The sequence below is a fragment of the Opisthocomus hoazin genome, chromosome Z, assembly GCF_030867145.1.
Source record: "Opisthocomus hoazin isolate bOpiHoa1 chromosome Z, bOpiHoa1.hap1, whole genome shotgun sequence".
NCBI lineage: Eukaryota > Metazoa > Chordata > Aves > Opisthocomiformes > Opisthocomidae > Opisthocomus > Opisthocomus hoazin.
This window is the reverse complement of record NC_134454.1, coordinates 43693225-43815120: the sequence shown is the minus strand read 5'-3', so window position 1 is coordinate 43815120 and position 121896 is coordinate 43693225. Positions and strand designations below refer to the sequence as shown.

At 41.3% G+C, this 121896-nt stretch overlaps 1 protein-coding gene across 1 annotated transcript; it reads right to left on the bottom strand.

Moving 5' to 3' along the window:
• Window positions 1-877: 877 nt before the first annotated feature.
• ROR2 (receptor tyrosine kinase like orphan receptor 2) lies at window positions 878-85109 on the bottom strand. The gene is made up of 9 exons (XM_075446847.1): window positions 84992-85109; window positions 55602-55679; window positions 43836-44123; window positions 42737-42767; window positions 13935-14062; window positions 11054-11368; window positions 9033-9278; window positions 6143-6345; window positions 878-4215 (listed from the first exon to the last, which is right to left on the bottom strand). Exons 1-9 carry the CDS (start codon window positions 85107-85109, stop codon window positions 2773-2775), a joined length of 2850 nt encoding a protein of 949 aa, XP_075302962.1. The 3' UTR covers window positions 878-2772.
• Between the last annotated feature and the right edge of the window lie 36787 nt (window positions 85110-121896).

Here is a 121896-nt window from a genome sequence, read left to right as displayed (position 1 = left end):
CTGGGCCCCAGCTCCAACCTTTCCCTCCTCTATTCCCACCGTACCACCATGTCCCATCCACTTACCTCCACATCCCTATCCTGCTCTTCCTTGGCCTTGCTTCCAAATCCCGAGGAGGACAGGCAGATCCTGACTCTGGCTGGGTCTCCACAGCAGACATCACGAGCGGAGTAGCCTGGGGAGTTGCAGAGCAACAAGTTACTGCCAATTCAGACGACTTACACTCGCCACTAACGTGTTGGTAGTGCTAACCACTTGGGCAGAGGTTCTCACCTGAGCCGCAGACAAGGTGTTTGCATGCCGCCATGGCTCCCATTGTGGCAGCTCAGGGAGGTGCATCCACACCAACAGAGGGGACAAACCCCCTCTGCGGTACTGTGTGTACCACCAAGACTGGCCTAGAGAATTGTATACTGCTCCTCTACCATCACTTTGAGAGCACATCTACATCTTAGTGGGATGGGAAAGTCAGTACAGGAGTCTGTCCTACTTACTCTGACTATAGTGATTTATATGTTTGAACTTATGAGGCTTGAACAAAGGAATTAGGAATTTCCCAAACTGCACCCAAAGCACCCAAAGTTGTAATGCTCTTTGACTGTCAGAAATGGGCTGAACTTCAGACAGTGCTGTACGGAAGCCTCCACCAACTGCCGCTCGTTCATTCATCGTGTCTCTTCTCTCACTGACACATCTGTGGTGTAACTGGACCACTACCCTCCATTTTCCAGGCAGTGAGTTAGCAAAGAAAGACACTGTAGTTGATTAATGAAGCTCAATAACCTGAGAACATGAAACCTAGAAGAAACAAAGAACTCAAAGTAAACAAACTTCACAATTTTTTATTTATTTATCCTTTATTTAGTAATAGCACCCAAAGCTGCATTATATTAACACAAGTAATAAAGCTTTCATATTTTATTCCTACCAGTGCATTTCCAAATCCAGGTGAAATGCTGGAAATAAGTAACGCTGCCATACCGTGAACACAGGGTGTACATCACAACAATACATGACTTACAAGTGAATCCCAATGTAATAAAATAAAAAGTTGTCGTTTAGGTATGCAACATTTAACCTAAGAACAGTGGCCATTTTTACTTCCACAAAGTACCGTAACAAACAGCGGCTGTAGGAACTAGAAAAGGTAACATGCTTAATCATACTTTTTGCATCACTTTATTGAATACTCCATGTTGGATGTACAACTTCTAGCTATAGTGTGTGTTGGCTACAATGCTAATGAGAACGTGTATTGCTTGTATTACAGAAAGGGTCATGAAATGTATGGACCTGTCTGCATGTTTAACAAAATGAAACAGCAATACAATAAAACTGTACCACATGTGAATATTGTAAACGGTTAAGTTATAAAGTCATTCATTCAAAAATCCAAGTATTTCAATGAAAAAAAGTATATAAAATGTAGTAAAACATAAATTACATTTAAAGGTCTGTACATGATTCATCCTGCAAACAGAAGCACAAAACCAGCACTTTGTACAGTATCGCTTATTTTGGTCTTCTAAAGTTCAAAGATTCATTTTCACTAAAGAGGCAGGAAAAAACACGGTTTCACACGCAATCCAGCAGTAATTGCAGTAAATCAAGTAAGCTGATAACCCCGTACAAAACCCAACACTTTTACAATGTAGGAGCATACATGTGGAGCTCTTTTCTGTACTTGATAACCAATATGCAATTAAAGTTGGATTGTTAAGTTAGTGCACACCTACAATATCCCCTACAATATCCCCATTTTTGGTTAACAGTGTATTAAGGCCGCTTGCTGCTGAAAATGCACAGCAGAGAAGGAATACTTTCATCCACAACTGCAGTCAGACGATCTTATTTGGAAGCTTCTGTCACAGTCATTCATTGGGAATGATGAAAGAAAACCATCCTCTCTTCTCTCATGTTATTCCACAGGATCTTGTGGATGCTATAAGTTAATGTGGGTTCAAAAATCATTTGGATAAATTCATGGTAGAAAATTCCATCGAGGGCTATTAAACAGAAAAAGAAAATCCACTTCTGGCCTGGGAAGTTCCTAAGCCACAAATTGCTGGAGGCTGGGGAAACACCCTAGGGAAATTCTACAAGGGAAATTGCCCTCGCAGTCTTCCCTGGGCACACATTATCGATGCCCTTTCGAGACATGCTACTGGGCTGGGCAGACCCATGGTCTGGCTCAGCACAGCCAATTTTATGTTCAGTTTCCCTATTTTCCTGGTTATCATCATAAAAACACAGATCAGTATTCTCAACTTGTTATTTTTTCAGACTCAAAAAGCAAACACCAATCTCATGTCCCTTATGTCAGAGATAAATACTGTAAACTAAGCTGTCCATCACATCCAGGGCACTTCTTTATGCTCGGAGCAACTCTGCAACCATAGTTGGATTCCTTTCTGTGTTATTGGTTTAAGCATAACTCACTAACATTACACTCACATATCATGATATACATGATGTGCAATGCTACTCTGCAACATGTTGCACAGCAACAGTACATAACTGAAAAGCAGCTTCCCTCAAGAACTGTAGGACAGTAAAAAAGATTAAACCCAGCAATTCTATACCAGCATATTTGCAAAATTCGATGGTGGCAATGGTCAATAAATCTGGTATATCACTACTGCTGCACTTTACATGGGTGTAGGTTTTTTGGTTCTGTTTCTTTTAGTCAGATCAAAATCACTGCTATTAAGCCTAAGGATCTACAGTCTCCATGGAAGTGACGTGAAATTCTCAGTAATGAGGCCAAATTCCTTAGGCTTCTGATTGAATTTCTGCTTCGTCCATCTGAAGTGTGTCATTATCACCCAGCAATTCGGTCTCGGGCACAGAGCCCTCCTCTTCCTCCTCCTCCTGGACAGGATTCTGGGCAATGTCTTCTGCTCCATTGTGTGTGTCATCCGTGCCCTCTGAGAGCAGAGCAGCCCTGTCGGCCACCGACGCATTGGACGGCGCCGTTGTTACATAGCCTGTGCTGGTGGATCCGCTCCCGCTGTGGTGGGAGCCTGGTTTAGGAATGATCTGGGGAGGCATCTGCTGAGGAGCCATTTGCATTGGGATTTGGACGGGGTAAAAATTTGGCAAGTAAGCACCATAGGCAGGCATTGGCTGGTAACCATTGACTGGAATGTACAGCTGAGGAGGTGGGACCATTGGTCTCATCTGCCCTTTCATTTGTATGAATTGCGGTTGAGGGAAAGCTGGAGTTTTCTGCTTTGGTCCAATGTACCTAGCGTTGCTGACGTTGCTAACAGGGCTTGTACTGAGAGAACTTGTTTGTGTGGTGTTGCTTGCCCCAGAGGTTTGCGCTGAGCTGTTGTAGTTAGAAAGGTTTCCCCATGTTCTTAGTCTGTTGTGTATATCTTTAAATCTTGGTCTTCTGTTGGGAAATTCATTCCAGCACTCCAACATCAAAGTGTATATCCACGTGGGGCAGTCGTCAGGACATGGCAAAACCTGTCGGTTCCTGATCATCTCGATGACATCCTGGTTAGAATAACCACAGTAAGGCTGCAGGCCATAGCTGAAAACTTCCCACAATACAACTCCATACGACCATATATCGGAATCAATAGAAAACTTGCCATACATAATAGCCTCAGGGGACATCCACCGGATAGGAAGAAGGGAATTTCCCATCAGTTTGTAGTAATCAGCAGCGTAAACTTCCCTGAAAAGGCCTAAATCAGATATTTTCACATTCAGTTTATCAAACACCAGTATATTTCTAGTGGCCAAGTCCTTGTGGACAACGTGGTGGCTTGAAAGATATTCCATTCCTGCAGCTATCTGAGTCACGATGTGGAAGAAGTCTGCTGGTTCCAGAGTGGATTTTACCGTCTTGTCATCGTCAGTGCTGCCAACATCCGAATGGGGAGATCTCATCACCAAGAACTCATGGAGGTCACTGTGGGAACAATAACTAAAAATCATGCTTATGGGTTGCTCCTTCGTCACTATTCCCAGCAAACAAACAATGTTTGGGTGCTGTAATCGTGATCTCATCATTGCCTCGTGTTTGAATTCTTCCCGAAGAGCCAGTTCTGCTTTGTCTTTAAGTGTCTTGATAGCAACCGCTTGTGTCTGTTCACCTGGTGCTGTACCAAAAAGATGCCCCTTGTAGACTTTGCCAAATCTCTCCTCTCCTAGTTCCTCCATAAATCGCACAGTGGACAGATTGATTTCTTTAAGTTTAGCCTGAAATGAAGTAAGGAAAGCAAGGAAAGTAAGTCAGTAAAAAATCGCAATGTTTTCTCCACAACAGAATCTCTTATTCTAGAAAAGTTCCCGGGCAACGGGCACAAACTGAAGCATAGGAAGTTCCGTCTGAACATGAGGAAGAACTTCTTCCCTCTGAGGGTGACGGAGCACTGGAACAGGCTGCCCAGGGAGGTTGTGGAGTCTCCTTCTCTGGAGATATTCAAGACCCGCCTGGACAAGGTCTTCTGCAGCCTGTTCTAGGCGACCCTGCTTCGGTGGGGGGTTGGACTAGATGACCCACAGAGGTCCCTTCCAACCCCTAACGAAAAAAAAGAAAAAAAAAACATAAAAGGGGCCTAAATAACTTTTCAGCTTTTCATGTGTTCACATTAGTATATTGATTCTACAGTTAACCTTGAAATGAATTCTACTATTGTCAGAAGTGTAAACTGAATTATGCTGCAAGCTGATGAGTATAATTATTTTTATAAAGAAGAGACCATAATTCCTGCAAGCTAAATGAATAATTGGTTTGGAGTAAGCCTGGTAAATGATTACGTCTATTAACGGCAGCTGCACTTGCCCTACAGATCTGCCCAGACATGCCCACTGGAGATCTGTCAGAAAAGCTGTGGGCACTGGCTGAGGAGCTGGCAGCCTTGGGGTGAACAGAAACATCCCTTCCAGCAGAAGGGGGAACAAAATCTCTCTCTTTCAGTTCTGCAGTAGCAGATCTGTCCTTTCTCCTCCGTTGTGCTACAGGAATGGTCTCTGCCTGTGGGTAGCAGTACATAGTATCCCCACTGAGAAACCTTGCACTAGCTCTGATGAAGAGGGGTGTGGAAGAAGAGCGGAAAGAAGATGGAACATCTTTCTGGCACTTGCAGGAAAAGGTGACAAAGCCGAGCACGAGTAATTCCCAGACCGCTTCTCCTGCAGCTGGCAGGGAAAGCAAGGGAGTTTGTGATGGTGGTCTGATGGGTCTGTCATGACCATTGTGGGCTGGAGGAGTCCCTGACTGGACCAGACGCAGCTGGCACATCTCTACACACAGGGCAGCACAGCAGGATGGAGCAGGGCAGGCTGGAAAGAGGCTTTAAAAGGAACAAGCTCTGATTTTAGTGGCCAGCGGACCGTGGACTGAACCAGACAGTTTCCAGCACAGCCCGGACTCAGCTATTAAACCTCCCCTTTATCACAGAAAATGAACGCAATTTGTTACAATTGGTAATATCCCACAAAGATTCTACAGTTTCCTGAACAGATGTTGCCAATTGTTCTAAATCAGGCATTGTTTTTTAGAGCTTACATCTTGTAAATACTGTGATTAAAAATTTAACATTAGCTCTGAACAGGATTTTAGCGCAGAGATCAGTTAGTTGACGCAGAAAATCGTATATGGGAGCTGAGATCTGTAGACAGAAGTTCCAAGCCATTTTCATTCCACCATCCTTTGTGATACACAGCCTTCAAAACATGTTGCACCCCGGCTCAAGTCCCTGCTCAGTGGTGGTTCAGAATACCAGCAGACAGGGCCAACACATTAGACAAGAAACCCCACCGTGCATCCTGCTTTGAACAAGCAAACTGGCCATGTCATTACCAGGAGTGAAAACGAGCTCCAGGCTGAAGGCTGGATCAGAAATAACAACATTTCCAGTCACTCAGACAACAGGCAGAATGGGGTTAGGCAGGTAGGGGCAAACATCATAAAATATTTTGTCCTGAAAGCTGTTGCCCAAGGCCATGATTTCTAGATACAGCTAGCAAGCGCAAGACCTGGTTTTCATTGAAGCAGATGGCCACCAGAGAACGAAAATTAGGTTCTTTACAACATGGTTCAATTCTAACACCGACAACCTGATACACTGAAAATCACAACACTTTGGAAATATGTGGCCTAAGCAAATTCTGGAAAAAATACCTGTTTGTGTTGATTAATGAGTGGCATTTCCATGTCCTGGCTAGGAGATGCCATCAGCTGGCGGCGCTGTGGTGTAGCAGCAGATGCCTTCTGCTTGTTTCTGCACATACAGACCAGGAAGAAAAGGCAGGCAATAACAAGAGGAATGGCTATGCTGGGAACCAGGATGTAAAGGATTCCCATTTTACTGTTGTCACGTGGACCTGTCAGACACAGAAATGTTCATTGTTTACAATAAGTATTTTTAGCGCATTCAATAGTAAAGAAAAAACAAACAAACTAAACAAAACTACAGTATGATTATTACTACTATATTTTGAACAATATATAACTTTCAAAACAGCTTTCAGCTGGCAGCCGGTCATGAGTGGTGTTCCCCAAGGCTTGGTTTTGGGTCTGGTCTTCTTTAACATCTTTATCAATGATCTGGATGAGGGGATTGAGTGCTCCCTCAGTAAATCTGCAGATGACACCAAGTCAGCTGGGAGTGTCGATCTGCTTGAGGGTGGGAAGGCTCTGCAGAGGGATCTGGACAAACTGGAATGATGGGCCGAGGCCAACTGTATGAGGTTCAACAAGGCCAAGTGCCAGGTTCTGCACTTGGGTCACGGCAACCCCATGCAACGCTACAGGCTTGAGGAGGAGTGGCTGGAAAGCTGCCTGGTGGCAAAACATGTTGGGGTGCTGGTCGACAGCCAGCTGAAGATGAGCCAGCAGTGTGCCCAGGTGGCCAAGAAGGCCAACGGCATCCTGGCTTGTATCAGGAATAGCGTGGCCAGTAGGAGCAGGGAGGTGATCGTGCCCCTGTACTCCGCACTGCTGAGGCTGCACCTGGAGTACTGTGTTCAGTTTTGGGCCCCTCACTACAAGAAAGACATTGGGGTGCTGAGGCATGTCCAGAGAAGAGCAACAAGGCTGGTGAGGGGTCTAGAGAACAAGTCCTATGAGGAGCGGCTGAGGGAGCTGGGGCTGTTTAGTCTGGAGAAGAGGAGGCTGAGGGGGGACCTCATCGCTCTCTACAACTGCCTGAAAGGAGGTTGTAGTGAGGTGGATGTTGGTCTCTTCTCCCAGGTAACTAGCGATAAGACGAGAGGCAATGGCCTCAAGTTGCATCAGGGGAGGTTTGGATTAGGTATTAGGAAAAATTTCTTCACTAGGTCAGGCATTGGAACAGGCTGACCAGGGGAGTAGTTGAGTCCTCATCCCCGGAGGTGTTAAAAAAATGTGTAGATCTGGCATTTTGGGATATGGTTTAGTAGGCATGGTGGTGTTGTGTGGACGGATGGACTTGATTATCTTAGAGGTCTTTTCCAATCTATAATTCTATGAGTCTATGAAAACAGAAGCCATGTTACCCTCTCCCCCTTCTCCATAATCTTCCATTAAATATTTCAAAGAAGTTTGAACGGACATAGCCACTAGGAGTATGAAGATAAACTAGGAACCACACATTTAATGTGGTGATTGCAACAGTATGTGATTTATTTTACTTTATTCTTGAGGCTTCTGGCTGTGGAAACTGTAGAATATAGAACCAGAGTAACACTGCACTATCTTGGTCAGGGGATAAAAAACAAGTGAGTAGTCTTCATCACAGACTATGAAGCAGTGAACTCAACAGCATAAACTGCAGCATAACATTGCAGTCTGGCCTTCTCACCCAAATTCAGTCATTTCATCAGCACTTTGCCCACTTCTTGCCTCCACTTCTTCTACTACTATTACTACTTCTGCCCAGAATAAAATATATCTTATTTCTCACTGGCAGAGATATTATTTGTTGTGTACTTCATAGAACTAAGTTTTTATGCTTTCATGTTAATGTGAGACAGACATGAAAAAGCCATCAATATACTTAGTAAGACTGTTCTGGAACCTTCCTAAAATGCTTTTTTCTTGATAATTAGAGACTCTGGGAAAGCATAGTGATGTCCAAAATGTTCATTGGAACTGCCTGGGATGTTATCTGCAATCCGTGGTTTTGCTGTTTGTGGCTACTGCTTTCACCACAACCACATCCCAGGGTTATCTTTACAACATGTTACATGCAACACAGAAATTTATTATAAATGTCAAATCATGTTACTGTAAAAAAGTGAACTAACTAAGAAATTTCATATCAATTTTAAGCCCTCTGAAATATCCAGGTAATCTGTAGCAAAAACACTTTTATGGCTTCCATGATACACTTGTTGTTGCAGCAAACATGCTTTTCTTCCTCATGAAGCACAGTATTCAGTGGTTTTGTCGTGTCCAAAAACTGTTACCACTGTAACAGCTCTAGAGTGAAGGCTGTACCAATACAGGGAAGTGAGTGGGAAAGTATTAAGCTGTGAGAGCTGTGCTTTTAATATTTGCTATCAGTTGTGCGGTACAGAGCCACTAGCTGATAGTGTAGGACTCTTCTGATAAGATCATCTGTTTTATGACATCTCTGCTGCTGCACTTCACGCCGTTTCCTTCCAGCCCAGCATGGTGCTGTATCTCCCTCTACAGGCTCTGAAAATCCTTGCTGCCTGAAAGATGCCATACAGAGCAAAAGCAATATACCGCTGAGCAGTGTGAGCAAACCAAACACATTCACGTGATAAGTACATCAACTCTGGCATTTGGCAAGTTAGAATACAAACTACAGCTGTATTGTTAATTACTATCTCAGCTTAAGCACCCAATAAGTAATAAAAAATGTCACAATATCTCATATTTACAAGCTCTGATCTCCAGAAAACACTAAACACCTACAACAAAACACAAGGGTGCCGCATTACACCAAGTGAAACATTTGAAAGCATAACCCTGTTAAGCAAATTGTACTTGTAAACATAGGGAACATTCAAAATTACACAGGATTCAGGACAGTAGTATGGGAAAAAAGAAAGAGAATACATACTACAAGAAGGTATGTCACACAGTTCCATGCGTACGTTTTTATTTTTTGTAAAACACCAGGGCCCATCCATCTGACCTCCAGGATTTCGGCAATACGCATGTCCTCCACCTAGTTCTGGGAACTGTGTGCTTGTCAGATCATGGCTGTGGGGACTCTGGGAGTCCCAGAGTTGGCAAGTGTGGCCAGACTTGGTAACGCTGACCGTTCCTCTGTAGTCAGCTCCAGAACCGTTGTAGCACTGATGATCTGTAACACAGGGTTTGACAAAACATTGCAAAGGGAGCAATCAAAGGCCAGCAAGATCAAAAGGGTTGAAGTGCATAGCCCATGTATGCAAAAAGTACTTGAATTTAGGTGCTTCAGGATTTACATGAAAGCTGTCGGTTTTGAAATTTCAGTTCTGTGAGTATCTGTACTCTTACACCCAGTTATTTCTGGATTCTGCCCAGGAGTGTCTCAGCTCTATGGCTATACATTCCAATGTTTGGTAACTCTGAATGCGAGTTGATACTATGGAGCATGTGTGTACCTTCAGATATCGGACAAGTTAAGTTAAACTAAATTGGAGATAGGAGTTTCACTTCAGGAAAAGTCTTCAGATGCCAACAGTGTAAACTTCCCGCCATTTTTAATTCTCATAATCTTCCTGTCCTCCTCACACTGCTCACTTCCTAGAAAAATTAGCACTGCATTTTCTAATGCCTCTTGTCAATTTTTCCCTCCTTTTGTCTTTAGAAAGAAGGGATTCAGGCTCTTCTTGTCTTTTGATACATCTCTTTCACATCTGCTCAACTCTTAGCTCTATTCTCTCTCTGTTCTGCTGCTGTCCTCTCTTCATACTTTTTGAGTGCTTGTCTCCCATATGTATCACCTGAACTGACTCATGCATTTTTCTGTATGTTTGCAACATTACGTTTTCCATTTTTCCAAGCCCCCTCCCCATTTCTCAGGAACCCAGCTCTCCCACAGCCCTTCCTCCAACCCCCCAGGCTACTACTCACCCCGCAGCACTTCACACAAGGGAGCACCACTGGCTCTGAGGGCCACGGACAACCTTTGCCAGACTTCTTGTTGATTTTATGCTCAATCCTTTCACTTGATACCTCTTCCCTTGCTAATTTATAACTTTTCTCAGTTACTTCTACTTCTCTGCTACACTTGATTATTGCCTTACTAGCACACAGCTAGTGTTCTGTGCCCACCATTATGCCATGACCCCTGCTCCCAGCTGTGGATTCAGACAATGGATATTCAGAATAATCTCATCGCACTTTGAACTTTAAACATCTTTAGTCTCTTGGAGCTTCCTTGTTGAACATTGTAGGGGTGGTGATTAACTGCTAGGAAACACAATAGGCAGAAAAGTTGTCAGCACATAATTGCTGACAACAGAAAAGCCCTTCTACTCCTGGATGCAAATACAAACTCACAGAAGCGATCTCAATGTTTTCATCCATCCTGTGTGGGTGAAGAAAGACAATTACACTCTGTGCTCAATCTACAGGAATAATACTCTTGTGCATTTCCATACAGAAAGAACAAACATTAGATGTTTAACTCCTTAACAGATTTTTCCAGTGAAGCTTCCACAGCCTATCTAAGGTTTATTGATAAATAAGCAGAACTCACAAATAGCTGTGTGTGGGTACTCCTCCAGAAAGGCAAGGACTGAGCCAGAGGTGGGGCCAGGCGTGTGGGAATGGAAGGAAGCCTGCAACGCACTGCTGCCCCTCGCAAATCTGAGCCAAATCAGTTGTGTGAACACAGAGCTTTGTAGCCCAGGGCAGTTGATATAACCTTTTTCACTACTAAGCAGCATCCTTCAATTCTCCTTGCGCTCCTAACTACACCTTACAACAGTGAAAGATTATGGTTAGTATCAACACGATGAAAAGAAGTAGCATCTAGTATAGCAGTACTTCCTTTACAAAAACAACGACCGACAGAACACTGTCTCTCAGACCCAATCTGAGGAATCAACAAACCCTACTTTTGCCCAGTGACGGAACACCCAGACTTACACTGGCTGAGTCTCTCCACGGGGATCCCGATCCTTATGCAGTTGGCAGCTTCCAAGGTGTCAGGTCGTGGGAGATCCTCACACTTAGGCAACTGTAGCTGCATCAAGATGAGGGGGTTTGACCTAGCGATGTTGTACTCCTGCCTACAGAGATCGTTCTCTAGAACTTCACATTCATCCCGGCACAGCTCCCGCGGCTTAGGCGTCCGAGAGCGCTCGTCGCACAGGGGAAACACGAAGTGGCAGAAGGACGGTATAGCGAACTGCGAGCACTGATCCGACAAGTGCGTGGAAGTGCCAATCATGGTAAATGCGGCTGGAAAGGAACAAAAACACTGCTTAAGTATTCATTCATGAAAAGCATGAGAAACAACGTAATTTTCAGGTCATTTGCCCTTTAAAACTTCCACCTTCTCTTGAGGATCTGAAAGCCCACTGAGCAACAGGGAAATGAGGTCATTTCTGCTGTAAATGAGAGTGACAAATGCAGAAAGCAAACCCAGCATCCCAGCGTCCCTCTGATGTCTGCACAGAGCTTGTAGGACCTCGGTTCTTAGGGAGTTACCCAAGCGACTAGCACTGAGCAAATTGTTAGTGCTTGACTAATTTCAGCTTCAAAGGATAAAGAGCAAAAGCAAGATACACCTGCTAGGATGTTCACATGTATTTCCAAAGTTCCTTATTAGGCAAAATCTGAATGAGGAACACCTAGCTTCTTCCTCCTGTAGTAATTTTGATCCATAAACAAGACAAGTGTTTGTCAGATCCTGACAGGCAAAAGGAAGTGCGCCATTGGTATTTCTGGAGGTATTGCTGTTAATAGACATGAGAAGCCTAACAGTCAGCAGTTTGGGGAAAAAAAGAATGTAATCAATTTCAGCATACTGATCACATTAAGATGAATGTCATAATGAATTAGGAACTTAATCCTCCCCTTCAGCTCACAGCATTTGCACACCAACATTTATCTGAGAGTTTTCTTGCACATTGCAAAGAAAAGACAAATGTGCATTGCACCCTGTATCTGGAGATGAATAAAGCTTTAAATGCAGAAACATTCATTCCCACACTGGACAGCATCACTTGTGAGTGAGGCTTGCTAGACTGCACGGTCCACCAACGCTCACTGTAAAAAGAGAGGAAATGTGCAGTTCAAGTCATTCAGCGGTCTATTTACAACCTACAAATCAATTCTCTCCTTCTTGTCCAGCTCTCTCCTTTCAACCATCTTCCTCCTGCTGCGACCCACTATCAGAGAGATAGTGGCAGCAGATTCTTGTTTCATCTAATGAGTTACCTCGATTTCAAAAATACCCTGTCATTTGGACAGAGAGCACTCAGTCTTGCGATACTTGTTTCACGTATAAGAAAACTTCTAAGAACCAAGTACACTGTGAAATCCTCACGGTTATTTCACATAGAGCATTTGGTACATCCTTCAGATGTATGTAGTTTGACAATGCCATATTATTAATCAATTATCATTACTGCCTAGCTAGGCACTGGGCAGCTCTACATGGTGGTTCATAGAGTCTTCCTAAAAAAGAACAGTTCCATCAGAAGTTCTCCTCAACTCCAGGGCAGAGAGTCCCAGCCGCCAGCCTCAAAAATCTAACCGATAATTTGTGGTATTAGGCATCCAGCAGCCAGGTCACGAATGTCCATGTTCTAAATTCCAGAAACAAGTATTACTTGATCAATAAACATTTTCTGGAAGACATCACAGGTTTTTGGTTGGGTTTTTTTGGAAAAGGACATTATGAACCTAATTCACAGAGTTACAACTTTAATCATTTCTGATAGCTGAACATTTCCATATTGCTGAAAAACATCCAAATACGATAGACATTATGTCGTAGCAAAAAATAGTATCAATAGTACGTCTTAATTAATGAAATAATGGTAAAAGAGGCTGGAATTACCACAGAGTAAAGGAGAAAGGAGGGATGGCAATGAGTCGTAACAGCACAAGGAAAGGTCAGCACCTGGATTTTGCCAGTCACAGAATCTGACCACCATCTCAAGAACAGAAAAATAAACTGACCTGTATTTCTGGCTTGACAATAAGCCATTAAGCTAGTATCTTTCAGGAGACAGATCTGACAACTGAAGTTAAACTGGTTTTGGCAACTAGTTATGCTAAAATTGCAGATTTAATTAGTTAGCCACATCTGGCCAGATGCAAATAAGCTCCTGCTGGCCTGAGTTAATTTGCCATATATTATGATGAACAGTTTGCTCTATTCCATGGATTCGTTTGCATACTCTACTTATGTACATTAGAGTCACAGCTGCTAATGTCAGCTCACCAAGGTCCAGCGAAGATAACCCATGTTGATGTACAGCCCATTAAAAGTCATTAAAGTTTGGGATGCATGTTTGTGACTCTGTACCAAAACGATGATCAGAGAAACAATCAGCAGGGGCAGACCACAGGAAAGTTGACTCTTGTTTTACATAAACCCAGACTCTACTGGGATTATGCAATAGAGGAGGAAACCCAAGGGAAAAGCTACCATACATTTTTCAAGAAAATCAAAACCCAGTAATTTTTTTTATTACATAACAAACTGATTTTAAAAAAAAAATCTTCCATTTGAAATCTCCAGTGTAAACTACAAGCTGTTAAAAAGTCAATGCTCTGACATCTTACTTTGGGACATGGATAAAGCTTCTACACATGACAGCAGATGTTCATCTTCCTTGCTCCAATTTTTGCCACCTGCACAGGTGGGAAACTGGCTTACCTCCTCTAAATGGTAACATACGGATGTCTTAGTCATTGACCGAAGAAACTGAAAAGGATGACAGCACTGTTTATACCTGGATTGGATACTTTCACAAACATTTTTTTGCCCTGCTACAGAGATGTATAAGCTTACCAGTAATTCGGTTTTCAATTTCCCCTTGCATCTGGAGGGAGTCCACATAAATGGTCCTGTTTCCAATGATTCGTGCACACGCGATTCCCCTGTATGGCTGACAGAACCCATCTTCATGGTAATCTTCTCTGAAAAAGACAAGTTGGGATTTTATAGGCAGAAGTTTAGTTGTCCCCAGTGAATTTTTACAAAATGTGCTTTTATAAAAGGAGAAAACCCCAAAAGACTGTAAATCTGAAATCGTTCCATTCCCCAGGTGCTGCTTTCTCCTCCAATTCTCTCTACACTACCTTAGAAGTATTAATGAGGCACCCTGTAAATAGCTCATTAGAGAATGGAGTAAACCAAAAGCCAAGATTAATTTAAAAATCATATGCTAATAGTAATGGGATTTGGCAGATGGATCTATTAAAAAGCTGTTAGACCGAGACAGAAACATAGATCTTGTTACATGTCCCCATACATTTTTGGCATCTAGCTGCACCTAGTACAATGAGGTGAACAGTTGGTTCTCTTCTCCCACCTCTCCCTCCCTTTCTTCATTTCCTGTAGTGAACAGCAGAAGAGACCTTGCCAAGCTTTAATCAAAACACGGAATAATTTTGAACTCTAAATTAGGTAAACAGAATAAATAAAAAGCAATCAAAGTTTTGATCTCTTTTCCTCTTCTCTCTAGTCAGAGTCAATGCCAAATTCCTCTTCCAACATGTCTTTTAATACACTTTTTCAATTCAATGAGGTATCGGGCCAAATTTTACTCCCTGACATCAACACAAATATTTTGGCATAAAAGTACACGCCTAAAGGCTCAGTGGTTCAACACATCACCTCCACCTGAACAGTCAGTCCAAAAGTCTGAGGTACCTCTCTCATACCTGTGATTTTTGAAGTATTACTTCTATTCTCTTATGCACTTTGTACTTTATTATCTTTGGATATCAATATCTGTTTTGGCCATGCATGTTTCCACTTCTCTTATAAACACCTTCTCCCTTCCTTAGCATGCCACATGAGCAGGACAAAACTGTCAGTGAATATGTGTAAAACCACTTAACTTCAGCTGGGTCAAACCAGCACGAAAACCTGCTGCCTGACAACAGCTAGCCATGATGAGCACATCACCCAACACCTATGCAGTGCCTACGAGTGCAGCCTGCTATTGCCAATATCTTCTTCTGTCTTAGGAACCTCTTTTCATTTTTCCTCTGCTGTGTCTCCCTGATAAAGCTAATCTCTTCAGGGAAATGTTACCACTATTTCTTAAACTCCTTGGCAGTGGCAGGTTGGGCTGGACTATCCGTACAGTGTAGCCAAAAACTGGAACCACTGATCACCACTCGAGCAGAATCTCTCCCTTTCCTCCCAGAAAGACAACGACTTTACAGGATCTGATCCATCACACAGCCGCTAGACAAACCATGGTAGATATGAAATGTCTCATGCAGTTGTTGTCCGGATCCAGTCTTTATTTCCTATCACAGCACGATTATTAAACATTCACAAAGTAACATTTTGTCTACAGACTCTGGAACATATTCTGCTTCCACGAAGACATGTCAGTTTTTGATTATGGTGGATGAACGAGGAGTCTTTCAGGGTCAATTAATCCCTGCAGTGAAATTCTTTCACTCTCATAGCAAAACCTCTAATTTTGCAACAATCGCGTTGTGCCTGAAGGGACAAATATATCAAAGCATTTTGTCTGTGCCTGTTTTATTCTCCTGACCACCTCAGTAGGAAGCCAGAAATTCCCATACAGAGCTGAAATAATATTAAACCCCTATATGACCTCCTTCTCAACACATTCACACGCCTGTCCTGCAGAATAAAGTCTGCGATGTATCTACCTGAAACTGTACCTCACACTTCAACTCTCAAGGTTCTCTTGCCAGCACAGAACAAAACAACAAAACAAAAACTATAAACAACAGCACTCCAAACAGCGTGGGTTCAGTGACAAAAGCAGTGTGATCTCTTACTTAGCTCAATTTATTTATTTCTGTCAAGAACTTCCAGATATAGCTTAGATACTATATATACACACATATGCTCCTCTCTACCATGTTATAGTCAACTGCTGATTAAACTAAACTGGATATGACTATTACCATGGAGGCAAGCAGAAGTAAACAGTAACCTGATGTCAGATAGTCTGACAGAAGCTGGGCTGCTATTTTACATGTATCTCTGTCAGGTCAGGCAACTCAGTGAATACGGTTTGACTAGTACTAGTGATCAAGGGGACAAAATTACCTTAGTCTTCTTAGGAAAATATTTGGCTTCAACAAACCTGCAGAAGTGGCAGCACTCAGAGTCTCCTTACATATTACTCTTTCTCTCGGCTACATGTACACTCAGCACATGGCAAAACATCCACGAGGAAAAGCAAGCTGGGGGTAATCTGATAAAACAGCGCAGGAGCGGTGTCATGCTCAGTTCAAACAGGAGTCTTTGCAACCATGTGTGGCTTTGATTCGTGCCACACGCCAGCAGTTCAGTTGCTGATCATAGCAAGAGCTAAAAGCTGCTGAAAACAGGCAGAAATACTGACTCTTCAAATTTCCTGATGCTCGAGCTTTGAAGTCTGCTCTGATCAAGAACCCCAGTAAAAGCAGAAATCTGACCCTGCAAGAGCAATCCAGAAGAGTTAGAATTTGTTCCACCTGCAGCAATCTTACAAGCTAACTGCCTTATGTACTCTTCTACCTTTTTTCTTTATTGTTTCTTTCTAAGTGTTTCAAGATGGCATTACCTTTTCTCACTAGTGATTTTCTTCCATTTTTAGGTAACTTTTTTTTTTTTTACAAAACAGAGTCAGGAACATCCTAAGTGTTGACCTTCTTTTGTCGTTTTTGCTGGAGGGCAGTCTCAAAGACAACAGAACTGGAACATGAATTTTCTCAGCACTCATTTAGAGTCGAGGTAAGGTACATTCTCCTACTCAGAGAACTCTGCTCCCACCTACGTGTCAAATGTTTGACCAGAGTTTGGATTTAAAAATAAAATCATAAAGAATCTGACTAAACAGATGTCCTGTTCCTAAGACCCCAACTGCCACTTCTTAGGAAGAACGCCTTAGATTTCCAGGCCCATAAGGTGATCTTGGGCCAGAACAAAAAAGTTAAGAACCAGCCTTTCTAATGTAAAGATAAAGCAGGAGAACCTTTTATTTCGGGCACGCACAAATAAAACCAAAACACTGATACTACTTTTATGTACAACACTGGGTGTCTCTAAGATTGACCAGGCTTACCAGGTCTGGAAACCTCTTGAAGAACCAAGCACTGATAAGATATTTACAAGTTGCTTACCACACGTGCACTGCACTGGCTGATCAAACACATTCTGCCTTCAGGTTTGTGGGCAGAAGTCTGCACAAAATGGAGAATTAACCAAACAAGCTATGTAGAAGTAAGATGCAGGTTCAGTGGTATGGTGCCAGTTAAATCTCCTCCCACGGACAGAAACCATAACTTCCAGAGACATCTGGGTGTAGAAAGGAAGCACTGGAAGAACCAGGTGCCTCTGAATAGCAATAAAACCCAGCATGCATGAATAGGAATCTCTCTACACAGAGGTCATGCAAGACTTCCGTCAAGTAGGTATCTCCTCTAGAAGCATATGGAGAGATCTCTAGGCATACTGCATGTGCTGCAAAAACATACGGAACACTGCCGCCCCCACCCTCGCATTAAGCATCACTTCAGTTTCACATGTGACACAGAAAGAACAGCGAACAAAAGACTGCAAAAGAAAATACCTAGGAAACATAAGAGGCTTTCCTTAACAGAAAAATCTGAAATACAAATGGGCACATTACACTATATGGTACCTGTGTAACACAATGTATTGTATGCAACTGTCGCAGCCAAGTCCAGAGGGCATGTGAGACAAAAAGGTCCTGGTAAATAAAAGGCAACCACGGCAACTGTTCAATACTAAAATCACCTTGTGAAGCACCTGACTCTGATGAGAGCTTTCACCATCTATTTGGTGCCCCTGAAAACACAGTGTGTGTAGATCTAGTGGTTTTGCTGAAACACAGAGAACATGCAAGAAGGCAAAAAAATTTTTAGCCAGTGTTCATGAAGGCAATTCTGAAAGCAGAACTGAAGAGGTACCAGATATGTATTGGTTAGTGAGATCTCTTTTTTCTGATTGCACCCCACAAACTTCACTTACAAAGACAACAGAAACTTGCAAGTTAGTTCTATTTTCCTGAAAATAGAAGAGGAACAACACTGTGCATCAGCCATAAAAAGAAACTTCGAAATCCTCCAGAAAGAAAAACTTTTTTATTTGAATACATTAAAAACCCAACTAACTTAATAATACCCTACCAATCCACCCTTGTAATAAAAGGAACAAAAATAATATTTAAAATTACAATTTGAGAACAATTTATTTTAATACATTCAAATAATAAATTTAGAACTTCTTTGGAGGGATACATCCTCTGCTTACACTTTACCAAAATAAACAGTACTAAGCCAATTCATAGAATATAACAGGATATTCCAAAGGTTAGTTTTAAAAAAGACAGTAGCAACTTTGTTACAGCAGTTTCCCACAAGCAAACTAAGTTCTTTTAAAATTTCCTACAAATTTTGCCACTATGCATAACAAGCCTGACGTTTTGTCTGTCTCTCATATTGTCCAGGGATTAAACAGCTTTTTATCAAAAACTCTTACATAATAAAAGAGGGAATTAGGACTCACATTCGATTACAAGCGGGGTGGCAAAGCAGGGGAAAATGCACAGAAAACCACAGTTAGGCAGCGACAGACAAAAGAACGGACAAATTATTTATGTCATCCTATTTGCTACGGGTAGAGAAATACAACATTGTGTATATGTCCACTCGTCTTCTGGGAAGTCTCAGAGCTTTTGATAGCTACAGCTTCAAAACTACTGGCAGAAGCCATGTAAATAGGATGATTGTAATTCACAGTAAGATCTGAGGGAAAAGGACAGGCATCATATTTTAGATTATGAGTTTACTTAGCTCCGTGTGTGGCTACTTCATAAACATAAAAGACACAAGGCAATGCAAAGAATTAAAGGAATAAAGGGTTTATGTTTAATCAAAGAGAGGCAAATCCCTCTGACTCGTGGGAAGGGCATTATAAAAGGCTGCAGTACAAAATCAGGAACATCACCCTGGGCAGCTGGGAGGATTTCCCGCTTGAGGGACCTGGGCACTTCTTCCAACCCTCTCCAGGCCAGCCAGTGACCGTGGCCTCTCTGCCTTTTCCAGCGCGACACCAGCTGCTGCAGCGCCCGTGAGAGGGAGCAGTTTGTCATCCCCAGCTCCCCCCAGCCCACCGCAGCCAGTGCAGAGCATGGCCACGCAGCTGGAGGAGCGCTGCCCTATCTGCCTGGGCAGCTGCGAGGACATCAGCTACGCGATGCCATGCCTCCACCGCTTCTGCTATGAATGCATCCTGCGGTGGGCTGAGAGCAAGCTCGAGTGCCCCCTCTGCAAGAGGGGCACCCACTCCATCTTGCACTCGGTGCAAGCAGATGACGACTATAGGGAGCACGTCATCTCGCCATCCACACCACCATCAGACATCCTTGGAGAGGCGCAACCAGCTCCCAGCGAGTCAGAGGACGATGACCTCCAGGATCATGGGTGCCCAGGAATGGTGCGCTTCGGAAGAGGTGCCCAGGAATCCTGTGAACTTCTTCCAGCCCCCAAACTGGCTAAACAGTTTGCAGGACCAGCCCTGGCTCCTCCAGACCCTCCAGTCCTGGTTCCATCAAGAGATGGAGGAGACCTTTGGCTGCGGGCTGTTGGAGACAGCCATGGGCATCCACAGGCTGGATACAGAGCAGCCAGCCTGGATGCTGGGGGCCTCCTTCCAGAACCCCGATGCCCCCAGCCCCGCTGCCTCCCGAGGAGGCTCTCCCGGCCCCAGACCAGACCCCTGAGACAGCCCTGACACATCCAGCGTGGACGACCTCCCCACCACCTCATCCACTGCCCTTGCTGGGGGCCCCGGCAGACACCGCTCTGCTCCCGCTGCCATCCCTGCCGAGCAAGAGGAGCCCCAGCAGGAGCCAGGGGAGGCTGTGCCCGGGCCATCCACTTCCTGCCGGCGCAGGCATTGCTCCCCTGGGCGGACACGGCGACCCCAGAAGAGGAGGACCGGCAGGTCCCAGGGCTCTCCGGCCAGCAAGAGGCCAGCACCACCTCGCTGACCCTTGAGGGTGCCTCGGGGGATGGCCACACCAGGACTGGGCCATCCGCTGGGTCCTGCACCAGCACTCAAGGGCTCCCAGCTCCCCCCCAGTTTATTACCCTAATAAAATAAGTGCATCAAAACTACAGAAGAAGTCTCTGTGTTACTGACAGTGCAGGTGGCGTGGCTATCCTCGCTCTTTTTTGCTTTTCTGCCAGGAGGGGTGGGATGTTAACGCTGAGGGGTCCATCCCCGCGTGACAGCAACTATTTCGTTGTTCCCCCTGAAGCCAAGTGCAGCACCCAGGCCCGCAGCTCTGCAGCTGGTCCCGGGGCAGATGTTTCCAGCTGGGAGGTCTCCAGGGCCAGCCCGTGCCCCACTGCTCGTCTCCCCGCACCTCTCCTCCTCCCCACCGCACCCTCTCCCCCCAGGTCCTGGGGCTCTGCTCTCCTGACAGCCTACACTGCCCGGTGCAGCCTCGCGAGAGGGTCGCCCAAATCCCTCCTCCCACACGGGGTCACGGCTTGGGGCTGCTCTCGGCATCACCCCGGGCTCGTGCCCTGCCAAGGCAGGAGCCCCAACAACTTCAGCCAGGGGAAGCGCAAAGTCCTGCACCTGGGGAGGGACAACGCCAGGCTCCAGCACATGGAATCACAGAATCACAGAATCACAGAATGCTTTGGGTTGGAAGGGACCTTTAGAACTCATCTAACCCAGCCGCCCTGCAGTGAGCAGGGACATCGTTACCTAGATCAGGTTGCTCAGAGCCCCGTCCAACCTGACCTTTAAGGTTTCCAGGGATGGGGCCTCCACTAACTCTGTGGGCAACCCTGCATCCAGCGTTTCACCACCCTCACTGTAAAAAATTTCTTCCGCATATCCAGCCTAAATCTGCCCTCCCTTCGTTTAAAACCATCCTGGCACAACAGGCCTTGCTAAAATGATTGTCCCCATCTTTCCTATAGGCCCCCCTGAAGTACTGAAAGGCCGTAGGAGGGTCTCCCTGCAGCCTTCTCTTCACCAGGCGCAACAACCCCAGGTCTTTCAGCCCGTCCTCCTAGGAGAGGTGCTCCAGCCCTCAGGTCATTTTTGTGGCCCTCCTCTGTGCCCGCTCCAACAGGTCCATGTCTTTCTTGTGCTGAGGACACATCCAGAGCTGGACGCAGGACTCCAGCTGGGGTCTCACCAGAGCAGAGTAGAGGGGCAGAATCACCTCCCTCCACCTGCTGGCCACCCTTCTCTCGATGCAGCCCAGGATACAGTTGGCCACCTGGGCTGCAAGTGCATGTTGTTGGCTCATGTCCAGCTTTTCGTCCATCAGGACCCCCAAGTCCTTCTCTGCAGGGCTGCTCTCAATCCCTTCATCCCCCAGCCCATACTGGTACCAGGGATTGCCCCAACCCAGGTGCAGGATCTTGCACTTGGCCTGGCGGAACCTCATGAGCTTCACACAGCCCCACTCCTCCAGCTTGTCTAGCTCCCTCTGGATGGCATTCGGTCCTTCTGGCATGTCAACTGCACCGCTCCACTCGATGTCATCTGCAGACTACCTGAGGCTGCACTCGATCTCACTGTCTATGTCATTGATGAATATAGTAAACAGCACCGGTCCCATCATGGACCTCTGAGGGACAACACTTGTCGCCGGTGTCCATTTGCACATCGAGCCGTTGATCACTACCCTCTGGCTGCGACCTCCCAACCAGTTCCTTCTCCACTCAATGGTCCACCCAATAATTCCTTCTCTCCACGATTCAGAGAGAAGGGTGTTGTGAGGGACTGTGTCGAAGGCTTTACAGAAGTTCAGACAGACGACCTGCGTTGCTTTTCCCTTGCCCACTGATGCAGGCACTCCATCATAGAAAGCCACTAGGCTGGTCAGGCAGGACTTGCCTTGGTGAAGCCATGCTGGCTGTCTCAAATCATCTCCCTGTCCCCTGTGTGTCTTAGCATATCTTCTCGGAGGATCTGTCCCACGGTCTTGCCAGGCACAGAGGTGAGGCTGACAGGTCGATAGTTCTCAGGGTCCTCCTTGCTACCCTTTTCAAATACAGCCACAATGTTTCCCTTCTTCCAGTCAGCAGGAGCTTCACCTGACTGCCATGACCTTTCAAGTATGATGGAGAGTGGGTGGCAACTACGTCAGCCAACTCCCTCAGGACCCTGGGATACATCTCATCGGGTCCCATAGTCTTATGTCTGTTCAGGTTCCTCAGCTGGTCATGAACGTGATCTTCCCTTAGAGTGGGAGGGGCTTTACCCCCCATCTTCTGGTCCACATGCAGCGGGCTGACCAGCTGGAAAGGAGCCAGGGAAAGGTGACTATGCTGCCGCCCTCCAGCACAGGCTTCCTTCCCGCTATTCCAGATCCAGCCTTGGTGCTGGCATGTCTTCTCCATTGCTTGGAAAGGACCCATCTTTGGCAGATGCTCAGCAGATGGATGCCAAATGGCTGAGGACGCTGGGCTTGTCTAGCTGGGAGAAAAGGAGGCTGAGGGGCCACATCATTGCTCCCTACAGATTCCTGAGGAGGGCAAGTGCAGATGGAGCTCCTGATCTCTTCTCCCATGGATCCAGCAACAAGATGTGTGGGAAGGTTTTGAAGCTGCACCAGGGGAGGTTTAGACTGGATATTAGGAAGCATTTCTTTACTGCCTAGAGAGGTGGCCAATGCCCCACGTCTGTCAGTGCCCTCAAAAGAGGTGTTTGGACAATGACCTTCACAGTATGCTTCAACTTCTGGTCAGCCCTGGAGTGCTCAGGCAGCTGGATTAGACAACCCTAGTAGCTCCCTGCCAACTGGAACTCTTCTATTCAATTTGATTTGACTTGATTTGATTCGATTCATTAGGTAAGAAAATGGAGTTTTTTCAATGTAATTTTGCCTGAACTATTACTGTTCATCCATTGAGAAGGGCTGGGCTAATGCCAGGTGTTCCTGGCATCGCCCACAACTTCTGCCCATACAGTGCAGAAACCCCGTAATACACACATAGGTGTTGGAGGTTTTACTGAAGTTTCCAAAACGTTGGTGTGAAGGAAAACCTCAAAAAACCACCCCAAAACACAAGCCTTAGTACACGAAAATAACCGCATACCTGCACATCTGCGTCCTGTCTGCTGAAGCTAAAAAGAGAATAGATAGCAGGGACAACTTCACTGTTGCATCAGGCCCCTGCCTGGATGGAGGCACCCTGCGCCCACATCATGCGTGAGGGGTGCAGACTTCCTGCCCTACCCGTTTCCATGCTCTTAACAAACAGTTTCATTCTCTGACCAAAGGCTTATCTGCAAATAACCCACCTTTCCGGCACATAAAATCATTTGTTTACACATCTTCACCTGCCTCTAAAGATCAGTGCTCCTGCGATATCAGGAAATACCCATTGAAGTAGTTAACACCTCAGAAAGAGAATCCACTAAAATACAGGAGGGATCTAAGGTCTTTCCCTATACATGAAAGGAATGTAATAAATAGTATCAGAAAAAAACGGGAGTCTAGTGTTAAAAAGTCGAAAACTAACAGGCAGGGGAATTTGTGTAAATAGTCATAGCTCAGTTGAAGTCAATGGACCTATGACAATTTACACTCACCAGGGATATAGGCCATGAATTTTGCTACCAGATGCTCACTGAATGTAGCAACAGACCCCAAAAGCAAGATTTCCTTGTGTCTAGCATACAACTTGGATAAATGTTAACAAATAGCCTTTATTTTTGTGCTTATTATTTTAAAAGTAGCAAATCACAGTATCCCTAAAAAAAGTACTTTGTCACGTCTACCAAACAGGGCAATTGTGCTGCATTTGATTTGAATGTTTATCTGCTAGCTCCTAAAAAAGTACATTCCGAACTGCAACTCCAGATTCAATCTCTAAGAACAGTAAAAAAATAACAGTTGATCTTTATTCTATTGATTCTATTAAATGATGGATTTGTTAACGTTAAGCAAAGTATCTGAGACACTGTTTTAAGCCAGGTAACAGATAAAGCAATTAATTGAAATGTCACTAGCAAAAACACAGCTGCAAATAGTGTTTGTGACAAACTAGGGAAAAGTAAGTTGCTTGTCAAACAGCAACTTTTAAACAACCACTTTATGTTCAGTCTAATGCAATGATTTCCATAACGGATTATAAAATCAGTATTTTTTAACACAAAACTCAGGCTCCAAAGTCTGTCTCTAAAACATAGTCCAAATAATGGTTTAAACATCTATTCCGATGACACCATGAAAGGAGTATGCTCTTAAACACAAGGTATTTAAAAAGCATTTGAATGCAAAAAAGAGGGAGGACATCAATAGGGTTTAAGCATATGCCTTCACTGAACCATGAACCAAAAAGTTCTCACTAGGCATTGCCTTAATTGGGCATTAGCACTACTAACTGAGCTGTACCCTTGCTAAAAGATACAATGTTCAATTACTTAAGTGGATAAAATCAACTGAAAATGGTATTGCCTTCCTTTATTCACAGAATCATCATCTATCAGTCCTGTAACAAGAAAAACACACAGCCTTCACCAGCAAAGATGCAGAAGAGAAGCAAACATACAAACCTGTGGGAGGATGCTCATTAGATAACACTACATGGTGCTGTGGTTTGATGGTATCGCAGGTATTCACATATTTAGTATTGCTTTACATACTTCGAAAAGGTTTCAGTGTATGAAAAACTGTTGCTGTTCCAAAATACAGTAATCACATATGGAAGTAGAGACATGGGTGGCAGGATGGATCTTACTACAGTAAGCTGTGTAAAAAAGTCAAAGAAGCAAAGCTAAGCAAGGACATCTATGTCCTGAATTTCTGCGAGGACGGTCCCTGGAGGCAGAATCCGCCATAATCCTCTGACTGACACATGTAACTTCAAACAGATGATCTAGTATTACTTCTACCTACAAACTACCTCTTTCAATTTACTCAAATGACATTTTTGTAAACTCTCCCTCTGCTTTCATAGGTGTCACCACGCTGCTATGAAAACTTGAAATCAGGTGAGTCACCTGGCAATCCAAAGAAGGCTGCAGGTCTGTTTTGCTGAGTGTCGTATATTTTTAACAGAAACATCTCTGTTACAACCAGGGTTACTGAAGAACTGAAAAAAAACCTGCAGAAAACTACTTTCAACATACAGGAATATGGATCTGGCCATGCAGCATTCCAGCTTCTCGCTCAGCAAAGAAATCATTATGAGTCTCCCCCCTCACCTGCTTTTTTTAAAGGCAATTTATCCCTCTCAGTGTGTTATAACTGTGTAATAAATTGTCTCCATCTGACATCCCGAAGGAAACCCAGCAGGGCCAACAAGGCCTCTGAAGAGCCTCCAACAAGCAGCTCCCTAATACCCCCGCTACCAGAGGAAAGCAAAATTCTTCTTCTCTTTTAGCCTCCCTCATCCTGTCATGTCACCCTGAGTAAGTACACAGGCAGATTTTATGCACAAATAGAAATCTTATATTATTGTTCAGTTCATTAAAATCCATCAACGGAATTTTACATGTATGCCAGGAAGACAGGTAGGACATAGAAAGTCTTGAGAGAAAAGAAGACTAAGAAAGTGTGGTCAAAAATAGCCAGTTATATAAATCCAAGGAGAAGGGTGGTTGGGGGGCATACAAGAAAGACAAAGGAGTAATTTAAAACAAAAAACTAAAGTCCATGAAAGTGCCTCAGGCTTTCTGGTTTAGGTTTTTTTCTTGAATGATGGGAAATACAAGTTTTCTGCACATTGCTTCCTAGCTTCTTAGTAGAGGTTAAAAAGTTGAGATGTTTTTGTAAAAAAAAATTGCTAAAAGCCATTACTAATTAAAAATTGTTTCAGAATTAAAAATGTTTTAACTGACCATGCCATTAAAAATGTATGACTTTTGAAAGTATCTGAGCAAAAGAAAAAATGATAATAACTGTATTGGCAAAATATTTTTTCTTCTTTCTTCTTTTTTTTAACATAACATAGGTAGCTCTTCTATTTCAGCTAACACGGAGATTATACACCTGACAGCACAGAGCTTTGTGAAACAGCCAGAAATTATAATAGCATCAGCTATAAACTGGTTACACAATCATAGGTGCATGCAAGTGTTCATATTCAAAGTCTTTCACAGAACATTTTTATTAAAACTACAGAAACATCAACTATTTATAACCATATTATACTTAAGTGTCAGTTCTACGGTAATTTTTCCAGTCTTAAGGAAAAAATAGCATATTCCATTTATCCAAAAACCCTAGCATCAACTAAATTACTTCTTTGAAAAGTCTAAGCAATAATAGGAAATACTTTATTGCTTCTGTTACTTTTTATGGATACAGTATGAATGACTTATTCTAGGCATTGCTGCAGAAAGTTAGTTTCTGAATTCTTCCCAAATAGGGAGGCTGTTTTCATAGCTGCTCTTGACTTTGTAGAATTTACATGAGCTGACATTTTCCACAGTCCAAAGTTAATTTTTTTTCTTTTTCACTTCAAAAGAAATGGTCCAGCTGTTTCAAAAAGTGAGGCCAGAGAATATTAGCATTTTTCTCTTTAGGGAAAAAAAAAATTAGAACGCATAACAAAACCACTACCATGAAAAGGAGCAGCCATTTTGGTGTCATGCTACTGTGTTCCCTTGCTGTTGAGCAGACACCTGAGACTTCCTGGAACATACCTTTTGCTGTTCCCACGAAACACTACCCAAATTTGCCCAGCCTTTACATCATTTCCAACTTCATGTGCTCAGCCCAGCCTACAAGAATGAAGACGACACGTCCTCCAAATGCCCTGTCTACAGCAAGTTCTGCAGACATTCGTGAGAAAATAAAACTTCTTGGCACCCTTGTCAGGGCTAGAACCCAAGGTTAACTGAGGCAATGGTATGAGGAGTTTGATGATGGCCCAAGACGAGAGGGCCTACGGGAGTGTGAGCAAGAGGCAGGTCACGGATGCATAAAGGGACGACCACCAGCAGGGCACACCATTGTCTAAACTCTGGAGCAAAACCTATTAATTATTGTGTCTCGTCATTTACTTCTGTCAATAGATGAGTATGTGCCTCTTCTGGTCTGTTCTGGTCTGTGTTGAGGACAGCAGTCTATTATTAGCATCATCCGCTTGTTGGCTGGCTCCAGCCACCGAGGTTTGGGTGGTATGGCTAAGCAATCCAGAACTCATGAAATAATTCTGGTGTATCATCGTAATTCCACATAATAGGATTGCTGATTTTTTCTAAATGAGGAAAATTGCCTTTTTCTGCATAGGACATTCTATGCCAGTTTTAATCAAAGCCTCTGGAGTTCTCAAGAAATAAAAATAAACAGACGCTCCTCTACTTCAGCCACTGGAAGAGGGTAGAAAGGAACAACCTTTGGCTCCACAGCTATCTTTTGTTGGGGCTGGACGCACAGCACCCTGAATCACCCAACAATCCTGGGAGTCCTGGGTATCCATCCATCCCTCATGTAATCCCAAATGATAATTTCCCCATACTTTGCTGGCTTTGGACTTAAAATCACTTACTGAATGCTTATCAGACCTCATTTCCAAAGACTCCTCACTTCTTTTTTTCCCTATGTATAACCAATTAATATCTGAATGTCACATTTTTCATTTAAATCTTCCCACAGTATAGTAGTGGATACTGCATTGCATCTCAGGCAAAGCAAAACAGCTCACATTCCAAAATCAGAGTTATAATTTATTTTCACATGCTGCACACATGGATGCTATGCAAACATTGTTTACTTGACAGGCTGTGAGTAGCAATTGCACCAGCACCACAGCTCTATAAACTGATCTGATCAGGCTTAATATTAATAAACTCTTCACTAATCAAAACATGTAGAAAACTCAATTAGGAAAACAAATGCTTCTCCAAGTTTAACATTTCAGCATGTAGTTCTTAATGCTTGAAAACTAAGACCCTGCATATACCGATACATCCGTCAGTCTGATCACCCATTGCATATTCTTGCTAGAGTGCTTGAGTCCTGGAACTACTGATCTTGTAATATTTTCTTTCCTCTCCTCAACCTAATGCTGAAATAAAAAATATGCAGCTAATCTTTGTCATCCACTGAGGCTGTCTTTTCCACATTAATTACTAAACACAGCATGAATACGCTACCTTGCAGCTACCAACAATAACTGGGGAGTATCACCACAGCAGCTCAGAGTCAAAAACCAGCCACAGTTTTAGCTTTGTTAACGCAGCACACTCACAAGTATGCCCTTCTTCTAACTTTCAGATTCCTGTGTAACTTAGCAGATCTTACAGTTAATGTTTTTATTTAACATGCAACATTTCATGGTTGGACTTGATGATCTCAAGGGTCTTTTCCTACCTAAATGATTCTATGATTTTAGGTAATAAATTGTAATCCATTACAGAAGAACGTAAAAAGACAGTCTGCCCGCCTTCTGTTGAAAGCATAGGTTTGTGCCCGTGTGAAACAATATTTTTGTTATGCTCCTAGCTGCTGAGACAGCCTCTTCTTACTCTGGAGGATAGACAGACTGTCTCTATTTCGGGGATTGTGGTAACACTGCACATGTTCCTTGGGGAGGCAGATGGTATGCTGGGTGAAGAACTGGCTGAACAGCAGGGCTGAAGGGGTTGTCACGAATCGGGCTACATCTGACTGGTGGCCAGTCACCAGCGCAGTTCCTCAGGGCTCAATTCCAGGGTCAATTCTCTTCAATATTTATATCAATGATCTGGAGACAGGAGTTGAATGCACAGCTGGTACGTTTCCTGACCATACTAAACTGGGAGGTGCTGTTGACTCTCTCGAGTGACTGTGAGGTGTGTGCTCACAGTGTGAGGTGCTGTGAGGTGCCTCGACCCCTTCTCTGCTCCATGCTGAAGCAGCCCCATCCCCACAGAGCCTCCTTGCCTCCCCTGAGCCCCTCTGGTTTGTCAAGCTGTCTGCGGGACCCCAAATGGGACGTAGTGCCCAGAGGAGGCCTGGTGGGTGCTGAGCAGAACGGATCACCCTTGTGCCATCTGGCTAGGGGAGAGAGACGGGAGAAGACCTGCCAGAGCGAGCCAAGCACTGCCTTTGATGCCCCATGGGAGGAAGCAGGGGAGCCCCGAGGGCTGGCCAGCAGTGCTGGGGTGTGGGGAGAGCCCGCAGGACTTTGTCCTGCAGCCCCTCAGGGAGCCACGACCCAGCGAACCCTCTGGCTGTATGTGCCTGGAGACGTCTGCCCCGGCCAGGGCGACCTGAAGGGGCCCTGGGAAGAGGCAGTCAAGGCCTTGGTGACTGGTGTAAAACATCGATGCCAAGCAGAAAACAAGAGGTGAGGGGATGGAGTGGGCTGTGGTGTTGTGGTAACCCCAGATGTGTGCACTGGGGCCGCAGCAATGACGGGGCGAGCGTCATGGGTGACCATGGCCCATCGTCACTTCCCCGAGTGATGGATGGTAATGTCACCAAGCAACAGATTCTGATGTCACCAAGTGCTTGAGCGATGTGTTCTGATGTCACCATGTCCTGAGCAATGGCTTCTGTTGTCACCGAGGGATGCACTGAGACTTCTCCAAGCAATGGGACTGCGATGTCACCTGGCGATGGAATGTGATGAACCTGAAAGACGGATTCTGACCAGGCGTCCCTTGCTGCTTGTAAGTGGGCACCCAGCCCCACCCAGCTGGCTTCTGCCCGGACTCCAGCCGAGCAGTTTGTGAGGTTCGGAGTGCTGAGGGAGGCCTTGGTGCTGGTGGTGTGCTCACGGAGTTGTTCTTTGCAGCTCTCTGTGCCCAGCCCCAGAGCCGTTGCAGGATTATCCCCGGCCCTGCCAGCTTCCGGCAGCCGGGGCACCCAGGAGCGGCGCTCGCTGGAGCAGAGGTGAGCTGGGCAGGGGCAAACCTCACCCTGGGCAGCTGGGAGGGTTTCCCGCTTGAGGGACCTGGGCACTTCTTCCAACCCTCTCCAGGCCAGCCAGTGACCGTGGCCTCTCTGCCTTTTCTAGCGCGACACCAGCTGCTGCAGCGCCCGTGAGAGGGAGCAGTTTGTCATCCCCAGCTCCCCCCAGCCCACCGCAGCCAGTGCAGAGCATGGCCACGCAGCTGGAGGAGCGCTGCCCTATCTGCCTGGGCAGCTGCGAGGACATCAGCTACGCGATGCCATGCCTCCACCGCTTCTGCTATGAATGCATCCTGCGGTGGGCTGAGAGCAAGCTCGAGTGCCCCCTCTGCAAGAGGGGCACCCACTCCATCTTGCACTCGGTGCAAGCAGATGACGACTATAGGGAGCACGTCATCTCGCCATCCACACCACCATCAGACATCCTTGGAGAGGCGCAACCAGCTCCCAGCGAGTCAGAGGACGATGACCTCCAGGATCATGGGTGCCCAGGAATGGTGCGCTTCGGAAGAGGTGCCCAGGAATCCTGTGAACTTCTTCCAGCCCCCAAACTGGCTAAACAGTTTGCAGGACCAGCCCTGGCTCCTCCAGACCCTCCAGTCCTGGTTCCATCAAGAGATGGAGGAGACCTTTGGCTGCGGGCTGTTGGAGACAGCCATGGGCATCCACAGGCTGGATACAGAGCAGCCAGCCTGGATGCTGGGGGCCTCCTTCCAGAACCCCGATGCCCCCAGCCCCGCTGCCTCCCGAGGAGGCTCTCCCGGCCCCAGACCAGACCCCTGAGACAGCCCTGACACATCCAGCGTGGACGACCTCCCCACCACCTCATCCACTGCCCTTGCTGGGGGCCCCGGCAGACACCGCTCTGCTCCCGCTGCCATCCCTGCCGAGCAAGAGGAGCCCCAGCAGGAGCCAGGGGAGGCTGTGCCCTGGCCATCCACTTCCTGCCGGCGCAGGCATTGCTCCCCTGGGCGGACACGGCGACCCCAGAAGAGGAGGACCGGCAGGTCCCAGGGCTCTCCGGCCAGCAAGAGGCCAGCACCACCTCGCTGACCCTTGAGGGTGCCTCGGGGGATGGCCACACCAGGACTGGGCCATCCGCTGGGTCCTGCACCAGCACTCAAGGGCTCCCAGCTCCCCCCCAGTTTATTACCCTAATAAAATAAGTGCATCAAAACTACAGAAGAAGTCTCTGTGTTACTGACAGTGCAGGTGGCGTGGCTATCCTCGCTCTTTTTTGCTTTTCTGCTAGGAGAGGTGGGATGTTAACGCTGAGGGGTCCATCCCCGCGTGACAGCAACTATTTCGTTGTTGCCCCTGAAGCCAAGTGCAGCACCCAGGTCCGCAGCTCTGCAGCTGGTCTCGGGGGAGATGCTTCCAGCTGGGAGGTCTCCAGGGCCAGCCCGTGCCCCACTGCTCGTCTCCCCGCACCTCTCCTTCTCCCCACCGCACCCTCTCCCCCCAGGTCCTGGGGCTCTGCTCTCCTGACAGCCTACACTGCCCGGTGCAGCCTCGCGAGAGGGTCACCCAAATCCCTCCTCCCGCACGGGGTCACGGCTTGGGGCTGCTCTCGGCATCACCCCGGGCTCGTGCCCTGCCAAGGCAGGAGCCCCAACAACTTCAGCCAGGGGAAGCGCAAAGTCCTGCACCTGGGGAGGGACAACGCCAGGCTCCAGCACATGCGGCGGGCTGCCCGGCTGGAAAGCAGCCAGGGAGAGGTGACCATGCTGCTGCCCTCTAGCACAGGCTTCCTTCCCGCTATTCCAGATCCAGCCTTGGTGCTGGCATTTCCTCTCCACTGCTTGGAAAGGACCCAGCTTTAGCAGATGCTCAGCAGATGGATACCAAGGGGCTCAGGACGCTGGCCTTGTCTAGTTTGGAGCAAAGGAGGCTCAGGGGCGACCTCACTGCTCCCTACAGATTCCTGAGGAGGGCAAGTGCAGATGGAGCTCCTGATCTCTTCTCTCACGGATCCAGCAACAAGATGTGTGGGAAGGTTTTGAAGCTGCACCAGGGGAGGTTTAGACTGGATATTAGGAAGCATTTCTTTACTGCCTAGAGAGGTGGCCAATGCCCCACGTCTGTCAGTGCCCTCAAAAGAGGTGTTTGGACAATGACCTTCACAGTATGCTTCAACTTCTGGTCAGCCCTGGAGTGCTCAGGCAGCTGGATTAGACAACCCTAGTAGCTCCCCGCCAACTATTCTCTCTTCTCCTTCTCTTCTCCTCCCTTCTTTCTCCCTTCTCCCTTCTTTCTCCCTTCCCTCTTCTTCCCTCTTCTTCCCTCTTCTTCCCTCTTCTTCCCTCTTCTTCCCTCTTCTTCCCTTCCCTTCCCTTCCCTTCCCTTCCCTTCCCTTCCCTTCCCTTCCCTTCCCTTCCCTTCCCTTCCCTTCCCTTCCCTTCCCTTCCCTTCCCTTCCCTTCCCTTCCCCTCACTGTTCTGAAATCTGGAACTACTTTGTTAGCATTAGGCAGGTGAGAAAATGGGAGTTTTTTCAAGGTAATTTGGCAAAACTGAGTCAGATTGAAGTATCAAGATTTCTAGATGCAGGTCAGGCTGCTGAGAATGTCCCACTGAACTAAAGCGACTGATTTTCCAACTTGAAGGAAAGCATGATGCGGAGGGGGCAAACGTGCTTTCTGGTCTGCAAATTGCACTGTTAGAAGAACTTAGGGGTGGTGCGAAGTATGTGTATGTGTGTGCACACACATGTATAAAAACAAGGCTTCTGTGACATATCAAATATTGTTTGTGCCTCACATAAAGTAATCCTTTGCCTCCTCTGTGTTACCATGAGATTGAAAAAAATGAGAAATGGGACACTTCTGATTGACCAGGAACATGAGAGAGACTGCTGATGAGATGTGCAAACAGCATTTCCTCAATACTTCAAATTTTAGACTTAACATAGCAGTACCAATTTAAAAGAGCAGATTTCCTTAGTATATTTTCTCTCTCTTTTTTTTAAAACCACGCCTTCTACCACTCTCATTGTTATTTAGATTTGAACGAAAATGTTCAAATTTTATCAGTTTGTACCATCCATTTCAATTTCTCTCAAGCACACTAAATTAGTTGCATCTATAGTTTGTTTGGCTCTTTCCAACTGAAACGGAAAACAAAAATTACTAAGTAGAGAAAAATTAACCTTAAAGCCATAAAAATTGCAAGCATGATTTATGGTATGGTGTTACAACATTATCTCATTTTGTTAAATTACCTGTTTTTCATTACAATAGTCTTCTTTTATTGTGCCTAACTACAACATTCATCCTTCCCTTGTATGCACTTAGAGGCTATTCAGCATCCTAAGGAACTCTAATTAAACTCAATGTGGCATCAAATGCTGACAGGAAGTCTCACGGACATGTAACTGTCCTTTTGTAGGATATACAATAAATACTTTGAAAGCCATTTAAGCTACTAAACGAAGGAGAAAAGGGGTGGAAGAGAGGGAGGAAGTAAAATCAAAATAAACTAAAGATTGCTGCTTATATCAGGGATGTCCAACAGCTGTCGTATGTACTTGCCAAAAGCCCAAGGGCCGTTAATACTTTGAATATCAATTTACGTTTACCCTTAAACTGATCAACAAATGTCTTATTTCACTTGCAATTTCTTTGGTAGTTTAATACAAATTATATCTCTGAGCTGCCCAAACCTAAGCACCTGCTACTAATCCGGAATTTGCTGGAAGAGGTCATGTTGGGGTCACATATTTACGAAGTCAGAGCTGCATTTGGCTCTCCGCCACACACTGCATGTCTCAAGAGCTGCACCTTACGGCTTGCCTGATATGATAGCCTGCTGGCTATCAAAAACCTAACTACCACTCCACAGATTAGAGAACAGGCTCTTCCAGCACACAGGCTGTTGTAAATTCTCCCCCACGGAAACCATGAACTTCCTTGAATATCCACCTACAAGCTAAATTTCTAAGATTTGGAAAGCAGAACTCTTAGGGAAGAAAGTGTTTGTGTGCTTTGGTGTACTGCATGCTGAAGCCACATACATAAATGTAAAGAGGTATGCATTACACTGCTTGATCCAACCCATTTAAAAGTATCTTGACAGTACTCCTAATCACAAGTGGGAAGGTGCTTCCTCACATTTAGCCGTAAGTTCGCTCAACTGTAAGAGTAGACAGAAGTGTAACTACTCTCTTCTTCCTAAGTTATTTGGAAACCTTGCCCAAAAGCAGGCAAGTTCCATAGGGCTGCTTTCTTGTCTTTGCAACTAGGATTTTTCAGTAATGCAGTGGCAAAGTAGCTGCATTACACCGTAAGTCTCAAGGGCACTCAATTCATACAGTAGGACAAAGAAAGTAAAGCTTTCCTGGAGGTCACCTTTGCATATGCTTGGCTTCGCTTTTCTGGGGGGGTAAATGGGGGATGGGTCTGGACAATATGGATTAGTAAGCATAACAGATTGAAACAGACCATTATCCTTTTTTTTGATATTCCTTGTCAGCTTCTTTTCTTTGTTCTTCCCTTCATTTGAAGGAAATTTAAAAATTACCACTTGCAATAGTTTCCCCAGATAACAAGTTGCAGGAATACAGACACTTGTGTCTACTTCAAAATGCTATGTATATTAGTTTAAGTACACATCTGGCTTTTAAAATTAGTCAACTTCGTAAACACATACTGAATTTCTATTTCTATCACTAAATAATCTAAAATGCATTAGCTGGCTCATCATTTATTTACTAGCAATTAGAAAAGACTGAAGCTGAAAAAGTAACATAGTGTGGAAAGAAGCTGGTGTCTGGTGTGGTGCAAAGCAACCCAAACCAATACTTGCACTGCTCTTTAACTCTGCTTTGAATTACATATATTCTAGGCTTTTTCGTGAGAAAATATTTGTTTTTCAAACACAAAAGTAAGCTCAGGATAAAAATTTCACAGTTTCCGTTACAAGACACAGGGTCAGGAGGGACTGGTGAAGGATGTGAAGGCTGGAGCTAGACTCAGCTGCAGTGACCATGAAATGGTGCAGTTCAGGATCCTGCGTGGAGGAAGCAGGGCGATAAGCAGGATCAAAACCCTGGACCTCAGGAGGGCTGACTTTGCCCTCTTCAAGGAGCTACTGGGAGGAATCCCGTGGGCCAGGGCTCTCGAAGGCAGGGGGGTCCAAGAGAGCTGGTCACTGTTTAAATATCACTTCCTCCATGCTCAGGAGTGGTGCATCCCCCTGAGAAAGAAATCTAGCAAAGGAGGCAGGAGACCTGCATGGTTAAACAAGCAGCTTCTAGCGGAGATCAGGTGGAAGAGAAAGGTCCATGGAATGTGGAAAGAGGGACAGGCCACTTGGGAAGAGTACAGGAATGTGGTCAGAGCATGCAGGGATGCGACGAGGAAGGCCAAGGCTCACCTGGAATTGAAGCTGGCAAGGGATGTCAAAAACAACAAGAAGGGCTTCTTCAACTACATCAGCAGCAAAAGGAAGGCTAGGGACAATGTGGGGCCGCTGCTGAATGAGGCGGGTGTCCTGGTGACGGAGGATGCGGAGAAGGCAGAGCTAGTGAATGCCTTCTTTGCTTCAGTCTTCAGTGCCAAGGCAGGCCCTCAGGAATCCCAGGCCCCGGAGGTAAGAGAAGAAGCCCACAGAGAGGATGACTTTCCCTTGGTCAAGGAGGACTGCGTGAGGGATCGCTTCAGCGATCTGGACGTCCACAAATCCATGGGCCCCGATGGAATGCACCCACGAGTGCTGAGGGAGCTGGCAGATGTCATTGCTGAGCCACTCTCCATCATCTTTGAGAGGTCCTGGAGGACAGGGGAGGTGCCTGAGGACTGGAGAAAGGCCAATGTCACTCCACTCTTCAGAAAGGGCAAGAAGGAGGACCCAGGGAACTACAGGCCGGTCAGCCCCACCTCCATCCAGGGAAAGGTGATGGAGCAGCTTATCCTGGAGGTCATCAACAAGCAAGTGGAGGAAAAGAAGGTTATCAGGAGTAGTCAGCATGGATTCACCAAGGAGAAATCATGCCTGACCAATCTGATAGCTTTCTACGATGGCATGACTGGCTGGGTAGATGAGGGGAGAGCCGTGGATGTTGTCTACCTTGACTTCAGCAAGGCTTGACACAGTTTCCCATAACATCCTCCTAGGGAAGCTCAGGAAGTGTGGGCTGGATGAGTGGTCGGTGAGGTGGACTGAGAACTGGCTGAATGGCAGAACTCAGAGGGTTGTCATCAGCGGCGCTGAGTCTAGTTGGAGGCTGGTAACAAGTGGTGTCCCCCGGGGGTCAGTACTGGGCCCAGTGTTGTTTAACTAACTTCTTCATCAATGACCTGGATGAAGAGTTAGAATCTACCCTCAGCAAGTTTGCTGATGACACCAAACTGGGAGGTGTGGTAGATACACCAGAAGGCTGTGCTGCCATTCAGTGTGACCTGGATAGGCTGGAAAGTTGGGCAGAAAGGAACCTGAGGAGGTTCAACAAAGGCAAATGCAGGGTCCTGCACCTGGGGAGGAACAACCCCATGCATCAGTACAGGCTTGGGGCGGACCTGCTGAAGAACAACTCTTCAGAGAGGGACCTGGGTGTGCTGGTGCACGACAGGTTAACCATGAGCCAGCAGTGTGCCCTGGCTGCCAAGAAAGCCAATGGGATCCTGGGGTGCATCAAGAAGAGTGTGGCCAGCAGGTCGAGGGAGGTTCTCCTTCCCCTCTACACTGCCCTAGTGAGGCCCCACCTGGAGTACTCTGTCCAGTTCTGGGCTCCCCACTTCAAGAAAGATGTGGAGCTACTGGAGAGAGTCCAGCGGAGGGCTATGAGGATGATGAGGGCACTGGAGCATCTGTCCTAGGAGGAGAGGCTGAAGGAGCTGGGCTTGTTCAGCCTGAAGAAGGCTGAGAGGGGACCTAATATATGCTTACAAATATCTCAAGGGTGGGTGTCAAGAGGATGGGGTCAAACTCTTTTCAGTGGTGCCCAGCGACAGGACAAGGGGCAATGGGCACAAACTGAAGCATAGGAAGTTCCGTCTGAACATGAGGAGGAACTTCTTCCCTCTGAGGGTGATGGAGCACTGGAACAGGCTGCCCAGGGAGGTTGTGGAGTCTCCTTCTCTGGAGATATTCAAGACCCACCTGGACAAGGTCCTGTGCAGCCTGCTGCAGGTGACCCTGCTTCGGCAGGGGGGTTGGACTAGATGACCCACAGAGGTCCCTCCAACCCCTACCATTCTGTGATTCTGTGAGTGTACTCTACAGCTGTGGCCAGACCACAGCATAGTTTAGTTATATGTTACTTGTGACACAGTATATTTATGAGCCCTACTAGGCTGTATTGTACACAGCTGGAGTAAAACCAATTACTGTACTGAAAAATTACACTCTAAAATAGGTAAGACAGAAAAGAGTATGTCAAATGGTTTACTGTATCCTTGGTTTCAGTTCCCTCCTTCCTCTACAAATTTCCTGTCTCGGCCTGAGCGACTGTCAAAGGACATTTAAACCGACAGACCCAGAAGCAGGTCTGAGATTGTGGATCAAAATTCCCTGAAAGGAGTCCCAGCCCCACACCAAAGTGAAATACAGCCTTCCCCACAATCTTGAAAGAAAAAAGGAAACTGACACATAGGGGCTAGGAGGGAACTGCATCATGCACCAGCCAGATCCCCAGACTGGATTGTCAGGGAGCCAGGAAATGTGCCAAGGCAAATAACTGCTGTTTAATGTAGAACAGCCCAAGATAATCTGTGCCTCAGTTCCTCATTCATAAAATAGGAATAACATTCCATGCTTTATACAGAAAGAATGTACCCTAAACATTTTGAAGCGATCTGATCCCACAATAGAGGAAGGCAAAAAATTCGCAAGATCAACTATCTCCATCTGATGTACAAAGCATGGAGAGACAAAGGCTAACCAACTTGATCCAATCACACATGGAGACAGCAGCACAGCCAGAAATTGAACCCAGACCTCTAAAATTACAGTCCAGTGTTTAATCACTAAATCCTTCTTCTTCCTTGATTAAAACAGGAAACCAGAACACAAAGTATGCGCTTATTCTGTAACTTCAACATGTTACCACAAATATTTTAGAAAAATATATATACTTCAAATACGGTCACCTCAGCCAAGTGTATATTTTGACAAAACAAAAGGCATACATGTCATTCTGGAGGAGGCCCATCATTGAACACCTGGCCCTTATGGGCCTGAATAAACACTGTAACTTCGAAGTTGAGACAACCCTGTATTGGTCATAAAAACATCTGTTTATGTGAATTTCAAGATAGTCTTCTATAATTTACAAGACTAAAAATTTTATCAGTGGCTGAACTGCACTGAGACTAAAGAGTATTTGCCACACCACCCAAGGAAAGGAGGAAGATACAAGTGGTGCTGCTGTGTGACAGTAAGGAAAGTATTCTTCCTTTTTAACATGATGTCGAGCACCTTTGGTTTGCCAGGCAGATCCAGTTTACAAAACTATTTGCCCCCACAGCTACCGTCTTTTACCTGGAAGACCCCAGCCATGAGTAGAGAGATGGCCTGAGAGTGAAGTGCTCTGATGACTCACTCCTTTCAACCCTCTTTCCCAAGGCCCCATATTCCCTTTTCCATGTTCTAATTACTTGGAGATTTGTCACATGATGAAAACATACTTGCCCCCATCATAAACTGTATGACTGCTCATCACACCACACAGAAGGTCACAGAAGAGATGTGCTTTGGCTGCATGATAAAAGCCATGGGATACGCAGACCCAACAAGAATAAACCGCCCACCTCAGTCTCAGAGTTCCTCACCCAAGTTTTAACTCAGGCATGTTACTAGTTTTTAAAGACACTCTGTTTTCATTTGTTTGAAAGAACTGTTTTTTTCTCAACTGCTTCAACCTCCAGTGGACTGAATCTTCAAATTTTTACTGTTGTCCCAAACTACTTGAAGAAAATAAGGCATGAGAGCATGCAAATTTCTTCTGAACGATTAATAACTCAAAAATTCCTCCCCAAAGTAATGACAATTTCTACTTGATGACTTCCCATCTATTTGTCCTTCTAAGCGTCCAGCATACAGGCATCAGTGATTGCAAACTCAGAACCGCTCTTAGTCTGAGTTCGATAAAACAGGGACTTCTCAAGGTTTCTTAGAAAGCCCAGTTGTCCTGCACTGGGCTCTGGAAGGAGATACTCACCTCCTGGCATCCTGAGCAGACTGCAAAAACGTCATGTGGCGAAAAGTGCAGCAGTGGCAACAGAGCCAGTTCTGTTCACCTACACTTGGCAAGGGCTGAGTTTGTAGCTACTTCTTTCTGCCTGTACTCTGTTGTGCCTTCCTCACTTCTGCTAAAGTCCCATCAGACTTTCCAGAAGCCCTTAGAGCCAACAAACTGTCAGATATCTTCCATCCCAAGTTGCCTTCAAGGTGGCACCACTACAGTCACAGCCTTGAGGAGAAATCTAAACAGCTTCAAAACAGGAATTTACCCAACAGGTAAAATTCAATCTCACTGTTCAATTCAAGAGGAAAATACAGCACACTAGAGAACACAAAGTCCATTAGAATGACGTTACCTTTTAAGAGCAACACTTATAGAAGAGAAGGCAACTGTTCTGTCCTCCTGTTCTTAGACTCCAAGACATACACATCCGTTGCTTAATTTTGAATCATGCTAAAAAAAAACATTCTCTGGTATTTGCTACCCATTTATTTTATTCCCACACACTTGTACCTTTTTGAATGGACAGAATGTCTCTCTTTAGAAGGGCAAAAGCTAATAATGTTCATAATACAAAAGGTAATAGCATTGTGCATTGAGAGAAAGGATTAAACCTGCTGATCTGTCCTCTAGTAGCACAGTCCTTTGGACAGCAAAGGCTGGTCAGAGACTAGTTTTCAGACTGTGTTTTGATTTTATTTCTTCTGTAAATTACTTTGTACTAGCTATTAATACTGTCAAAAATTATAATAATTCTGATAAAGTAGGGTAGATTAGGGTAGATAAATAGTAGGGTAGATTGCATTCTTGCATTTCTACAGAAAAATCCCTAGAAATTTTTACAGATATGGACCTTCACAGAAACTAAAGACATCTACACCCTCTCAAAAAAATCCACACCAGTTTAAGAATATGTATTTCGTTGAAAGTTTTTACCTTTAGATTTTTAAGGAAATATCTCAAGTTCACTACCTGAAGGTCAGGGCCCTTTTTTGCATTGGCAAGTCGGACTGAATAATGCAAATTTTATCTCTGGCAATCTTTAATTGTAGATGATTTCTAGACATCCACAGCAGAACACATGGACTGTATAAAAATACCTTGCTAGATGGTATCTACATAGGTAATTTATTTTATACCTTAATAATTCATTAGGTATAGTTTTAAACCAAGTTACAATGGCTTTAGATTTCAGTGCTTCCACTGAAGCATGTCTTTTTGGAAGCATTAATGTCAGGAGAAACAGCTCTTGGGTGGTTCAACACGAGACTGGGCTGTGCAGCCAGCAAACAGAAAGAGCCCTTTGTTTCTTGTGGGCTCCTTCCAAGCAGTTAGGTATTTCTGTTGCCTTTTTCCCCTTTACTCTTTTCTGGCTTACTAATTGACCTAAATGATTTTATACAAAAAATTCATTAAAAAAATCATAATCAGTTTCTAAAAAGAAAAAAAATAATAGTGCCAAATTATGGCATTTTATTTGAAGGACTAGGTAGGAGGCATGGAGAAGAGGAACATGAGAACAATTGTGAAGCATAAGCAAACAAAAAAAAAAAAGACAGTATCAAAAAAGAAGGATAGAACTTTGGAAAACTGGGCAAAACCTGGTTAGGTAGGAAACAGGAAAAAAATTGAAAAAGGAGCAGGCATGCAATGAGGCAAGATCTGCAACCTCTGATAGCTCATGGACCTCTTATGATAAGTCCCTGATGACTTCTCAATAGACCTCTGACCTGAGCTTGTTTTTCTGAAGTTTCAGCTTTCTCTCCAATGTAATGGATATTAAAAAAATATCTACCAGCAGCATACTCTTCACCTTTTAATGATAGGTCCAAAGCAACGATGGCATGCTGCTGCTTCCAGTTCCACCATCGATACCATTGATACAAGACTGATTTAGAGGTGACATATTCTGAGCAACAGGGTTTTTTTTTTTGTTATTATTTATTTATTTTAACTTGCAGTTCAAAACCAGAAAAGGCTGAATAGTCAGGCATTCAAAACCTAGGCAAAACTGGGATGAAAGATGGCTCGGGAGAATTAACTCACTTCCAGGGCAGCGGGGGGAATGTAATTAAGAAATACATGTCACACAGTAATTTTTCTTCACCTCATCAGTTTGAATTTATTTGTGTTGATATTTGTGCAATATTAATATGGTGATGCTCAGTACAACAGAAGAGGTTGGGAAATACTAGGGAAACTAAAAGATAAAAGATTAATGATTCACTCAGTAACAAAAAGTGCATCAATGTAAAACTTGGCTCCCAGCTTTTCTCCTTGTGCTCAGAACTTGCTATTCCTCAGTTGCATTTGAGAACTATTCTTTGAACTTCAGTTCAGTGCTTCACTACGCAGTTTCAGTTTCTGTCTCTTGTACCAGTCTCTGCCTTCTGATCTCAGAGAAGATCAAACAGCTTCCTGGTATCTCACTATTTTTCTGCTTTATAGAACAGGTGTATAACAGTTTTCTGAAGTGCTGTAAAATCTGAAGCAGGATTTCAGTGGTTACAAAAAAGATTACTTTTTTTGTACTCTGTCATGAACAGCTGTTTTTAATCTTCAACAGTTAGCAACCAGTTTTAAGAAAGAGATGAAAACTTGTTAAATTCCTACAATGTTGAAATCCTTTAAATTCATTTGCACTTTCTGTGCATATAAAATACCAGAATGTGTACCATGTGGCATTATTTTCATAAATGTAAGACAACTGAGTGTGGTACATGCAAGATGGATGGATTAGTGGTCAGCCCACTGCAGTTCTTTAAAGGGTTTCCACTCAAGCCACTGGATGTTCAGAGATCACAAACACTGATCAGTAGCTTACTTCCAAAAAACACGAACATGTCTTTACAAATTTGCTTTTACTCCTGTTTTTAATTAGTCCATCACCAACACTAATTTGATGCCATTAACACACACAAAGGCCTCAGACTGCATTCCTCACTCCATTAACCGACCAACTGCAGAATTTATTTCACAAAACTATACAACACACAGTATTCAAATTAAAACTAACACATAAAGCAACAATGAAGAAACAGAACTTTCTATTTTCATCCTTATGATTGGATCAGAAAGTAAGCCCAGGCAGCTAGCAAAAATCACCAAATCACTACTAAAGTCAAAATGACACTAACCAACAGAGGTTTTACCTACCTACTCAAAGACAGGATTCTAGTTTTGTTTTATCTGACTTTTCAAGTTATAATAATACAGCATGGGTAAATTTACAACCGCAGCAATCTAAGCATTTTACCCATTCATTTTTAACCACTCTTCCAGCCCATACTTGGCCTGTAAACAATGACTGTTCAAACATCATGACTTTGTGGTATTTTGCTTGTCCAAAATATGAAATAAGCAAGCAGAAGTTGCTCAAGAAAATATGATCAAACCAAAACCCACTGTACCACAATGCTATTGCTGTCTGAAAAAGCTTTCACCCATTCTGTGAGTTTTCAATCAAATTAGGTATTTTTAGCAAGCACACCGTGGTTGCAGGCAGTGTTTACTGAGTTTACGAACTAAATTCTTAGAGAACAAAATTGGTCAGAGTACATTAAGTAATTTTCCAAAAAGTACTTACTGAAGATTGTGATTTGGGCTGTTTGTTGGACCTGTAAACATAAAACAAACATTGCTGGCAAGTTTGGCTCAAGGACAACAGCACTAAAAAAGTCAACAGCAATCTAAAGGAAACTGTCCATTTAAGGAAGGTTTGTCTCAAGATTCAAACAAAAACCTCTGCATTCCTGCACATAATTGTATATTGCTATTTTCAAAGCCACAAATAAAAAATCACATGAACTTTCTGTCTGCTCAGGCAGCAACTTAAGTGGACTTAATTTTTGTCAGAAAATACCTCCCACCATAAAAACACAGGCTGTTAAAAAGACGGTGTGTTACCTTGACACATCACTTACCTCTTAATAAGCCCCACCTGAGCCTTACTATCAGAGTTTATGGTATGACAAGGGCATGCTCTTAACCTTTGTCACAGCAGAAACAAGGTCCAATACCCAGCACTTAATGAATCACTACTAACTAAAATGTGGAGGTAGCTATATTCATTGCAAAACTACAAGAAATTTTAGGAAAATGTCTCTAAAATTTTTTCCCCTTTGCTTCAGAAGCAAACTAAATAAAAGCTTGCCTTCCAGGCTGGATGACTAAGTCTCCTAAATGCAATACAAGAACTTCTTGAAAGGTGTGGTGTACCTTCAGCTGTCAAAGGGCTGCACCTGAGGCCAGGCTTCACATAGCAGTACAGATGTGGTATTTCACAAGGATGGGCCCAGCACTACGAACACCATGTAGAAAACTCTTCTCATTCTACGTTCCACCATTTTTTTCACAGGCTGAGTTCAGCAGCAGAGTGAAAACCCCAGGCAATGAAATGTTACCTTTTTGTACTTTATACTGGCACTTTTTAAAAATTTTTTCTTCACTACGTATTTACAGACCTTTCCATCTATATTTACTTTCTTTTATTACCAGTAAACAGGTATCGAGTTCAACTGAGAAGTTCTGTGCTGGGGGTGAGGCCCCAGGCAATGGCTTTATTTACTTCTTTTTGTGTTAAGAACTCTTCTTAAAACATCAAATTCGCTTCTCATTATGCTAATGTGAAAATTGATACCTAGTCTATAAAGCAGTCTGAGTAATTATAAGAGCCAGGAACTCACCGAGCCTTACAAACAACACTCCTGTTGCAGTTATCGTCTTCATCCCGTTCGAAGCCACGCACTGGTAGTATCCCGTGTCCGTAGTATCCAGATCCTGGATTCTCAGACGCGAACCATAATCTGTTTTTCTGACGATGATCCGTCTTGGCTCCTGAACTACCGGAGCATCATTTTTTAGCCATCTGACATTCGGAGATGGATTTCCTGCTACCTTGCAGTGGAGGATTGCTGTTTGCCCCTGGACTACCGTGATATTGTTTACTGGTTCCAAAAAGGTCAGGAAGTAACCTAAAAAGGTAAAAGGTCACAAAAGATCAAACTTCACTTGGGTTGCGATAAAAGACTGCCCAAAGGCACACTTTTAAGAGAGGATCTGGGAAATGGTTTCAGTTTTCTTTCAAGCATATACCCCAAAGAAATGCAATCTGCTGTCCTAGGGACCTCACAGCATAGCACTTACGCCCTTCACGACTGACTTCATGTTTGTCTGCGGGTAGGTATGCAGATTAGAAGGTCAAGCATGAATTAATACTATTACAATCCTAGCTCCCTTTGTGGACACCTATTCTGAAGCAATAATGACTTTTTGTGGTTAGTTTCTATGTCTCCTGGGAAACGCTTAGTGCTATAACAGAAGAATACATTGTTATTCCATAAAAGAGTAATCCCAGTTGCAACCATATTAGAGTATCATAATTTTGCCACTTAATCTTCTCACATGGTTATATATGTGTCTTAAAAATAACTAAAACTTTCAAATATTGATTTCACTTGTCAGATACTCATCTGACAAGAAAATCTTAAGCTGAGCCTGATTTGGACAGGTTTATCTTACAATTGAATTTTAAAGATGATAAGTCTCACATTCAATTTAAAGAAAGGATGTCTCAATTGCAGAAGTAACCTGTGATACAGAGGGTACATTTGAATTGATTATGGGCTGCCATTTTTTACACCAAGTCCTAAAATAGTGCTAAATTGCACAAAGAAAGGTCTGTATAGATATTGAGTAATCAGCTTTCATGAGTTTAGTTTCATAAATGGAAAAGCAATAATCTGTGGTTTGCTGAAAGCAGAGGGCTTGTCAAAAAGTACATATGCTGGTGAGCTCAAGTTATTAAAAAAAGTAATTAATGGAAGAACACTGTAAAAAAACTTGACAATCAAACCTTTTGTTGCTTTATTGTTTAATAATAATGGGATTATCAAAAGTAAGAAAAGTATCTAGCTGTCATGCTCCTACATTTGTTCTGATGAATTTATACCATCTAGACACAGAGCATCAGGAACACTTCATATCACATTACATTTTTAAGTCAGCTGGATCCAAGTATCAAGTAACTTTGATGGATGTCCACATGTGCCATTTCTTATCAGTTACACTATTCTGCAGTTGTTTAATTAGGAAATAGTCTATTACTTTGCAGGAATCTAACACCAGTAACGCAATGATCAACATTCACAGTCCAATTGCTGAAATACCTTAAGAAAATTGATGCTCTGCTTTGATTTACATTTGACATGACCATGAAAATCAGTTCCTCTGTAATGGCTAAGTGTAGCACTGGAGAGGGGAGCAGTAGACACATCAGAATATAATGAATTTGCAAAGCCAGATTTTGCTGGAAAATTGCATTTTCCCGAGTATTACATTGTTCTCTACCACTAGTGTTTGAAAAGAAATCCTGCTTTAATGAACAGTACGAAAATACAGTGCAGGTAAGAGTAAATTCCGTATGCCACAACATAGAAAACGGAGTAAAGCCAAACATGTATAATCTCCACATGACATTTCAAAGTTACAGGAAAATTATTTTGTCACCCTTTTTCCTCATAAAATGATAAATTATTCGGTATGCAATTTTACATTTGTTTTTCCTATCATTAGCCTACAAATCTTTAGTAGACTTTAAAACATTTTGGCAGAACACAAAAAACCTATCTTTTCAAATGCCTGATAAAAAAGGGAGAAAAAGTACATGAATGCTTTCTGCAATGTCATGCCAGAACAGTATCATTTGTTGTGGTTTCCAGTTACATTTCATAGCTGCAGAATCAGAACACTAGGATGACATTCTGGCAGGGGACAGAAAAACAGAAAATTACCTTACTGATACAGGGAATAAAATCAGTTGATTACAACTATTGCTTAGGCCAACATTTTACACATATAAGCATTTTTAGCGGCAAGAAAGCAAGCATGATCAACCCTATCACAAGTTAGAAAAGGAATTTTCAAGGCTATTTCACTCTCGGCTCATTTTTTAGAGTGTACCACAATTTATTTTGCCACTTTTTCGTAATCTATATGCAGTTTATTCTCATCAGCACCATCAAGGAAGTGCATACAGTCAGGAAGGGAACAATTATATTTATTTGAAATATGTTCAAAAAAGAGTTGTCATACTTACTAATACCGCTCCAATCAGAAGAATCAATTTATGAAAAGAAGCGGAAAAGTGGGAAAGTTGAAAAGTTCTTCCAATTCTAGCAAAACAACTGGGGCATTGAAGAAGTGCGAGGACTTCCAGTCACAGTAATGGTGTTGAGCTGTTGCGTGGAAGAGGAGTGGAGCCACAATGCAGGGCCATGAAAGCACCAAGTCAAGGAAAGGTTCTGGCAAGATACAGATTGGATGTGTGGCCTGCAAGGCAGGTAGGAAATTGCCTCACAGGCCATCTCAGAGGGTGGTGACCAGTGGTTTTTACTCAGGCTGGCAGCCTGTCACAAGTGGGGTCCTCCAGGGATCGATACCAGGCCCCATGCTGTTTAACATCTTCATAAGTGTCTTGGAAGATGAGACTGAAAGCATCTGCACCAGGTTTGCTATTGAGACTAAACTGAGTGGTGATGTGGCAGCAGGGAGATCCACCTCAGAGAGTGACCTGAGCAAGCTGACAGAGGGAGCAAGCAAGAACTGCATGGGGTTTAACACGGACACGTCCAAAGTGCTGCACCTGGGTCAGAATAACCAATGAGCCCATTATAGGCTAGGATCTGTGTGGATGAGGAGCAGCCTTGCTGAAAGGGAGCCAGGGGTCCTGGTGGGTAACAAGCTCAACATGAGTCAGACGAGTGCTGCCATGGCAACGAAAGCAAGTCGGATCCCGGGCTGCATCCATAGGGGCACTACTAGCAGAGACACAGAAGTGATCATTCCAATCTACTCAGTGCTTGCCAGGCTGCACCTTGAGTATGGTGTCCAGTTCTGGTCCCCAAAATTCAAAAATGACACAGCAAGACTAGAGAGTGCCCAAACGTGGGCCACAAAGATGACCAAAATGTTGGAGGACCTGCCCTATGAGGAAAAACTTTAAGGAGTTAGTCTCTTCTCCCTGCAGAAGCAAGGGCTCAGGGGGAAAACTCATCACAGTTTCCCAGTACTTTAAAGGCATCTGCAAAGAGGATGAAGACTCTTCTCTTGACAAGTAGCCACATGGAGAAGACAAGGGGCAATGGGTGCAAGCTGCATCAGGAGAGATTTCATCTCAATGGAGGAAAGAAATTTTTTGCAGTAAGAACAATCATTCACTGGAAAACGACCTTCCCAGAGATGTGGTGGAGTCCCCATCAGTGGAGGTTTTCAAGATACAACTGGACAGGGTGCTAGATGATCTTGTCTAGGCTCTCTTTCCCAAAAAAGATTGGACCAGATGATCTTCTGAGGTCCCTCCAACCTGGGCTGTTTTGGGGTTCTATGGGTCTATGATTCAGCAATTGTGGGGGCAGCCTGAATGTGCTCACACAAGGGAGGCAAAGCACACAGTTTAAGGTGTTTTTTGAGAAGAAGTTGGGCCACTTGCAGCATGGAACTAGTAGAGACGTACAACCATCTGGCTCAGAGATGTTCTTGATTCCTAAGAAGTGAAGAGGCAGAGAAGATGCTTTCTATAAAGGTGGTACCAAGTCATGCACTGTGAGTTGACAGTCAGGGAGTGTGGTTCTTCTACCTCTTTGATTTACTTTTTGTTCTTAACACAGAAGTATATGAAAGGTCTATGTTGTTCTTGTGCTATTGGTGAGGTTTTGCGAGCTCAGAGCTTGCTCAAACACTTCCCACCATTTCACCTCCCCTCATTTAAAATGAGCTGGGTCAAGTCTTCACTTTGGGTTAGTCATGGATATTACATTAAAATAAATTTGGATGAGAACAGATGCTAAATTTACTTATTAGGACCAGCAAATGTTATCAACTCAAGTTTAAATCCATGTTAGACCTTTCTGTTTTACCAGTTAAACCAGAGTTACTGTAGGAAGTAATCTGGTCCATAGCTTTTAAGCAATCCAAAATACTTCATATGAATTTATGAATCAGAACCTATTAATAACTAGAACAAAATTATTACCACCAAAAGCAATGCCAAAGATTTATGGATTACTTCAGACTCAGTGTGATTAGATACACTTCCCCTGAAGTCAGTGTAACTGAATCCATTTCCTGCAGGTCAGAATTTGGCTTTAGTTCATTATTTCTCCTGACAATTTTACAGGAACTTTCTGCAGTGTTTTATATTACCTTGTTATTACAAATCAAGTAATAAATGTTTTAACCTGAACTTCGAAGCACTTGTGTTTTCTTCAGAATTCTGCAGGGCAGCTTAGGAGCAGCAGGGCAACTCACTGCTTATCCACTGCCTCTGTCCATATCCTGAACTGCACACTCTCTACTTGCTAGTTTCATTTCCTCTTTGAGAAATGATGCTGAAGTCTAGTGTTTATATACTTACTGAATCTGAAGTACTTGTGTGACAGAGCAGGCAGCCATTTGTTGTGCTGCTCTGTTATTTGGTGTTCACTTTAGACAACCCATAATTGCAAATCTTTCACACAAAGTGGAAAATTTAACCAATCATGTTCTTAGGAATGTTTTCCTTATTTAATTTCTGTGGTGATGATCAGCAGTTACTTTTTGTGATGTACATCACACCACAAACACTGTGCGGATGCCAGTTTGATTTAATGGTTTTGGGAAAAAACAAACTGTTTCTCAGGATAAACTGGGACCTCGATAATGTGCAAAGCAAATTTTTTCCAATGTAGTTCTCCTTCTCTCTTAATAAATATTCATTTGGACAGGTATGGAGGAAAAATAAATCTGAAGGCACTAGAATTTCTATTTTGTGTCCTACATTCTGTGTTACGCTTCAGTCAACTACAATTTTTTAAAACTTGAACAGATTTGTTAATCTGTTTTAATACTGATGTACCTTTGAAACAAAGAATAAATTCTATAAAGTATTTTGGGCTTGCTATGTATAAACAGCATTACTGAACTTGCAAATGTCATATTACACACAATTCTATTTCATTTGGGATATGGATATCAAATAGAATTTTTTAAAATTCTGAGCATAACAGCCAACAATTTTCTGTGTTACACAATTATTGTTATACACCATGTTTTATACTCTGGCTTGGATCCAAGAGTCACTGAAATGAAGGAAAATGTTTCTTTTGCTTTCAGTGGTCGTTGGCTTGGCTTAAAGTACTTCAAAGGCAAAACCTATCTGGTGGATATTTCTGCACTTGCTGTAGGCAAAGATTCTCTAAATGAAATTTCTCTTTTATACAACCAACACCAATATTTATTTTGCTTGAACAGAGTGAAACCTGTTCTTTCAAGAAGCTATGAGAGCCTAATGCAACTTAATCTATGTATTACGTTACACTGTCATACTCTATGCATCCTATGAATAAAGTAGCTTAGGGAAGTACTGACACGAATTCTGGCAAAACACTTCATATTTTGAAAAGCCTTTGTTGGGTTGCCAGTACTTCACATTTTTACATGGATTGTATTTGATATAAATATATCAAACAGAATCCCACAGCAAATCAAAACTAAGATGACAGGTCTATTTTGTGTGTTTTGGCAAAAATATCAACCCAAACTTTTCCCATATGTGTCAAAACATTGTCAAGATATGAACAAGAATAGATACTAAGTTAAAAACGTAAAGGGTGCAACTATCACTGAGACCTCACATGCATATTATTTTTCTTAGTTTTATTTATATTATTCTGGCACTTAGATGTCCAAGTTATTGGCTCAAACCATATATGCTATGCTTGGCATAAACACAATACAAAATGATTGCTCTGCTTCTGTTATTTCAAGATCTTAGCTGTGATTTTAAGTTTATTAAAAAAAAAAATTAAACTTCTTTAGTTACTTTAGATCAAGTTAATTATGGCTTAGCTGTTTTCAATTCAAGTTTCGGTTTCTACCCATTTTTTGTTGTTGTTGCTCCTTCTTCCCTATATGATTTCAAAAATAATTATGCGTTCATAACTTTCAAACCAGTTTGTGATGGCCTCCATGAATAGCAACTATTAAAAATTTGCAACTCTTTTTAGCTCAGAACTTCTAAACCATTTCTCAGCACTGAAGTCTCATGAGATGGGAAGATATCATCAACCTTATTTTCCAAATGTGGAAACTAAAGCAAGGGCAGTTTGAGTGACTACCCAAATTCACACAGGGTCTAAGTAATAATATGCATGATGCTATACTGAGTTTCACATCTTTCTGTGTTCCTGAGATAATGAGCATATGAGATAATGAGATAATCATCCATTTTTGTGGAACGGTTGATTCCCTTTTCTTTCTGCACAGTACAAGGGAAACAAATACTGAACGTCCAATTTCTGAGAAAAAGAAAGGAAATTTTGAGTCATAAATTGCTAGACACCTAAAGATACAACAGTCTCTTCAGAACAAGTAGTAATAACCACCTATATGTTTTACCACTTTTTAGAATACATATTTCTCAATAAGACAGAATATCACAGAACCACAGAATGGTAGGGGTTGGAAAGGACCTCTGTGGGTCATCTAGTCCAACCACCCCCACCAAAGCAGGGTCACCTACAGCAGGCTGCACAGGACCTTGTCCAGCCGGGTCTTGAATATCTCCAGAGAAGGAGACTCCACAACCTCCCTGGGCAGCCTGTTCCAGTGCTCCGTCACCCTCAGAGGGAAGAAGTTCTTCCTCATGTTCAGACGGAACTTCCTGTGCTTCAGTTTGTGCCCATTGCCCCTTGTCCTGTTGCTGGGCTCTACTGAAAAGAGTCTGGCCACATCCTCCTGACATCCATCCTTGAGATATTTATAAGCATTTATTAGGTCCTCTCAGCCTTCTCTTCTTCAGGCTGAACAAGCCCAGCTCCCTCAGCCTTTCCTCGTAGGAGAGATGCTCCAGTCCCCTCATCATCTTCGTAGCCCTCCGCTGGACTCTCTCCAGTAGCTCCTATACGTACTTAAACAACTTTAGATCCAACAGTCAAAGAAGCCCATAAACCCATCTGGTCGGTATTACAGAACACATCACAACTTAGAGCAGTGGTGGCTTCAGATACTCAAAATTTAAAATCAGCCATTGAAAAAACAGCGAATACTTTTTGTCTGCATTACTGCATACAATTCAGAACATTTTCAGATTCAAGGCATAAAACTTTCCAATGTTCAAAACTACTAAAAATACATGTATTATGATTGCTTTAAAAAGCAATGTGGGACTTATTTGCTCTCAGACCCTTGCTTTTTCTTTTTTCTATCTCCCCACTGTTTTCCATTTTTTTAATTCAAATAACTCTTTGTTAGATATAAATAAAAGATCATGGTCTCTCTCACCACGACTATTTCAAATCCAGCCTGCGGCAATGGCATTTTAAGGCTAATATAATCTCATACCAGCTTTGGAAATAATTTTTGAGTAGTAATCTAATGATATTTCCATTAGAAGCAAATTCATAATTTCCTATAATAAGACCTAATTTTTCACCTAGGAAGCATACTTTAGCTTATGGAATGACTGATTATTAACCAGGAACGACCTGAGGAAGACAACACTGTTCCCAAAATTACTGTTAGGAATACAGTAGTAAGTATAAAGTGTTCACAGAATTGACAAGTAATCTATAAATAATATAAAAGTTGCAGAGTGTTCTGGGCTTACAAAAGAAGTAAGCACTACTGTAAGAGAAATCAAACAGGACAGCTGCTGAAATTCAAAGCATTTATTTCTAGAGGTGTGTACAGCGACACTGCTGAAAGTACAAGAGTTTAGGGGACACATCATCACACCTTAGTGGGTGGTGTGAGTCCAGTACAGTGACTCTTCCCACAAGTTAATCAGGGCTGGAAATACACTAAGAAACAACGTCCTAATAAGGAGGCAAGAGAGAAGTCTAAGACTCATGATTTCTTGCACAGACCATTTTCCTAAATACAATGCAGTCTTCCTAATTCTTCACCCCTCTGCTTTATTTGACCCCAACATGAAGATGAGCAATCTACGACATATTGGAGCCAGGTTAGAAAGGGGAAAGGAAGCTGGCAGCTCTCCCAAAATACACGAGCCGTTAAGGAAACTACACTGTTATATATTGTCACATAATGTTTCCAGATGAATTGACACCTTTACAGCCTAATTTAATTCCATTATTTGCACCCCATCTTCCACACTATTTGTGATCTCACTGTACAAAAATGCAGCCAGAAGCATGTAAAATAAATTGATCTGGATCACATGCGCTTCAAATGTGCTTTGGAACAAATTATAGCCAATTTGGGAATGAAGTGGAACTAGCACTGAAATGCTGCCACAATGTGCACATTGTCCCCCACACTGAAATCAGTGGGCTTAAGCTCTCTTCTTAGTAGAAGAAAACCTATTTTTGAGCAGCAGTTTCTCATACTTGAAGCACTGAAGATCTTACCTAGCCCGGGAATCCAATTCTACAGGGTGGAATGTTTTTGTTTTCTTGTGTTCTGAACTCCCAGATGACAGTACCACCTGTCCTAGTCTACTGTCCATTTAGAGGCAGATCTTTGGGGGGCATAACAGTGCAGTTAGGATGTGGACTGTTCTTTGGGTCACGCAGATAAAAAGCCACGACTTTTACAATACATACAAATGATTCCTGACAGGTTACCTTACGTCAAGTCAAAGCACCCAGAATAGTCCAGTCATAACTTGGATTTATCATACAGGTACCTCTTCAACCAGAGTAAGTTCCCAGACAAAGTTCTGCAGAAACCACAGTTAAGGTCAGAGGCTTGATGCGTCGTGTGTCCTGGAGCAACCCAACTCACTCAGTGTCTCAACTACTGCAGGTTGCCCTTACTCATGCATTTCTTTAACTATTCAAGTGTACTGCTCTAACAAGTGTTTCCGAGAGAGGCATGGACCTGACATGGTTCAGCCTCTTGAGCAGGAGAATGAGACTTTTTAGGAACCAGGGAGAGTTTGTTAGAGTGTTTGTTGCAAAACAGAAAGCCATCAAGAGATGCTTGATTGAAATCCAAACTGGGGAAACGATCATCTTTGCAAAGACTGACTGGACTCAGAGGAGATTTGTGTTCAGATCCTTTTATCATTCTTGCAAAGCAGACCTACGTTCTTCTACAGCACTCACCGTTCTGTTCTAGTTTTCAGTGAAACTTTGCCCAGAGTCAGCGCTCTTTTGCTGTTTAGGTGCTCCCTTAAAGCATACAGGGGAAGATAAACTCTCCTCAAAGTGCAGGCTGAGCCATGGTCCTATCCCATCAACTATCAGAAGGCTAGCTTCACTTGTAAGAAGAGACTTGCAACTTTTTAAAAGTGCACATTATTAATAATACCTTGCTTAACCAGGTTACTTCTTTGGAGACAGAACCATTTTTTCAGGACTTCCGGAGGATTTAGCAAAGAGAGTGACCTATATACTTAGTACTTCTAAAACAGCTTTAACTTTCGGCATTATGAAAGACTATTTACTATTATTTTAATGCCTGTTTAGGGTCTATTCTACAATCAGAAAACAATAGAGGTCATAAACAAATCAGAGTAACTAAACATTTCACAAGGAAGTAAAGAAGGTCAACATGATGGAAGAAGCTGAAGGACTCTTTATAACGGTCTCAAAGGTATGCACAAACTCCGCAGTAGAACTGTCCAATGATTTTTTGAAACAAAAATTTCTACCTCACTATGATACAGAAATACAGGGGTTAATATTCCAACCAAAGAAATAAAAAATTTCAACCAAGGGATTTTTGCTTATTTAGTCAATTTTGTAGCCACAAAAATAAAATGAGAGCAAAATGAGGCCATTTCCACACCAGGCATGTCGGAAGCGAACAACTGATCTTATACCAATGAGTCATATAAGAACAAGGGTCTCTTTTTTTTTTTTCTGAAGGAAATACAAAATCCTTATGATGTACAAATGTTTGAGATGTGATTAATTACTTCCTTAGACAGGTATTGCCTGTGGCTCTACAAAAAAGGAAATAACTGCAACTGCTTTCTCAGCAAGAATTTAACCAAGTAATGTCACATGAAAAAGCACTTTCTTTTATGGCTGTACCCTTAAAAGCTCAGAAATAACAAAACAGTAAAGTGGGACAAACTTGCCAAGTAAACAAGCCTGTCAGTCGCTGTTAAACATGGACCTTTTCCCATCAAAAACAGTGGGCACTTGAGTGTCGAGTGGATAAAACAACTGTAGTATACAGTGTTGCTGACAGGAATGACTGTTACTGAAATTTATTCCCATAATGGAGGACAAAGTTTAATCCTCTAAAATAATTTGGGAGCTTCAGGAAGTTAAAAAGGGTTGAGGAGTACAACAAGTCTTCCTCCCAAACGGGAGGGACACAGCCCCCACTGCTGATCAGCATGAACGTGGTTAGAGATATGCAAACATAAACATGTCTTCTTTTATCAAATTAACAATAGAAAATAATGGTGGATCCTGAAAAGAAGCTTCTAATAAGCATAGTCAAGGTAAGCAATCTAACTAGCATTCAGGTGAAGCACAATAAGGATTACACGACACAGGATACCCATGAAAACAGAGACTATATTCCAAGGTACCCTCAAAATTTATGTTCCTCTGAAAGAAAAGCTCCAAAAAGAACACCTGACCAGCACCTCAGAGCTTCATAGACTTCAACATGTGCTCATCTTGCTGAGAAGGCTAATTATAAGGCAGAAAGCAGGCTAAGCCCTCCCTGCTAACAAGATTATCTACCATTTTTTCTAAGCATAAGAGTTGACTTTACTACAGCAGTGCATCCATACAAAGAAAAAAATCTGTACAAGTGAGAAAACCTGTTTCTTCAGGTAGAACACAAAAAATGTCTTGCTTTATGAAGTTGCACCAAACCGTAATGGGAATCACAATTTACAGTAAATACGTGCATTTTCAGATACAAGAATAGCATTTGGATCTATAGTTTAAGTGACAAAGTATCATAAAAACTTATGCTAACTAACAAGGTACTAGAAATTCTTTCATGACAGTCTAGTTACAAAAACCAAAAATCACTAATGTTCAGAAGTACTTAAAAAGTAAGTATTCTTGTTAGGGTTAGATTTAATTATCTCAAACCAAAGATATTTAGAGATACCAATATTTAAGATTTACCTATAGATGTCAAGTACAGCACTGTACAAAATTAAATCATTTTCATGGCACTGACATGACAGAAAATACGCTAGGAAGTTAATAATAGCCCTCTGTGTTTGGGCTAAACATCTAATCCCTCAGTGGGGGGGGGACTGAACATGCTTAAAAATTAATTCTTACAGACTCCTGTAACCTTGGTATCCCTGCTTAGAATCAGAAGTCTTAAGTCACACAAGGCTGCCTTTCTTACAGAATTGTATTCACAGGTAAATCAAGTGTGAACATACAGTAACAGGATTCTGCTGGTCCTTTCTGAAGTATGTTTATATTTAGGAGGGGGGAATAAAACATAACTGCAATTAATTTTACCTTTAGGTGTTGGAACTGGTCTCTCAAGTCCATCTGCATGACTTAAGGGGTCATTTGAATCTGGAATTTCCATTTCACCTAGGGAAAAAAAGGTTTGTTGAATTGAGGTTCTGAGTCTATCTCTTATACAGCATTATGACAGTGAGCTCAGCAAACTCATTCATAGAATCACAGAATCACAGAACCATAGAATCATTAAGGTAGGAAAAGACCTTGAAGATCATCAAGTCCAACCACCCACGCAACAACATCATGCCTACTAAATCATGTCCTGAAATGCCATGTCTACACATTTTTTGAACACCTCCAGGGATGGTGACTCAACCACCACCCTGGGCAGCCTGTTCCAATGCTTGACTATTCTTTCAGTAAAGAAATTTTTCCTAATCACAGAATGGTAGGGGTTGGAAGGGACCTCTGTGGGTCATCTAGTCCAACCCTCCTGCCGAAACAGGGTCACCTGCAGCAGGCTGCACAGGACCTTGACCAGCCAGGTCGTGAATACCTCCAGAGAAGGAGACTCCACAACCTCCCTGGGCAGCCTGTTCCAGTGCTCCGTCACCCTCAAAGGGAAGAAGTTCTTCCTCATGTTCAGATGGAACTTCCTATGCTTCAGTTTGTGCCCACTGCCCCTTGTCCTGTCACTGGCCCCATCCTCCTGACACCCACCCTTCAGATATTTATAAACATTTATTAGGTCCCCTCGCAGCCTTCTCTTCTTCAGGCTGAAAAAGCCCAGCTCCCTCAGCCTCTCCTCATAGGACAGATGCTCCAGTGCCCTCATCATCCTCATAGCCCTCCGCTGGACTCTCTCCAGTAGCTCTTCATCTTTCTTGAAGTGGGGAGCCCAGAACTGGACACAGTACTCCAGATGAGGCCTCACCAGGGCAGTGTAGAGGGGAAGGAGAACCTCCCTCGACCTGCTGGCCACACTCCTCTTAATGCACCCCAGGATCCCATTAGCTTTCTTGACAGCCAGGGCACACTGCTGGCTCATGGTTAACCTGTCGTCCACCAGGACGCCCAGGTCCCTCTCCGCAGTGCTGCTCTCTAGCAGGTCCGCCCCAAGCCTGTACTGATGCATGGGGTTGTTCCTCCCCAGGTGCAGGACCCTGCATTTGCCCTTATTGAACCTCATCAGGTTCCTCTCTGCCTGACTTTCTAGCCTATCCAGGTCACGCTGAATGGCAGCGCAGCCTTCTGGTGTATCTACCACTCCACCCAGTTTTGCATCGTCAGCAAACTTGCTGAGGGTACATTCTAACTTTTCATCCAGGTCATTGATGAAGAAGTGAAAATATCTAATCTAAACCTCCCCTGATGCAACTCGCGGCCGTCTCCTCTCCTCCTATCGCTAGTTAGCTGGGAGAAGAGACCAACACCCACCTCACTACAACCTCCTTTCAGGTAGTTGTAGAGAGCAATAAGGTCTCCCCTCAGCCTCCTCTTCTCCAGACTAAGCAGTCCCAGCTCTCTCAGCCGCTCCTCATAGGACTTGTTCTCCAGATCCTTCACCAGCTTCGCTGCCCTTCTCTGGACATGCTCCAGCACCTAATTGACATTCTTGTAGTGAGGGGCCCAAAACTGAACACAGTATTCAAGGTGCAGCCTCACCAGTGCCAATCCAGATCCTGGATCCAGAGTAGCACACAGGAAACACCTACTAACAAGGTCAGGACTTAGCCATCACAGCTTAGAAAACTTTGTAATAATTTACTTTGTGGACTTGCCTTGTGCTTGGAAAATACGGGTAGCATTCACAGAATCATAGAATGGTTTTGGTTGGAAGGGACCTTAAAGATCATCTAGTTCCAACCCATCTGCCTTCCACTACACCGGGCTCCTGAAAGCCCCATCCAGTCTGGCTTGAACCCTTCCAGGGAGGGGCATCTACAACCTGTGCCAGTGCCTCACCACCCTCACTGTAAAGAATTTCGTCCCTTATATCTAATCTAAATTTACCCTTTTTCAGTTTAAAGCCATCACACCTTGTCCTATCATTCCATGCCCTTGTAAAACGTCTCTCTCTGGCTTTCTTGTAGGCCCCCTTCCGGCACTGGAAGGCTGCTATAAGGTCTCCCCAGAGCCAAACTTGCTGAGAGTGCACTCAATCCCACGGCCCACGTCTCCGACAAAGATGTTAAACAGCACTGGTCCCAATACAGATTTTCCCTGAGAAATGCCACCTGTCACTGATCTTCACTTGGACACAGAGCCATTGACCGCAACTGCTTGAGGGCAACCATGCAGCCAATTCCTTCTCCACTGAGTGGTCCATCCACCACCACAGGATTAAAAACTACCTTCTAGTTCCTACTAGAATAGAATTCTACTACTTCCCTGTTCTTACCGAAATAAAACTCACAGTTTTCACCAAGAATGTAAACATTTCCTGAAAGCAGTGCTGGACCAGAAAATTAGGCAGTACCTGAGTTTTATTGACAATTTCAAGTTACAAAATGGCGCAACTCTGCCTTTGAATTTATATTACAATAATTCAGATTCTATTTCCAGAGGTCAGACCCATCATTTCTGCTGACTTTCTCACCCTACTCTCAGCCACGTCCTTAAAAGATGTCGCCCAGAAATTAGAATATTGTAACAATTAGCCAGGTATTACAAAGGGTGATGAAACAGACAACTTTCTGTGTACCCTCCTTGTTTGTGTCTAAAATATACCAAAACAAGCTAGAAACAATATTTAGCTAGCAGCTGCTGCAGATAGCAGACCATACTTCAATGTTCCTTTGCTTTTGCAGGTCTTACAAAACCCTGACCATTATAAAACGGAGGTTCACACGTAAACTCTCCCTTTTGAAAATATGATGCTGTGAGGAACAGAGCTGAACTTAGAAATCAGATAAAGCTATAGAGGTGCTTTTACCAAACAACTTCTCAAATGACATTCCCTGTATTGCTGTATTTCCTAATTTACATTCAGTCATCCACATTCCTTATCATGTAGGTGTATCACCAAGAGAGCATGCAAATCTAAAGCCATCAGGATCTAAAGTGTAAGATCTGGTTTTGGGGTTAGATTTGTTAGGTATGTAACACGGTAATATTCTGGTTAAAATGAAACTAGGGAAAAGGCTCTTCCTCTTGTTTTTTTCCCCGTTCAATTTCCCTCAGACTAAACCCTACAACATTCTGACTGCAAGTCACAGTGATGAAACACAAGTAACCACATCCCTATCTTCCACCACCTTATCGAAGAAGAAAAGAATTGAGACTGTCATTATTTTTTATTTTTCCTTTATACTTTTACCCATTATATGAGAACAGAAGATGTAGCTAACTGGCCTTTATGAGTTGAAACACAGACATCAGAGACATCCTCTACCTCAGGCTGGGTCTGAAAGTATTTATTTTGTCACAATACTGTCACCTTGTCACTGCTTCATCTCTCCTTTCATCTCCCACTGCTTCAGGTTCCTAGCCTGGCAGCAGTACTGATTCCACTTGATTTGTGTGCTCATTCCCAGACATCCCAAACAGGCTGATGGTGAAGACAGTGCTGTATCCCTGGTAAGACATTCTCTTCCGAATTGGAACAGCTAAGGCTTGGGCAGACATTATCTTCTCCCATTCCCAGCACTGGCCAACAGAAATGACAAATAGTTTTCATCTGTAGACTGGAAAAATGGAAATGAGTGGCCAAGGTGGTGGCATCTTAACTCGCCATCATAAATCCTGCCCCAGTGTGTCTTCACACCCCTGAGGGCATGGTGCAGACTCAGTGCCCAACTTTTTACTGTACTGAAGTTCTGTTCATTTGTTTGATTCAGTGTGAATTGATGAATGCATAATATGGATATTTCTGTCAAATTTCAGCAGAGATACATCACGTCTCTATTTTACCAAGGGGCAGCAAGGCAAGTTCACCTCTATTTCCTTGCCTTTGTTTGACCTCCTCTATGTTGCACAAGGAGTTTAGAACGGGACAGCAACATTTACTCGTGACAAGGAAGATAAACCCAAGATGAGACCTTGGAGTAAAAGAAGAGTAGGAAAAGAAATTGTTGTTTTAATCCATAAGCACCTGCACTTGGCTTATTCTAGTGATCATAAGCCACCAGTACTAACAGGATGAAATATTATTTGTAGAAGCCCATTCTTAGAGACACTTGGTTGCATAGCACTCAAGACCTCCAGACTCCAAACTGCCCAAGACCTGAGTGGCACTTTTGTCTTAATAACAAGTGTTATACTTTAAAACGGTTGTTTCCATTTTTTCAGTAATTTAGTGGGATTCACAACACCAAAAAAGGTTGGAAGCCCAGATAAATGAGCACAGAAATGTCCTCCTCTCTCTTCCCTCCTTCCCAGACCCATTTAATTTTTTAAAGCTTTTCAAAACAAAGACAGAAAGAAACTAAAGCATTTGCTGATCTGAAAATGTTTCAGTAATAGTTTTGTGTGATTCACCCTTGCGCTTGATATGTTTATGTCTGGCAAAAACATTAATCTCCAGATGCGCTTTACCAGAGAACAACTACAAACCATAGACACCACCCACCAACAAAGTCTCTATAACTAAGCAAAGTTTAAATTAAAAATCCTTTGTTTACTTCATAAATTATAAATACAAACCAGATCTCTCACTTAAACTTGTTTTTATGGAAGAAACGTATATTTTCTGTAATCTGCAGAATTCCACTTCAACCACATCTATTATGAATTCCAAGTTATAACCCTACAGTTTCTGTACCACAACTTAAAATACCAAAACGTTATTATCAATACGAAATACTAAGTTTTTTACACCATAACTGCTTCTGGATCAGATGACCAACAAGTCACTACAACCAAGTAAAACCTTTTCTTCTTGAGTTCAACTGAATTAAAAAATTCTGCAGTCAAGAACTTCAGCGAAAAAATTGTGTATTCCTGTTGAATATTATTCTCAGTGCTTCCTAATTTTTGCATTAATAACTTGGCACATTTTTCCTGCTAGCAGTAAATCTATGGTGTTTTCCTCAACAGACAACAATTCTTGTTGTCATCTTTTCTTTAATTCCCCACATTGTAGTGCAGATGCACCCCAGATCATGTACCATCACCAACTCTCTGCAGTCTTCTTCTTGTTTGAAGACCCCTACACGACTGCGCTCCTGTCCACATCTAATTTTTAACTTCTGTCCCTTCTTCCACTTTTTTATTCAGTATTTCAATACGGGTATCCCATTTTGCTTTTATTCTTCCTATTTGCTGTATCTTTCCCTAGCACCATTTTTATGTGTTGTTCCACTGCCTGAAGGGAAGAAAAATCCACAAAGTAATCTTAGGCATCCAGTTTTCACTGTCAGTCTTGACCAGTACACAGCTACTGCTAGAAAAGATATAATTGTTCATTAAACTGATTTTAGACGCAACAAAGGTATTAGATAGTCACATCTTTTTTTCATATCTGTTACAAGTACAGCATTGTCATACAATGCTAAGAAAAAAGGCAGACTTGTGAAACACAAAACTGGCAGAGCAACAGCAACTCACAAAACAGTTGTTATTAAGAACTGGTAAGAAGAGAAATGTTCATTATTTGAACACTACATGTGATGCTATCCACTCACACTGGCAAGCAGTACATTAACTAGCATGCTACTATACAAATATGTAGCTAACTGAAGACAAATCAATCACCATGGTGCCTGGAAACTGTCTCAATGAACACATCCACAGTGGTGTATGAGGAATCCCCACAGAAGGCTGGACAACTGTGCAGGTATGAACAGAAAACAGTAGCACAGGCTTATACAATCCAAGAATGAAAGAGCTCCTGGCAGAGGGTTCTGGGTGGCCCAGATGTTCCTGGTATGGAGAAGATGAAAAAGAAATGGCTAAAGGGTATACAGGCTATCAAACTCTCTTATTCAAGGCTACTAAAGAAAGTCATGCAGACAGGGAATTGGAGTAAAGATGGACCTGACTGAAAGTAATGGAGACAAATGGAAAAAGATGCGTATGGGGAAAGCTTTGTTCAGAACCGACCGTGACCACTGAGGACCAAGATCTTGAGGTCAGAATAGTTAGTTCAATCAGAATTGAGCTCAGTTCTCAGAAGCAGTAAGAAAAGCAAATCCAGCCACTACTGAGAAATTCCAAGACACGAATTAGGAGTGAAACTGAAAGCATCATTATGCTTCTGTCTAAATCTATGCCTTGCTCCCACACATTGAACATTGCGTGCTGTTGAGGTCCTTTCGTCTCAAAAAGGCTACAGAAGAGTTGGAAAAGTTTCAGAGAAGAGCAGCGATGATAATTAAAAGTTATAAACCTGATTTTGTACAGCTGCTAGGATTTCTTGCTCTGGGAAGGAGATGGCTGAGGTCAATGACAGTAAAGGTCTATGGAGTCATGAGAGTCTTAGGTTGGGCCAATCTCTTGGTAAAAGCAATGGCAGTATGAGGGAAAAACAGCAAAAAAACAATTTCAAAACAAAGATAAAACAAGCTAAAGTTTTCTCAAACAACACGTAGTTAGGCTGTGAGCAGAGTTCACATCAGCTGCAGGTGAGGCTGGGCAATTTCACGGAGAAAAATCCACTCAGACCTAACTAATTCATAGAAATCCTATGTGGGCAAGGAAGGCCCTGAGTTCAGAATGGCTGGAGGCTAGGTGCATACCCAGCATAAAGTATTACTATGTACACTAGACCTCTTCTTGCAACTTTACTTCAGCATCCTGTTTTTGCTGCCATCAGAGCCAAGGCACAGGTTTGCACAGATCTCTCAACTGCTCCAGTATGGTTACTGTCACATTTTTCACTTGCATACATTCTGTGCTCTGACATTAAACATATCATGGCTTATTTCTGAACACCCACTTCTTCAATCTCCATTTGCAGTGATAGGGTTAGGTAGAAAACATCACCAGTGTCTGTGCTCCTTGCACACTGCACGACCAGACAAGACCAATATAACCAGAACTCTGCCAGCATGGGACAATGTATGAGCCAGATATGCCACATGATGGATCGTCAGGAATACCCCTCTTTTCAGGGATGACATGGCCAAGTAAAATGCAGATGCTGTAAATAGTACCTCTTTTAAACTGCTCACCCACCCAAAAAGGATTTCTTAACTTTCCAGGGCAATAAAGGAAGCTATTTCCACTTAAAGAAAATTCCAACTCCAAAACAGAAACTGTATTTAAAATCAGTGTTCCTTATTTCTGATGTACAAAATACGTTCTGTTCCTTTGATTTACTACAGCAAACTGCAGCAAGAAAACCAGCAATACAGAAAATACTCTTCCAAAATGAGTATTCATAATTATTGCTTCTTTTGTCAACTCCCTTCCCCTGAAAATATGTGGAAGGTTTGCTTACTGACAAGGTCTAGCACAGGTAGCCCCACTGCTCCATTTTAGGCACCAATGACCGACAATATCCACAAGCAAATATCCTGTGTTATTGAGACAGGAATGCCCTTTCACACATTCAAAAACTAAGCTGCCCAACTGATCACAAAGCCAACTCACAGGGCATACACCATTCATCACAAAAGAGCTAAAATTTTCCCTCTGAAATGGTTATGAGTTCACTGATCATTCATTACTTGAGAGGTAATTGCAATAAAGAGATTTAAAAATGCTCATGGCCATAAGCAGACATCAAAACTACACATTAATCTTCATCAAAAAGCCAGTCACAAGCAGGCAGTTATCATAATTGGTACCAGGGACAGACCAAGGCCTCAGCCTCACACAGGAAGAGAATAACGAAGTCAGGTATTTTCAACCAGAGTGGGCCTGATTAATTTTGAGCAGCTAAAGGCTGGCTGATGCAATACCATGCAATGTTAATAACTGTCTTTCAGTTCTTGCAGAGCACAGATGAGATCTTAAAATACGGGAAACTGCACAAACAGTTCCTACTATTTATTAAAAAGGGTATAAAGGAGTGCCAGAGAATTACAGACCCATCAGCTTAACTTCACTTCCTGGAAAAATAATGGAACAAAGGTTATTTTTAGACATTTACAATAAAGCAGAGAGATGAGTAATAACCAACATAGAAGCTAACATCGAATTGGCTTACAAGGATTAGAAGTGAACATCAGTCAAAAATCTCCAGCTATCACAAACAATGCAAACATCATACTGGACACATAAACAGTAGTAATCCTTCCAGTCTACCCAATGCTAGCAAGGCCCTGGAGTGCTTTCTCCAGTTTTGTGCATTCCATTTCAAGATGGGTGCAGGTCAAACTGAAATACTACAACTAATGCCGTGAGGATGGTCTACAAAACATGGTCAGCAAAAAGAAAAAATTAATGACTGCTAGGTCTGCTTAGTCTGAGGGACATTAGGCATGGACTGAGAGCTAGCATTCTTCAAACACACAAGTCTCAATGAACAGTATTTTTCAGGTTGGCAGATTAGACAAGCTTCTACTGCATATGATACTGCATAGATACAGCTAATGCTGCTTCTCCCAGGGTTAAACAGGACCTCTTAAGATCTTTTCCAGTCTCACAATTCTACGAGGAAAACAACCATCCTTCTACCACTGCAATGTTAAATCCCAAAGCTTACAAACAAATCCTTCAACACTAACAATTGCACATAGCCACAATTAGGGAACCCACAGATTTTTGTTCAATAATCCTGTTTCTGGAGCTGAAACTACTTTCAGATTTAAATAGCAAAATGCAACCTTTCCTGCGGCTGTAACCTTTGACTCAGGTTCTAACTTTCTTCCAATAACATAAAACTCCCTAACTCCCTCTCTTCAGCCTAATACCTTCTAATATTCTGTTCTTTTCTTCATAAAACTTTGTTGACCTTCTGTCATTTACTAACCTCTGGAGCTCCCAAACAAAGGGCCCACTGTACTCTTTGATTCAGCTGCCAATCTGATTACTTTGGCTGGCGGAGGGAGGCTGCTTGGGCTGCTGAATCAGGGCCTTTCATTGAAACTTCTCTTTTCCAACATCTGCAGCCCCTGGCAACCAATTGCAGAGTGGGCTTGGCAGACCTGTAAAGGGTGGTGAATAGTCTACAAAAGATGCAGTTTGTAGCATAAAATCAGTGCGCCCCTTTCATAGTGATGGCAGATTAGAACCTCCACAGCACACATTACTTAACTGCTGCAGCTTCACGTAAAAATAGCTGGAGGTAGGGGAAATAAATAACCTGCACTTTTTGTTGCAGTTGCTTTACTCAGGCAACTGTGAAGTCTGAAAAAATAGGCACTTCTGAGCTTGCTATCAGCTCGCAGAGCATACCATTCACAGCATAGTATGTGAACCAGTTAATTTAAATTTATTCCTTAGCCATCCAAAATTCTTTAAAATTACTTTCAGATAAATTCATAGTAATAAAAAGCTCTCACTATAAGACCACTAGAAAGGGAGTAAGCTTTTCTAAGCCTGCTCTGTTATAACATCAAAATGACATTAAATAAGTATATTTAAAGGAAAACTAACACCAGGCTGCAAGTCACAGAACCTTCAGAAAGCTGGCAGAAAACACAGACAAGAATCCTTTTACAAGAGCCAGGGTTGAATTATACAGAATAAATTCTCACAATTTGTAAGCATTCCTTAATGAAGCAAATCTTTTGCTCCATTAGTGTGAATTTTCCCTTCTAGATTTTTTTTCTGTTTTACCTAATAGCTATATAGAAACACTATACTGGTGATACTACAGTAAGTATCAGGAAAAACACTCTGCTGCACAATGTGGGAACTACTCTAGGGGCAAAGGCAGGTCTACGGTTTATGATCTGTAGTAACAGAAAGGGCTTCACTATTTGTTTTGGACAGAAAAATTATCATTTATTTGAAATAAAATTCCAAAACAAACACAAGTAATACACAGTGAGACCTAATTTCTCAAACACATCTTAACAGAGATTCAAAATCCTATACTTTGACATCCTTTTGCCAGTTAAATGCATGAAGAGGGAATCTGCATATTGCATTAACCTCCGTTACTGTGAATGTTTGTGTCCACGGATTGACCCGAGATAGACTAGTTGTCTGGTTTGGAAAACTAGTAGTCAAGTGCATGACGAAAAAGCTGCTGTACAAATTTCACAAGGTTCCTACAGGAACTTCCTCATTTAATAAAACAGTCCTTATTAATCTGCCATCAAACCATTCTACAACACAGTAAAAGAAATCAGCTGGCCATCAGCACAAAACTGCAGAGAAGGAATGATTCTTGACTTCTGCACAGAGCTGCAACGAATCTCCAAAACAGAAAAAAGTATACTAAAGATGCAGTTTATCTTCTTAGTCATCAGCCAGGTGCCTCACCAAGTACTATGAAGTCAGCGTGAAAAGAACAAAATGAGGTAAGTCTTTTAAAATATTATTACCAGGGATTCAAACACAAACTTCAATGAATACTTTGATTTATTTTAATATCTCATACTGGTAATGCATATTTTACATTAACCACGTTAACCAATTAATTGCACTGTCAATCTTTACCCTTTTATTATATAACCCTCATCACTGAGCTTAGCTTTTAAATAACTCAGATTCTTCCTCCTGCAACTCATATTTGCCACTTAAAATGAGAGCTCAGAAATGTTAGTGAGACAAACCAAACATAAAGATTTATTCAGATTTCATTCACAGAGGAATTCCCATTAATAGCTGTTGCAACATTACAGCAGTCAAACCAACAGCACTCATGGAAAAGAAGATACCCATTTTAAGCACCATTTTCAGTGCACAACCAAGTTTGGAAGATGCTAAGATTTGGATTACAAATTATTCTGTTCATCCACAGCCAAAACACCCTTTTATGATAAAGTTACAATAAAGTCCAGCTCCTCTTATTTTACAACACAGAGTGATTATCAAACAGCAACCCAGCCTGCACAAAGGAATATCCAGTTTCAATATCCAGCTTTATCGAACTTTCAATTCTTAGGACTTCCTGCAAAGTCCTGGCCAAGTCACCTTAGGCCAGACTACAAAAAGCATTTGATGCCAAAAGATGCAGACAGATGTCTACTAGGATTTTCAAAAGCATGTGGGCACCCAGATCTCATGTCTGCACTAAATATCCCTTAATCTTTTGTACCTCAGTTGCCCAGGGGCCAAGAGGGGAAAGGTTAGCTCCCTGATGTGGTTCTCGGTGCAGCTGCATGAGTGTTTGAGTCAGCACAAGGAAGGCAGCAGCATGGAAGCAAGAAGCTGGGGCAGAGAAAAGGCTGGAGGGAGTTTTCTGATGACTGGTGATTTATGCCACTTTTAACTGATCACAGGATTCCAGACTTTAAATCTTACTCCTGCACACAGCAGAGAAACCTTAGTCACTATAAAGCACTAGCTTTGCTCCTAGTACAGAAAGGCAAAAATTAAAGCATTATTTGGAAACAAATTAAAATGTAATTATGCCAATAAAACTGTTGTGAATGTTTAACAAATAAGAATGAACTCCATGGCATTTACCACATAAAATATTCGAGGCTTTTTAAACCACAAATGCATTTTTATGTCATTTCTAATTTAGCAACAACAGAACAAAGTCTACTAGCTATCACAAACATAGCTTTTCTGTACAACTATATGTTGAGCAGTCCAAGTCAATATGGAAAGGAGCATATAAAAGCCTTGAACCATAGAAAAAACACAAATCATTTTTGATTTAATAACAAGTGGTCTTTGTTGGTAATGCATTTTACTAAAAAAAAAAAAAAAAGTAAAGGAATTGTGGATACATTCCAAAGCTCTTCACCACCTTAGCTGTAAAATCACAGTTTAAACACAACCAATAGAGGCTCTGAACACACCTGCAGTAGCTCAAAGAACACCAAGCAACACGATAATTATCCATGGCATTATTACATGATGATTATTTTACTGCTTCTGGCTGTGAAAACAAAATAGTCTCAACCAAAAGGTTAAAAATAATCATGATTTATGAGTATAACACTCCATCAACTGGGATAAACAGCGATTTTCACAGTGCTCTTTTTCTCTGAAAAATAATTTAGAATCCAAAAATGCTAGTCCTCTTTGCAGCCTTAGGCTGAAATCTTTAAGACTCAAGCTCAGAAAAACACTCCTAGTCAGACAGACACTTCAAAGTGGGCTCATTTCTAAGCACACTCTTAAATGATTTCCTATATTTGAAACAAAAAACATTACTCTCCCTCAATCTAGGTGGCAATAAAAAACCAGCACAGATCGCAACTAAGTATAACAGAGTAGAGCAGAAGCTGCTATTACCTACCCTAATGGTTATTCTGACTGGGTTGACAACTACAGGCAGTAGAACTACTGTAAGTATAAAAATCCTTCCTACAGTTTGTTTAGTTTTCACTCTCTAACTGCATTGCAAAAGCAGGAATTGCAGCACCAGTCTTGGAAAGTAGGGTGGTTACAGCCAGTCACTCTGCTCTCCAGAAAACAGGGAATGTAAATAGCACATTCATATTAATCAGAGCATTATTTGAATTACAAAAGTACTTATGGGTAAGTATATTAACCATCTTCCTCATAGAAAGGATACAGTGGAGACCAATGAATAATTAATTCCCAAGCCCAATTAATTCCAATGCCCAATACTAAACATCAATTTGAGAAACCTGGGCACCCAGGCAGGAGGCCTGGGTTATCAATATTCTAAGAAACCAAGGCTGGCAAATGAGCCAATGATAGGGCAATATTAACCCTTAAATAATATAATTAAATAGATGCTCGTGTTCTTTCCTATTACCAAGCACCACAACTTTTTAAAAGACCCAAGTAGATAGAAAAGTCTGCTTCTGGCTGTCTGGAGCTCTACCTACCCACTTGGGAATGGTCTCCGCTAAGTCACATTAGAAGATGATTCCACAAAGTTACGCTGCCAATATGTAACAGCAAATGCCATGTTCAAAGAGAAGCAGTTGCTCATTAGTCAAAATTATTTCTTACCATAGGTTTTGATCATGACCAGTTGGCATAAGCTTCCAAACACCAGATTCAATTCATAGAGAGGTCAAAGTATCTTGGTTTCTAGATCAAGGGCTTAAAATTCTGAATTTTCTACTGAAAGTCCTCTTTATAATGAGTCATTAGTTGTGGTCTCTATACACAAAAAAAGAGTAATTCCTCTGTCCCACTCACAGTTCAGCTTGTACTGACGGCCATGGAGCAAGCATGGAGGGAGCAAGTGAAGTGTGCAGGTGGTGTGCCCAGGCAAGTCACAAGTGCACACTACCAGCACTTGTGCCCAGAAGAAACACTATTGGTGACTGAACATCATTGTGTAAGAGTGTGTGTGTGTGTGTGTCCAGGCACACACATTTGCCTGTGTATGTAGAAAATGGAGGACACAAATAAGAAAGGATGCCTGGATGTAAAGGAAACTAACACCTGATTTGTATTTCAGCTGTTGAAAAATGGAAGCCACTTACTCTAACTAAAAGTTTAAAAGATATGTTATTTGTTTAGTAGGCTTTTCCACATTTTCAGTTATTTATATCAAGCTATGTATTTAAATACATTAATAAATTTAAATAATTTCAATTTATTTGATTTTTTTAAATATTGAATTAAATATTTAAATAATATCTATATTTCTTCATTTGCGAGTAAATAGCTAAACCACACAATATTTCTGCTGATGAGCTGCTTGTCCAGCCTAGATAGGAAAAAAATCTTTTTTTTCCTACTGCAGAATCTGTTTGATTTCTTGGATTACAGCTGAATGTGTACAGTGAAGTCATAACGGTTGTCTGCTCTGAAAAAAAGTCCCATTTCTGTTTCTCCTGTTGTTTAAATTACCTCCGCTGCTACAGGGGAAAAAAAAATAGCTCAGATGCATAAGTGGGCTTTGATACAGTTGCTCTTTATTTGTCTTTAATTAACAGAGCCAAGCAACACTTTTCTGCATGAAAAGAGATGGGGTATTATTTGCTTATATTCTTCTCAAAAACAATAGTAAAAAAAGAGCAGAGCCCTGAGGTGGAACACAGAGTGAGCACAGTGCTTCCAGATGTGGACACACACTGTTTTCAACGGGTGGACAGCGAAAGAACTGAACGAAAACCCAGTCGCAGTCCTACTGATGCTAGCCAATGAGGCCATTTCCAGACGATGTGACGATGCACAGAAGATGCTTTCTGCAACACCTGCCTGCGCTCAAAGCAAGGGGCGGCTTCCCTAACCCAGTGGTGCAGAGGACAGCCCGGCATGCACTCCCTAGCAACTAACCGCAACGTGTTTCCCCAAGCCAGGCAGGGATTTCCTGAGGTCCCACTATCATTTCTCATTATCCAGTTTAATGATCGTAACCGACACTAATCACAAGATCAGCTCTAACCGTTTTACTACGATGTCATTTCAGCAGCTACATTCAAAGCTGCCACGCTGACATTTTAACGAGTCCTGAAAGCAACACTTCTGTAAGGTGCACTGCACTTCCAAAGTTGCATCTTCCCACCAAAGAGCTCTCAACTTTGCACGTATAAACTCTTATTTTTCAAACCGCAAACTTATCCACCTTTTTGTCACTGTGATGGCAGGACTGACACAGTTTTTCCACCATCACATGGGACAGTTTTTATTCTACACCATCAAAATACTGTGGCTGTAAAACACTTGTTTTCATGACTTGTAAGCAAGAAACAACACATACAACCTAAATTTAGATTGCAAGGTTAACTCATGGCACTGAGCCATGACCTCAAATTCTTACTTATATATTCAACAAATCTTGTCTGAAAGTCACATATAAGCACAGCTGAGATTTCAGAGACGTGTTTCAGAAAAGCGCTCACCTGAAGCAACAGCCGCTTACTTTTAAGAAATGCAACAAAAAGCTCACATCTGTCACTAAACTATTGCAGTCGTAATTACAGATGGGAGTGGAACAAGCTGTGTGGAACCTGCAGCAGACACTGCTGGAAAATTGGTTGGTTCCACCCCTCCAAGCGCAAAGCGCACAAAAGCCAACAGCTACTCTGAGCAACTGCCAAACACACTGGTCTTTATTCCTAACACTTCTGAGCTGTAATGCAGATCCCTCAGCTTTGGGATTGAAAAGACTGTGCTTTAAGGAAGAATAATGTTCTTCACAGTGAGAATTAAAATTGGGACACACTTGTATCCTGTTTTCATGCACTTTATTATGTTTCGACGTTTCAAAATATACATAGCAGGCATACTGCTCAGATCCAAACGTTACTTTTATATTTGATACATTCCCTTGCAACCACTGTTTACTCAATCGAAGTGGACAGCTGTGGTTTTCATTATCCTTAAGCAAATATTTGCACAGGTATTACTTACTTGTGTTATACATTACCATAAAGTTCTGCAAGCAGAAGCCAACCATGCCAATCTAAATGTCCTCACATATGAAGTTCTTGTAATGAGTGTGAGTAATTGCCAAATAAATGGTTTCAAGTGTATAAGCAGTTACCTGCCTTCGTGTTAGTTATGGACAGCTTTAAAACCACATTAGCTCCTAAGTGTAGAAAAAGACTGCTAACTCCAAGAAGCGGGAGAGGATGCTAGAACCAGAACACATCCGCAGGCACAGCAACCAAAACAGACATTATAGCAGAGAATGAAATTAAGCAATTGCATAATTTTAGGTACTTGTAGGAATCTAAGACTTTTGTTGATAATGAATCTTCAATGGAAGTGTCCCATGTTGTGTGATGCACATGGAAGCAATGTATGCGTAGTTGGCACTGACTGCACAACGGTAAGACAGTAAACTGCTGAGCTTAATGGGCCAACGCTCATTTATTCTCAATACTGGGTATATTCTAAAATACTAACTGGGTTTCCTCTAGTATTAAAATGGGAGCAGAATCAAATCTTTCCATCCTTGCTTGCACATGCAGTCAAACCACTTTCCCTGCACTATGTGAATTTCCCAGGTCTGGCTCGTACAGAGCTCGTCAGGTAATTACCAGCTCATTCTGCGCTACTGCGCAGGCTATGGTCTGCGGTATCTGGCACAGCAGCTGATGCAGAGAGGGAACTGCCAAAAATGGAGAAGGCAGCACACACAGATCAGGGCTCAGTGAAGACTGAAAGGAGCCAAGCTGCAGGAGTGACAGTGGCATGCCCAGTCAAGCAGGGTCAAAGAGGGAAACTCACAACAGTACAAGGCAGTGGGCTAGCAAGACCACTTCAAAGCAGAGTGCATTTCTTCTCACTCGTGTGACCATTTTTCTTAATATGAAGCCAACAGTTTGTTTCTCATCAAAATCACAGATTTCCTGTCATGAAACAAGTCCAGTTACTTGAGCTTAACCTGACAAAGCTCCACAGCAACAGAAATAATTATCTGATGGTTGCCTGAGGGCTCAGCTCATTTACAATAAACAACATTTACATGACAAAAGAATACCAGAAAAATTAGCAACCACTAGCTATCTTTGCTAGCAGTCACAGAGATGCCATCATTAAAGTGCTCAGAGGTGATCTATCATGGCACTGAAGACCAGGACAGTTTAACAGATCTGCCACCAGTTTCAATGAAAACAGAGTTTTTCTTCTCTAGTACTATCAGGCATTAATTCCTCAGCACTCACCTTTTTAAAATGTTCATTATTCACCACATTTTGAGCATCCAGCTGTTTCCTCCTCACTCTCTGAGGGTATGTGAGAATCTACATCTTCCCAAAAACAAAAGTCAACTACAGCCAAATTTTTACATCTTGGCAGAGTACCTGCATTAGGTAACAGTTACTGTGTTACTAAAGGTATGGGAGATTATTTTTCCTTGTATGTTTGCATGTTCCCATGCTTTGGGAAGATACATAAGGAATTCTGTTCAAAGCACCAAGTGAGATGCTAACCACAACCTAACCATTAGCTGTCTGCTGTGGCACTGAAAACATGCATCTCTGAAAACACTCGAGCGGTTATTCCCATGCAATGCACTTTCTATCACTAGACCTAAAATTAAGATACACTGGGAAAGGCTTCTCTGGATCTTCCATTACATCTACTACTTATTGCCTCTTAGGTTTTCTACAAAGCAGCCAACATGAAAGAGACTTGGTGATTTACAGTCCAGCTCTATGAGTGTAGATAAGATCTGGTCAAAGATCTAAAACAAAACAAAGAACTCTGTTTTACTCTTTGAATGGTTTCTCAAATATTTAAAACTACTGTGACCCACAAAGCCAACCGATTGATATATTGCCCTCGGCCTTGCCATTCTTGGCTAGTTTGTTTTGCTCTGCTCTGTCTCTGTATTCTGTCTTGTATATGTTAATCTAAAATACTTAACCTCACTCATTTGATAAAGTAAGCACTGTACAGATAATAGGTTATTAAGTGCTCTGTTCAGTTACTTGGCTGTCCCATAAGTATCTCCTGACTGTGGCAGAGACATCGTTTCTGCTAGTATGACTTCTCAGCAGAAAAATATCATTAGAAAAGCCTATTCAGATGCCTCCTAGGATAATGAAAGTCATACTGAAAACATATTCTAAGAAAATTTAATTTCATTTTATTTATAAAATTAATTTTATAAAATAAATAATAAAATTTTATTTATAAAGTGAAATTGTATATTATTTGCATTTTTTCCTACCTGGAAAAAAATGAACAGTAAATCATTCAAAAAAGAAACTTCTTTGTATATTTATAAACATATCTATCTTCATTAAAACTAAAAGCCAGTCCAACTGCTGATGCGGGAAATCTTAGTTGTAACACAAAGTAAATGAACTCCATTTTCTCCTTACGCTTGCCTCACTAACACAACACATACCAGTATCTGAACAGAGAGAAGCAGTGGTAAACTTGAATATGCAAACATGACATATCAATCTAAACATAATAAATGAAGAAAAAAAAATTTTGTGCATACAGAGGAAACAAAACAGACTGTACTACATATACATATTTCTCCCTCCTATTCTTCTCCTTTTCTGCACAAAAATAAGCACACACAAAAAAATCCAAGCCCTCCCTCCAAATCCTGTAAAAGAATCTAAATTTCACAGCTCATGCAGAAATTGAAAAAGAAGTCAGAACTGAGTGTCTGGCACTGCAATTCTTGCACGCTTACAACTGCTAATACGAGTTTGAGAAAAGAGTAACAGATGAAGTCCTTAATTGGCATAAACCCCTTTCAAGGCAAAGTTGTACAAAATGTCAAAAGTAAAATAAATTATAACAACATAGACAGAACTTCACAGACTGTAAGTCAGCTTTGAGGAACAGATACCCTTGCCACAGCACCACAACTCCACTTCTAGTAGTCACAGCAAGACTGAATTCGCTTACCATAACCCACTCTTCTACCCATCACTTTCCACAAGACAAAGGCTACCACAAACTTTCAGTCACTTGGTTTGTCAGGACTTTGAGAAACTACTTCATAAACAAAAGAGTCAACATACATACTGTATTATGTTACTGTAACAAGGCTTCTAAGCAAATCTGAAGTGACCTTACTGGCCTGAGTCATAAAACGGTAATTCTTAGTGGGCTTACAATTTATGGTAACAATTTACTTGAGCAGCTGCTCCTTGCTGTTATAGCTAGTACAAAGAGCTATACTACATTATGATTTATCACATTCTGATTGCTATACTTTAAAATTTTTTAAAGATATTTACAACAATGTTATTCATAGAATTCCAGTAAAATGACAACAAGCAAGTCAATAACTGAACACTTTCCTATGCATTTCACTTTTCAGATAAAGAATCTAACACTCAACACCAACTTCGAAGTGTTAGAATATCAACTACAACTATTGTTATCAGCTAGGTTAGCATAAGGTGCAATTATGTCAGTTCACTGCAAAAGTGTGCCTAATCAGGTATATTAGGCAAAATCATTTATTATAAGATACAGGTATGATTGAATTTCTGCAGTCTTCACACATTCCAGTGACTAAGCATTCAGAAGCAGCTGCTTAGGTGCAGCAATGCTTAACACAGAATAATAAAGTGAAGCCTTCATGTTAAGCTGACATTTTCCTCTGCAGACTTTCTAGCCAAGGTTTGCTAGACAAAGAGCTCAGGGAGATGGAGCACAGATTGGCAAACAGCAGCAGGAACAAAGGCTGTAATTACTACTCATCCCACTTCAGACAACTAGAACATAAAAAAGGTTGATCAAAATTTACACTTGCTTGGAGGATGTCTGGAGACTAAGTTACAATTCAGTACCAACAGGAATAAAATTATTCAATTCACCATTACCTCAGCCTTTTTTGTAGTCTTAGACATCGCAATTTTCTGAGAGTTTCTGACACTTTGGTTGTGGGAAACCTTTTCAAGAGAAAAAAAAATGCACAACCGACTTGAAGATGATTATAGGACTCAAGGATAGAAACAAATATGCTTGTGTCAAAAATTCTTGTGTTAATTCTTTGCTACACCCTGTGTTATGGGCCTACAGAAGCATGTCTTCAGAATGGATAATGCAGTGTTGTATTAGTCGTACAGGTAAGAAGCCCTTTGAAATTCAAGGTACTTTAAAAATTCACATCCACCTAGAAAACGACGTATTAGGGAAAAAAAAAAGTTCCTTTCAGATTTCAAAGTTTTGAAAAATAAGACAATTTAAGAAAAGCATTTGTATTTATATTGTCTCTTAAATACTGTAGGCTAGAAGCGATTAAGATATAAATGTGTACAGATCACAAGCATTTGAAAAGGTATTTTTTATTAGATTAGCAGAGGCAGTTGCTACATCTAAGAGTGTTCAGGGTTTTGTTAGTAAATGTTTTTTTCTTTTCTTCATGGGGAGAATATGGGCATTAATCAGAGTCCACCCATTCACCTCAAGCTGCAGCTTGTCGGGAGACGTGGCGTAGTAATTCTTGTCCCTGCCATTCTTTCACCTTTAAGTCTTGATTTCAATCCAGATAAACAGAGGCAAAAATGCTTTACCTCCCATTTGTACCTGTGATCCTCTAGCTATGGTTGAGGTCATAAGACATTATTTTTATTATGCATAGAAATAATAAAGAAATTCTGATAGCCAAAATAATTCCCCAGATCAGCTCCTTAGAAGGTCCTATGCAAACATTGGGTACATTGAGTAACATGTTTTGAGTAAGCTAGGGGAGTGTATGAGCCACAATGTACAATGCAAAAAAACACCTTCCTTGCAATCTGAGTTCTAAGTGCAGCCTGAATCCCAAAGGCAGTAGGGAAGAAAGCCTGAAGCGACAGAGGCATCACCCCCTTCCTGCATGAACTGCAGCAGGGTGGCAACACTGCGGACATACCCCGTGGCACCTTCCACCCCTGCTGCCTGGAGCTGCAGGTCCTCCAGGCAGCCTGCAGAAAGCTTCCCAATGGCAGAGGTAAGGGAGATAAACTGTATCAGCAAGCTTTGTCTCTTCTGCATGTACCATAAGGCTTGCTGCTGCTGTTGGAAATGAAGAGTCAAAGGGGGTATCACCATCACATTGCCCACTGCTTATGCAAAGGACCTCTGAAGTTGCTACTCACTGTTTAGATGCACTTTCAAAATCTTGATGACACCAGAACTAATAGAGCTGTTAATAAACTTACTGTTTTCTTCCCACTTCAATTTCCCCACTTACCTGTTCTTTTCCTAGAAGGGTGAACGCTTACATGGCAATCCTTACCCTGACAAACACAGGTGGACAGTCTACTCAGAAGCAGCAGAGCTGTTTTCTGTAAGACATGTCAGTGTTGTATTGCAATAAATGAAGTGAAGGTTCAGCAGTCTAATCAAAGCAGGTAGTTTAAAAAAAAATAGCATATTTATGGAAAGAAAAAATCCACTCTTGTGAACGAACAGAGATTCTCACTGTGAGTGTTTCAAAAACAGCAGCTAAGAAGCTAAAGTGCCCTGCTTTAATTCTGTACCTTCACTCAGTAACATAGCATAGCACCTGGGTAGTTCATGATTGCTTGTGTACTCGTGTTCTCAGACTAACTGACAGTATAGACTACAGTGTTTCTGTAAATATTCTGGACAAGAGCCATAAAATATGAACCATTCTCTGTTTATTTAAAAAATTCCCTGGACCAAGGATACATTTCATCTTGGTGTGCTCATGGTCAGTCTGCCCTCTCTCTCTTTCCATCCATCAGTCCCTTTTTTCCTCCTCCCTCTCTCTCCCACCCCAAGGACAGCTCTGAACCTTCCTCATGCTTTCACTTTACCAATTTAAGCCAAAGGACTTGCACTAACACTAATGAACATCTTTCAATTTGCTGGCTTAAAGTTAGGTCTTATAAAGTTATGTTCTCACCAAAATTGATGCAATTTCTGAGGTATTGGTTAAGCCATTTTCCACTGTGATTCACTGACGTGGAACCACACTGGCGTGTGGTGACTTTACGGTAGAGGGGCGAACTGAGCTGCTTCCATTTACGTCCTCAGACACGGTGACTTGAAGGCTCAGATCCAAACAACTTGCATCTCTGCAACTAGCTAAGCATAAGAAGGAACAAACTTAATCTAATTAGAAGCACACTTCCGACTCAACTGGCTTTTAGTATTAACTTTAAATCTTTACATTTGAAGAAATAAATTTCAGTTAATATCTTTTGCTCTCCTTCTTCTTTCTTAGTTTTATCCAGGGAAAAGATGTTTATGACCAGACTTCTCTAAAAAGTTGACTCATCACTCATCGTGCAGTAGAACACTGTGCTCTGTTTACAGCACTGCAAAGCTTAATGCACTTTGTGGATTTTTTTCTGCCAGATGCTGCCCTATTCAAAACTTGTACACAGCAAAAGAAACGTAACAGTGCAGTCCTGCCTTTTGGCAAAATGACAAAATAGACATACATTAAATGTTGGCTTTCCAGAGTTTACATCACTCACACCCCTCAGTCTACAAGGACCTACAAATTACAGCTGTTGAAGTTTTTGCATAACCTAAACTTTCAGCTCTAGAGAACCCTTACTTGTCTACATTTATTTATATTCTTGGTAATGGAGTGGTTCATTATTTATACTAGCTGTTTAAACAGTAACTGGGTTGTTTTAGGAATTGTGCATTTGTGCAGAGATGGGCTGTGCATTCTATGCATCTGAAGAAAATCAAGATTCACCGACCAAAGTAAGTTGACTTAAACTTGTACAATCATAAGAGTAAAATACTTTTCCCTAAAATCTTTTGCAAAAGTTTTTGAAAGGAAACAATGTAGATTGTTTCTCCTCATATCTACTAGTCATGTTGCTTGACTGTTAGGATTTAACATTGTTAAATCTATAAACAGACACTGCTACATTTTCAAGTCTCCTTTCATTTTTAACTTTGCTCATGTGTAAACAACAGATTTGGAGACGTGTTATGGAAGAGTTATTACCTACATACTAAACAATCTCCTAACTGAACTTACAACCGGCACTCTACAGACCTTCAAAAACAGAAAAGGGTCAACCTTTTCAAACAGGGAGCCTTTTGATGTTGGAGATTTGCAGTATCCACAGAAGTAGCAGGAACTCTTGTATCTCTTATCTCCAGCATTTTGAATGCATGTTTCCTTTCAAAATTGACTGCATCCACAGAATTCATCATTATTTGCAGTCAACTGGAAACCTGGACTGTGTATCAATGACAGATAGTCTGTGTTATACTGCAGAGAGATTGTTAACGTGGCTAGGAGTACGCTGTCTGTGCATAAGTATGCACATGGTAAATATTAATTCCTATTTTTTCTCTCTCCAGTCCATTCCTCCAGTATCTTTTAAGCACATACCTCTTAAGCGATACTCAACAATGTAGAAATTCAAATAATTTTCTGAAAAATACTTCAAAAATTTAATAAAACAGCATTCCGGATCCCACATTTCAGACCTTCAAAGCCACTTAGGAAAAGAAGTTAAGGGTTTCATGCTAAAACACTGGTAGTGACCAGGTACCCAACACAAAGGTGAGTGTTTATGACCTCAGTGAGATGGGATTTCCAGTTCCTTTAATGAGCCAAGACATCAGACCCGTGTTCTTAACTAACTCTTACACAGAAGCTGCCCCTGGGACAATACATCTGTTTCTGTGGAAGCAAAGGAAAGTAGCTGTGGAGAAGGGGTGGGGGGATATGCGGACAGGGACTTGGAGAAAGACCTGTGTACCTAGACCAAGACAATGATGGTAACTGTGGTGCGGCTAATCTTCGGGCCAGAACGGAGAGGAAGAAAGCACAACTGTGAAGTTTTGCACTGGGTGTCTCCCATATTCCCCAGCTCTGGTTAGTACCACATGCATTTTGGTTCCAAAGACTGCGCCCATCAACAGCCCTGGTCACCGCAAAATACTGATTTCCAATCTGCTGTCTCCAGAACAATGGCTCTCGTTCACAAAGCACAGTGGCTTTTTCAGAGCCATGTGGATTTTAACGGGATGGCAGAAACATGTGTTACCCAAGCTTCTCTGTCATAATACTGACAAAGACAGTAAAACCAAGGTGCCAGCTATACCAGAAATGATGGGCAGTGTTTAGAGGCATCTTGTTTACACCTATCATTCACTATTTCTTCATTAAGTAAACAGACACACCTCAGACCTACAAAACATGTGGGCCACAAAGTTACAACTCTGCCTTACCACAATCGAGGGGCAGGCTGTGGTTTTTAGCCCACAGCTCTCAAAGCACGCAAGTCTCCTGACCGGAGACTTGAGACTGGCTGGTAAGTAAGGAAGGGCATATTTGCCAGCTGTCAGGTCCACATCTGGCTGACCAGCCACGCTCCTTGCCAAGCAGTGTGTGCTGCAGCTTTGCCCTGGCAAACCAAAGGGGAGAACTTTATCATACAGAGATGAATAAAGAGAAAGGCAGGAAGGCAAAGGCGAAGCAGGGGACCTGGGGAATTCTGGAGAAGTCTTCAGAAGGGAATGGGGAGCTTGGATATGGAGGAACTGCAGGACTGTAGGAGAAAAGCTTAGATGTAGTGGTGTATGTGTAGGGCGAAAAGAGGTCCCAGTGGAGAAAAACAGGAAGCCAGCTGGTAAATGAAGTTCACAGCAGAACACCTACCCACTTGTCTAGTGTAACCATAACCTCCTCTAACCATATCACTGAAGCATCCAGTTTTCGCCTGCGTAGCCTCAACTACTATAACCTCATTCTCACAGACCAGAGAAGTGAAGGTTAAGTCAAGTCTTGGAAAGGTCTTTAGAAGATCCATGAAAAAAGAGTTAAAGAGGAAAGTAATTCATGCTATTTTAAATATAATTTGGTGGTGCTAATTAGAAAGCCCTCCGTGGAAAAGATATGACAACATCAAGTGCACAACTACTTTGCTCAAGGACATTCATAATTTGAAGCGGTACATTGTTTTATTTTTAATCCCACGCTGAAAAGATTGAGTCTGCATGAGCACTAGCATTGAGTTTATTTTCGGAATACACTAATAGCTTAATTTACAAGCAAGAATGAGAGATGTTTGAGTAAAATACTTTTTAACTACAAGAATAATTAAATGTTGGATGGCCAATGCTCTTCCTGGAGCTTTTCAATTTCTTAATTAACATCTGGGAAAAGCTATTAGCTGCAGCTCATTCATTTCAGCTGTAAAGTGCTGTAAAGTAGCAGACTGAGTCATTTCAGTAACTACTGTTTTGAAAGCACAGCTTGCTATCTAATTTTAGAAGTCATTCAACCTCCTATAGCACATCTGAGGAAACGTAAGCCAATTCAAAGCTTCCTCAAGCACTGTTTCTGAGAGCAGACTGACAGCAACAGAACCAAAAACAGGGAAGGGGGAAAGTGCACATGGTTTGTATCTAATCTCATAGCCTTTGTCATAACAAAATGTAATCTGCACATACAACACATTATGCTCTAGTCAAAATGCTTGTATAGGTATCTGCCTTGGCTTCAAGCAGGGTTTTAGCCATCATCTGCAAGTTCACACAACCTGTGCAACCCAGTTGTTCCACAATTAGAATAATGGAGCTTCGTCTGTTACGGAAAATGAAAATATAACTCTGGATAAAACAGCCATTCAAGTAGCCATGATTGTTTACTGTCTTGCTTATGCCATGCAACCAAAGTCCCAGCAGAGAGCAAGGAGAGCCACAAGGATTTTAAGGAAGCAGAAATCTGAAATGTCTTTGATTCTTAACAGCCTATACTTCCCACTTAACATGCTGAGGTATCAAGTAGATGCAAGATTTGCGAGTGATGTAAGAAACAGGATATTAAATACAGGCATTTACTCTTCTTAAATCAAGCAGCTCAGATCTCTAATGCTACACATGCTAGTTTATGTGTGAAAAAGTACTACAGACCCTCATCATTCATTATAATAACCATACAGTCCAAACAGTTATTTTCTTTTGAAAAACAGCTTTATAATAAGTAAGCAGTACATTTTAACCTCACAGCAACATGCCTCAAAGCATCTTCTTTCATTAATATGGTCTGTCATTTTACAAAACTGTATACTAAGGCTATTTGTAGTCTACACAAAGCTAGAATGGAGGACTTAGAACACTCAACATTTAAGGTAAAATATGTACATGTCAATTCCGAATGAGGCACTAAATCAGCCAAAACTTGCTTCTGACAGACTAGTGATGAATTATAGGATTTTCAGTAATCCTCCAATAAACAAAGTGAACACTGTTCTTCATGCAGAAACTGCTGGTTAAATCACACACGACATAGATCTGGTATTCTTGCTGGAAAATATGACATTACCTTGATTGTCGGGTAGCCTTCTAGAAACACTCAATTTTCCAGCTTGCCTCTGTGTAAGCACACAGTTTGAAAGAAAAATTATGTGATAGAAGTCATAAACATACAAAAATCCTACCTAGCAATGTAGATCTTGAAAGAGTTCTCTATGCTCTGGATCAAGGGAGAAAAATACTTTCAAAAATATACTGTGAAGGAAGGAAGAAGGATTACATGAAGCGGAAATTATTTTGCAAAAGAAAATGAGCCCCTGGCATTCCTCTCCAACAGGCTGTAAAGATGCCTAACATTAAAGTCAGTTTGTCACCTGTAAGAGGCAAAGTTCTGCACTGTGTGTGAAACAAGACCTGCTTTGCAATGGTAAACTCCCTATATGTTTGGCACGGACACAGTACCACCTGCACTCTATGACAAAACTTTTTTGCATGCAAGGCCAACATCACATACTCCTCGATGAAACATGTTGATTTTAAACAAGATTATGGGGAAAAGACACAGTGTATGTACCACTCTGTGCTTCAAAGTGAAAGTTTGCCACAGCAGAAATCACTCACGAAATAATTTCAACTAAAACATGTATTTTACCTCTTGGACAGAACAACTAACTTGTGTAAATGACAGATTAGTAGAATGAAATTACATCACCCCCCATCTGTCTACTTCTGAAGCTTAGTGAATTGGGAAAACGTATCAACCCTTTCTATCAAATTTCCTTTCTTCAGAAAGGTAGCTTATTAGATCTCCACAGGGATCTAGGAGGGGTGGATAAAAATGAAAGAATTTTTTTAATAGCTGGCTTTTGGATCTTGCCTTGTTTAAAGACATCTTTCTTTTCAAATTCCCCATTTATTTTTAAATATGAAATGATTATACCCTGTGCAAAGTAGTAATCTAGTAATTTAGTTAATTAACTAAAGCTACAGAAATATTCAGTAGTATTAAAACAGTTTAAGAAAAATCGCATCTATGAAGAGGTATAAGCCAAAGACAAAGCAAATGGAGCTAGAATAAACTGAAATGTTAAACCAGCTTTTGACAGAAACAGACTACTCCACAGGTGCATAGTGAATATTTGCTTCATTCCAAATTTCAAGTACTTCATTCAAAGCTGAAAAACCAACTGGGATTTTAAAAGCCAAGAAACCTTATTTTTGTCTTACAAACCATGAATAAAAATGAGGTGAGAGGCTGAGATCCAGTTTTAAAATCTTGAAGCCCATGGTAATGACAAACAATCAGTTCAATTCACTACTATAGATATATTTGTATTTACTAAGTCAATATGTTTCAAATTAAAAACGTATTTTTGGAAAGTTATTTTCTCTTCCATACACATGTTAAACAGCTTTTATTTTACTGTTTTTTTCCAAGACTTGTTTTATGCACGAACAGCACAACTGTGTGTATGTATGTAATAAATGCTTATACTAACATTGTTTAAAATCTGTGAAAATGAGAAAATATAATATATGTATATTAAACTACACTACTGTTAAAGTGCATTGCCCCATTAGAAAAAAGGGATACCAGTAATATACCTATGGACCTTTAAGCTGTTCTAATTATCAAAGACAACCAAGCCTTCCCTAACAAAAATACCCCCAAAACCCCAAAACTAAACATAGATTGAAAGCAACAATTTTTGTATTTTCCAGTATAAATTATAGTCAGAAGCACTTAAGTTACTTTAAATTTTTCTACCCTGCTCTTCTTTGCCTAGAACGTGGAGGAAAAGAGAGATCAGTTACAGTCCTTGGAAACAACTTAGCCCCTCTGCTAAATGCATTTCAGATTTTCTTCACAGCAGCAGGAAAGCGTCCTGATATAGAGCTGAGATTACTTTTGTTGCAAAAGTGCACAAAATCTTGTTTTCTTCTTTTGATAAAACTGAAGTGCTGAAAATATAAGTTCCAAAAATACGGTGGTATGGAGCTGACAGTGGAATTTGCTGGCTGGCACCAACCCTCCCCATTATCTGAATTTTAAAAAAACCAAAAAGCTCATTTCTCTTTTAAGACAAATTTCCTCCGTTTCTCCTGGCATAGGAGTAGTATTTTCCTTTCGCCTTTAAACAGCAAGGCATGGTCTCTGTGGGGGAGGATAAAGGGAACTCCCCTAAAATTAAAATACATCAGCAAAAATGCAAGGAGGTACTAGCCTACCCTATCTGAGGCCATATAATGCCATTGCTTTAAAGTCTCAGGGTGGGAGCATAAGTAACCGCTCTGATATATAACAACACCTCCATAATTACTGAGATTGCACAGTGAAAAGAATTCATCAAGTAGCTTTCAATTAAGACATGTGATGTTATAAATTTATGTTCACCTTCCTGTGAAATGAGTAGGGAGTTGAAAGGCCCTGTTTAGGCTACAAGGAGGTGGTTTCTGCAGTCGTCAAGTCACAGATTAAGTGCAACTTCAAATTTCTAGTATGGGCAAGGTGCCTAGTACAGCTAGCACTTGGATTCAAAGACTTTGATACTAAACAACATTAATAAACCCACTGAGGACAATTTGGTACAAAACAAAGACAAACTAATGGGGGGAGGGTGGGTGTTGCCTTTTGAATTCCCAGCAAACTGCTACAGTTGTGTTTATCAAAAGAAGCAGAACTAGCTTAGCCAGCTTCGTAATCACCTAAAAACTCATACCAGTGGCTCAGCCAATCTGATGCATCCTTGATCCCAGTCTGCAGGTCTGTATTTTAACCAGGCAGTTCCATCACTTAAGCAAAATAGCAATTTTTTAAGAATGGAAATGACTGGTTGTGACAAAACTCAGCCGTTCTGCAACAAAACCACAGTACTAAAGTACTATTTTTTTTTCCCCTTTACTCTGCCAATTTAATCAAACTTTCCTTCCCTAAGACTGATTTCCTTGCTTGGCATTAAATTCCATCTTATTTTTCTGTTGTACTATTTACTGGCATATACTTAACAAGAGGTTTCCTCACACTTTTGATCTTAGCACTGCAAATAGCATGTGACATTACATAGTTTATTTAAAGCCTCACCAGTTCCACTCAACATGTTCAATATCTTTTTAAGATAAAGTTATTTCTATTCAAATGAAGAAAATCCATTCAGACAGCTACCTTGTAATGTAGAAGAATAAATACGTTTTTTATTGCAGATGTACCATATAGATATATTGTTGAGTCATATATATGTAATTGCTTATGACAATCATATGCACTAGTTTTAACAACACTTTAATTTATCATACAAAAGCAAACAACTTAATTGTACAAAACCTAATTTGCTCAAAAATCAGAATGAGTTACCTGAAAGGCATGAAGCTGATCCAGTTTAGCTATGCTGATATAACTCTTAAGTTGCCTGAGCTCTGATACCAGTTTCGGCAGCAAAAATGCTTCAAAATTGATAAAACTGCACTGTTGCCAAGACGCTTGTATCCATCACCTCCTGAGGTATGAGTGGCCCCACAGACATTCTGGTTGTCAGTAGGCAGTCACCCCTGTCCTCCAGCTATCTGCTCACTGAATCAGCAAAACAGGAAACCAAGGACATCGGAGACTGTATTGAAGACAAATGCAGTATGACAGCAGTAAAAATTTATGCTTTCGAGCTGTCCAAGCCGTTTCCTCCCAGCACCGCCATGAGGCCTAAGCACACAGTCCAAGCAGCTCTGACTGCTCCCAGCATCAGGCATTTTGCAGCCACTGCACAACATCAAGTACTAACCTCCACTACAGCAGTAGATGGGTCACTGGTAGAACTTGCACTTGGGGCTTAGCATGCAGGAATGAAAGAACATAGCAAAGACCCGAGTTATGTTCTCTGTGGACTCTGCCTGCTCACCTGCTCCCCCTGAGCTTGCTGCCCACTCAGAACCATCTTTCCCTTCATCTTCCTCTACAGGGATCCCATGATCTATGCATTGGCCCTCCACAGGCTCAAGGCTGAGCAGATGTAACATGTAAGTCAGAAAACTCTGGCTTCCCTAGAGTTCATACAGCAAGAAGTTCAGGCAATGTAAGAGCCTCACTCTCCAATTCACCTTCAGTACCGTGCCAGGTGGCTACCTGCACCATGGGGTTTCAGAGGTTGGCAGGAATGTGTTAAGAGTGAGTCGGAAACCTAGTCAGCTTGCTGAAGAAGTAGGTTGTCCAGTCCTTCCTGGGAGCACCTCAACGGCCACAGCCCTGAGGAATCAGTGGTAGATGAAATGACATCTGACCTAAAACTGTCTGTCTGAACATGGCTACGTCTGGTTGGAGTACTGACATTTGCAAGTGAACAAACACCAGTTTTCTTTTCCTGGTACCCAGACAGAGATTCTATTTCTCCAGTATCCAGCAGAGGACAACAGAAATGGTTTTCAGTTAGACCATAAAAAGGAGACAAGGAGCAGAAGTACCTGGGAACATGGATCCTGCAACATCTGAGAGCAGATGAGAAGGGCAAAAGTCATCTCCAGCTGGGAAAAATGAAGTGAACCCTACACACTCAGTTCAGAAAAACAGCTAAATGTTTGTTAAACACAAACCAGAAGCAAGAGCAATATTGGCTTGATCCCAGAACCTATGTAGCTTGGATACAGCAGCTAAAGCCAGCTTATGGTGGTTATGTGGCCTGCATATGAGGCAATAAGCACTACTCCACTGACCCCAGATGCAGCAACTCATGCCACACTTGAGCTGAAATAAAAATGTTTGTGACATATTCTATCAATTAATGCTTTTAACCATATTATTTTAAAAACATGTTACTTTTTTGCACAGTCATCACTGTGCATGCTTTAACTTGACAGTCGTGGACAGTGTCCACAACCAATGTCACACTGGTCTAACAGTCAGTGAACCATCACAATTCAGTTTTGTTTTCCCAACCACTTAAGTACTAAGCATATAAACCGTCCAGTGTTGCAATTCTGCAGTAGCAACGATACAATTATAGTTGTATTGACCAAACAGGGAGAGTTCTGCAGAAGAAAAGGAATGGCAAAGAAACATCAGTAAGTAACAAAACAGTAAATAGAGGATTCAGAAATTAAGTGGAACACACAGTATCTATCTTCTTCTGTCATTTAAGCAGAACGCATAATAGCAATCCAGAAGATCTCATTAGAACTGATTGTAAATACCCTCAGTTCAAGATATTTAATACGTATTTCAGAGTAGCTGGTTAAGCAGAAATATCTTCTCTTTCCCTATACAAAAAACAATAATCTTAAGAGACAAATATGAACACTTGACCCTTGGTACTGCAAAAGCTAAAGGCTGGATTTTCGAAACAAGTCAGTACCCCTTCACTATTTTTCATAGAACATTCTTTTCACAGCTGCTGTGCATTGCATATATGGAAATCTTACCATAAGGCCTTTATTTCCAACTGTATAACTACATATGTGTGTGTGTGTGTGTGTATAATGCAACAATCACAAAATCAAAGCAAAAACTTTAGGGAAATAGCTCAACAAAACTCTTACAGGTGACTATTTACTAAGGGTACAATTTAAGTTCATAGTGCCTACATGTAATAAACCTACTGTGAAATAACTAATTTTCTAAAACAAATACAGATTTTATACTGCCTATGTCTGAGATCCACTGGAGAGAAGTAGGTTAAATGGTCCAGGTTAAGAACTCATACTTTACCTCTGCTTCTGCATTCATGGATGAGGGCTGGAGGATCTAACGATGCTGTGTAATATGGATTTATTGGTTCAGACTGATGCTAGACCAAGTTTCTTAAAGGTTTTATAGTCAGCAGTACCACTGGTGTCTCTCTCATTTATACATTGAGTTCATGTCTCTATAATTTGAACAAAGCTTTGTCCAAATTATTGAACCTTCTCTCTTCAGCACAGATATCTCGTAGTTACAACCTTTGTAACCTTTAACATCTACGACCTAAAGAAATCTCCACCAACAGAGAAGAGAAACTTGGTGGTTAAAATGTGTTTTTAATTCAACAATTTTAGAAGATTTATTACAGATAATTTTAAAAGACCTCGTAGTTTAACAGATAAATATATTCTAAATAGTATCAATGCAGCTAAACAAGAACATAATTATTAAATGTTTATTCTGTTATATTTTTTATTCAGAGTTTTCTGTATATTTTTGCTCATCTGTTATCTAAAGACCTACAAAAACATTAATGAATTTTGCGCTACACTACCTCTGTGAGCTGAAGGCAAACAAATCAGCTCACTCTCATGCTTCTAAGCAAACATTTCTAGAGAACTCTCAAATATACATTAGAAATGTTCTTCAGAAGCCAATGGCAGGTCCCTAGGGTCACAAGAGAAAAGACAGACTTGTCATGCCATTAATCCAGCTCTTTCTCCTTACCTCATTAGTTATGTCTCAGCAACTGTAATTTAATTAATTTTGCAGTGCCCACCAACAACAGTTACGGACGGACTTGGATGGAAAAGGGACCTTGAGCTAATGAAAAATTGATGAAAAGCCTGTGTCTCCATATTGAGGACTTCTGGTTCTGATCCACAACCCTGTTAGCAGAAATACCCAAAATAAACAAAACCTATGGCACTACACAGTAAGTAGGTGAGTACTTTAGCTGAGTCAAGAGAATAAAGAGATGGTGCTTCAAGAAAAGCCTCCTGGGAAAGAGCAGTTTTTAGCTCAGACGGTAACCCAGGTATCCCAGGGACACCTACTGTTCCCCTGCATTCAGATGGTGGACATTCTGTAAGAGGAACTGGGTTCCTGCAGTCAAAAGCAGAGCACTCCATTGCCAGCATCTGCAGCAATCAAAAAGAAATCCTTCTGGATGAACCAGGTGAGGCCACGGCCAGCTCAGGCCTATCTCCTTCTTAGCAGCAGCAGGAGGCATAGTATGGACTCCTGGCAAAAGGTAGCCAGGTCCCAGGCATCAGAAACAAGAGACACCGGAGCCAGCTCTCAGGTAAAGAACCGTGGTTAAAAACCATCGTGTAACTGGAAATACTTGTGCAAGGGCTGGGAAGACACTGGGCGTAGTAAAACAGAAGTAGAGACTGCAGATCCAGAAGATCACCCCTCCTACTTGTGAACTCCCAGCTGGCAGGTTACAGGGATACCTAGTGTTTATCCACTGGACATGCTCTGCTCTTAAAATATGTCTATATACAAAGTTGTAGCATTATTTTTCAGTACCTTGTCAAGTGTCTCTACCCTTACACAATTACTGAAATCCAGAACATGTTTGTAATGCAGGCATGAGGCACCTCTTCACAAAATGTCACTTGGAGAAAAGTTCTTTTAGACCTTTATAGCCAAAATGAAGATGATAAGGGAGAGGATAACTATCTAACGCATTTATTTCTCACTATCTTTATGGTCTGTTCTGTTTTCCCTCAAGTAGTGAAAACTGTGTAATGTATGCTTTTCTTTTCCCATTTCTCTTGTTTCCCGTATTATATAACAACAAAAAATAAATAAATGTGGTGAGAGAAAGGCAGAAAAAGGTAAAAGTAGTAAAAGGTATCCAAAACACACTGGTTTCCCAAGAAAACAACCATCTCACAATAAACCTGGACATCTACCCGCTGAAGGGTTAAATAATGTGTTGCTAGTGTTACTTTTCTTAACCAGATGTTCCTCACAACATTGAACAGGGGCTAGAAAGAGGGGGGAGGCAGAGAATGAACTTTGGTGCAATATGGAATTTTTAAAGGTATTTCCTCCTCCCTAAGAGCCAAAACCTGTGATCACTTAAATCACTGCTTTTTTAAATACATATTCATTTTGTAGCTTTTGCCAAACCAAATGAATCCAGTCTTTGAAAACTTTTTTTTAAATCGTAATTTTCCCAGTCATACTTGAAGTCTGACTCTTTTCCAAGAATGTGAACAAAAATGTACATGAATTTCTCCCTTTACAATGAATTCATCTTAACTGTTCAGAAGTGTGCAACAACAGTAAATTAGTGTTACAGACCTTAAAGTTTCAGATCTAAGTAAATTCATTTTACTCAGTAATTAGGAAAACAAGCACTCATTTCTTCTGGAATGGTGTTTCTGTATTCTTTATTCTGGTTGGGGGTTTTTTGTTTGGTTTTTTTGGTTTAGTGGAATTTTTTTAATTTGCCAAAGGTACTATCAAGTAATGATAATACAGCTATTGACCCTGAAATTCTAATACTGCTTAGCAGTACAGAATAATATGATCAAATTTTATAAAATAATTTCTAAAACTGTATTTGGGAACGTTTTTCTTAATAACGTGAAGTTGACCATGTTTTCAAAAAACTTTCAGTTTTGTGACTACGCAGATGTTTGATATACCTTACTCTTCCTTTATGTGAATTCCTGAATGGGAGCATAAATTATTCAGGAACATGGACTCCCAAACAGACTATTTCTGTTACTCCTTACAAGCTATAAAATATCTTACAAAATCAGAATGTGTTAAAGATGTTTTTTAAAAAAATGTTAAAAATGTAAAAAAATCATAGTGTTATTACTTCCCAAATGACAGTGCCGCTCAGAAGGCCTTGCTATAAGAAAGGGAGAAATTTCTCATCTGCTGAACTATATGAACTACAAAAGCTGGAAGGAAAAAGAAAAATTAATTTTGCAAAAACTGTGAAAGCTGTTTTTGTTTCTAAAGGTCTAGACTCATCTATTTCTTATTTTTCTATATTCTATGCATGTATGTTACACATTGATTCCCCTTTTCCCACTCTGCTTTATCATCTCCAACTTCATGCCTCCTACATACAAGAAAAACAACCTTGAAAAACATTAGCCAGTTTCAATAGGCATAAAGTAAGGCAGGTGGAAAAACAATGCAACAGAAGAATACTTCTGAATTATGGATGATGTGATAAAAAATTCTTGTTAGGTAGAGCTCCGCGTTTATGTGTGTGTTGACAGCGTTCACTGCAGAAATGATCTTTAGTAAACCATCAATAGTAAACTGGACTGCAATGTGGAAAAAAAGAGCTAAATCAGTTAAACACTCTGAACAAAAAGACAACTTTAGATGTTCAAAACAACCAAAATTAAAGTAGCACTAGGTGAATCCCACTCTGTACTGGTGAGGATCCTCACATAAGTGAGAATTCCTGGTGCAGATGCCACTTATGCAAAGAGGTGGAAACAGCCACATCACTTTGTGGTTCTGACACAGGCAAGGTATCGAACCTGGAGGACAAACAATGTGTAATGTGCAATGTGTAATGCAACGCCCAATCTTTTTCAGACAGTTTTTCTCGTCCACTTCAATTCCAAAATATTAATGGAATGAAAATTATTGTTTATTGTTTTCTTTTATTCATTTGCCTAGAAATTATGCTTTCATCTGCTTTAACCAATGTTTGTTGTGTTGAAAAATTCAGCTGTGTCCCAAGATTCTGTTCCAACAAATGCAGTGTTTTGACTCTTTTACAAGCTCAAATAGTAAAGAATATTTCTTTCTCTTTCTCTGCTATGTGCCTGATTTGTTTAGTCACTGTATATCCAATAGCAAAAGTCAAAATAAACAGAAAGAAAATTTATCAGATTCTCAGTAAACTGAGAGTAAATCGTGTCTTTTTGAAGGCTACATAGTCCAGCACACTATTAAAAGCTCTGAAGGTCTGTTACACTACAACAACTTCCAGCATTCTTTTAATGCAAACTTTTATCAGAAGCAAAGGCAATGAATTCAGTGACAAACTTCCTGGTAATCAATAGTAAATAATTATTATAATAAATATTATTCATCATTAGCAACAACAATAATAAATAATTAAAATACTTACTACTGACTTGGCAATATATGGGACACTAGAGTTCCTGCTACTATGGTGCTACTTTAAACACTACATGAAAAATAAGTACAACACACAAACTAGGTATACAACAAACACATTAAGTTCTTTCGAGAGCTTTTGAAACGTAAGCAGTAATTCAGAGAATACTCTGCAAACTGATCCTATTTGCCTATAGTAGAAGTACCAAGCCTGAAGTCACAACAGTACTCAATCTATACACACAACAGGGAAACTTTAACGTCCAGTTCTTATGAAAGCCAGCAGTACAAAGCCAGAATTTCTGTGAGCTATCATAAGAGCTACAGAGACAGTTGAGCTCTCTTCAAGCTCTCGTATGCCATTTCTTTCACTACCTCAGACCCGCATGAAATGTGGCTTCCGCTGCATCTTCTGCATCACACACATGATGAAAAATAACAGCAAGAAGAGAAGGAAGAAGCAAAACACAAGCTGATTCATAGACAATTCGTATTTCTGACTAAAAGCATACGCTCGTATCTTCAGCAAAAGAAGAGACATACTATTTGCCTTTTAACCATAAGGAAATTCAGTAATAGCCCAAACAGTCCAGATTTTTCAGTAGGGATAAAATAAAATGGCCCCCACTACAACAACAGCTTGAATCTCTCTCTCAAAACCCTTTTTGCTGTTAAGCATGTGAAAGTAACTTTGTACTTTCTGGTGATGACAGAGGTAGCTGAACAAACGCCAAATACCATTAAGAGTTGTTTCAAAATCTCCAATCCCCCTGAGATTTCAGAGGTAGTTCTGTAGACACCTAAAGACTTTGTGAAGCTGGAATGCTGCTCATGACAGCACCGCAAATTCTGGGCACTTGGTTAAAAAAACCTCATTGGTAATAATCTGTGATATTTTCCTAAAAACAAATTAAAATAGTCCTCAGAACATATTGAGCATCACTAAAAATGGAAGGTGCATTGACTTTTTAACAGTGATGTTGCACAGGAAACGTAATTATAGAACTTTATTGTACTCGCCACACTACCTCAAAAAGCTCTTGCACGGTAACTAAACTATTATGTACATGAAAATAACTAGAAACTCGACAGGTTTTTATTATTCTTATTCTTCCCATGTTCTGTTTATACTAAACCTGACCCTCCTGGATGAGAACGGTTCACAGGGGAAGAGAAAATGAACTGTGTGTTCAGTGCTTTAAGGCTATGATGTCAGGGCCCTGCTGTGCAGAGGCCAACATTTGTATTACAATCATTACTTACTCTTGCTAAGCATCAAGTAACACTGGAAAGATAACAGAAATAAAGAAGATTTTAAAATTCCCTTCAAGTTTCCAAACGTAGACAACGCACTGATAGATGACAGAGACTAAAAGTAAACTGTCCTTTTCAGTTCTTAGCAAGGTAACTGTTTTTGCAAAATCTGTTCTCCTTTGCAGAAGCTATTTTGACTGAAATATTTTGGGGTGCTCACCGCCTGCGGAGCAGCTGTACTTTGTCACAGTTTGATGAAGCAGACCTGCTTTGACAGGGAGCAGGGTTACTAAGGGCTGTCATTCATATATGCTGAACCAGAGCAGGAGATCAGTCATTTTCTGAGCCCATGCCCTGGCTCTTTATAAATATTCCCATGTGTTTGCAATTAGTTGGTGGGCTAACTATTCTGGCAGCAAAGGTTATTGAAGGCTGTTTTCCAGACATGTGGGAGGTTTTTTTCCCCTCTGCACAACTAAGACTCTATCTTAGCATGTTTAGTAACAACACAGACAAACAGTAGGCTCCCATACATATATATCAAAAAAACACCTTAAATTGAAGAATTTCTCTGCCTTCCTTTGCAAAAATTGGATGTGCTTTACATCTGGAGGGCCACAGAATGCAACTGTGTAGCTTTTAGCAACCTATGACAAGCAACAGCAGCTTTGCAAAGCACAGATTTCTGAAACCTGGTTTTAGCTGCTCGAGTGTTTAGAGTTCACTGAATATGGGTAAGGATTTGACCCCTGCTGATCTGCAATTTCACTGCGCTGTTTAATTAAGAAATTAAGTTAGTTCAGTACTCCCCTCCAAGATCTGTAAGTATTTGCCCAATTAATGCAGATCAGTTGCATCTCAAGAAACACATTCATTTGTGCATGATAAGAGGTGCAACCTACACCTTACTGGAGTAAATCATCACAGCCTTAAAGCACATCAAGCACATGTGGCCTGACATGCCATAATACATCAAAACACCACATTTCTCTTTGTTATTTTACCTCAGATCGTAACTTAGGTATTAACCTAACTGCCTATGTCTCATAATTACAAGTAACTGATTTTATGAACAATACTGGAATAACCATACATAGCAAATCAACCAGATACAGCATTGAAGACTATTCAAAATATACTGCTACAAAACTAGGTAATATGCTGGATTCAGGACCAGCACTGAATAAAGAAATATAACATGGTTAAGTAACTTTGTAAACAATGCTTGCACTTCAGGATGCTGTCTCTGTTGCTCAGTGAAATTAAAAATGTAGTGCTTACTTTAAAATCCTTGGATACAAAAGGTAAAATAAACAAAGTGCGGACTAAAGTGCTAGAGTCTAAGAAAAAGGTCTTATGGGATTACTGATTTACTAACCAAACCATCTTTTACAGTCTATACGTGGCTCATGAACTTCAAGTAAAGTAGGCATTGAAGTTGTACCATAAAATGTGGGTTACACAATCTAATCAGACCAGGTTACTCTGATATCCTCACAGTCCTGCCCCGCAATGGTCAAGAGCATCCGAAGAGAACAAGAATTAAGCCAGCTTCTACGGCTAACATAAGCCACTGTTTCTTGTCCAAGTCATCCTATTGTTACAGTCTGCCTGTTCACTGCATTACAGAGAAAGGCAACTGAGTCAATACTAAGCATCAGATGCACAGTCAATAGTAGCAGCAGGTAACTCATGCAATTTTCTATTTCAAGAACAATTTAAATACACAATAAACCCTGCCATTTTCATTTGTTACAGAAATTGGAGGGAATTTAAAATATATGAGACTAGGAAAACCTATGCTTGTGGAGACATGAAAGTCAGGACAAGTCCAACACATTTCACCTTTTAGCCTTCTACACGCAAGCTAGACGAGCCACATGTAATCATAAAGAGGATAAAAGGGATTGTTCTTGTACAACGCCATTGATACGTATGCATTTTAAAGAAGGACATGAAGACAGAACACAGTCAAAAGAGTTGACTCTGCAAAGGACTTTCACATTGGGTTACAATCAGTAGCATTATTCATGTGACTAAATGCAACTCATGTTATGAATTAGAGACTTTAAATTAAGAAAATGTCAGGATTAGCCAACACACAAGAAGGATGAGAAAAAGGCTGGATGAAAGCAAGGAACCTAAAATTACACAGTCTTCAAGGCAGGCAGCATACCATGTTGGTACTTGAGAAAGTCTGTTTAAAGGAAAAATTATTAGATGATTCTCAAATTCCATAGCTACACATCAACCATAACCAATTACATTCAAACCATATCTCCATATTATATATTTAATACAGATGGGTTAAAAAGCAAGCCTAACATCTAGTCCTCTTCAGTGCCTGGAAGGAAATAAAGAACTTCATCTAAAAACCAAATGCAATCTAATTTTTTCCAGTACTGAGTCAAATACACACTTAACCTTACAAGGTAATTTGATTTCATGATACTTTTACCATTTGGGAATGAACACTCTGATAGCAGCTTCCAGGAATTCAGCATAATTAAAGCCAGGTACAATCAGAACCAGGATCTGGGGATGAGCCCAAATTATGGGTGAAATTTCACTCAGATTTGACCTTCAAGTTAATCTCCAATATTTGTACTATCAAATACATGAGAAGAACAGACCTGAACAGAAACAGAAGTACATTAAATGAAACTGCACTTTTTAACAGTATTTACTGTTGCAAATCAGAAACAAAATAAATGCTTTGATTACATAATGAAGGAAAACAAAAGAACCAAAATGAGATCCTCATGCACACTGCTTGAAAACACCAGTCAAAGTCCATCAGTTATTTACAGTCCTAGAGCACCAAGACTGACAAGTCTCTACATTCTACACAGGGGTGAAAATCTGTATTGCCGGTTCAGTACAGGATTATGCTTTCCTGTGTCCACTCTATTATGAACAAGAGAAAGGCTACAAATCATTTCACCATTGTCCAGCAAACTAGTTGAAAATCCTTCTCAAAATTTTCCGATCACCAGCATCTCTGTTTACACAAGGAGGTTCCCTTTATAAGGAGATAGTGTAGCTCAACGTTGTTATAACACACTGACCTCCAATGTCAGTTGCTTTCCAGAGTTTACAAATCTCAAGCCTCGCTGGAATCCAGCACAGTATCTCATTCACAGTTGAATGTAGTGAAGGAATGCTTGCAACATGAAGGAACAAGCTATCAGATAAAAAGTAGTAGGCATGGCCAACAACACGATTCCACAGCACACTCTGCATTTATTTTGAATTTCCCATCTGAAATTCAGTTGTGGTCTTCAACAGCATTTGCCACCTACGATTCACAGTTGCTAAGAGATGTAAACATGTAACAGATCAGTCATTCATCTCTCTGCCAATGGAGAAATACTGCATACAGTATGTCTTCTTGTGTTTATCCAGCTCAGTTTTATGATTTCCAAGAAATGAAACCTCCCTTGAGAAACTATTCCTGACAGTGACAGAAGCCTTCTGACAGTACAGTGCATTACATAGACAATAAAAAAAGAGAGCTTACTTAAGTTTACTGTTGTTCTTCACTATTCTACCACACACCTTTTAATCAGTGATGCTTAGACCATGTGAGTATTTCTGTGCTTGTGCCTTCCTATTCCATCATCACCTCCTCAAAATGCTCACATCTAGCCAATCCTCCTCATGCATTTATACACATATACACAGGGTCTGATTATTTCTGTTGCTTTTCTCCAAGCTCCTTTCAATTCATTAATATCTATCTATTCATGGCAAATTCACATCTGCAACAACCTTGCAAAATACGTTGCCATCTCACAGAAAAGATTGTTTTAAATAAAACTATTGCTATGCAGTCTAAACAGTCTTTACCTCCCCTGTTGGGACCTCTTTTTCTCAGTACGTCTACAGCAGCAGCATATCTCTTTATCCAGCCGAGCTGTGATTTGGATCCAGCAACTAACCAGGCTAAAAATAACCCAGCAAAACAGAAAAAGAAAAGGTTCTTTTTAATGCAAACCAGTTTTCCAATCCAGTTCACTACACGGGTGCACACCCTGTCGTATCAGTTGATTGGAGGGATCCCAGGAGACTGCAATAACCAGCAGAAATCAACGGCTGCAGTGCAGAATAGCACTGCCAGAAAAGGATATGACCATGAAGCTATACAGTCTTCTTGTGAAAAACATCTCACCACAGAGTGCCTGGAATTGCACTTCATCGCCTGCCCAGAGATCCCTGCGCTGTGATGAAGTGCAAAGAAACACTCATTGGTGTTAAGTGAGATACAGACGAAATCAGGTGAGAGGGTCTATTTTTATTCTGTATCCCAAATAAAGTAATGTATATCTTTAAAAGCAGAACAAGGCAGTATACTTTTGCCACCAGTGAAGTTGGCTAAGGATTCCACCCTTGCTCTCCACAGAACATTTTCCTGTCACTTCAGCTATGCTCATGCAAGTAGGATCACTGATACAATGCCTTAGAAATGTCCTAGCCTTTAGAAAAGAGGTTCTTCATTTAAAATCTCATCTTGAGAGATCTATGATCTTCAAAATAAAACAAAAACCTTGAGAAGAAAGAATTTCCCATGGATTCATTAAAATAGGTATATATTTACGTTAATTGGGATCCAGGTGTCTATGGATTGTGTTGGATACAGCAAACCTCTGACAGAGATTATCTTTTCCAGTGACAAGACACCAAAACTGTAATAAATCACACTGTTTTTATTAACTTTTTGTTAACAAAACAGAACCTGGGCTGAGAAAGGCCGGAGAACCTAAAGCTCTTCACTTTTCTTTCATCACTGTAAGGTTAAAAATGTAACCTGAAGAAACACAAAAAGCAAATTTACTGTCAGAAGGAAATGTGACTTGCATATGTTCTCCTTTGGGACATGACCAGTTGCCATTACACTCTCTCCCTCATGCCCTTCTCCGATGGGGAGGCAGCTACCCTGTTCACACTGTCCGCTCCAGCCTCTCATTCCTTATGCTGGACTTCTCGCTTCCCTTTTGCGGCTCTCTAGCCACTATAAGCTCCCTTTTTTTGGTCTCTTGCTGCTTTGCTATCGCTCTTTGCAATACATTGCTCTGGTTTCTCACAGACTCTCAGCTACAGTGCCCTAATGCGAATTCCTTCTCACTGTCAGTGGCCCTTTCTCCACAGCCTTCCAAATGAAGGTCAAAGCTCAGAGATTACTTAACCATCCTAATTCACATGGTAATGCAACGCAGACTGTTTTTCATTCTTCTCCCCAGAAAACCAAAATATTAAGTATTCTCTTTCTACAGAAAGCTGAGTATTTTTTTACTCTGTAATATGCAAGTTAGCAATTTTACTGGTAAGACCATTTTATTGGCGAGCATTCTTTTGCTTAGACAGTGACAATTTCCTTTCTCCACTTCAGATCCTCAAAAGCTAGTGAATGATTCTTACTTTTGCTACTGTTAAGTATTTATATTAATTCCACTGCTGTGACAGCTAATTTCACATTCTGCAGATGAGAACAGTACCAAACTTCCACTGGGATTCAGTAAACTTTACTACCTGCTCACATGAGAAGACCTAACTTCCTTAACAGGATCCTTGAAAATACATACTACTCAGGAAAAGAAATTCAAGCAATTGCAAAGCAGGCAATTAAAAGCAAGTTTAAACAAATACTGATTTAAAATTTTGCAGTGGGATCAAAAACCTTGCTTTGGTCAGACACCAAATCCAGTCACAACCAAAGCAGAAATAAAATAAATACTCAAAGACAAATGACAGCACTACATAAACTGGCAGCCTGTAGAAAAAAATATATTACCAACTTGACGAAATACATACAAATGATTGATAAAAAGTCCCTGAAGAACTACATTTTACACCAACTGAAACAATTTTCAGTTTTGATACAAGCACAGCACACAGCAATAGCTTACCCTCCAGGCAATAAAGGCATGAAATAGACCTTTACCCACCCAAAGATGAAAGAATATTATGTAAAGAGCTTTATGATTACTCTGTACAAAGTAGACTACGACATAAAAATATGCCTGTGCTTGGTGCAAGACTTTTTCTGTATTATATGGAAGGCAAACACTATGAACCTATTGCTGTGTAGACGAATCATCCAGTAAAGATCCAGTATATTACATTGCTGACAATTTTCGATAAAAAAGGCTGCAAAGGCTTCATCGCTGGCCCTGAAGAGGTAGCTTCACCTCTTTCTCTCATGCTCCTTGTTCCATGTTTTGACAATGCTCTTACGAAAACCTTAAAGATCTCGTTGTACATGGCTCCTTACCTGTGCATCACAGTTCTGCCTCCTCTAGGGAAATAGTTGCCTTAACACAGTAAGTGAAAATTCACTTTGGAGTTTTGGTTGACTTATCTACACTCCAGGCACCTTCCTTCCTTTCCCTACAGGACAAGGGGAAAGGAAAACAGCAATTCAAGAAATAGCAGACTGAGACGTTGAAGCACCATCTCAAAAGACAAAACAAAAGCAGTGCCACAAAGCAACAAAACCCTTACTAATGATCAAATTTATTTTGGCAGTCATTACTGCTCCCCTTCGTTTTCTGAACAGAAGGAAAAACAGCGAGGCCTTGCAATTATTCTTGCTACATAGACTTGGATAGTATAGAAAGAGAAGTTGCATTTCTTCTGTGATTTGGATTTACCTTTGTGTTTACAGGAAGCCATCCATGAAAAGCTAGGTGATAAGTAAAGACGAGCAAAACAAGAGGCTCAGCTCCACCTGACAATCTGGGCAACAGTCTTCTTTGAGTAAGGCTGGTGTGACTGACAAGAACAGTCTTACACTGAGCAATGGGAAAAAGATTTAGATACATCTGTACTTCTATATCTAATACAGAAGAGGAGGTAAATCCGGCAGATAACAGTACAACAGTAAGTAACTAAAAATCAGTACGCAGAGGATGGAAAACAAGCGGAAAGTCCTAATATGAATGAGAAAATCACATATACAAAAGAAGTAATTGATGACTGTGCCTTATAGAGCTAGGATTCAGCGTGTAAACAATCGGAGGCAACCAGAATGGGATCCAGGCATTTCCAGGCCAGGACTTCATTAATGGGCAAGGCTTCAGGCCATATTATTAAGGGAAGAATAAAATATGCAGATAAACTGGAAACAAAACAAACTGTAACATACGATCTATAATAATCCTACCAGTTTTACCCAATGTCCTTCTCTAACAACAGTACTGATTTTATAGACAATGTCTTCTACCTTAGCTTAAATAAAGCATTTGATATACGAAAATTTATACACAGTGTCAGATGAATGATGAGTTACTACAAGAGCAAGCCAAAGCAGAGATAGTAGTAAGTAATTATAAAATGAGTTTAAGACTGAAAGGAGATCATTAGGGAGGTCCCACACAGATTGGTGCCTGAAGCAATCTTGATTAGTATTTTTACTGATAATACTGGAACAAATATCAGAAGTTTGATGCTGAAATCACTTGATAACAATGCACAGTGATGGCACTGCAAAATGCCTAAGATGAATAACCTTGAGGTCTAGATCAGAAAAATGGAATGAATCAATATCAAAATCATGAGATCATGGAGTTAATATAGAATTATGTTAATTAACAAATTATTGAATTAACATAAAATGCCATAGTAGAATGGGAGCTCATCATTAACGGTGGTGAAGACAGGTCTGAATGCACTAGTTAAACACAGATGCAAAACAGGAAAATAAAACCGTTAAACATATCACGTGAGACATTACAACACTGCAGATGCACTAGCACTGTTCTATAATAGAACCTTGAATTAGTAACATGTACATTGAAGTATGAAACAGAAGATAGAATAGATGCAGAAAAACGTATCGAGAGACAGTACTTACAGAACACATGGAAACAAGATTTGCTTGTTTCCCATAGCAAAATGAAATCAAAGAGAATTCATGTCTGCTCTCCATGGTAAGTTGGAGGAAACCAAGTCCAGGATGAAAAATAACTGCTTGCGCAAAAATAAATAAATGAGCAGTGGATAGGCTTATGCTCAAAACTGAAGATTCCTACCTGTTAAAGCAATCAAGTTCTGGAAGAGCCTTTCCAACGGTAGTACCAGAGGCATGAAAACATTAGCTGTTCTTCATACAGGCTTCGATAAGTTTAAGAAAGGGGCTATATGGCACAGTGCCTTCAACAGCAGAAAATTGCTCAGTGACGCAGGAGGTTCCTCCCAGTCCTAGGAAACCTGCTTTTTTCCCCTTGGGTTCAACAGCTCATAAAGAATTTGGACTTTCACTCTTTCCCTTCCAGCTGATCTCTGTTACAACTTATTGGCTGTGAAAAATGAGTCCCTGAGACAGTACAGAATATGACCACCAAGAGCCACAGTGATTAACACCAGAACGAGGAGGAAATAAGAAACCAGCTCCGCACTTCATCCTGCAGATGTGGACTGACCCAAGCAGGATATACCCCAGATGGGTCCTGCCTGACCGAGAAGGTGACAGGCACGTCACCCCAGCCACAGGGTTCTGGTGTGACTAAGTTCCACACGAGACTCTGGAAAAAATGTTGATCCAAAAACAGCATCAGAGGAAAACAGCTGGGGACAGAGTGAATGTGACTGCCCCTTTTAGCAGCAACAAAGTTAAAATTAGCTTAACTGCAACATCAAATCTAAACACATGCTGAATGTGGGCTAATTCTGTGCAAGACCATCTTGGGTGGCTCTGCTTGGTGCTTACAGCACTGGGGCTCTGGGGAGTGTTATCTGGAGACATCCAAACACTACTCTGAAAAGCAACAGCTCAGTCCAGCTGAGTTTATTAGCTGACCCCAGCACTCTTGGTGCAGATGTAGCCACAGTGAAGACACACCTGAAGAAGAAAATTGTTGGCTGGGTGTGACGACTTTTGGGCATGGGGGTGAAGAGACTAAAGATGATGAGCTAGACCCTGTGAATCTCAAAAACAAACCACATCTTTTTCTCTGCTAGGCCACAGCAACATAAAACCACTGTTCCAGAGCACACAGACTATAGCTTTTAGCGCTGTAATAAAAGTTGTATACAGCTCCTTTTTCTTTCTAAAAGCACACAGCTTACCTTTCAGATACATACATCATGTAATTCCTAAGCCCATCTATCAAATCAGCAGTGGGCTTCTGAAATGGAATTACTCTTCTTTTTTTTCTACTTTTTTAACAGATTGTTTTGACAAGAAGTAATTTCTGAATTGAAAGAAAGTGATTTCAAAATTAAATAAAACATTTCTCCCCAGTCCCATGCTTCATAAAGCCACAAACCTTTAGATGCTGCACAAGGGTTTACCTAAAATTTCCATTTCTCTTTACTCCCACAAGGCCCAAGATAAACAGTACCCTAATAAAAGTTGATAGCATGGGCTCTGTTCAAGTGAAACCACTTTATAACTTGACCAAGTGTGTTCTTTGCCAGGAAATGATTGCTTTTCCAGTTCAACCCAAGAATGTTGCTCTGCCTTATGTCTGCTGGCAACAACCTCACTGTTTATGGTTGGGCTAAAAAAGAAGGATTCAAAGGCTAAGTTTTTTCCTCAGATAATGGTGCTAGGATTAAGACTTGGTCCTAGATTTTACCATACCTATCATACTGGTTTGTGAGGATGAGTAGACAAACAAGGAAGGTACTATTACACATATCATAGTCTCCAAATTGTCTGTTTTTCTTCCCCTTATTCACTACATCTCCATTCAAATCAAAATGAGGTCTACAATAACCAAATCACAAGCAGGTATGATTTATTTAACTTCCTACTGCATGTTAACACTACCAGATACTCTCCTGTCAAAGTCACTGTATCCTCAGAGATTTCTTCTAACAAAAATCCTTGTACCTTACTGCAGAAGATCCTTCCTGACCAATGCAATGCAAAACCAGTGCTGTAATTGGTCTTGCAATGCACCACCACACCACTCTTTAACAAAGAGAAGGAAACTGGTTCCTCCCAAAAGACAAAGACATTCAAGCTACTTCAGAGGTATTGCTGCAGGACACCATGTAGCGCTCTCACCAGAGAGACCTGCAGTGGAACATGCTGCTAGTACTCCCTGAATCTCTAACACAGAGAGTGAAAACCAGAACTAAACTATCTCCTAATCCTGCACCCTAAAGCAAAGTGCCTCTACATTAAGCTACACACTGTAAATGGAATTATGGGAATTTCCCAGGCTTGAGGAATTACAAAGAAAATCTAGCACAGGTCAGAGTGCTAAAGAGTTGCACTTCGCTGCCTGAAACTTTCTGTAATCATTAAACAGCTTAGACTATAAAGTGAGTTGTATTACACAGTCACACTCCATTTACTGTTGTACATTGACTTCTTCCCTTGGAGAAAAACTGTATTTTTTTTCATAATAAAATCCTGTTACAGACAAAACTGTCTGGAGTTGGGGAATTTTACTTCAGTTAATTTACTGCCATACAACACAAACCTTTGATGATTGATTTGAGCATTGAGAAAAATGACATAAACTATTAAGCAAACACATAAAGAAACACCTTCTTCCTTCCCCAGTCTCAGTTTACCTAATTTCTCACCACAGATTAAACTCACTCCATTCACACGGCTCTGGCAAAGCAACAGGCAATACAGGAGGGTGAAGGGGTGCACGTAACAGATTTTGTCCACTACCCTGTGCTTAGGATTTCTGCTGCCATGTGCTTAATAGTTTGTTGCAGCTTCACATGATGGTTTCTACCTTTCTGTTCCTTGGTGGCCCTGTCCCAGCATGGGCTGCAGTCCCTCAGGGTGTTCCTGTCTGACCTGGATTGCCTGTGGGCTGGGGTCTTTTGGGGGTGTCCCACTCCAATGTAGTTCACCCATGAGCCTCCCAGGAGTGGTCCTGCACCACTGTTGCACCCCTCACATTTAGAGCTTATAAGATAGACGTGTTCAGCCTACTACCCCTGCCCCTGCAGAGCACACCCCTAACACTAGATTACAGGAGTTAACATTATAACAGTCTGGGCATATTTTCCTTAGAGACCTTTCACAGCAGAATCATTACAGCAGGAAATGCCAGAACAGCTGCAAGAACAGTGACGGATGAAAGAAATTATCACCAACAATGCAGCTATGGAAAATATCGACAGGTATCAGCAAGTTTGCAGATGACAGCAACTTGAGTGGTGCGGTTGACACACCACTAGGACGGGATGCCATCCAGAGCGATCTTGACAGGCTGGAGAAGTGGGCCTGTGTTAACCTCATGAGATTCCACATGGCCAAGTGCAGGGTCCTGCGCCCGGGTCAGGGCAACCCCCGCTATCAACACAGGCTGGGGGATGAAGAGAATGAGAGCAGCCCGGCCGAGAAGGACTTGGGGGGTACTGGTGGATGAAAAGCTGCACATGAGCCAACAACATGTGCTCACAGCCCAGGCGGCCAACCATATCCTGGGCTGCATCAAGAGATGCGTGGCCAGCAGGTCAAGAGAGGTGATTCTGCCCCTCTACTCTGCTCTGCCCTGGTGAGACCCCACTTGGGAGTCCTATGTCCAGCTCCGGAGCCCTCAGCACAACAAGGACATGGAACTATTGGAGCAGGTGCAGAGGAGGGCGACAAACATGATCCAAGGGCTGAACACCTCTCCTGTGAGGACACGCTGAGAGAGTTGGGGTTGTTCAGCCTGGAGAAGTGCAGGCTCCAGGGAGACCTTATAGCAGCCTGCCAGTACTTCAAGGGGTCTTGTAAGAAAGATGGGGACAAACATTTTAGTAGGGCCTGTTGTGACAGGACAAGGGGTAATGGTTTTAAACTAATAGAGGGTAGATTTTGACCGGATAGAAGGAAGAAATTTTTTACAATGAGGGTGGTGAAATATTGGCACAGGTTGCCCAGAGAGGTGGTAGATGCCTTATCCCTGGAAAGATCAAGGTCATGTTGGATGGGGCTCAGAGCCACCTGATCTAGTTGAAGGTATTTCTATTCTTTGCACGGGGCTGGACTAGATGACCTCTAATGGTCAGTTCCAACCCAAACTATTCCAGAATTATATGATTCTATATGTCCAAGCAAGCAGGGCAGAGGAAGGGGAAGACAGCTTAATTCAACTTCTACAATGAAAAGCAAGATGTGAATATCTACATTGAAATGTCCCTATTACTAGGATATGAGAATAACAGTTTTATCACTGCTTTATCACTCGTATAGAAGAGGCTCAGTTGTTAAAATAATTCCATGGTAGCACGGTTTACCTTCACAAACTGAGCAAAAAAGCCAAGCATAATTACACACCTTTCAACAGTTTCCAATAGCTTCAGTGGGGAAAGCAGAACAGAGTGAGCTTTCCATCCCCACATCTCTGCAGGTCACACTTTGACTACTCACAGATGAAGCAGATGTGCAACTCTATCCCTGGAAAGAAACACTTCCTACAATTTAATACAGCTGCAGAAAGACATTGAAGCCATGCCTCATTAACAATTTATCCAGAACTGAGAACAGTATTAGAAGTTGTCCAGAGTTGTGCTAAATCAAAAAGGACCAGAATACCATTAAGTCAAATCTGTATGAAGTTATAGAATTGACCTGGTTTATAACAACTGTGTTTACAATGACATAGCACCGGAAACAAAACCAGATTCTTGAAGTATTAACACAAAGAACACAACAGACATCTGCAAGATGGATGTCTAACACACAACTCAAATGAACACCAGCCTTCTTAAACTGATACTTGGAGGCCTTCACTTAGCTTAAACAGTTTACTTCCAAGACCTTCTGCATTACTCAACTTGGTAATGCAGACTACCCCTGGGAAGCCACCCTCACACAGGCTTAGCAGAAGGACTTCTTTTAAATCAAGCTCTTCTTGGACACATTTCAGCCAGTATCTTGTCTCAGTTGTCACTAGAATTTTTTAATTCTTTGCAACATAAAGCTTTTTATTGCAAATGAAGAACAGGGAAAAATTAACTTTGGGTAAAAACACTATTTGTAGAATGAATTATTACAGTGTTACCCTAAGGAGCTCAGGATTTAACACCAGGCAATAGACAGACTACACAAATATCTTCAGAGAAAGAAAGGTGTAGAGACCTAAAGGAAGCACAACTGTCGGACAAATTAATACATGAACTGTATTTTTCTAGAGGGCTTTAGATACAGAGTAACTGAGCAATATGAAATGAGACTCTCTCTAGCACAGGGACAAAAATGTAGCAAAAAGCATACCTGCGTATGAAAGAAAAGAGACTAGTAATATAATACTGACATTTTAGAGGCATGAAGATAAAGGCAGAAGAAATAATATCTCTGGTGTATGAAGGGCTTTTAAGATAAACAGAGTATTTAACTTTTTTTAAAAAGCCACTTAATGGACTCAAGAAAAGGTGGAAACCACATAGTCTTAAAATTCAACATCTTGTAAAAAGAGAACGTAGCAATTTCTCTGGAATGTGACGCAAAGGAGGACCAGGAAAGATTTAAAGCCAAAATGAAAAGAGAGAGAAGTCAGAAGAGAAAGAGGGCTGTGAAGAGAAACTACAAGGATTGAAGAAGGAAAAACGAAGCCTTTAGTTTAGACAGTTGAACAGGGTAGCAGGTTAGCCGCAAGAGATGTCAGAAACTCTGTTCTGGAAACAGAAGCGATCTGATCTGATGACCATACTAACAATACCAGCTAATAGAATTATTGAGAAAACAGGTACATTTCTTAACCAGAAAAATATGTGAAAGCTACAAGAGTATTTAAACCTAGCCTTGGGAGACATGAGAATTCTTAGTTTAGCTTTTTTTTAAAGCTATTAACATTAATGTGATTAGGTTAATTGCTGAAAAAGTGGACATTATTGCTCCAGATCTTGAGTCACAGACAACTTCAGTAAAGTCAGAGCCTGTACAAAAACCTGTGGTTATAGACATCCTGCATTTCTCATCTCAGCTTCTTACTGATACATTGCTAGAGCCTGCTGGTTGTTGCAGTCAAGCATCAGATTTCAGCAGCTAGCAACCATATAAGGACTTTGCTGCCTGTACACCTGTAAGACTTCTTGAACATGGATGGAACAATGGTTTCTGTAAGAAAATGAACTCCTGTAACAGCATATATATATATATACTGTATTAATGTGTATATAGCACATGGGAGTCATCACATTCATGTATTCCTCCCAGCTGAAGGATGCTCAGCTTCCTCAGGTGTATCATTCTATGAAAGCAGATCACTATTTCTCTGATTAATGGGTATAGAAATACTCCCAAGGGAAGAATTTGTGCTCTGTGTAAGTAATGTCCTGATGAGGTCTGTATTTCAGCCACCAACACAGTATCTGCTGTAAACACAGTCTGTGTCACAGAGGCCACAAACACCAGCCTAAGAGCAGCTACCCAAAGTCCAGGACGGAAAGCAAAAAAAACCTGCCTGGAAGAAGAAAAAATACAATAAATATGCTAACGTATTGCTTGTGCATTTGAGATGTGCTGGAACATGTCCAAAGAAGAGCAACGAAGCTGGTAAAGGGTCGGGAGAACAAGTCCTATAAGGAGCGGCCGAGGGAACTGGGGTTGCCAAGTCTGGAGAAAAAGGGGTTCAGCAGACATCACTCTCTACCACCACTACCTGAAAGGAGGATGTAGCGAGGTGGGTGTTTGTCTCTTCTCCCAAGTAACAAGCAATAGGACAAGGTGGAAATGGCCTCAAGTTGTGTCAGGGGAGGTTTAGATTGGGTATTAGGAAAAGTTTATTCACCAAAAAGGGTTACCAAGTGCTGGAAAAGGCTGCCCAGGGAAGTGGTTGAGGCACCATCCCTGGAGGTATTTAAAAGATGTGTAGACTTGGCACTTAGGGACATGGTATAGTGGTGGACTTTGCAATGTTAGGTTAATGGTTGGACTCGACAATCTTAAAGGTCTTTTCCAACCTAAATGACTCTATCATTCTATGATTAAGCTGTCAGGTCTTGCTACAGACTTCATAAAGGACAAAGGTGTATTTTCTATTCCTTTTCTGCTAGTAAATAAAAGATGTCTTTCACTCTGAAATGAAGAACTTGCCCCTGAAATCAAGGTAATTTTCATTTATAGAATGCATTATTTAATTCGGCTTATCTGAGGACAAATGTCAGTTCCACCAGGGATCTGAAACTTATGAGCCACAGTCACAGATCGACAAAGACACATAAGACCAGTGCTCCTTGAGCTTCGTTTGCTGCTTATTCATTTCAGAATTAAAGTTCTGACTTACACGCTCTCAATAGCTGAATGAGAGTTTAATGCAAAGAAAAATCATAAGCCATTTATCAAATATTAAATACTACTTCTAAAACCCTATGCCACAGGAGGTCGTGCAGTTATATCATGTTCATATCTAAATACAAGAGTCCTCGTTCATGAAAACCTTCCCTTATAATGGCATCTTACCATCAGCAAGAAAAGTCAAGTGAAAACAGTAAAGAGGAAGGAGACAGCAAAGAAATATGAAGGAAGGACTATAGACACCACTTGATACAATTCATAGTAACCTCGTCTGTGTGACTATGGTTAGATATAAAGACGTTGGGCACCTTTTGGGTGTATGATACGTTGACGATGCAAACTGGCTTTTTCACATGGTGAAATGTATTTGTATCAGTGAACTTACTTAGGAAGCCTAAGATACAGAGATGCATTCCATGTTTTCCAGTTTGTTTATATTGATGTATGCCTACTGACTGCAGCAAGGCTTTATGCCAAACTCATACAACCTGAGGATCTCTTCAGGATACAGATCCTCCCCAGTAACCTCTCCAGTCATAAGAGTCTCACTGTTAAGCTGTGACACTGGGAGATGTCCAAGACAAGTTCACAGCACACAGAATCACAAATGAAGCTTCTGAACACACATCATAAAGCAGCATTGAAGGAAAAGATGCTTTGCTTTTGCTTTTCTTACGTAACTGTATTTCTTAAATCCTGGGTAACATAACTGACGAGCAACTTCACGTAAAAGAGCTCAGGACAAAAACAGACAAGGATTCCCATCTGACCAAGCCCTCTGCAGTTTATCTTCCTACACCAGAGTGTTGTTTGTACTACTGTAGTTCAACTCTTTCCGCAGAGTTTTGTGGTAACGCTAACCCCTTTGCATGCTGATGCCTAAAAAAGGAAACGTAAAACTCTCCATGGGAGTGATGTTTGCATGGGACATCAGGTCACAAATTTAAAATGAGAACCAGTGCACTACTTCCTAACAATGTTAAAACATTGGAACAACAGTGAATTTACAGGTCTTTAAACAGCTTTTTAACTATTTCTAGATACACAATCTCAAAGGAAGAATATAAGACAGAACTCAACTATTTTGCTTTCTCCCACTGTCTGTTCTCCTGTATTTCCCGGTCCCTGAGACTGATACTCCGTATAAAATCAGGTCTCAAAAAAACAAATCCAAAAAATTAGCAAGAAGTCCCTGTAAATCTGTATTCTTAGCTTCAAACAAACTAGAGTGGAAAAGTATGCAACTACTCTTTCCTAATCTGACTTCTTGTGGTTTTTTCTTTCTTTCCCAAAACATTAAAACCATCATAATCTGTGACAAATAAAATTATTTTTGAAAGAAAAGCATGTGACTCAGATAAACATTTCAGTCACACTATAGTTTCAGAAAAAATCTCATATTCATAAGACTTTTTATTGTGCTGACATCATAAGAACTGCAGGTGAGAATAATTTTTAAGACCTGTCTTACTGTAAATAGCTTATAACTTCCAGTGCATCCTCCATAATGAGGCCTTTCTCCTGTCATTTCTGTTCACAATGAAAAGCTAATAAAAGCAATTCTTTGCAGGATTAGAACCTAAACTCTATCAAAAATTTTTTGTACTGTTACATTCATGTTTACATCCTTGCATCATAAAGGTGTTCAGAACCTAGTAGTAAGAAAAAAACGACAGCAAAAGAGAAAGAACACACACAAAATGGTCATTTATGCATACCACACAGCAGTTGCTAAATTTAACTGTATATTGATAACTTCCATCTGTACCAGTGAAAATTAAAAACACAAGCAATACAGAACAAAGTAATCGTGTCTCTAGCAAAAGTGTTCAAGCCACCCATAACAGCAGAAAGTTTCCAAGAAGAATGCTTTTGAACTAAATCTGTTTCATTAAAAACAGCTTTTTGCTTGAAAACTGAAGAATTCTTAGTAGAAAATCCCCCTTGTCCTCCTCCTGTGGATGCTCATTATGTGAGCACACCTTGGATATTTTTAAAGCGTGTCTTCATTCTACTGCTTCTCACTAACTAAAGTAAGCAGGCACAACACCTAAAACCAAGATGGAAGCTGCTACCTCATTTCTGTCATCTTCTTGTCATCAGTCTGTGACTCCCAAGTTTTGCACAGGTTCAGCAACGATGCAGAGCTGCACAGTATGAACAGAAGACTCACCATTATTGAGGCACTCCTGCCACAATAGCCCATGCTTGAAGCACAGCCTACAGTGAACGATAGGCTCCTCTCCTTTGAGAGGTAATTATGATCTGTAAATCACCACAAAAAAGCATTCTAATTCCTCTTTCACATATAGAATAGATTGCTGCAGTATACAGAAGTGGAGGAACAAAGCAATAACTTTCAGATCTTCAGGACACATGAGCCAATTCTTCTGCTTAGCTTGCAAAGAAGGCAAAAAAATGTAAGGCTCACTGCTCTCCACTCCCCATTTGCAACTGTGCAGGAGCAGGAAACATTTTTGGACTTGCATTCAATATACAAGTATTCAACTCTTAAATTGCACAGTCCTCTGGAAAGGTGAAATGTATTTCTCTGTAGGACCAGAAAAAAAATACATTATTTAATTATAGCTGTTGAAATTTTACAGTGAAATCCCTTGGATGACATTTTAATTCTACGGTTTAGTTCTTAGGGTGATTAAAGGCAGCCTAGGAAACAACATAGCACAGTAACCAGGATAAAAATCACATAAGCCAACATGGCACCGCTCGCGCTGGTGGTGGGGGGAAATTGCTGGAAGACTTCCACTGCCCACGGCCGTCAGGGCTGCCTGGCAGGTTTCTGTACGGCATTGCTTAAGGTTGTGCTTTGCAGGTATGTAATCACAGCCTTGTCCCCTCACACTGCTGAAGAACATAAAAACTGTTGTTCTGAGCTCAAACTACCCCCAAAAGCCAAGGCAGAAGATGGATTTTATTTCTAATGCCCACCAAATATTTATTGACTACCTGGTAATAAGTAAAAGCTGGATCAAACATGAAAGGCAGTGGGGTTATACAGATGTAGTTGTAGCGTAATACACCATTCTCAGTTACACATGAAATACAAAGCTTATGCTTCAATCTAAATCCAGTCCTAACTTACAGATCTGGTAGATCTTTGTGTGCATGTGCACACATATGGTGGGGAGCACACGTGTTTTTTGGGGGGGTCTGTGTTTCTGAATGGATGTAGGTGTGCTTTAGGGTGGGTCTGCGTGTAGGACGCGATGCACACAGGGGTATGGATGAGTGGGTATCTGCAGACACGTGTGTGCAAGTATGTGTGGGTACAGCGGCACATGGTCACAGGGGTGTACATGTCTGCAACTCTGCGTGCAGGTGCATGTGTGTGCACAGGGATGTACAGGTGCACGTGTGTGTATGTGCGTAAGTGTGAAAGTATACATGGGTTTGTATGAGTGTGTGATGGGGTTTGTGTACCCTTGTGCACATGTGCACAGGAATATGTGTTGATGCATGTGTGCAGAGTGGGGGGGTGGGGGGGGTGCAGAGGTCTGTGTTTCCATGTCTGACTACACATGTGTAGTGCAGTATGTTGAAAATTGTGAGTGTGAGTGTAGGTGGGGGGTGTCATAGGGAGGTGTAAAGACGTGCATGCAGGTGGGGAAGGTTTGTGCTGATGGGTGTCCATAGGTACACTGGGGGGGAGGGGGTGTGCACACACACACCATCATACAAGCATATGTAACGTAATAGAATATAGATTTTCAATACAGAAATCCATTTTCAAATAAGCACTTTTGACAGGACTTACTACTGACTTAAAGCTAATTTAGAGTTTGCTGCAATTTCTGTGATGCTTACTTTACCACTATCTGAAGCATTAAACATGCATTTAGAGAAGCAATGAGTATACAGGCAGAGTATTCACAGATTATCCACTGACGTTGATTTATTTAATTTCAGAAGGAACTTGTGAGCAGCCAATTTCTTTGAGAGACTTCATAGCCCTGGTGTCTCTAGTTTAGTGTCTTGCATTAGCCTTGGATTTATACAGAAAGGGGATCCTCTACATTTTCCAGCACCGATGTCATTTTGTAATTCAGCATTTTATAATATATTGCCATGTTCAAGAGAGAACTGTCTTCTGATAAGATATTATGTTGTGTCTTCTAGTCCAATTTATTAGACTGCCATCTATCATGTGACTGATACCTTACTATAAAATACATTAAACTAAGCCGAAGTTTTCATAAGCATTCTCTTTAATATACAATAAAAGAAATATCTGCATTTGAATTCACTTGGTGTTAGAATTAAAGCTGATTTCTAGGCTTTAAACATATCATATTTTTAAAAACCACCCATACAAAGCCTTCCTTGTTCAGCAAGAAGCTACTGTATTTCAGTACAGAAGAGAAAGAAGAGTATGCAAGAATGAGCAAAAGAGCTTATCTGTGCACTCGAGAAAGAGAGACAGAGAAACACAACACTGACAGCAGTTCTTCTCCCAAGGCCAAGACCTTTCAAAGGGAAGAAAATCACAGCATCTGAAAGTGGAAATACATTTCTAAACATATGGCTATAAGACAGTCATCGTGGTACGAGAGGTGAGCAATAGGAACCACGGTGTAACTCTCAGCAGCTAGTTCTACTTGCGTCGCTTTGTGAGCTACCAAAACATATATACATCTTAACCAAATAGCTCAAGGAATTAATGACCTGAGTGACAAGAAAATTCACTCAATCTTGCTTTATCCCCTAAACTCTTCCCGTTGCCAGGCAGTTCCTGTTAAGCAACAAGGACAAGGACAGGATGTTTACCACAGAGCACCTGTAGCCACTTCAACTAGGGTTACTTCATAGCATTACCTCAAGGAGCTCCGGCTGCAAAAAGATCTACTCTGCCACAAGTAATGCTGCAAAACCTCCACACTATACAAGCTCCAACAGCTCTCTAATAAAGACACAGGAATGGGACACTCTTTTTTACATGTCCCATATACACCCACGAGATACTAATTCGCAATCTCCTCTTTCCATGTTGCTGATCTTCTCGCTCCTGAGCAGTGGCAAGTACTGCAAAGTAAGTACTGCTCCCATACTGTGTTTTGCCTTATACTGAGTATCAGGGATCAGATATCCTTGAGTTTAAGCAAATGCTTACACAAGATTATTTTTATTATTTGACATATCGGGTTTGTTTGATGATGAACAAGGAAACAAAGCCATGAAATAGCCATAAAGCAGTCTTGGTGGGGAAAAAAAGAAAAGACGGATGGATAAGAAAACAAGAACATTCCAGACCTTCTTTATAATAAAGAAGGAAGGGCAGATAAGCATCACTTCTCCCTTTCACAAACACTGTGTTTCCCTAGATGAGCACTGTTTGTGAGGTGGGTCCCCAACTTTGAGGGGGAAGAACTGGTAACTTCAACAGGAACACAAAGAAGCACCCTTTCTTCCTGCCAGAATGCTCGTCTACCTCAGTCCATGAATGAACAGTTCTGACTGGTTTTAATAGATAAATTACTTTCAGTGAAGAGTAACAGATTTACCACTACAAAAGAATATCACTAGGTAACACTGCAGCTTCTTTCACATGGAAGGCAGGTAGTAATTGCATACCCATAGGATATTTTTCATTAGAAAGTTAAATTAAGGGTCAAGTTAAACATGTAAGACATAAATTTTTAAAACACAACATAAACCGCTATCTTTCTGAAAGCACTTATTCCATCACATTTTATATTCAGACATTGTTAAAAAGAATTATTTTTTTCTCAGCGCTGTCGTACACACCATGCAGCTCCTGACACACTCTACCCTTCTTGTGGAAGAATCTTAAACATATTAGATGCTTTTCAGCCACAAACCAAAACTACAAATTATTGTGCTGTGGACTGTAACTGGGACCTACTGCTGAACCCACCTGAAACCCACGCAATTATCACCACTGAGGCACTGCTCAGGTACATTCCAGCAGGAAAGCCCAGGCTGTGTCAAACCAGGGATCCACCTCCATGAGTACCAAGTCTCCTATAGTAGTTTATGGCAGTTATCTTAAAAATTGAGTATTAAAAAATAAAGGGGAGTTTATAATGGTGTCTTCAGTATATTCTCACACCTTTTAGCTGCCTGCTGCTGAAGGGTTTCCTGAGCTAATGGTGGCTTCTTGGTGTTTAACAGCTTCTGGAAATTCTAATTAACCCTTTAATGTGCAGACCTCGAACAAGAAGTACAATATTTCACTTAACATCTTTGAGAGAACATGGATAACAAAGACATGAAAACATACAACTAGCCACACTGCAAACAACATTCCCAACATCCTTTGGGAAGTGGTTGCACACCTCGATTGCCAGATGCCTGAAGACTCATCTCCTGCTCAGTAGGAGTTAGGTCCCAATAGCTTTATTTGATGCCTTTAGCTATTCTGAGCCTGGAATGAACTACACTACTTCATATGTTTCTTTAAAAAGTGAAATGTGGACATGAAAAATATCTTTCAGGCAGAAAAAATGAATCAATGGATATGTGGTCAATGCCATTTTGATATTAAAATTACGGAAACTATACCTGTAAGTTGCTTTTGCAAGTGAAATATTCTCAGATATCATGTTCTCAAATGAAAGAGGTGTGCAAAAGACCAAGACCATGCCACTTTTGCTACATGCTTTACAACAGCACTTCGCCAAAACTAGAGAGAAGGTGAGGTGTCTTTGTGTGCCCTGAAGTGAAAACTAGATTAACTTCTGTTTCAGCAGAGACAAAAACCTAGTAACTAAATCCTGGGCAGAGAGTCAAAAAATACATTAAAATACAGATACAGAAAACATACACTGCACAGGATCCTGATGATATCCATACTTCTCAAGAGCACGGCATACCTCAAAGCCCATAATGTTTCAAATACGGAACAACAGCACTTCAAACTTCAATGTAGTAAAATATCAAGCAATTTTTAGGGAAAAGAAACGAAACTCCCCCCTCTCCCTTTGGACTGATTCCTGGCGCCACTGGTTGAGCAAGGAACCACAAGCATAGCATATTTACAGCAAGCTTTCCAGATTGTGCTGCAAGAGCCAAGAACCTTTGCTGTAAACTGAGGCCTCAATCCACCCCACACACTTCACATTGCAGCTACGTGCATTTAATAAAGCTTCGCGTTCACATTTTTATTTTTCTTGTTACATTGTTTACATTACTCTGCATTAATTTCCTCTTTGTAAAATCCCCTAAACTGCTCATAAAACTGCCTTAAGAAGTAAAATGATGAAGCTTCGAGATCAAGGAAGAGAAATGGGGCCGTTTTTCACTAGAGATGTAAAGAACAGAAAAGAAAAATAATCTATAACTGATTGCTGTACAAGGTCTGCCAGCAGATACAATTCTGGACTCATGCACCTCAGGATTTGTCCCCAGATTGTACCGGATGGTGTTTAAGAGAAGGCACCTATAGTCATATTTTAAGAAGTATTTCTGAGCATAGAAATACAGGTGTGCATGATCCTCATGGAAGTTTAGTAGGAACAGGGAAACCACATGCAACCAAATTTCAATAAACCTTACAGGTTTGAAAGTCAATTCAGAATTGCCTTGGTAGCTACGAAGATGTATCCTGATGCAACCTGACACAAAGACAGAATCAGTCACATGAAAAATGAGGTAAGGTCTAAATAAGTAACATGTTGAAAAATAACTGCCACAATCCAAAAATCAAACGGAAAAAATCTTAAAACTTAGATTTATCATAGAGGAATACACAGGCAACAGAGACGACTGTGTTCAAACAGTTATTCCGTATAAGATTTACCCTTAAATCCCTATTTTCATAACTCTTCTCTAGTTTCAAAAAAAAAAAAAAAAAGTGGAAAAGAAAGCTTAGGCTGATGACAAGCCCACTTGGCATGAGCTACTATAAATATTGCACAGTTTCCATTTCTTTCTCTTTAAAAAAAGCACAAATATACTCCTTTCATATTCCCATTTAAGTAATCACTTCCAGGTTCCATACAGACTCATCCCCATGAGTAAGACTTCAAGTCTGCTATTATGAGCATAAAGGATAAAACTGCCCTTTGGCAGAAGTATTGTTTTTGTGTAGTTAAGACTTTTGGATTTCTACCACTTCCCTTGTTGGCTCCCATTCTTGTACCCATCCCTACTCGCACACATACCAGACCTTTAACTTGCACTGTCAAACCACCTTCCTCCAAAGAGTACCACAGGCCAGAGAAAAAAAGAGTCATAAGAAAAAAAATCAATTTTGCTTTTTAATGTTGTTAACAAACAATCCACAGAAGGACTTTGAGTCAGCAGGAAACGCTAGTAGAATTACTGTTTATCCCTTAGAAATGTTATATCTTCTGAGCGGAAGGGAAGCTAGGACACCCACTGGAGTTCAACCTACACTGCTCTGGCTGATTCTCCTTGTTTGGCAAGTCACCATCTGCATGTGATGGGAACATCTAAAAGCATATCCCAGAAAGCTGTTAATCAGAATATGGTTATTGAAAACTTGTCACAGAACACAAATCATTCAATCTGAACCACAGTAGATAGTCAAAAGCCAAAAATCACCAAAATAAATTACTACTAAAGCTCCAGCTTTTGCCCCCATGCTGACTCACACTAAACTATGCCGCTAGATTCTTAAACCGTAATTGTTTTGCAGGAAGCTAAGACAACATTAATAAAAAAATGACTGGAGTTCAGTCTAGATTTGCAGCTGGTAATTTCAAAACTAATAATGTTGCCTACCTCCCCTTTCGAACAATCAACAGGACACACTCTAAGGAGGCCTGAGTTTTAGCAGAGACCACTCCGCAACTCCATGAAACTGGGTTCCTTTGAAAGGCCCCTAGCTGAGTATCAAAAATAACTAGCTTTTTCAGTCAAAAAACGTTCTGAGTGTCATAGGAGAGAAAACAGGGAGAATAATAGGGGAAAATGCCAAACATCTGAGACATCTATACATAAATGTCAGAAGTAAGGAGAATAAAAAGGAAGAACTTTGAAGTCTTGAGAATCAATCAAAACTACCACTGAATTCACATCACAAAGACTGGGGATAAATCACAGGGCTGGAATTCATGTGGAGAGGTGCAACAAACTTGCTGACGAAATAGAGCAGGGTGAAAAAGAGAAAATCATACAGTGTAAATCAAGAACGCATACACTTGCTCTGAAGTTCAGGAATAGCTGAGAAACAAACTTCTAAATATCTCTGAGCAAATACAAAATGTGACAAGAGCAATGACAATTATGTCTTGTTGCAGACTTGCTATGGAGATCACTCAATCAGAGTGAGAAATGCATGATGTTTTTCCTTTAAGTAACTAGTAAAGGCATCCAGAATGAAAGAGTTGACAGTAATGGGGACTTCACCGAGAAGTCCACAGCTGAGTAGAAATTAAGACAAAAAGGAATATACAGACAGTCCAACAAGACTTTTGAGAAAGTTTCTTAGATAAGCCTGATGCATATTTAATGCTAAGTAGAGATGAGTCAAGAAACGGAAGCCAAATTAGTGTCACAAAATGACAAATTCTTTATTCTGTGGAAAAAAAGAAACAAGATAAACACATTAAAAAAAAAAAACCACCAGTACAGTCAGGAATGTTGTATTCAGAAAGCAATACAATAACAAGCTTAGGATACTGGTAAGCAGAGTGCCTGTGGATGAAAATCTTGAGTAAAAAGGAGTGAAGAGAAAATTTGTCCCAACACAGAAGAAACAAGAACCACAGCAAGGGACCAATGCAGCTGTGTGAAGGCCTCTTTATAGTCAGAAAATATAAAAGGTATTTTAAAAAAAAAATCTAGAAATATGAACCTGTGATGAACGATCAGCCATAGCATAGAGGAATTACAGAAAACACCTATGGGTAAAATCAGAAAGTCCAAAGCATGCAATGAGTTATAGTCAGCATGGATAAAAAAAGACAGTAAAAACATGTTCTCAACAAACCGTATGTTTAAAGAAAATCTCAAATTAAGGTCTGTACTTAACTGGGAAAGAAAACAAACAAAAGAAGAAAGAGGCAGAAGTTGTTTTCTCGAACTTGTTTTTAAAAACTGATTCATTGTGACTTGTGTTTTTAACAAAGTAGTATGACCATAAGGTTGAACAGAGGTACAACACGAAAATGATACACAAATTAGAGTTATTATTCAGGTTGTCACCAGGGTCTGATCTTTCATTCTTCATCCCATGAAATTTCTTCCATCAGACTCTTTCTCAAGGGCCCATCAGATACGGGCAATGTCCCCAAATTCCACCTCATATGATGCATGTGTTATCTCAAGGCAGGACCACGTGTGTGCATGCAAGGTTAGACTGTCAGAATTGAGGAGGCATGTCTGAATGGCAGCCATGCAATATATCCTGATTAGCTACAGCTTCTGACCTTCTCTTCAAAACAGGGAACTGGAACTTAGGCAAAAAAATCAGACAGGTGGACTCACAATTAACTGAAAAACTGTCTGCCTGCAGAGTAGTTCTCCACTGTCAAACCAGAAGAGAAACTCCAGTAGGATTTCACAGGTCTACTGTCTTGGATTTTGATCTATAAAGTATTTTAATTAGTAACCTGAACAGTAGACTAGAGTCTGAGTATCAAACCTGTGAGTTACTCCCATGCAGGAGGTATCATCAGCATCCTGACGAATGGGGTCAGACTCCAAAATGACATTCACACACAGGAGGAAGAGTCTAGCATCAAAAAAGATGAACTTTAAAACTGTCTGACATATGCAAAATTTAGTAACATTTATAAACTACAACACTACAAAATGAAGATAAACTACTCAGATTGCAATACTGCAGAAAAACTTCTGGCTGCTGCAGACAGTAGAAAAGTAGACTGTGCATGCTTAAGACTTCAAACCCAAGGAAATCTTACTGGAGCTATCATAGTGAGATACTAGAGAGGATTGTTCTACTAGCTGTTGATGAGGACTGGAAATAATTATTCTGCTGATTAAGTGCCAAGGTCCTTGTCCAACTTTGGGCATCACTGAAAAAACTATTATCAAGAGACAGCGCCAAAAGCAACAGGCAACATAAGTCATAAAGAAAAATTGCACAACCAGGTTTAAGCGTAAAAAGACATAGGTAAGCACTTGTCCAACAAAAGGTTGTTATAACGAGGACAAAGAGCATCTGTTTTAATTTCTACTAAGTGAAGAAGAAGGAGAAATCTGCCTAATTTGCAGCCCAGAGGATTTGGGTTAGACACCAAGACAGCATATCTTATTTTGAGGATAGGTAAGCAAAGGAACACACAATATATTCACTGGAGACTTTAGGAAGCAGGATAAACATCTGTCAGGGCTGGTTTGAAGTATACATAGCCTGCTTTAGAGCATTAGCTTGAACAGTATCATCTCCTGCTTGTTTTAAATTTAAATTTTTCCCTAAACCCTCAATTACTTCATTGTGGTTTTTATCCTACAGCTGAATTATCTGCAAGGAACTGACACCTGTTTTCATTTTAAAAGAAGGTGTTCAAGCTCCTAATATTTTAAAAGAACCTTCCTAGAAAATTCCTAGATAATTATTATACCTCTTCCCAGGTACAAGCTTGATAGAAATGAAATGGCTGCCAACTTTTGTCTTGAAATTGGTGGAAGACGAAGGACAAAAGACATAGGTAAAACCTGGACACAAAGTAGCCATCTCATGGGCAAAGGTAAAGGCAAAATGAAGACAACAGACAAGAGAAGAGGTGAGCTATGGCTAATTTGACGGACCCGTGGTACTAGCAGGTCTGAGGTACCATTCCCCAGCTCATGGAGGAAAGCACTCACACAGATTAAGCTTTCATTCAAAGTACACAAGCAAAGCAATGAGGAAAAGCTTCTTCCTGCAGCCTAAGCAAACATGGAGCACCTCAAAACAACAGCCCAAGTAAGAAGAACCTGGAATTCATCCTTTTCATGTTTCAAGCCAATAACCTTCTGAAGCCCTTCCTGATTTAACATGCTTGAATTTGGCTTTCTCAGCTATTAAAGAGGTGCTGTCAAGAGGTGCCTTTTCCAATAAGCAATACTCTGCTGTCTCCTCCACTCCCTCTCCCCACCTAAAAGAGCAAAACTAATATGCAATTGTCGCCTCTAGACACCCACTGAGCCTAGATTAGGCCTGAAGTCATACTGGCAGGAGATGAAAGTAAATTCTGATCACAGTCCAAAGGCTGATTTAATCTGGGAGAAGGGAGAAGAGATCAGTGGGTGTGTTAATTCCTGAACTTCGTTTTTTCCGTTTATCTTTGCACTGGAAAAGAAATGAAGCTGGAAATCTTTCAAAGATGGGTGCACATACTGAAAAACAGGTTTAAACACATGAGCCAATTTTCAGAAAAAAATTTCAGTCTTAAACAGCACGCTTGCATACACTAAAGAAAAGTAAAAACACCACTAAATCTCTTCTTATCAGAAAATGTAGAGGTGAAATACTAGTGTCTCTAATATTTTGCAGAAGAATTTTTCCACCGATACAAATGATTGACCAAGATAAAGCAACTAACAGTAGTAAAACAGAATTACAGTAAGTGTTTTTCTTCTATATAAGTGGCTACAAATTTGCAACATTAAACGAGTTATATAATTAAATAGCCAAATATTAACATCTAAAGATACTGAACTTGCGCTTGCACTAATTAGTCATGGTGGTGTTTTGGTTTCCTCCTCAAAAAACATTAAATAACTTGAATAAACTACTTTTAGCTATAGCAAAAAAATTCTGTGGTCAATACATAGGCATTATGCTCAAAAAAAATGTTAGACCTGAGTCTGTTTCAATCCCTTCCTATCATCCTGTTAACAGAAGTGCTCTTTCGCCAGTACAACTCTATGAAAACTATGTTTTGTAGATCAGATTCCTCCGAAATCTAGTTTAACACTGACATTTTTCATACTAACAAAAAAACATCACAAATTGCCCCCCCCCACCCCCTGCCAAAAAAAGCTCCAGAAGATAAATCAATTCATGTCAGTATTTCTGCGCTGACACTAGCTTTAGGTGATTTTCATCTAAAATTATTGATCTCCTCTAAACCCCCAATAAAAATTTGCTATGCTGCTACTTAACCTTAGGAAGCTTTTTCTAAAAGTGATCCAAATATAAAGAAATCCATATGCTCTTTGTGCTCCCACAGCACACTTTCTCCACATCAAATTGATCACTGGGTGGTCCAGCTACATGATAGCATATTCCAAAACTGCACGGTGGACAGCCAGAACGGACATGACCTGACCCCTAGCATTCACTATTTTTTTTACAATTTATTTCTCTCTGTTGCTGACATACCTTTTGAAATGTTTTCCAATAGTTGTGTTTGGAAACAACTGAGATTTCTAAAGAGTGCAGAGATCTCATTCTGAAAACCCTTCACGGAAGCAGATCTATTTCTAAGAAACACAGACTGAAACACAAACCTTGTATGAATCTGAGGATAGGAAACTTTCTCCCCACCCCGAAAACTTTTTATTAGTCTCATATGATGAACTACTCTTTAAATTTAATGCCAGCAGGAGAATTTCAGTGTAGATCTCATTTATCACAAAGAAAAAGTTCAGCAGGAAAATTATACAATTCAGCAGAGGGTAGGGGGTGGGGGGCTGTGTGCATGCATGGTGCATGTGTGTGTGAGTGTCTTACATGGAAATAATCATCATGTTTTGCTTTGTTTCAAGTAACTGGCTTTTAGCCCAAATTTTCTCCCCACCTAATTTGTCAAAGCGGGTAACTATCTCACTGCCATGAGCACTTAATAAACTTTAGAATAATTACTTTCTGCAGTGTGGTAACCCTGAAATGATGACACAACTCTTTTCCCTCCCCCAAGACGAATCCATTACTTATCTGATCGCTTTGTCTGCTTACCGCCGACAGCGTCATGTACCTCCAGTTCCAAACCACAGAGTTCCTGCTAGACAGCATGTAAGCGTAATCCCCTTCCTAACAAAGAAACTATTTCTGCAGAGTGGCTATGTATTGCAAAAAAGCAGAACAAGCTGGGGTTTTTTACAATTGTCTCTACATTTACTATCCATATGCTTTTCCCTTTTTCATCTTCTAACGTTGTGAAGAAGAAAAAGCTTACCGATCATCTCCACTACAGTAGTTACGCTGTAAAAGAATGATGCCAATATAAGACGATAAACAAGCAATCCAACCTTAAAAACCCACATTCTTCAGCCAAACTCCATCTAACCCTAAAACCGCCCAAAACCGTTACAACGGTGCCGCACACTGTCCTCAGCGCTGAAGTTGTGCCTCACCTCTACCCCTCTGACGTGTCCTGCCTTGTGTTCTGCAGCCCCTCCAAGACGGGCAGGCGCGGAAGCCAGAGCTATGTCCCACCAGAAGTGATCCCCCTCTCTGCAGCAGAGAGACAGAGAAGCAAAGGAGGTTTTCCACTCCTGGCAGCAAACAGCTGAAACGTGGGTTCATGCTGAACTGTGGAATCCCACAGTCCATGGGAGAGAAAGCACATCCCAAAGACCTCAGCAGAACATCTGGGGGAAGCTGGCTGACAAGGCAATCAGTCTACTTGGGAATGGGAGCCAGTGAACAATGGAGATGGGAGGATGAGAAG

What these genes read in the sequence shown, in the direction of transcription:
- ROR2 (XM_075446847.1), bottom strand. Translation starts at nt 85,109, where the DNA reads ATGTTACATCTGCTCAGCCTTGAGCCTGTGGAGGGCCAATGCATAGAT. An exon ending in AATTGAAAACCGAATTACTG is followed by an intron (nt 11,369 to 13,934) that starts GTAAGCTTATAC and finishes GTTCCTTTCCAG; the next exon opens with CCGCATTTACCATGATTGGC. An exon ending in TCATTAATCAACACAAACAG is followed by an intron (nt 4,216 to 6,142) that starts GTATTTTTTCCA and finishes ACTTCATTTCAG; the next exon opens with GCTAAACTTAAAGAAATCAA.